This window comes from Salmo trutta, chromosome 3 (genome assembly GCF_901001165.1).
Source record: "Salmo trutta chromosome 3, fSalTru1.1, whole genome shotgun sequence".
Taxonomy (NCBI): Eukaryota; Metazoa; Chordata; class Actinopteri; order Salmoniformes; family Salmonidae; genus Salmo; species Salmo trutta.
The window spans coordinates 28,320,805-28,464,317 of NC_042959.1; the positions used below are offsets into that span (position 1 = coordinate 28,320,805).

The window sequence follows — 143,513 nt, forward strand, 5'->3', positions numbered from 1 at the left end:
ATGGGTCTTCCAAATGGACAATGACCCCAAGCATACTTCCAAAGCTGTGGCAAAATGGCTTAAGGACAACTAAGTCAAGGTATTGGAGTGGCCATCACAAAGCCCTGACCTCAATCCAATAGACAATTTGTAGGCAGAACTGAAAAAGCGTGCGAGCAAGGAGACCTACAAACCTGACTCAGTTACATCTGCGCTGTCAGGAGGAATGGGCCAAAATTCACCCAGCTTATTGTGGAAAGCTAGTGGAAGGCTACCCGAAATGTTTGACCCCAAGTTAAACAATTTGAAAGCAATACACTCAATTAGTATTTGGTAGCATGTAAACTTCTGACCCACTGGGAATGTGATGAAAGAAATAAAAGCTGAAATAAATCACTCTACTATTATTGTGACATTTCACATTCTTAAAATAAAGTGGTAATCCTAACTGACCTATGACATGGAATTTTTACTCTGATTAAATATCAAGAATTGTGAAAAACTGAGTTTAAATGTATTTGGCTAAGGTGTATGTAAACTTCTGACTTCAACTGTACATGTACATATTAACTCAATTACCTCGACTAACAGGTGCCCCCGCACATTGACTCTATACCGGTACCCCATGTATATAGCCTCGCTATTATTATTTTACTGCTGCTGTTTAATTATTTGTTACTTTTATTTTCTATTTTCTACTTATCTATTTTTTACTGAACACTTATTTTTGTTTTTTTCTTAACTTCTTAAAGCATTGCTGGTTAAGGGCTTGTAGGCATTTCACTGTAAGGTCTACACCTGTTGTATTCAGCGCATGTGACAGATACTTCAAATCAAATTGTAACAGCATAACCTGATGTCAACGTCCTTTCACCCTATGGTATTGTTCTCCCCCCTCTTCTTTCTTTCCATGGTTTGTTTTGTTTCACATAACAACAAAGTCTCTGAACCGGGAAGGCATTACATGTGTATGACGTGGATAAACCACTGTGACAGTGGTTACAAAAACAAATGTGATCACTTCATCCACTCTCGTTCACTTACTCACACACCCACAGGCACTATTCCCTACTCCTAGCATACCTTGTTTACCTTTCATCTTGATATCAAAGTTACTGGCTCGTTCCCTCCTGTTCATGATATGTTGACCATACAGATCTTGTTTATGTTTTTTATCTGTGTATTTATGACTGATCTCTCGCCTTCCTATATAATGAATGAAAGAAGAGTTGAGGGAAGCGAGAGGAGCAGTTTTCAAAGAGTAGCTGGGGAGATTCTTCTGAACTGTGAGTAATGTAGAGTCATTCATTTGTCCACAGAAATTGATGTTGCAATCGTTCTCTTTTTAATTGCATCTGGTTTCTTTGACAATATGGTCGGAGTGTTAGAAAGTATGTTTGCATTTAATATGACTGCAGCAAAATGCAATGGCCAGTCATTAAAACGACACAGAAAAAGCATTATTAAGGCTATAAGCTTTTCAATAAAGCATTCAAAAATTGTAGTTGAGATGTCAGATGAGAACTGACTAAACACACAAAAATACTACAGTTTACTATAAAATACTATAGCGCTTACTATATAATTCTACAGTATTCTGTAGTATACTGTATAATACTATACTCAACACTGTAGTGTCCCTCGATCGTGTAGTACTTACAATTTAATTTTGTAGTATACTGTAGAATACTATACTCCACACTGTAGACCCTTTCAGTCATTACAGTTTTCTCAATTGCGCACAAGCAATGTTTGGATCTGTGTTGGAATGTATCTGTAGCAGAACAGCAATCATCAAATGATAAAATGTTCAGAACTTCTGATCAACTTCCTGAGATTTGAAAACATACATTCTACACTGAAGTGAAGACTCTTCGAACACCCAAAACCCTCCCGTTGTCCCCCGAGTCTGTGTGTGTGTGTACAGTGTTTGTGTGTGTGTGCGTATAGAGTACCACAATATGAGTCCTAATACCCATAAAACCTAGCGGTCAAACAGGAAAATGGCTCCAATCATTACAATTAATTTTCCCCATAGATTTTAGAAACACTTAAAATAAGGACTGTTCGTGTAGCCTTACTCTGGCATGACGTTTTGATAACTGTAAATCTCTCTAGGACAAGGTGACTTTAATCAATATATGCGCCTGTATTTCCCCCCGCAATATTAAATGCTATTAGCTGCTAGTGTGGCTATCATAAAGAACTACAAATGTCATGATGATCTGGACGAGACTGCAGAATCGAGGCAAAGGTAAGAATCTCTGGATTAGCTAACTAATGTTAGCTAACTTTAGTAAAGGATTAATTGGCAAAAAAAATTACATTGACAATTCTGTGAACTGTCTTGTGCAAGGTTTAAATTGAAACAAGATCTGTTAACCAAGGTGTCAGCTAGAGATGATGTGTAGGAGCTTGCAGGGATTTGTAGTCTTGCATGATGTCTACTTTGATACTAATTAGCATTTTCGTATCTGAGAGCAAATAGAGCCAAATATATTGATAAAAGTCACCTTGACCTAGAGAGATTTAGACCGTTTTCAAAACTTCACGCCAGAGTAAGCCTACACGAAACACGGCCCTTACTTTAAGTGTTTCTACATTTCCCTTTTTGACCGCTAGGTTTTATGGGTATTATGACACCTCCACTGTGGGGCTCTGTGTGTGTGTGTGTGTGGCCCTGTTAGGGTATAGGGGGCAGTATTTTCACGGCTGGATAAAAAAATGTACCCGATTTAATCTGGTTACTAATCCTACCCAGTAACTACAATATGCATATACTTATTATATATGGATAGAAAACACCCTAAAGTTTCAAAAACTGTTTGAATGGTGTCTGTGAGTATAACAGAACTCATTTGGCAGGCAAAACCCTGAGACAGATTCTGACAGGAAGTGGATACCTGATGTGTTGAATTGACTTTAAGCCTATACCATTGAAAAACAAAGGGGGTGAGGAATGTTTTGGCACTTCCTATTGCTTCCACAAGATGTCCCCAGCCTTTACAAAGTGTTTTGAGTCTTCTACAGTGAGATCTGACTGAAGAAGAGCCTTGGAACGGTGATGGCCCATTAGACACCTTGCGCGCGAGTTGATGGTGGGTACTCTCATTCCGAAACGTTTTAAAAGAGAACCCAATGGTCCGCCTTGAATTTTATTCATGTTCTGGTTAAAAAAGGCCCTAATGATTTATGCGATACAACGTTTGACATGTTTGAACGAACGTAAATATATTTTTTCCGTTCGTGATGTGAAGTGAAGTCCGGCTGGCTTAGATCATGTGCTAACAACACGGAGGTTTTTGGACATAAATGATGAGCTTTTTTGAACAAAAGTACATTCGTTATGGACCTGGGATTCTTTGGAAGTGACATCTGATGAAGAGAATCAAAGGTAATGGATTATTTACATAGTATTTTCGATTTTAGATCTCTCCAACATGGCGGTTAGTCTGTATCGCAATGCGTATTTTTCTGGGCGCAGTGCTCAGATTATTGTAAAGTGTGATTTCCCAGTAAGGTTAATTTTAAATCTGGCAAGTCCATTGCGTTCAAGAGATGTAAATCTATAATTCTTTGAATGACATAATATTTTACCAATGTTTTCTAATATTAGTGAATTATTTTGTTGTCATGACTTGACTGCCGGTATTGGAGGGAAACGATTTCCTGAACATCAACGCCATAGTAAAACACTGTTTTTAGATATAAATATGAACTTGATAGAACTAAAAATGCATGCATTGTCTAACATAATGTCCTAGGAGTGTCATCTGATGGAGATTGTAAAAGGTTAGTGCATAATTTTAGCTGATTTTATGGTTTTGGTGACGCCTGTCTTTGAATCGACAATGCATTACACACAGCTATTATCAATGTACTCTCCTAACAACCTAACTTTATGCTTTCCCCGTAAAACCTTTTTGAAATCGGACAACGTGGTTAGATTAAGAAGATGTTTATCTTTCAAAGGCTGTAAGTTAGTTGTATGTTTGAGAATTTTGAATTTTGACATTTATTTGGTTTCAAATTTGCCGCTCTTGAAATGCACCTGTTGTTGATAGGGTGCGCCACGGGTGGCACGCTAACGTCCCACATAGCCCCAAGAAGTCAGGCAAATTCAATCATACATTTAATATACTGCAAAACCAGTGCCCATTCTATACATACATAGTTATCTTTTCCACAGTAGTCTCAGCCATAACTACAGTAGATCACCAGTTTTTTAATCCCAACCCTCAGTTTCTCTCAGTCCATCCCATCTATCTCCGCAGACCACAGTAGCGGTGTGGGTAAAATCACCGGGGAAGCCAAATCCCCACCCCAAAAAAGCCATATTACAACCTCTGTGTTGTGATAATTGCATTGTTTGCTCTATAACCTGTTAGTTCACATTCCTTTACACCGTGATATATAATCCTAAAGCCGATACAATAATTAGACACAGTGGCAGAATATGTTCAATAACACATTTGTTTCATTACAAAACCGGAGAGCATCATCTGTCCGGTGAAGTCCACAAAATATATTGCATGTCACAAACAGTTACATGACTGTTTCCGACATTTTCTGACTACTAAACAACTACTGATTTAGAACCACGGAGTTACCGCAAGTCGCAAAGAAAGCAGGAGCTGCCTCCACTATTCCAGCACCATTTCAACTTCAACATTTAAACATCATTAAATCACCTCTGCTTAGTGTAATACAGTGACAACTAGAAGATACCAAAAACTATTTAGTACAATCAACGTAAGCTAAATATGATGTGGCTGTCCATCATTCTGATTTGTGTGTGTGTGTAACCGATGTGAAATGGATAGTTAGTTAGCGGTGGTGCGCGCTAATAGCATTTCAATCAGTGACGTCACTCGCTCTGAGACCTGAAGTAGGGTTTCCCCTTGCGTTGCAAGAGCCGCGGCTTTTGTGGCGCGATGGGTAACGATGCTTCGTGGGGTGTCAGTTGTTGATGTGTGCAAGGGTCCCTGGTTCGAGCCCGGGTTGGGGCGAAGAGAGGGACGGAACCTACACTGTTACGTGTGTGCGCGTGTGTGTGCAAAAAAAAAACATGTTGACTCACCATGTTTGTAGAGAAACGTTAATGGTATTCTCCTCTTTCATGTTGTCTATGACTCTGGTATACAGTCCACGCTTGTAGTTTTTGTTGTCCTTGGCTACCTGGCTAAAATGCTTGCTAGGTAGCCAAACTTCCTTTCATGGGCAACGATGAGCCAGGCCAGCTAGTTAACATTAACATGCTACATCTAGCTACATGTTGAATTTCCATCCTCTCAGGCGAGGGGCACAATGTAGGAATTTATGGCTGGATCAGAATTGCTGTTATAATCATTGGCCAGTATGGAGAATTTTTTAAAACCACAAGTCCAAATCCCTCTCAATCTATGGATAATTTAGGAAAGGGGTGATTTCAGCTGGCTAGCCACTAGAGGACAACAACATAACGAGATGCAACAATTTTCTGTCAATGACATTTAGATTCTGATGTGAAGTCATTGGTCTAAAGCCAAATCCAAACTGGCTTCCCTTGACAGTTTTTTTTTTTTGGTGCCCCAGGACCATTCACAGCTGAGCTCACTCAGCTTAGCTCAATGCTGATTAGCTATTATTATTATTTAAAAAATATCAAGGGAGGCCAAATGCTCACTGGCTTCCCTTGCATTCAATGCTATGCTATGGGCTGCAACAATGTCATACTATTTTTGACCAGACAGCATCAGAAAATATTTTTGCGAAGAGTATTATATTGTTGATTGATTGACTATGTATTTCCAAATCTCCCAATAGTGCTATTTGTAGGGTTAATTTGAAATTCATGTTGTGATTTTTCAAACCATACTTTCCGTCCCTACTGCCTCTGATCTGGCGGACTCACTAAACACAAATTATTTGTTTGTAAATTATGTCCAAGTGTTGGAGTGTGCCCCTGACTATCACAAAATAAAAAAACAAGAAAATTGTGCCATCTGGTTTGCTTTATATAAGGAATGTGAAATGATTTATAGTTTTACTTTTCATAGTTAAGTATATTTTAGCAATTACATATTTAAAACCAAATACTTTTAGACTTTTACTCAAGTAGTATTTTACTGGGTAACTTTTCTATTAATGTATCTTTACTTTTACTCAAGTATGACAATTGGGTACTTTTTCCACCACTGCACACATGCAGCTAACAAAACTATATGTAAATGTCTGCTCTATCTAAAACTGATTGCAGCATTACCGCAAAAACTGGAGGAGAAAAGTAGAAGTGGGAGAAGCTAAAAGGAACATGTCTGTCGGCCCTGCATTAAAGACCAAAATCTGATTAAAAAAATAATAAAAAATAGATAAATAAAAAAAGTATACCAGTGCCATTTTAGGACCAGCAAATTGACAGCTGATTGACAGGTTGCAAAGTAAAGTAAAGTAATTGGCCGATTTTCGATGTGCCGATTCCATTGCACAACTGATATACAAAACAACGCCGGATTCAAAACGTTGACATTTTCTATTTAAATGAGTATACAAAATCCTTGCAACCAATAGAATGTTATGTATATGAGGGATACAACTATCCTAGCTCTGCAGATTTTGCTGCGAAGAGACAGAATCATTAGATCACTTGTTTTGGTACTGCCCATACGTAGCTTGTTTTTGGTCGCAGGTTCAGGAATAGTTGAAAAATCACAACATTTACCTAACGCAAACTCTGCAAATAGCACTGCTGGGTGACTTGAAAAGCCAAAGTAATTTGATCAATAATATAATAATACTCTTAATGTCTACCGTTTGTAGGAATTGTGGGAATAGAAAAGTTCAGAACTTTTGTGAAACATCACAGCACAGTTAAAAAAGATATGGAATTAGAAGTCAAAACTGGATGGTTTTCAGAGCTAGATGGGAGGGGTTGAGGGGAGCTGAAGGCTGGGACTGGATGGTTTTCAGAGCTAGATGGGAGGGGTTGAGGGGAGCTGAAGGCTGGGACTGGAAGGTTTTCAGAGCTAGATGGGAGGGGTTGAGGGGAGCTGAAGGCTGGGACTGGATGGTTTTCAGAGCTAGATGGGAGGGGTTGAGGGGAGCTGAAGGCTGGGACTGGAAGGTTTTCAGAGCTAGATGGGAGGGGTTGAGGGGAGCTGAAGGCTGGGACTGGATGGTTTTCAGAGCTAGATGGGAGGGGTTGAGGGGAGCTGAAGGCTGGGACTGGATGGTTTTCAGAGCTAGATGGGAGGGGTTGAGGGGAGCTGAAGGCTGGGACTGGAAGGTTTTCAGAGCTAGATGGGAGGGGTTGAGGGGAGCTGAAGGCTGGGACTGGAAGGTTTTCAGAGCTAGATGGGAGGGGTTGAGGGGAGCTGAAGGCTGGGACTGGAAGGTTTTCAGAGCTAGATGGGAGGGGTTGAGGGGAGCTGAAGGCTGGGACTGGAAGGTTTTCAGAGCTAGATGGGAGGGGTTAAGGGGAGCTGAAGGCTGGGACTGGATGGTTTTCAGAGCTAGATGGGAGGGGTTAAGGGGAGCTGAAGGCTGGGACTGGAAAGTTTTCAGAGCTAGATGGGAGGGGTTAAGGGGAGCTGAAGGCTGGGACTGGATGGTTTTCAGAGCTAGATGGGAGGGGTTGAGGGGAGCTGAAGGCTGGGACTGGATGGTTTTCAGAGCTAGATGGGAGGGGTTGAGGGGAGCTGAAGGCTGGGACTGGATGGTTTTCAGAGCTAGATGGGAGGGGTTGAGGGGAGCTGAAGGCTGGGACTGGATGGTTTTCAGAGCTAGATGGGAGGGGTTGAGGGGAGCTGAAGGCTGGGACTGGATGGTTTTCAGAGCTAGATGGGAGGGGCTGAGGGGAGCTGAAGGCTGGGACTGGATGGTTTTCAGAGCTAGATGGGAGGGGTTGAGGGGAGCTGAAGGCTGGGACTGGATGGTTTTCAGAGCTAGATGGGAGGGGTTAAGGGGAGCTGAAGGCTGGGACTGGATGGTTTTCAGATCTAGATGGGAGGGGTTGAGGGGAGCTGAAGGCTGGGACTGGATGGTTTTCAGAGCTAGATGGGAGGGGCTGAGGGGAGCTGAAGGCTGGGACTGGATGGTTTTCAGAGCTAGATGGGAGGGGTTGAGGGGAGCTGAAGGCTGGGACTGGATGGTTTTCAGAGCTAGATGGGAGGGGTTAAGGGGAGCTGAAGGCTGGGACTGGATGGTTTTCAGATCTAGATGGGAGGGGTTGAGGGGAGCTGAAGGCTGGGACTGGATGGTTTTCAGAGCTAGATGGGAGGGGCTGAGGGGAGCTGAAGGCTGGGACTGGATGGTTTTCAGAGCTAGATGGGAGGGGTTGAGGGGAGCTGAAGGCTGGGACTGGAAGGTTTTCAGAGCTAGATGGGAGGGGTTGAGGGGAGCTGAAGGCTGGGACTGGATGGTTTTCAGATCTAGATGGGAGGGGTTGAGGGGAGCTGAAGGCTGGGACTGGAAGGTTTTCAGAGCTAGATGGGAGGGGTTGAGGGGAGCTGAAGGCTGGGACTGGATGGTTTTCAGAGCTAGATGGGAGGGGTTGAGGGGAGCTGAAGGCTGGGACTGGATGGTTTTCAGAGCTAGATGGGAGGGGTTGAGGGGAGCTGAAGGCTGGGACTGGATGGTTTTCAGAGCTAGATGGGAGGGGTTGAGGGGAGCGGAAGGCTGGGACTGGATGGTTTTCAGAGCTAGATGGGAGGGGTTGAGGGGAGCTGAAGGCTGGGACTGGATGGTTTTCAGAGCTAGATGGGAGGGGTTGAGGGGAGCTGAAGGCTGGGACTGGATGGTTTTCAGAGCTAGATGGGAGGGGTTGAGGGGAGCTGAAGGCTGGGACTGGATGGTTTTCAGAGCTAGATGGGAGGGGTTGAGGGGAGCTGAAGGCTGGGACTGGATGGTTTTCAGAGCTAGATGGGAGGGGTTGAGGGGAGCTGAAGGCTGGGACTGGAAGGTTTTCAGAGCTAGATGGGAGGGGTTGAGGGGAGCTGAAGGCTGGGACTGGATGGTTTTCAGAGCTAGATGGGAGGGGTTGAGGGGAGCTGAAGGCTGGGACTGGAAGGTTTTCAGAGCTAGATGGGAGGGGTTGAGGGGAGCTGAAGGCTGGGACTGGATGGTTTTCAGAGCTAGATGGGAGGGGTTGAGGGGAGCTGAAGGCTGGGACTGGAAGGTTTTCAGAGCTAGATGGGAGGGGCTGAGGGGAGCTGAAGGCTGGGACTGGAAGGTTTTCAGAGCTAGATGGGAGGGGCTGAGGGGAGCTGAAGGCTGGGACTGGAAGGTTTTCAGAGCTAGATGGGAGGGGCTGAGGGGAGCTGAAGGCTGGGACTGGAAGGTTTTCAGAGCTAGATGGGAGGGGTTGAGGGGAGCTGAAGGCTGGGACTGGAAGGTTTTCAGAGCTAGATGGGAGGGGTTAAGGGGAGCTGAAGGCTGGGACTGGATGGTTTTCAGAGCTAGATGGGAGGGGTTAAGGGGAGCTGAAGGCTGGGACTGGAAAGTTTTCAGAGCTAGATGGGAGGGGTTAAGGGGAGCTGAAGGCTGGGACTGGATGGTTTTCAGAGCTAGATGGGAGGGGTTGAGGGGAGCTGAAGGCTGGGACTGGATGGTTTTCAGAGCTAGATGGGAGGGGTTGAGGGGAGCTGAAGGCTGGGACTGGATGGTTTTCAGAGCTAGATGGGAGGGGTTAAGGGGAGCTGAAGGCTGGGACTGGATGGTTTTCAGAGCTAGATGGGAGGGGTTGAGGGGAGCTGAAGGCTGGGACTGGATGGTTTTCAGAGCTAGATGGGAGGGGCTGAGGGGAGCTGAAGGCTGGGACTGGATGGTTTTCAGAGCTAGATGGGAGGGGCTGAGGGGAGCTGAAGGCTGGGACTGGATGGTTTTCAGAGCTAGATGGGAGGGGTTGAGGGGAGCTGAAGGCTGGGACTGGATGGTTTTCAGAGCTAGATGGGAGGGGTTAAGGGGAGCTGAAGGCTGGGACTGGATGGTTTTCAGATCTAGATGGGAGGGGTTGAGGGGAGCTGAAGGCTGGGACTGGATGGTTTTCAGAGCTAGATGGGAGGGGCTGAGGGGAGCTGAAGGCTGGGACTGGATGGTTTTCAGAGCTAGATGGGAGGGGTTGAGGGGAGCTGAAGGCTGGGACTGGATGGTTTTCAGAGCTAGATGGGAGGGGTTAAGGGGAGCTGAAGGCTGGGACTGGATGGTTTTCAGATCTAGATGGGAGGGGTTGAGGGGAGCTGAAGGCTGGGACTGGATGGTTTTCAGAGCTAGATGGGAGGGGCTGAGGGGAGCTGAAGGCTGGGACTGGATGGTTTTCAGAGCTAGATGGGAGGGGTTGAGGGGAGCTGAAGGCTGGGACTGGAAGGTTTTCAGAGCTAGATGGGAGGGGTTGAGGGGAGCTGAAGGCTGGGACTGGATGGTTTTCAGATCTAGATGGGAGGGGTTGAGGGGAGCTGAAGGCTGGGACTGGAAGGTTTTCAGAGCTAGATGGGAGGGGTTGAGGGGAGCTGAAGGCTGGGACTGGATGGTTTTCAGAGCTAGATGGGAGGGGTTGAGGGGAGCTGAAGGCTGGGACTGGATGGTTTTCAGAGCTAGATGGGAGGGGTTGAGGGGAGCTGAAGGCTGGGACTGGATGGTTTTCAGAGCTAGATGGGAGGGGTTGAGGGGAGCGGAAGGCTGGGACTGGATGGTTTTCAGAGCTAGATGGGAGGGGTTGAGGGGAGCTGAAGGCTGGGACTGGAAGGTTTTCAGAGCTAGATGGGAGGGGTTGAGGGGAGCTGAAGGCTGGGACTGGATGGTTTTCAGAGCTAGATGGGAGGGGTTGAGGGGAGCTGAAGGCTGGGACTGGATGGTTTTCAGAGCTAGATGGGAGGGGTTGAGGGGAGCTGAAGGCTGGGACTGGATGGTTTTCAGAGCTAGATGGGAGGGGTTGAGGGGAGCTGAAGGCTGGGACTGGATGGTTTTCAGAGCTAGATGGGAGGGGTTAAGGGGAGCTGAAGGCTGGGACTGGATGGTTTTCAGAGCTAGATGGGAGGGGTTGAGGGGAGCTGAAGGCTGGGACTGGATGGTTTTCAGAGCTAGATGGGAGGGGTTGAGGGGAGCTGAAGGCTGGGACTGGAAGGTTTTCAGAGCTAGATGGGAGGGGTTGAGGGGAGCTGAAGGCTGGGACTGGATGGTTTTCAGAGCTAGATGGGAGGGGTTGAGGGGAGCTGAAGGCTGGGACTGGAAGGTTTTCAGAGCTAGATGGGAGGGGTTGAGGGGAGCTGGAGTGGGACAAAAAAGATAAGATCATTTCCAGTAATGTAAAAGGTACCTTGTCCTTAAAATGTATTTAGTATGTATAAGCTGTATTGTTGTCCATTAGTTTACTCCAATTAGGAGGGATGTTAGGGTTATGGGAAAATAATAAAGAAGGAAAATAAAATATATATTTACCAAAAACTATATGGGGGATTGGGCATGATACGGACAATTACATTAAAAGAAGCCACAATCTGTTTGCAAAATTACAGCTGATCTACCCCTAAGAAAGACAAAAAGAAACAGAATAAAGCTAAACAGTCAAAATCCTAGAAGAAAACCTGGTTCAATCCGCTTTCTAACAGACAGTGGGAGCTGAATTCACCTTTCAGCAGGACAATAACCTAAAACACAAGGCCAAATATACACTGGATTTCCCTACCAATATGACATTGAATGTTCCTGAGTGGCGTAGTTACAGTTTTGACTTAAATCGGCTTGAAAATCTATGGCAGCACTTGAAAATGGCTGTCTGGCAATGATAAACAACCAACTCGATAGAGCTTGGAGAATTTTTAAAAGAATAATGTACAAACGTTTTACAATCCAGGTGTGCAAAGCTCTTAAGAGACTTACCCAGAAAGACTCACAGCTGTAATCTCTGCCTTTGAGGTGAATCTAACATGTATTGACTCAGGGGTGAGTACTTATCTAAATTAGCCATTTATGTATTTTATTTTCAATACATTTGCAAAAATACGATTATGGGCCATTGTGTGTAGATGGGTGAGGAAAAAAAATATTTTTAATACATTTTGTATTCAGGCTGTAACACAAAATGTTGAATAAGGGGTATGAATACTTTCTGAAGGTACTGTAGCTGACGTTAGCTAGCCCAAGTGGTTTTTGCTTATCTAGCAGCTGACCAGTAGGCTAAGTATCGTCAGGAAGAGAGCAACGTTTTAAAGAGTTTGAGCTGCTCTTAAATCAACCTCTTGACAGACTAGAAACAGTACACATCTGCCACCTACTGGAATTAACAGAGAATGCAGCCTGTTTCCAAATGACGCTATTTATTTCCACGGGATCCTCTTAACAAAACCTGTCAACATGACAGATGGTCTGTCTATATGTGAAGTATTTTAAGGGTCGAACCAACAAATAACATAAACCCTATAAAGGTTCTCGCTGTTATGTATCGTAGAACAGGATGTGGTAATCACGGCTGATTTTCTATCAGCACACAGTATTGCACAGCACGATCAGCACCCCACCAGATAAACACGAGTGTCTGGTAAATACAGTATAACGGAGTTAAAGCACATGCCTTATACATGGAAGTCAACATATACGAGCCTTATTTGTATTGGGAATGTACTCTATTCATTGTTACGGGATTATTTCACGCAATATTATGCATATTAGGCAGGTACAATGACTGTGTAACATCTACATGCAGAGACATTAGATTCTACTTTTTTTATATCTTGACATTATGCATGACTCAATTACCACTCTCCAATGTTTAACCTCCCAGAGTTACTGTTGAAAGAAAGAAAAGTATGAAGATTCTATTTCTCAAGTCCAATTCATTTCAACCTGCACATCTATAACTCCAGTGTTAAATTGCTAAATTGTAATTACTTCGCCAATACCGCCTATTTATTGCCTTAACTCCCTAATCTTACCTCATTTGCACACACTATATATAGATTTTTTCTATTGTGTTATTGACTGTATGTTTTGTTTATTCCATGTGTAACTCTGTGTTGTTGTTTGTGTCTCACCGCTTTGCTTTATCTTGGCCAGGTCGCAGTTGTAAATGAGAACTTGTTCTCAACTGGCCTACCTGGTTAAATAAAGGTGAAATTAAAAAAATTAAAATAATAAAATAAAATATCAGTAATGGCAAGGAGAAAATATCAGATACACTTAGTTTCAAACACTTCAGTTGGTTTAAGCCTGAAGATATATTTTTCAGTCCAAAAGAAGAAAAAACACCAATCAATCAATTCAAAATTATAAAAAACGATTGATTCAACATGGAGAACAAATAAATGATAGTGTGTAAGCATAAAGCTTGATGGTTTAAAAACACTCCAAAAATCTGGTCGAGTATCAGCCCAGTTACTAATCAGTGAAAATGGAAATATGAATAAAGTCATGTTACTTCTTTGTTGGAATTTATTCTCCAGTTTGATTGTTAATTTGTCATTGTATGACGCAAATAAACCACACTGAAAGTCTCCCCTCCCCCCCAATTGTAACCTAATAGATCTTACTGTACATTGTTGATAGTGTATGTCATGTTATTATGTGGACACCCCTTCAAATTAGTGGATTCGGCCATTTTAGCCACACCCATTGCCGACAGGTGTTTCAAATCGAGCACACAGCCATGTAATTGGCAGTAGAATGGCCAGTACTGAAGAGCTCAGTGACTTTCATAGGACTCCACCTTTCCAACAAGTAAGTTTGTCAAATTTCCACCCTGCTAGAACTGTAAGTGCTGTTATTGTGAAGTGGAAACGTCTAGGGGCAACAACGGCTCAGCCACGAAGTGGTAGGCCACACAAACTTACAGAACGGGACCGCCGATTGCTGAAGTGCCTAGCGTGTAAAAATTGTCTGTCAATAACTGTCCCTCCAACGATTCTGTGCTTCCAACTTTGTGGCAACAGTTTGGGAAAGGCCCTTTCCTGTTTCTGCATGACAATACCCTGTGCAAAAAGCTAGGTCCATACAGAAATGCTTTGTCGAGATCGGTGTGGAAGAACTTGACTGGCCTGCACAGAGCCCTGACCTCAACCCCATCAAACACCTTTGGGATGAATTGGAACGACGACTGTGAGACAGGCCTAATCGCCCAACATCAGTGCCCGACCTCACTAACGCTCTTGTGGCTGAATGGAAGCAAGTCCCTGCAGCAATGTTCCAACATCTAGTAGAAAGTCTTCCAAGAAGAGTGGAGGCTGTTACAGCAGCAAAGGGGGGGACCAACTCCATATTAATGCCAAGGATTTTGGAATGAGGTGTTCGACGAGCAGGCGTCCACATACTTTGACAAACCAATAAAGCATTACAGTAAATTATGTGTACCATTAAAGTTGAAAGCATTACAGTAAATTGTGTGGACCATCAAAGTTCAGTTTAGATTCAAAGGAATGATCTTGAAGGCTACATATCCATTTTCAGAATGGGCGCCACTATAAAGCCAAAACAGTATTTTATCATGGCATGACAGGAAAAAACATCCTGCAACATCACAAGAGAAACTACTAGGCAACAGTCCAGTCTTGCCTGATCTTCAATATTTATATTACGTGTTACACCTAAAAACGCAGTTATCATTGTTCATCCTCCTGTTCATTCATTTGCTCTAAAGACCCATGCTTTCTGCCTATGTGATCATCCAGATACTTGCGACGGGTGAAGCAGCTGCCGCACGCCTTGCACTCGTGTGGCTTCTCTCCAGTGTGTGTGCGTCGGTGCGCGTTGAGAATACTGATCTGGGTGAAGCTCTTGGCACAGTCCTCACACTTGTATGGCCTCTCCCCAGTGTGTATTCTCATGTGGACTTTGAGATAATTTGGGTTGACAAAGCTCTTCTTACACGCTGTGCACTTCGTCTTCTCTTGCTCCGCCAGATTTGGCCCCTCACTACCCGACACGTGTAGCTTCAGATGCATCCGCAGGGAGTCCGGCCGATTGAAGGCCATGGCGCAGTGTTCGCAGCTGAACGGTTTCTCTCCGGTGTGAATCATCTTGTGACGGTCCAAGTGAGACTTCTGGATGAAATGCTTCCCACACACATTGCACAGGTGTGGCCTCTTTTCCTTGTCCGTGTGGGAGTACAGGTGGCGTTTGAGGTAGGTGAAGTGGGTAAACTGTTGACCACAATCATTGCATATGAAGTCCTTTGTCCCCTTGTGGTGAACCTGCATGTTGTGAATCTTCAGGGTGTTCTTGCTGCCGTAGTCTTTGCCACACTCTTCACAGTGGTAAGGCTTCTCCCCTGTGTGACGCTGAAGGTGCCTACTCAGAGCATCCCTGTTTGGCAGGACCTTTTCACAGAAACTGCATATATGAAGTATTTTTACCCTTTTCTTTTTCTCTATAGGTGGTCTAAATCTTAGTCTTGGTGCCTTCAAACCCGTGGCACATTGCTTTTTGCCTTTGTTTTTAACAGTGACATTTTCAGAGTCAGAGTTGGAATCTGACTTCACGGTCTTCGTGCTCTTGGGTCCTCTTTCTCTCTTTGCAGGTAACACCTCCTGTTCTGTCTCGTCCTCTGGATGGTCAGAGCGGTGCCAGTCCTCTTCACCTAAGCCTTTAGCCTCCGTCTGGGAGTCTTGGTCACTCTCCTCACTGAGGTTCTTAGACTGAGTCTCAGCATCTTGGTCACTCTCTTCTTCATGTAAGTCCTTAGGCAGAGTCTTGGAAACATGTTTGCCTGATTCACCATCACTCTCTGCATCTCTGGCCTTCTTCGAAGGACTCTTGGATCTCTTCTTTCTAGATTTCATCGACCTCCTCTGTGTTTTTCTGAGGGTAGTGTCTTCAGCTGCAGCATGTCCTTCCGTCTCAAAGTGGTCACTTTCATCTTCAGAGGGAGTCCTCGGTCTTACCTTTTTAGACTTGCTAAGTTTTTTTCTAATGGGAGTCTCCTCAGCCTGTTCTACCAACTCATAATGTTCACTGTCAGCTTTGTCCTCGGCATGAGGCTTAGTTATTTTGGGGGGGTTGTACTGTTTCCACCTCTTAGAAGCAGACGCCACTTCAGTCTCCCCCTCCACAACTACCTCCACCTCAGGCTCAGACACAGTATTATATGGTTCGGCCTCTGCTTCAAATACATTGAAGTCACTACATTGCCTGCTCCTTTTTCTGGGGGAAGCCACCACAGTTGGTCTGTCTGACAAGTTGTCATTATCCTCCTCCTTACAGTGAGTATTAGTCTTATTCTTTTTTGAGTTGCTGTGCCCTTTTTTTCTTTGTGTGCTCTTCTCTGGCTGCTCGCCAGATTCTGTCCCAGAACAGTCATCATAATCATTTGTGTGAGACTTGGTTCTTGTCTTTTTGGAGCTGCTTATTGTGGTCCTCCTTTTTGGTGGGGAGGCCTCCTTGTCGCTCTCCTCCCCAGACCCAGACACAGGAGAAAAGCCCCTCTCTTCTTCTGTCAGCTGTTTAGAATGCGTCCTGGGACTTTGCCACCTGGAGTGTCTCTGGGGAGTTCTCAGCTGCCTCTCAGACCTTTGAGTGGGTGTCACCCCTGTCTGTTGTTCTTCATGATAGGCAGCCGGTTCTGCGGGAAAAAGAGGAGCGGGGTTTTATTACTTTTTGAAAGAGCACTTATTTTTTTATAATTCCCATATAAGGCCCAATTCATTTTTTTTCACCTTTATTTAAGACAGTGACGCCTCTTGCACTGAGATGCAGTGTCTTAGACCGCTGCGCCACTCGGGAGCCCAAATTTGTTAAAACATTATATGACTATTTCTGGAACATCTCCATCAAGAGGTTTTGTTATGTATTTGTTGTTTTACATTCTTATTGAAGATATTATTTAATGAGTATAAGCTCCATGGTGGAGAGACAGCATAGTGTGTAGTGTAGAATAAAATACCAAAATATAGTTTCTACGGACTAAATATGTTTTATTATTTCTAAAAGTTTATTAGGTTTTCCAAGGACAATTGTCTGGAAACAGTCCGTAACAAGAATCCCGAATGAAGTGATGTATTAATTTAAGCTTTAGACCCACTAGGGTTGACCAGCGGCGTGTTCATTGCGCACATTCTGCTGCAAAACATTTCTTAAACGGAAGCAAACGAAACGAAACAGGGATGGACCTAACTGAAATTTGTCCAACATTGTAAAAATGTTTCTCAACAGAATCGGCGTAATGAATACGCCCCAGATGTGTGTGTGCTTTTTATTACATAAATGCATCAAAATTAATTTAAAGTGACATTAGCTGATGAACATTATCTCATTGAACAAGACATACACGATCTCCTAAGCCTGTGTTTACCGCAGACCATATATATATATATATATATATATATTATTTTTTTTAAAGAAGGGCTGCGTTCCATGTAGGCTTACACTGGCGTGACGTTTTGATAACCATATAAATCTTTCTAGGACAAGGTGACTTATCAATATAGTTGCCTGTATTTACCCCCCCAAAAAATAAATGCTAATTTTCTGCTAATGTGGCTATCATAAAGAACAACAATGCCTTGATCTGGACGAGACTACCGAATCAGGCAAAGTTAAGAATCTCAGATGAACTATCTAATGTTAGCTAAATGTAGTAATTAATCAATTTGCTACTTTTCTTTAACTTAAATTCTGTGACTGTTTTGTGCAGGTTTTAAATTGACACAATACCTGTTAGCAAAGGTGTAAGTTAGAGATGATGTGGAGGAGCTTGCAGGGATTTGTAGTCTTTGATGCTAATTAGCATTTTCGAATCTGAGAGTAAATAGAGCCAAATATAGTGATAAGTCACCTTGTCGAGAGAGATTTACAAGGTTATCAAAACGTCACGCTAGGGTAAGCCTACACTAAACACAGCCCTTATTTTAGGTGTTTCTAAAATCCCCGATGTGAATAATGATTGGAACCATTTTCGTGTTTGACCGCTAGGTTTTATGAGTATTATGACACATCCACTGTGGGGTTGTTCTCTCTCATGTTTAACCTTTGCTGCTTCAGTGCTGTTCTGTCCCACTGGGTTGTCACTAGTTACTACAGCCACAAAGTCATATACCCCGACTATTTCTACGATTTTTATTCTTAGAAATGTGATTTTGAACCTAACTTTAACCACACTGACAACCATATGCCTAATCATATCCTTAAATTAAGACCAAAAAGCAAATGTTTGTTTTTATGTATTTTTACGATACACTCAATTTGGACTTTGTGGCTGTGGTAACTAGTGGAAACAATCCCACTGAGCACAGACGTCAATTAAACGTATATTCCAAGTTGGTTCAACGTAATTTCATTGAAATGACGTGGAAACAACGTTGATTCAACCAGTGTGTGCCCAGTGGCATCATGCATAGCTAATTAGGTCGCGATGCTTCAACACTAGACGATGAACATTTAAAACTCTACTTGCAGAACTCGTGAATGATTATACTAGCTATAGATAGATGCTAGCTACCGCCTTGGTGAAACATAAAGCAGCAAATAGCTAGCTGGTGACGTTAACATTTTGCTGTGTGTTGATACATTAGCATGCCACCTACTTCTTTTCGACATCCGTGTTCCAGATGTATCTGAAAGAGTGTTTCCAATATCGTTAAGGTATAATTTCATAAACGTCCACTCTACCTGCTCACTATCGCCCATTGTTGTCAACTAGCTAGCAGGCTAGCTACAAGAAAAAAGGAAAGCAGGAAAATACAGTACATAATACCGCGACGTCAATGAATAGCGACTGGGGACCACTTGGGCTTTCCACTAGCTACCACAGCTACAAAGTCAGAATTGGCTATATTGTACAAATTCATGAAAACAAAATTGATATTTTTGGTCTTAATTTAAAGTTGGGGCTAGGCTTAAGGTTAGGTTTAAAATAAATGTTTAAGAAGATAAACTGGGGAAATGGGCGGGGCTTGTGACTTCGTGGGTGGGGTAAGAAGTAACGACCCTCCACTTGTGAACAGTTTACCGCCGCCTTGTGTCGAGGTGGGACGTGAACGGTCTCCAGGCTAGCAGTGGTGGGAAAAGTACTCAGTCGACATACTTGAGTAAAAGTAAAGATAGCTTAATAGAAAATGACTCAAGTGAAAGTCACCGAGTAAAATACTACTTCACTAAAAGTATTTGGTTTTAAATACACTAAAGTATCAAAAGGAAATGGAATTGCTCAAATGTACTTAAGTATCAAAAGTAAAAGTACAAATAATTTAAAAGGCATCATTTTCTCGTTTTTTTTATTGACGGATAGCAGCGGCAAACAACGCATTTGTGTCTAGTGAGTCCGCCAGATCAAAAACAGTAGGGATGACTAGGGATGTTCTCTTGATAATTGAGTGAATTGGACCGTTTTCCTGTCAAAATGTAACGAGTACTTTTGGGTGTCAGGGAAAATGTAGAGTAAAAAGTACATTATTTTCTTTAGGAATGTAGTGAAGTAAAAGTAAAATTTGGCAAAAATATAGTAAAGTACAGAAACCCCCCAAAACTACTGAAGTAATACTTTAAAGTATTTTTACTTAAGTACTTTACACCACTGCAGCCTAGTTAGGTTGAAGTAAATAACTTATTTATTTAATTTAACAATTTATTTAATTGTAGTTTTGAAACTGTTGAAATAACAAATATTTTCAAGTCTCTCTGTTATTTTGAGTCACACTCAGACAGCTCCTGCCCAGCTGTTTGTTCAGTCTAGTTCGGTGACTGTCGTCTATCTGTGTCATCAATGATCCCCATCCCACGTCACAATGTAAAAATAAAGGAATGAACAAATAAGAAACAGCAATAGAGAAATGTAGGGAGGAGAATGAGATATAAATAATTGAGTCAGTGCTAATGAGCCTGACGTGATATTTTTCTGTCTTTTTTAATCAAGTCTTGAAGGCAGAAAGAGAAGGAGAGGGAAAGTTTTTTCATGACACACACATACACACACACACACACAGACTCTGGCAGAGATTTGTACAGCTCCCTCTGATTTATCACAGTTATGTAATTGTAAGTGGGATTCTCCTTTGTTTTCTTTCACACTATCAGTCAACACTCTTACTAGAATACCGGCTGCACGTCATTCAATACATCCACTAATCAAATCAAATCAAATGTATTTATATAGCCCTTCGTATATCAGCTGAAATCTCAAAGTGCTGTACAGAAACCCAGCCTAAAACCCCAAACAGCAAGCAATGCATGTAAAAGAAGCACGGTGGCTAGGAAAAACTCCCTAGGAAAAACTCCCTAGAAAGGCCAAAAACCTAGGAAGAAACCTTGAGAGGAACCAGGCTATGAGGGGTGGCCAGTCCTCTTCTGGCTGTGCCGGGTGGATATTATAACAGAACATGGTCAAGATATTAAAATGTTCATAAATGACCAGCATGGTCAAATAATAATAATCATAGTAGTTGTAGAGGGTGCAACAAGCATGTCCGGTGAACAGGTCAGGGTTCCGTAGCCGCAGGCAGAACAGTGGGAACTGGAGCAGCAGCATGGACTGGTGGACTGGGGACAGCAAGGAGTCATCATGCCAGGTAGTCCCGAGGCATGGTCCTAGGGCTCAGGTCCTCCGAGATAAAGAAAGAAAGAGAGAAAGAAAGAGAGAGAGAGAATTAGAGAGAGCATATTTAAATTCACACAGGACACCAGATAAGACAAGAGAATACTCCAGATGTAACAGACTGACCCTAGCCCCCCGACACATAAACTACTGCGGCATAAATACTGGAGGCTGAGACAGGAGGGATCAGAAGACACTGTGGTCCCATCCGATGATACCCCCGGACAGGGCCAAACAGGCAGGATATAATCCCACCGACTTTGCCAAAGCACAGCCCCCACACCACTAGAGGGATGTCTACAACCACCAACTTACCGTCCGAAGACAAGGCCGAGTATAGCCCACAAAGATCTCCGCCATGGCACAACCCAAGGGGGGGCGCCAACCCAGACAGGAAGACCACGTCAGTGACTCAACCCACTCAAGTGACGCACCCCTCCCATGAACGGCATGGAAGAACACCAGTAAGTCAGTGACTCAGCCCCTGTAATAGGGTTAGAGGCAGAGAATCCCAGTGGAAAAAAGAGGGGAACCGGCAAGGCAGAGACAGCAAGGGTGGTTCATTGCTCCAGCCTTTCCGTTCACCTTCACACTCCTGGGCCAGACTATACTTAATCATAGGACCTACTGAAGAGATAAGTCTTCAGTAAAGACTTAAAGGTTGAGACTGAGTCTGCGTCTCACATGGGTAGGCAGACCATTCCATAAAAATTGAGCTCTATAGGAGAAAGCCCTACCTCCAGCTGTTTGCTTAGAAATTCTAGGGACAATTAGGAGGCCTGCGTCTTGTGACCGTAGCGTACGTGTAGGTATGTACGGCAGGACCAAATCGTAAAGATAGGTAGGAGCAAGCCCATGTAATGCTTTGTAGGTTAGCAGTAAAACCTTTAAATCAGCCCTTGCCTTAACAGGAAGCCAGTGTAGGGAGGCTAGCACTGGAGTAATATGATCAATTTTTTTGGTTCTAGTCAGGATTCTAGCAGCCGTATTTAGCACTAACTGAAGTTTGTTTAGTGCTTTATCCGGGTAGCCGGGAAGTAGAGCATTGCAGTAGTCCAGCCTAGAAGTAACAAAAGCATGGATTAATTTTTCTGCGTCATTTTTGGACAGAAAGTTTCTGATTTTTGCAATGTTACGTAGATGGAAAAAAGCTGTTCTTGAAACAGTCTTGATATGTTCTTCAAAAGAGAGATCAGGGTCCAGAGTAACGCCGAGGTCCTTCACAGTTTTATTTGAGACGACTGTACAACCATCCAGATTAATTGTCAGATTCAACAGAAGATCTCTTTGTTTCTTGGGACCTAGAACAAGCATCTCTGTTTTGTCCGAGTTTAAAAGTAGAAAGTTTGCAGCCATCCACTTCCTTATGTCTGAAACACAGGCTTCTAGCGAGGGCAATTTTGGGGCTTCGCCATGTTTCATTGAAATGTACAGCTGTGTGTCGTCCGCATAGCAGTGAAATTTAACATTATGTTTTCGAATGACATCCCCAAGAGGTAAAATATATAGTGAAAACAATAGTGGTCCTAAAACGGAACCTTGAGGAACACCGAAATTTACAATTGATTTGTCAGAGGACAAACTGATATCTTTCCAACAGATAAGATCTAAACCAGGCCAGAACTTGTCCATGTAGACCAATTTGGGTTTCCAATCTCTCCAAAAGAATGTGGTGATCGATGGTATCAAAAGCGGCACTAAGATCTAGGAGCACGAGGACAGATGCAGAGCCTCGGTCTGACGTCATTAAAAGGTAATTTACCACCTTCACAAGTGCAGTCTCAGTGCTATGATGGGGTCTAAAACCAGACTGAAGCGTTTCGTATACATTGTTTGTCTTCAGGAAGGCAGTGAGTTGCTGTGCAACAGCTTTTTCTAAAATGTTTGAGAGGAATGGAAGATTTGATATAGGCCGATAGTTTTTTATAATTTCTGGGTCAAGATTCGGCTTTTTCAAGAGAGGCTTTATTACTGCCACTTTTAGTGAGCTTGGTACACATCCGGTGGATAGAGAGCCGTTTATTATGTTCAACATAGGAGGGCCACTAATGCACTCTCATGTTTTCTGTATTCTAAAAGGACAGGAAACCGAAAAGAGAAACAGTCATTCCTCCCTTTCATATCCCACCCAAGTAGTCCTATTTCTCTTCAACCATTCCATGTCTGTTTTAATCCTCGTCCCCTTGGTTTTCTTTCTTTTTCCCTCCTATTATCTCTCTGCCCTGCCCATCTCTCTTCATTTCATGTGTGTATAGTATGTTTGCATTTATAGTAGAAACGTGTCTGTGTGGGTTTGGCTCTGTACTGTATGTGTCCATGACTGATTTTGTGTAAGTGGTGGCTATGGGGGTCGGTGCATGTGTGTAGGGGAGCGTGAGTGTTTTCGAGGAGGGATGGGTCGGCATGTGACAGGAGGACAAATCTTTTCAATATGTTGTGTTTACACCAGATCACATGTTAGTGTACCAGAGCAGAGAGAGGGATTTGAGAGAGAGGAGGGATAGCAAAGAAAGAAAGAAAGAAAGAAAGAAAGAAAGAAAGAAAGAAAGTTGTAGTGAAGGCTTGTGATCTCTGACTACTTCAATAGATCATCGACAGAATACTAACACACACACACACATACACACACACATACTGCCTCATGACCAATGTATGGGTGCGTGATGAAGGGAGGGGGGCACACAGAGCCACCCTCAGTCAGCTGTGCAATCGGCTTCTCACTCACTCACTCACTCACTCACCCTCTCCACCCCTCTCCAACCCCTCTCCACCCCTTACCAACTCTCCACGGCCACCCATGGTGACCACTGGTGCCAGCTCACAGAGCTGACTACCACCCCCAAAGCCTAGAGGCTCAAGGAACATTGTGCACTAACACACACATAGCAGATTGCTAGCTGGTTAATTGATCACCAGATATTTTAAGTTGTGACCAAGGTTTTGGTAGAGTGATTGTTATGCAAAAGATCCTAGGTGCACACACACACACACACACACACACAAAGCTGTTCTCTGCGAATGAATGATGTCATATGCTATTACACAGCTTGTGGCGCTGACCTTCTCCTGAGTAGCAATTGTTATTGTTCTGTGCCATTACCTCTGTGTTGCCATCAGGAACAGACTGTGTGCATCATGCTGCTGGAAATGGAACAGCGTTGACCCAAGTCATGGCGGGAGAGGACTCAGTTCTGACTCACCCCACCCCCAAAACATGTCTTAACCATGCACACACATGCTGCATAAAATCCCTACCAAACCACCCCCCTCCTCCACCCACTGAAATGTACCTTAGAAAGCACACAGACTGCGCACACATGCACAAACAGACACACACACAGACACACACACAAACACACACACATTGAGTAGTGTACTGTCCATTCACCAAGGAGATCCGGACTCAGGTTAGGCCCTACTTTTGGACACTTTCATCTTTGGTTGTAATTTCACAAATCAATAACCTAATCCAAAACTAATATCAAGCAAATACCTGACTGATTCATCTGATTCTACACTCAAAAAAAAGGATGGGTTAAAAACAACCCAATTTGAGTTCATTGGTTACACAGGCTGGGTAAATATTGGACAGAATACACGCTGGGTTATTTTGACCCAGCCTGTTGGGTTGCGTGAATAACCCAAACTGGTGGGTTGATGAGATTACCCAAATATGGGGTAATTTAACCATCAGTTGGTTATTTTTTACTTTCGTGCTGGGTTGACCTAGCTGCTGGGTCATTTTATTATTTGTAGGAGGTGTGGCTTATTAGGGGTGTGGCTTTCAGATATATCTTATTGGCCACCCGTGAGAGTAAATGTCATTCTTGTTGATCATGTTGAGTTTATATGCTGCAAATTATTTTTATTCTCTGCATTTTTTTTGCATTTGACACATATTGCTAGAATATTATGATTTTTTTTATTACATATTATAATAAGGTGTTCTATCCCAACAATGGGATTAGCATAGGCTTTTAGGAAGGCTACAAAAAAACAACCCAACTAAGTGACCCAATGCCTGCAACCCAGCAGTTGGGTCAACCAAACAACCCAACATTTTTTAGAGTGTAGTCTGAGACAGAATGTCCTGCTAACGGTAGAAATATAAACCAGTCAGTCTTGCGTGTAACGACACGTGAATGGATGATTTGACAACATTTTCTTCAGAACATCCACACACTGAAAGGTCTAGCAACTTCAGTCTTTTGAAGTATGAATCCATCTAGCCCAGGGATGGGTAACTGGCGCCAGCTGCCCCCCTTTTGTAGGCCCAAGGATTAAACAAAATAAATACAGATCCAGTCAAAAGTTTGGACACATGTACTCCTTCAAGGGTTTTTCTTTATTTGTACTATTTTCTGCATTGTAGAATAATAGTGAACACATCAAAACTAACCAAAAAAGTGTTAAACAAATCAAAATAGATTTTATATTTGAGATTCTTCAACGTAGCCCCCCTTTGCCTTGATGACAGCTTTTCACACTCTTGGCATTCTCTCAACCAGCTTCATGAGGTAGTCACCTGGAATGCATTTCAATTAACAGGTGTGCCTTGTTTAAAGTTAATTTGTGGAATTTCTATCCTTCTTATTAATGCGTTTGAGCCAATCAGCTGTGTTGTGACAAAGTAGGGGTGGTATACAGAAGATAGCCCTATTTGGTAAAAGGCCAAGTCCATAAAATGGCAAGAACAGCTCAAATAAGCAAAGAGAAATGACAGTCCATCATTTCTTAAGACATGAAGGTCAGGAAATATGGAACATTTCAAGAACTTTGAAAGTTTCTTCAAATGCAGTCTCAAAAACAATCAAGCGCTATGATGAAACTGGCTCTCATGACAACTGCCACAGGAAAGGAAGACCCAGAGTTACCTCTGCTGCAGAAGATAAGTTCATTAAAGTTAACTGCACCTCAGATTGCAGCCCAAATAAATGTTTCGCAGAGTTCAAGTAACAGACACATCTCAACATCAACTGTTCAGAGGAGATCGTGTGAATCAGGCCTTCATGGTCGAATTGCATCAAATAAACCACTACTAAAGGACACCAATAATAAGAAGAGACTTGCTTGGGCCAAGAAACACGAGCAATGGACAATAGATCGTGGAAATCTGTCCTTTGGTCTGATGAGTCCAAATTTGAGATTTTTGTTTCCAACCGCCGTGTCTTTGTGAGACGCAAAGTAGGTGCACAGATGATCTCTGCATGTGTGGTTCCCACCATAAAGCATGGAGGAGGAGGTGTGATGGTGCCCTGTTGGTGATTTCTTATTTAGAATTCAAGGCACACTTAACCAGCATGGCTACCACAGCATTCTGCAACGATACACCATCCCATCTGGTTTTTACACTTAGTGGAACTATCATTTGTTTTTCAACAGGACAGTGACCCAAAACACACCTCCAGGCTGTGTAAGGGCTATTTGACCAAGAGGGCGAGTGATGGTGCTGCATCAGATGACCTGGCCTCCACAATGACCCGACCTCAACCCAGTTGAGATGGTTTTGGATGAGTTGGACCGCAGAGTGTTGAAAAAGCAGCCAACAAGTGTACAGCGTATGTGGGAACTCCTTCAAGACGGTTGGAAAAGCATTCCAAGTGAAGCTGGTTGAGAGAATGCCAAGAGTGTGCAAAGCTGTCATCAAAGCAAAGGGTGGCTACTTTGAAGAATCTAAAATCTAAAATATATTTTGATTTGTTTAACACTTTTTTGGTTAATACATGATTCCATGTGTGTTATTTAATAGTTTTGATGTCTTCACTACTGTTCTACAATGTACAAAATAGTACAAATAAAGACAAACCCTTGAATGAGTAGGTGTGTCCAAACTTATGAATGGTACTCTATATATTTGTTTAGAAAGTCAGTGGGGTCTCAATTGTTGAGAGTTAGAATAACAGAATACACAAGATGCAATTTGGAAATGTGGTTGAGCATCAGCAGTTAATTGTTATGTCAGTCATTGATTGTCACTCAATTAGCCCATGTCAGCTAACATTTTTAAGATTGGTAAGTTAGTCTAGCCAGCTATCTAAACTTGTAGTAATCAAACATTCTCTAAATCCTATAGAAAAATGTGTAAAATTGCAGCAAACTTTCTTTAAAACAGTAATATTTTCTTTTTGCCTCATGGTATAATGTGTAGGCCTACAGTCGCAGGAAATTAACTCGGAAACAGACATTTTGTCTCTCAGCTGTCAAGAAAATGTTTTGCTCGCAAGGTGTGAGCCAAAGGCAAGGCCAGCTCTGACTGCGTGCGTGTGTATGAATGTGAGTACGCAGACCCGCGAGCCACTGCAGCCCCTCATGATGAGTTCAGATTTGTTGTGGCCCCTACTCCCATCAAAGTTGCCCATCCCTGATCTAGTCTTTTACACAATAGCATACTTATTAAGGTCGATGAAAATGTGTGGTCATATCCCAAGGAAAAACGGCCTGTGGGCTGCGGTGCCTTTAGGGCGCCTCAGGGTAGAATACTTGAAACGGTATAGGCCATTGTGCCAAGGTTATGCATGTTTGATGTAGGCCTATAACACACGTATGATCAAGACATACTATTATTGGCTGTAGAGCGACTATCTATACTGTAAATTTGAGATGATGAGGTAGGCCTAACTAACTGCCTCATTCATGCATAGTAGTTGACGTTCATTTGTTTATATTTGCTTTATTGACAAACGGTGGAGAAATAAAACAAGCTTATATTTTGGGTTCTGATGGGGTACAACAGTTGAACTAAGCTCATGAGACATTTATTTAAAAGTTATATTATTCAAGAATCAATGGGTACATATCAGAAATGTATAAGTCCAAAAATGAATGTAGCAACTACAGATTGATGCTTTAAATGAGCAAAAATTATTTGTTTTTAAGCCAAATGCTCTTTTCACACCTGCTTATCCTCCTCCAACCCCCCTCTGTGATCCAAACTCACACCGCGCCGAGCTCCCTCAACGCACGCACGCAAACACATACACACGCACTCCACTGTGAGCGTCCTCTCCTTTCCAGTCGCTTCCTCTGAGCAACTCTCATCCAACCCATCCCCTCCCATTCGCCCGCGCGAATCTGACCCATACAGGGTGACGTATGCGAGATTCCGCCGCAGCCCACAGCCGTGGGTGCGAGCTCATCAAGTATAAACCCAATCCCTGGAATTCTGCTCGTCACTCATTCAGTCGCACCGACTCCGTTACCAGACCTCAACTTCAGCGGAGATAGCAGGCACTTTCTCAGCGCTCAGGCTAACTCGCTGTCGGCTTTGGTTCGAGATGGAAACTCTCTCGACTGCACGGAGATCTTGGAGCTCCAACATCCACAACTTCAAAAGTGAGTTGACTTCAGTTCATAGGCTATAGGCTTGGCTACATTATTTGTTTTTTGTTTTAGTCTTGATGTTGTTGGTGGTAATGGGGATGAGGATGGTGATGTCCTAAGATATGATTTACAGTGAATCACTGTTTTATGTATTTTTGTGTATTTATTAGGATCCCCGTAGCTTTGCTGAAGCAGCAGCTACTCTTCCTGGGGTCCACACAAAACATGAAACATGAGATCATACAGAACAGCAATAGACAAGAACGTCTCAAGTACTGAACTATTCAGTTGATTTCGTTCACAGTTCGGTGCGGAAACAGCTAGACTACTTGTATGCCCGTGCTTGCATGCATACATATCTAGGCTACTGTATTCACGTTTTCAAAGACGTTGTTGGCTTCCTGAAGTACACATCTGCCTCTTGCAAACAAGATGACACTTAAAACCTATATCCTTTTCAGTCTCCATCCACCTCAACATTATAAAGCAAAAACACATTTGGAAATTGTTCATGTTGAGCACACCTACTAAACAAACAACAAACAAACAACACATTTGGAAATTGTTCATGTTTCGCACACGCGCGGAGATTGTTCGTGCTGCGCACACCTACTAAACAAGTCCTCTCCACGTCCCGTGCGCGCGCAGTTAACGAGCCATGTCGTTACCGGGTTCGGGTAATGAAGGTGAGGTCGTTGGAACATTTGCTGGGGAAGCTGAATGGTCACGCGATACTTTTTTCATGCGATGTTTTCTTTGTGCCCCGTTATCCGAGCTTGCCAAACCGCCTCTGAATAATCCATGTGCAGAGAGAAACCGAGCCGGGTCCGGTTACCTTGTTTTACGCTTGTCCATACTCTGTAACCTCTTCGTGAGCCAACCTTTTTGTGAAGTTGGCTCGTGAATTTAGGCTACTAGGGTAAATCTTGTTTAGCCCTTGCGTGGCTCGTGTGATAGAACTTGATAGCACTTCGAACCAGAGGTGAAGAAGATTGGTTTTACACTCATTCAGCTATTTAGTCTGGGATAAATGTTGAATGAAGTTACCAGAATTATAAACCTGTAATCCCACTGGGCAAAATCAGGTTGAATCAACGTTGTTTCCACGTCATTTCAACCAACAAAAATATATGTGATGACGTTGAATCAACGTGGAAAACTGGTTGGATTTGAAAAAAGTAATCAATGTAAGGGAATTTCTTATTTTTTCATCCAACTCTTATCCTAAATCCAATGACATGGTGATTGGTTGATTTCATTTTGAATTCACATCAGTTGACAACTCAACCAAATGTAAATCAAAACTAGAAGTTAAACTGGTCTATGCCCAATAGGCTGACTAGCCTATGTAACATGATCAGGTAGAGATGAATAGGCGGGTGATTTGTATAATGTCATTTATTATGAATGAGTGCGACTGGCCTATTAGTCAGACTTGAGATCATGGCATCAGTCTTGGCTTTTGCGTCATATCCGAGATTGAGATCATCAATCTTGGCTTTTGGTCATATCCGTGTCCGTCAACAACTTTCTGCACCACTCGACTGGACAGCTCCAAGTGCTGAGGACAGCTCCAAGTGCTGAGGACAGCTCCAAGTGCTGAGGACAGCTCCAAGTGCTGAGGACAGCTCCAAGTGCTGAGGACAGCTCCAAGTACTGAGGACAGCTCCAAGTGCTGAAAACAGCTCTGCATCCCTTGCCCTCTTTCTCTTTTTCACTCCCTCTTTTTCTGGTTGTCTTTACTGTACAATTAATCTGCTAGTTGTTATAATGTTCCATTATTTTAATCTATGTCTCTTTCTCTCTGTGTGTATGTTTCAGGTGGGCTCACCCTATGGCTGGTGCTGTGGTTGGTGGCGGTGAAGCCGAGTGGGGCGGGGACGTGTCCAAGGCTGTGTGTGTGTTACCCGTCGCCCATGACGGTAAGCTGCCAGTCTCAGAACTTCACCACCGTGCCCTCCGGTGTGCCCTACGACTCCCAGCGCGTCTTTCTGCAGAACAACCGCATCACCGAGCTCAGAGCAGATTCTTTTGGCTTCGAGACACAGGTTAGAATGTGTGTGTTTTTGTGTAGGTTATTCTTTAATGAACTGTAATTGTTTTTGCGGATTGATATTGCATAGTTTTGCATTTTAAATGTAGTATTTTGTTTAGTATTTGAGCTCTGTGTGTTCGCATCGGAGCTGTGTCCTTTCTCAGATGTGTAACGATCCCTTTCTATATACTTCTTCCTTTTTCAACCCCTCCCCCTATAGGTTCTCTGGCTCTACTCCAATAACATCACATTGATTGAGGCTGGTGCCTTCAGCAACCTGAGGGTTCTAGAAGAGCTGGACCTTGGTGACAACCCATCGCTACGGCAACTGGAGGGTGGAGCGTTCCGGGGACTGGAGAAGCTGCAGAGCCTGCACATGCATCGCTGCAAGCTGGCCGCTCTCCCCCACGACCTCTTCCTCAAGCTCTACAGCCTGCAGTTCCTCTACCTGCAGGTATGGAAACACATACTCATATAACTCACACACACACACACCTGCGCGCACACACACACACACACACACACACACACACACACACACACACACACACACTGACAATGTCCTTCCTCCTTACAGGAGAACCAGCTGCACTTTATCCAGGACGACCTCTTCTCCGACCTGGTCAACCTGAACCACCTCTTCCTGCACGGCAACCGCATCCGCACGCTGTCCGAGAACGCGTTCCGCGGCCTGGTTAACCTGGACCGCCTCCTGCTCCACGACAACCGAATCCGGCAAGTGAACCGCCGTGCTTTCCGCGACCTGGGCCGCCTGACCATCCTCTACCTGTTCAACAACTCCCTGGCAGAGCTTCCGGGCCAGGCCATGAAAGATGCTGTGGCAGTCCAGTTCCTCCGCCTCAATGGGAACCCCTGGTCCTGCGGCTGTGAGGCCCGTCCCCTGTGGGAGTGGTTCCGTACAGCTCGCATCTCCTCCTCCGAGCTGATGTGCACTTCCCCCTCCCCCCGCCGCGGACAGGACCTGCGCTTCCTCCGAGAGATGGACTTTGCCCTTTGCCCCCTCCCCGACCCTGGGTCACTGGCCGGCACCACCACGACCACCTTCAGCACCAAGACAAGATGGTGGTTCTCCAAGCACAAGCCTGTGGCTTCGTCCAAAGGAATCTTCCAGAAGAGCTCCGAAACAGTCAAGGCGCACCCCTTCTCCCCGGTCAAGCCCAACCAGCCCTCCAACCCTTCCTCCACCTCCTTCTTCTCTAAGTACGAGCTTGCGGAGGAGGAGGTGAACCTGCCTAAGGTGGACCAGGAGGAGTACTGGGCCAACTACGGGAACGAAGATGCCTCCGTGCGCTGCTTCGAGCTTGAGTGTCCGCCCGGCTACGACACCCCGGTCCTCCTGCCCTCCTCCTCCTTCTCCCCCACTCAGTCTTTCATCCCTCTCCTCTCCCTTTCTGTGCTAACTGTCTGCCTCCACCTTCTCTTTGGCTGAACATCCTCGTCAGATTCTCTTTTTCTCCAACTCTATTTCTCCAACTCCTTTCTCTTTCTCCTCTGCACACCTGGATCTTGATTCCTTTCAGTTTCCCCCCTGGCCTCCAGGGGGCGGTACACTGATGCAGGAGCAGGCAGGCAGGCAGGCAGTAGGGAGCTGCTCTCAGGAGTACAGGTGAGATGCAGTGTAGGACACCATTTGATTGGAGGGCGCCGCTGCTGCTGATAGGGCTATGCTCATTTTTCACTGAGATGACATCACAGCAGCAGGCTCTGTCGCCATGACAGCACAATAGTGTGGCCAGCTTACGCAAGTTCCAATCACTACTGCTACTACCGCACTAACACACCACACACCAAGACATCCATACGTTTAGTACCACAACATAGCACTGCATTCAATTCATACCACTCAGTAAGCTGGTGGCATTTTCAGGAATTTTATCACCATAACTACTAGTTTGTATTCGCAGCAAACAACGCAGGCGTTGGGACGCTGGCTATTTTGTATGGCGTCAAACGCTCACCATTGTCAACCACTGCGCGCCAGTCCTGCTAAGAAAAGATTTTCAAAAGCAACACTTTCCTTTGGCTTCATCTTTGTCACTGACCTTTCAACCTTCACCTCTCCACCTGAGAGACCAGAGACACCAGAGTGCTGCTCCTACAGGGCTACCGCAGCAGGAGTCGGAGAACACGGAGTTCATCTCATAGAGGGAATAGTAGGAAGACAAGAATACTTATGGAAAAATACTGTAGTGAGACATCTGTCACTGCAATGGTAAAGGAGAGGTGAATAGATGTGAAGTAAAGGATGTGAGCGTGTATGTAACAGGGATAGGACAGAAACGAAAAGACAAGAGTTTCAAGGATGCTGGCAAGCAAGAGACGGGATAAAAGAGAGAGAGTGTGAGAGTGATAGGATTAAGAGTTGTTACGACATACAGAAGACACCAGGCCAGGTCAGAGTGCCAGTCAGGGAGTGAAAGCGAGGGTGTCTCTCTCCATCTCCCAACATTTGACATGTAATCTATTTTGTTTGTCAACACCATCAATAAAAACCACACTGTAAATATCTCACACTAACTCTGTAGGTAGTGATACACTTGTGACACTAGATAGCTACATACATGACACTGCTGTGTAGTTTATTGTATGAAGCCCATGCTTCAACATTCTCCAGGTTTTCTAGTTTTTCTTTCACTTTTTCCATTGGTGATTGTTGCCATGAGTAACACCATCATGTTTATTAGTGTACTGTATGTAAAGATAGAGGAGATTTGAAAAGATATATGGAAATCTTTCCCTTCAATACTACGTCTCTACCTCTTGTTTCTAAGTCTGTCGTTCCCCTCGTGAACACAGTGTGTGTCTCTCTCTGTGTTAATGTGAGATGCACACAGAAGGACAGTATACTGGGAAGAACCTATAGCCCATTATGGTGACTGAAGCCCGGGTCCAGCTGGGTTGATCCAGTCCAAAGGAGTGACAGTGTCCTGCTGCGGGTCAGCACCAGATAAGGAGTGCCTCAGTCATCCCTTTAATGTGTGTGTGTTTGTCAGTAGCCGATCGGGCTAAAAGTCATTTAACAATCCCTCTCGTTAGCAAGCTGTCCTATTTAAATAAGTCTGACTCTAAGATGATTCCACTGGGAGCAGAAGACACAGCTGTTTGATTCCAGATCTAAACGCACACACACACACACACACACACACACACACACACACACACACACACACACACACACACACACACACACACACACACACACACACACACACACACACACACACACACACACACACACTCTCTCCCGGCAGCAGGTGCATTGCTGAATGTACATCTCTGTCAAATCAAATGCAAACCCAACCAGGTAATGATGAGAGTGTCGGGGCATTTCTGTTTGTCACTCCCCATGTGCCACTCCCTCTCCTCCCCTGACCATGTGGTTGAATGGAATATGAAGGAAACTGTGATAATGTTGCACATATTCTTTTCAATGGAAGCTGTGAATAAACATTTTCTTGGTTTTACTAAAATGGAACTGTGTGGGAGTCTCTCTTTCTCTGGCTTTCCTCCAAAAGGCAATCGCTAAGGAGAAAACACAGTACAACACCACTGTATTATAAAACACCAGAAACACACTTACAGCCTTAGCTACATTACAGGTCCCTATCAAGGTGTAGTGTCTAGAGCAGGGATTGGCAAATGACCAACTTCCTATAGAAAGTCAGTCGGGGTCTTTACTGTTGAGGGTTATAATAGTAGAATACACAAGGTGCTATTTGGAAATGTGGTTGTGCATGAGCAGTTTATTGTCAGTCACTGACTCACTCAATTACCCCATGTCAGCTAACATTGTTAAGATTGGTAAATTAGTCTAGTCAGCTATCTAAACTTGTAGTAATCATGGTGAAATTGATGTTGTTAGTCACTCTCACTCAGATATATTCAAAACTGCAAAGATTTCTCTCCACTCCATAGCAAAATTAGTAGAATTGCAGGAAATGAACCATAAAGCTGCACATTTTGCTCACTGCCCCATGGAAAAATGAGTAGAATTGCATGAATTTAGTTATAAAATGGCAAATCTCTCCACCCCATGGCAAAATGTGTATATTTGCAGCAAACTTGCTTTAAAATTGTCATATTTTTTTATACACCCCATGGCAAAATGTGTAGAATTGCAAGAAATTAACTCTAAAAAAATGTCCTACGCAGTCAAGAAAATGTTTTGCTTGGAAGGTGAGAGGGGGCAACAAAATGTCACTTAGGGCCCCCAAAAGGCTATGGCCAGCGCTGACTGCTTCTTTGGGTATGGATGTGGGTATGCAGACCCACTAGCCACTGCAGCCCCTCATGATGAGTTCAGATTTTTTGTGGCCCCCACCCCTATCAAAGTTGCCCATCCCTGATCTAGAGGGATAGAATCTAAAGTGGTCAAATAGGGAACAAAGAAGAAGAAATGAAAGACATCAATAAGTTTAAAGAAATGAAAATAGATGGAGATAATGTGAAATTGTTATAGAAGGATGAAGAGACATTTTAAATAGACACTGACAGTTTTCTTTGGCCTTTGGATATTGTAACATATATTTCCAAAACGTCTCACAGAGATTTGCGTATTTGGTTGCTCACTCCGTGACAGATGGTTTTAGCTGAGACTGAGCAGGTCAAAAGTCTTAATTATGGTCTCATTTAAAGTCTTAATTATGGCCTCATTTAAAGTCTTAATTATGGCCTCATTTAAAGTCTTAATCTGCTCCTTTTAAACCCCTCAAGCTCTTTTTATTGAGTTTGGAGTGTGTGTGTGTGTGTGTGTGTGTGTGTGTGTGTGTGTGTGTGTGTGTGTGTGTGTGTGTGTGTGTGAGAGAGAGATTTGAACTGCATTCTCACGTCTTGATCACCTCCTTTGCTCTGTTACTAGCTAAATGATGATACATTGGGAAATGTGGTTGTCTTGGGGCAGGGGGGGTCGTGAGTCAGGGGAGGCAGAGTCAGGGGTGATGGGATAGGGTTAAAGAGTGACATTTAGCACCAGAATGAATCCTCCCCTTCAACAGATTGACATTTGAATGATGCAGATACAGATGGACAAACAAACACGCACACAAACACGCATGTACACGCATGTATACACACACACAGAACTTTTTGTCTAGCATTAGGAGTTCAAATAATTTAGATGTTAGTTTCCTAGCTATCTCACTCTCTTTTTCCGTCCAAGTCTCCCTCTCTACAGGATATATACAGGTACAGTTCATCACAACTCAGCTTCTTCTCACCCTTCCCTCCCTCTTTCTCTCTCAACTTCTCTCCTTCCTCTCTCGGATGACAACTCACTCCCTCAATTTGGTCTCACTATACATCAGTCATCATCACACGTGTGTTGTCTTCTCTGACCCCTCCCTCTCTCATTACTTCCAGCCTTCTTTCTTTCTTTCTTTCTTTCTTTCTTTCTTTCTTTCTTTCTTTCTTTCTTTCTTTCTTTCTTTCTTATCAAATCTTTCCATACCTGCACTCGTTCCACAAAGGAGAGCACAGTTCATAACATGTTTATTGATGTGTTATAACATGTCATGATCTCATCATCGGTATATTTTTATAATGTGTCCATGCACTCTGCATGTGTCTGTTTGGAGCTCATTAGCACTAACTCTGCTCTAGGAACAGAGAGACACCATTAGCAGGCAATAGACTTTGATGGGTATGTGCCGCAGAGTGCCTACTCATATTCAGTTGCTCTCTCTCTCTTTCATCTCTTTCTTCTTCTGCTCTTTTGTCTAGTTGTCAGTCTTTTTATGGTACTGCGAATCATTTTAAAACTATCAGTCAATCTGCCTTTATTTCATCCTTCATCCTTGTCACATTCTTCTCTCTCTCTCGCTCGCTCTTTCTTTTTGTATCCCCTCCTCCCTCCCTCTGTCTCTCGCTCGCTCGCTCCCTCTCTCTCCCAGATGGCAGTGTTTGTCTTGGCTGGCCAGCTAGGCCCTCTGAGTCTGTTGTTGTGAGTTGGCGTGTCGTTGGCGTTGTTTGGTGACGTGTGTCTTCACACGGGTGTCTTATTCAACGAGCCCAAACCCAGCCACCCAATGACGTCAATGGGACCAGAGAGAAATACAGAGAGCTTAGAGGACAGTTATGAGGTTCAGAGAGGCTGAAATGTATTCATTCAATTCCAACTGGGTGGTATTGTTGGTAAGCTGTATGGTTCACTGTGAGGCCCTGACCCCTCCATATATCTGCTGCCGTGTAACCACATTTTCTGCATTTGTATCTCCTATTCTTTGAAATATGGAAGTACGAAGAACTAAGTGCAGTATCAGGACACCCGCTGCTAAAAAGAATGTGATCAACATCCATTATTGTAGCACAGGTGACCAGCCATTACATCTGCATGTGACCACTTCCACCTATTTACTACATCAGAGCAGGGTAATATGAACTGTCAGGTCAGTGACCTCCAGTTCCGGACAGAACACCAAGTGGAACCAAAGAAAGTGAGCGAGAGAGCGAGAGAGAGAGAAAGAAAGAGAGAAAGAGAGAGAGAGAGAGAGGAATACTGAGGTTTTTCCACCCCACAGGAGGCTGCCTGAACATGCTGTGAGTGCTGCCACATGCTGCCACATCTTTGGATAGAGAGGATGATGCTCTATGTAAATGACATTCAAAATCATATGCGATAACAACACAGTCAGTCTCAGTTCAGATAGTGCAGGTCTATGATGACGAAAGGGAGGAAGAGAGAAAGAGGTGAGAGGGAAGTGTGAAGATCTTCAGTGTATTTCTGGATCATAATCACTGGCATTTCTTACGCACACATGTACTGTACGTAGGCATGCAAATGAGAATACACACACATACCCACATGCATAGTATGGTGGTGTGTGTCCGTCCCTAGGTATTGAACAGCTTTTGGATCCTCTTTCTGTGCGTTTCTATTTGCAGCATGCTTTTGTGTTTTGTGTGTGTCCTAGGCCTATACTCAAAGGAGGATGGCGGTGGGAGAGGCTCGCTCCATCTGGTCCTGCGTCACATTGTGAGGTAAGAGGCTATCGAAGGATGGAGAAAGAGAAGAGGGTACATCTGTTTGAGGGTCTGTATGCCCCTCTCCGGCTCATCTCAGAGCTAAAAATACAGACCCCCAGACGGCTGAGACAGACTGGGATCTGAGGAGAACACACAGAGTGTGTGTGTGTGTGTGTGTGTGTGTGTGTGTGTGTGTGTGTGTGTGTGTGTGTGTGTGTGTGTGTGTGTGTGTGTGACAGAATGTGGGTCTGTAACTGTAAATGAGTCATGCTCACCTCGCCTCGCTCTTTGTGAGAGTCCCTTCTTTTTTGGCACTCATGGAAGTGACGCTCTCGCTCTGAGACAGCCTTTGTTTGAGTAAGAATGGAAACGTGTTTGGCTCTGGGATTTGGGCTGCTATTCCTGTGATATCATATTTACTCTCAATTTAGCAGAAAGAGGACACAAACACACCCATATGTTTCACTCCATCTCTCTATCATGTTTCTGTAGGCCATCCTCTTGTTTTGGATGCTCTCCACTTCAGATTAATGTCTATCTTTTTTTCCAGACCTGATCCTCTCCCCTGTGTTGCCAATCTGTGCACTTATATTCCTTTATAGATATTTCAAATATTTGCCAAATCCAAGATAGTTTTGTTCCCCAGATGTGTCAGCCAACTTCTATTTTAGGTGACAGAAGCACCTTCATGAATCTTAGCTGAAGTTCACAACCCACATCCTGGAATGGGTTTGTCTGCCATCAAAATGAACAACCCATTCCCATGCACACAAAACGTACCTAAATTCGATCATTACGCAAGATCAACAGTAACGTCCCTTGCAAAAGCAGGTAAACACTACAACATCAAAAGATTTAAAAATCTAGATCATTCATGAAATCGCACTGATGAAATTAGTTAAGTGTCTCTGAATTACAAGATAACTTGCTAGACACTAAAGTAGAGACACAAAACAACTCTGAAATACATTATGACATGTAAGGGCAGGTTAGCTTGCTAACTTTTACAGTAGCTAGCTATAAAACATTTTTTAAATGCATGTATTGTCCCACACACCAGATAGGTGCATTGAAATGTGTTGTTTTACAGGGTCAGCTGTAGTATTTCGTCGCCCCTGTAGCAAATTAGGGGTACGTTGACAGATTCTTCACCTTGTCAGCTCTGGTATTCGAACCAGCTTCCTTTCGGTAACTGGCCCACCGCTCTAACTGCAAGACTACCATCTAGCTAACCCCTCTGCCTGTTGTTGAACAGGTTGGGGTTCAACGTGCAAGGCCAGCACCAAGGTGGAGACAGAGGAGGAGACCATGGCAGTGGAGGGGAAGAGGGGTAAAGAAAGAGGAAGACGACCCGGAGACTGTCACAGAGGGCAGAGAGTGGTCATTCAACACTGCTGGGAACTGGAACTGAACCCACCGGTACAAGATCCAATGTATTTGGGTGACAAGATGACAAAAGATGAATTCATTGGACCCAGTCAGTCAAATTGCATAATGTGGCATATGCATATAGCTTATTGTAATCTAACAACATTTACCCAGTTAACACAATTTAAAGTGCAAAGGGATAAGCTACATCTCTGCTGCAGAAAAGCATAAACTGTAAAACCTCTTTTTTCTATTGTCTTTCTGCAGTAAAAGCTGACGAGTTTACGGGCGTAATGCCGAGGGGGTCAGAGTTGACCTCCTGGCTGCCTGCCCAGACCTCACTGTGGTTCTGAACCCCCAGAAGCCCCGGAGTAAAAGTTTTAAAGTGATGCTGGAGAGAAAGGGGAGTACTGTCTTCCAGGGATACACCTCTATGGGAAGTGTCTTTCTCTCCTTGGGTCTCATCTGTTGTCTAGTTATTCCCTTTCCTACAGAGGTATGTCTGTGGTCGGGAATAAAGAAAGGCCCACCTCGCAAGCTGAAGTTCCCTGAGCCTGAAGTGGTAGTTCCTACCCTGGAGAAGGCACTGCAAACTGAATAAACATTTGATGGAAGTATGTATAGGCACAATCTTAATAGTTCCCACTGGACACAGACGTCTATTCAACATTGGTTCAACAAAATGGCATTGAAATGACGTGGAAACAACGTTGATTCAGCCAGTGTAAGCTCAGTGGGTTGTCCTTCCATGTCCAATTCAAATGACTAAATTCAAATCAGATTGACACCAAACTGTAATAGAAAGGAAGCCATTGAAATAAACAAACTGGTTGAGAGGGTTTGGCTACTAGAGAGAGTAAACAGTGAGACCAAGAGAAAAACACTAAATTAAGGCAATCCACTTATTTGATTGGAACAAATATCCCATTAAAATGATTTGCTAAAATAGTGAATTCTCCCTCTTGTTCTTTGCAGCCAGTCATCCAGGGTTGTAGCAGCTGGATGCAGAATGATTGGGGTTGCAGGGTAGCCTAGTGGTTAGAGGACTAGTAACTGAAAGGTTGCAAGTTCGAATCCCTGAGCTGGTACAAATCTGTTGTTCTGCCCCTGAACAAGGCAGTTAACCCACTGTTCCTAGGCTGTCATTGAAAATATGAATTTGTTCTTAACTGACTTGTCTAGTTAAATAAAGGTCAAATAAAAGTGATGAGGACTGACTAACGTGGTTGCTCCTCTGGTCTGGTGACATCTACCGTAAATTCCGGACTATAAGCCGCAACTTTTTTCCCACGTTTGAACCTCGCGGCTTAAACAATGAGGTGGCTAATATATGGATTTTTCCCTCTTTCCATTTTTTTTTCTCCAAAACAACACATTCTGTGACGTGCTCAGTTTTTTGGCGGCATGAAGCTTTCATTAGACCAATGAAATTGCCGAACGGGTCAAGGTCAAACAACTTTGTTGTTTACTGTTTAGATTAAATCGAGCGCTCTCAAACTTCCCATCATTCTGATTACGGTAGTCATTTTGTCACCCTCATCATGGCAAAGACACGGAGAAATGCATATGATGCAGCTTTCAAGTTGAAGGCGATTGATCTGGCTGTTGGAAAAGGAAATAGAGCTGCTGCACGGGAGCTTGGTCTTAATGAGTCGATGATAAGACGTTGGAAACAGCAGCGTGAGGAATTGACTCAGTGCAAAAAGACAACTAAAGCTTACTGCTAATTTTTTATTACAAGCTGTGTTTCATTAAAGCCTATTTATTTTTGTTACAAGCCGTGTTTTGTTAAAGCCTATTTATTTTTGTTACAAGCCGTGTTTCGTTAAAGCCTGTGTAAAGTTAATTTGTTTCAATGTACCGGTAGGCACCTGCGGCTTATAGACATGTGCGGCTTATTTATGTTCAAAATAATTAAAACATTTAAATTCAGTGGGTGCGGCTTATATTCAGGTGCACTTAACAGTCCGGAAATTACGCTAATGGTGTCTCTCACAGTCCCGCTTTTACAATATTGCTGCTATTCACTGGTTGTTTGTATTATTCAATAACGTTAACATTTTTCCATCTGCTTTTATGTTTGTCGATGAAGAATTAAAATTATTTCTACACATTTTCTTCAGTGTGTCATGTTTTGGCTTGGCATCATGGAATCTTTTGTATTATGTAACACATGCACTCAGTCTGACACATTCCAAGTGCCCGGCTGGCTGTGAATGGATTTATTTTTTAATTGAACCTTTATTTAACTAGGCAACTAGTAATTTGGGATTAACAACTGCTATTCCTGAGATATATTTACTAAAGTTAACCCTAAATGTAGCAAAAAGAGGACAAATGTTTCCATCACTTCTGTATTTAGGATGCTATCTTATGCCAATGTAAATCCTATCTCCCAGATGTACCCCTACATTTGTATTATTTATTTGATGCATGTCCTGTCAGTCTCTCTAGCACTGCTATTTTAAGCCCTACATGTGTGATGGCACCTACAGCGCATTCAGAAAGTATTCAGACCCCTTTTTCCACATTACAGCTTTATTCTAAAATGTATTAAATCGTCCCCCCCTTAATCTACCCACAACAATGCAAAAAACAGGTTAAGAAATGTTTGCAAATTTATACAAATATATGGTATGATGCTACAAGCTTGGCACACCTGTATTTGGGGAGTTTCTCCCATTCTTCTCTGCAGATCCTCTCAAGCTCTGTTAGGTTGGATGGGGATTGTCACTGCACAACCATTTACAGGTCTCCACAGATGTTCGATCAGGTTCAAGTCCATGCTCTGGCTGGGCCACTCAAGGACATTCAGAGAATTGTCCTGAAGCCACTCCTGCGTTGTCTTGGCTGTGTGCTTAGGGTTGTTGTCCTGTTGGAAGGTGAACCTTCACCCCAGTCAGATCCTGAGAGCTCTGGAGCAGGTTTTCATCAAGGATTTCGCTGTACTTTACTCTGTTCATCTTTCCCTCGATCCTGACTAGTCTCCCAGTCCCTGCCGCTGAAAAACATCACAGCATAATGCAGCCACCACCATGCTTCACCGTAGGGATGGTGCCAGGTTTCGTCCAGACGTGACGCTTGGCATTCAGCCCAAAAAGTTCAATCTTGGTTTCATAAGACCAGAGAATCTTGTTTCTCATGGTCTGAGTTCTTCAGGCAAACTCCAAGCAGGCTGTCATGTGTCTTTTACTGAGGAGTGGCTTCCGTCTGGCCACTACCGTAAAGGCCTGACTGGTGGAGTGCTGCGGAGATGGTTGTACTTCTGGAAGGTTCTCCAATCTCCACGGAGGAACTGGAGCTCTGTCAGAGTGATCAACAGGTTCTTGGTCACCTCCCTGACCAAGGCCCTTCTCCCCCGATTGCTCAGTTTTGCCAGGCAGCCAGCTCTAGGAAGAGTCTTGGTTGTTCCAAATTTCTTACATTTAAGAACGATGGAGGCCACTGTGTTCTTGGACCTTCAATGCTGCAGATATTTTTGGTACCCTTCCCCAGATCTGTGCCTCATGGCTTGTTTTGTTTTTTCTCTGACATGCACTGTCAACTGTGGGACCTTATCTAGACAGGTGTGTGCCTTTCCAAATCATGTCCAATCAAATGAATTTACCACAGGTGGACTCCAGTCAAGTTGTAGAAACAGCTCAAGGATGATCAATGGAAAAAGGATGCACCTGAGCTCAATTTCGAGTCTCATAGCAAAGGGTCTGAATACTCATGTAAATAAGATATTTCCGCTTTGTCATTATGGGGTATTATGTATAGATTGATGAGGGGAAAAAAATATTTAATCAATTTTAGAATAAGGCTGTAACGTAGCACAATTTTGAAAAGTCAAGGGGTCTGAATACTTTCTGAATGCACTGTAAATAGTCATTTATTGGCTGAAAATCTGATGTTGATCGACCGTTTCAATGAATGGGAAATATAGGCCAAAATGTTAAACCCCTTCGATTGAATTTTGGAATAGTCCATTACAAAAGAAGCGCAACATGCGCGCCGAAGTTTGATGTTACGCAAGCTGAATCAATATCAACAATGGCGGCTCGTTTTAAAACAGGTCGGGCGACAGCTTTTCCATTTGAGTATTTCCCTCATAACCAGTAGTAAGGAAGTAGCCTAATGATAGATGTGTCGTGATTCTTTTATTAAAGTACTAACCTTATATTTGTTCTGGACAGGTCGAGGATCGAAGCGCAAGGCAAACAAGGCAGAGACTGAGGAGGAGACTTTGGTCATCGAGCGAAAGCGGGGTAAAAGAGAGGAGGGGGAAACGGAGACTGCTACAGAGGGCCAGAGGGTGGTCATTGAACACTGGTGAGTACTGGAATATCCACAGCCACCCCCTAAAGAATATTACCACTTTTAGGACCACACACACACACACACACACACACACATCAATTTAGGTCAATTCATTGAGTCAGAGTTCCATATTCACAACCTTATTCCCATCACCAAACAATTGCCTATCTTCTATCGGTACCATCTGGATAATCTCAATATACAGGAAAGGAACAGACCACTTAGAAGTCTTGGACAAATTGCCTCTGAAAATAAAAACTTGTAATAGTGAGCTGCGACTGTCATTCTGCAGTAAGAGCTGATACGTGTACAGACGGTGTGCTGAGGGGGTGCGAGATGCCCTCCTAGCTGCCCGCCCAGACCTCGTCGTGGTTCTGAACCCCCAGAAACCCCGCAAGAAAAGCCTGGAGGTCACACTTGTGGATGGAGGGAAAGGTGTGTTCCTCCAGGTCATGTTATGAACAATTCTACTCTCATGGGGCCTGTTTCCTGGACACAAAATAGTCATTTAAAGTACAGATTAGGTTTCTGGGAATACAGAGCATATTGTTTCTTTGGCATGACACAGAGGCAGCCAGAAGTTGTCCTTTTATTTTGTACTAAGCATTCTTCTTTCCTTCCTGTAGAGGTGTGCCTCTGGACGGGCATAAAGCTAGGCCCACCTGCCAGACTGAAGTTCCCTGAGCCTGCCATTGTGGTTGCAGCCCTGGAGGAGGCACTGAAAAATTAATAGAGACCCAGTGAAGGTCTGTATTTTGGACTGCCCTGATTTTTATATTATTCAACCTTTATTTAACTCGGCAAGTCAGTTTAGAACAAGTTCTTATTTACGATGTTGGCCTACTGATAGTTAGATGGCTTTACATAACTCAACTATTATGAGTATGACCACCTTTCCCAAATATTTTTTGTAAACAATAATCTTAGTTTCTACAGTTTTTGTTCTTGTGGTTTCCAGCTGTTCCTCTAGGTTTTGGAAACTGGACGCAGAATGATGAGGACTGACCAACGGGGTTGCTCCCCAGTCTGTCCTCTGATGACCCAAGCGTCAAGCTCCTCTGGCCTGGATACACGGTGACATCTAGTGGTTTCTCTCTGAAGTGCAACACATTCCCTCTATTAGGTTACTGTACAGTGGTGGTTCACAAAATATTTTCAGTATACTGTCAGTATATTCCCTGAGTATCACCTTCAAAAATAATATCTGTCCATAATAATGACCACACTTACTCTAACTGCTGCTGTTGCTGCTGCTGCTGTTGCTGAGTATTCACTGGTCAATTTCCTATGTTAAGTCTCATGTGTTTTTAATATTTTTTTCTATGGAGAATAACACTTATTTGTTTCTATACTCTTCTTCTGTGTGTCATTTTTTTGTTTAGAAAAGTGTGGAATATGTGCATAAAGTTTTGTGCCTGTCAAAAATAAATGCGCTACATTTTAAATCAAACTGATTTCATACTTTGAAATTTAACACACAAAATTGAAAATATTGGTTAACTTATTGGTTCTTTAAAAAAACATGACGTCATATTTGTGCGACAAGTGTCAATCGTCTATCGTGGTGGAAAGTTTGAACACTTTGGACGAACTATAACGACCCCATTTCTAAGTAAGTAACACGTGTTGTAAGGCGGTCACATACACGAATATCAAAATAGGTATTAGTATTCAGCAGGTTATCGCCGGTACCATTCTAACCAGGCATTCAGTCAGATAGCTAGCCTACACGCTAACATTAGCTAGCTAATTGAACTGCATCTGTAGCTCTGAGCACGCGAGTATTGTTTACTTTTCGCATGATATTGGAGTTTGTACCTAACGTTAGCCTTTTCAAGTTAAAAAGGTAGAAAGAAACACCCCTCATCAACGCATTTGTAGCTTCTCAACATGTATGGTAAGTGCTGAATAATGATTGTGCAGTGCCCTCCAGCCATGGCCTATACCAGAGCCTTCTACATTATATAACATCATAGGATGCCACCTTTCCAACAAGTCAGTAAGTCAAATTTCTGCCCAGTGAGAGCTGCCCCGGTCAACTGTAAGCGCTGTTAATTTGAAGTGGAAACATTTAAGAGCAATAACGGCTCAGCCGCGAAGTAGTAGGCCACACAAGCTCACAGAACGGGACCGCCGAGTGCAGGCGCGTGTAGCACGTAAAAATCCTCAGTTGTAACACTCATTACCAAGTTCCAAACTGCCTTTGGAAGCAACGTCAGCACAATAATTGTTCATCGGGAGCGTCATGAAATGGGTTTTTCATGGCCGAGCAGTCGCACACAAGCCTAAGATCACAATGCATAGCTTCGGCTGCGGTGGTGTAAAGCTCGCTGCCATTGGACTCTGGAGCAGTGGAAACGTGTTCTCTGGAGTGATTAATCACGCTTCACCATCTGGCAGTCAACGGACGATTCTGGGTTTGGCGGGTGCCAGGTGAACGCTACCTGCCTGAATGCTTAGTGCCAACTGTAAAGTTTGGTGAAGGAGGAATACTGATCTGGGGCTGTTTTTCATGGTTTGGGCTATGCCCCTTAGTTCCAGTGAAGATAAATGTTAACGCTACAGTATACAATGACATTCTAGACGATTCTGTGCTTCCAACTTTGTGGAAACAGTTTGGGAAAGGCCCTTTCTTATTTTAGCATGACAATGCCCCCATGCACAAAGTGACGTCCATACAGAAATGGTTTGTAGAGGTCGTTGTGAAAGAACTTGACTGGCCTGCACAGAGTCCTGACCTCAACCCCATCAAACACCTTTGGGATGAATTGGAACGCCGACTGCGAGCCAGACCTAATCGCCCAACCTCAGTGCCTGACCTCACTAATGCTTTTGTGGGTGAATGGAAGCAAGTCCCCACAGCAATGTTCCAATATCTAGTGGAAAGCCTTCCCAGAAGAGTGGAGGCTGTAATAGCAACAAAGGCGGAACCAACTCCATATTAATGCCCATGATTTTGGAATGAGATGTTTGACAAGCAGGTATCCACATACAACTGGTCATGTAGTGTATTTGTAAATAAAGCACTCTGCCCAATGCTTGTCCTATCAATGGTCATTCCAGGGATGTTCATATCCTGTGTCATGACTTATGAGAGACCACCACTGAAATCTGACATTGCAGCATCTAATAATCAGTCACATAAATCCTGTCCAGAGTGAGCTTATCACATGGCAGAGATGAAACAGACATGTTGGCGAGGTATTAAATGTTGTTCATGCTAAATCTGACCTTTGTCACTGTACAGCCATGGTGACTGAGGGCCCAGAGAAGACTGGTGAGGAGGGAGTGGGGGCTGGCAGCGGGGGGACGAGGTTTGACCTGGAGAAGGAGACCGAGCTGCGGTTCGAGGTGGAGGCCGGGGAGAAGGTGCATCTGGAGCTGCTCACAGGATTGGCGGAGGTCTTCGGCTCTGAGCTCAACCGCAACAAGAAGTACACGTTTGGACCAGGTTCCAAGATTGCTGTGTTCACCTGGCAGGGCTGTAGTGTTTCTCTCTCGGGGAAGACAGAGGTGAGAGGCTGTAGAGGAGTAACAGATGGATGAGAGTAATGGAGAGGGATATGTGTTTGGCTGAAGCATCTGTTATTGTTATCTGTAACTGCTAGGAGTGACATATACAGAAATGTGTAAATCTCTCTCTCCCAGGTGGCATACATATCAAAGGACACACCTATGCTGCTCTACCTGAATGCACACACTGCACTGGAACAGATGAGACGACAGGCGGAGAGAGACAACGAGAGGGGACCACGGGTCAGTGTTCATCTGTGTGTGTGTGTATTTTTGTCCAAGTGAAGTGGACTTAGGTCAGTGTTTGTGTAAGCTCTCTTGTGTAAAAGTTGCTTCAACGTTGTGCCCCAGGTAATGGTGGTGGGGCCTACAGATGTGGGGAAGTCGACGGTGTGCAGGCTGTTGCTGAGCTACGCTGTCAGGCTGGGCAGGAGGCCCACACTGGTGGAGCTGGATGTGGGCCAGAGTGGGGTGAGACCAACAAAGCAACTACATCAGCACCAACGACTATGCACAGAGAATAGTATATAGGCAGATTAATCTTTTGTGTCTGGATGGTGGTGTAGATACAGTATATCGCCTCTTTGCTACCGTTGCCTCTACTATCACTGCCATTATGCTAATAAGGATAATTACATAGTGATTGCATTGACTGGCAGTGTCTAAGGTTAGTAATGCTGATGACTGTGATGCATTCCTGTCAGGTGTCAGTCCCGGGCACAATGTCAGCGCTGTGTATTGAGCGTCCGGCTGACGTGGAGGAGGGGTACTCCGTACAGGCTCCGCTGGTCTACCACTTTGGTTCCACCACTCCAGGAACCAACATCAAACTCTACAACAAGGTGAAAGATGAGACAGATACCCTAACCATAGAAGTTATAAACTCAGCAAAAAAAAGAAACAAACCTTTTTCAAGACCCTGTCTTTCAAAGATAATTTGTAAAAATCCAAATAACTTCACAGATCTTCATTGTAAATGGTTTACACTGTTTCCCATGCTTGTTCAATGAACCATAAACAATTAATGAACATGCACCTGTGGAACGGTCGTTAAGACACTAACTGCTTACAGACGGTAGGCAATTAAGGTCACAGTTATGAACACTAAGGACACTAAAGAGGCCTTTCTACTGACTCTGAAAAACAAAAGAAAGATGCCCAGGGTCCCTGCTCATCTGCATGAATGTGCCTTAGCCATGCTGCAAGGAGGCATTAGGACTGCAGATGTGGCCAGGGCAATAAATTGCAATGTCTGTACTGTGAGATGCATAAGACAGCACTACAGGGAGACAGGATGGACAGCTGATCGTCCTCGCGGTGGCTGACCACGTGTAACAACACCTGCACAGGATCGGTACATCCGAACATCACACCTGCGGGACAGGTACAGGATGGCAACAACAACTGCCCGAGTTACACCAGGAACGCACAATCCCTCCATCAGTGCTCAGACTGTCCGCAATAGGCTGAGAGAGGCTGGACCGAGGGCTTGTAGGCCTGTTGTAAGGCAGGTCCTCACCAGACATCACCGGCAACATCGTCGCCTATGGGCACAAACCCACCGTCGCTGGACCAGACAGGACTGGCAAAAAGTGTTCTTCACTGACGGGTTGTGGTTTTGTCTCACCAGGGGTGATGGTCGGATTCAAGTTTATCATAGAAGGAATGAGCATTACACCGAGACCTGTACTCTGGAGCGAGATCGATTTGGAGGTGGAGGGTCCGTCATGGTCTGGGGCGGTATGTAACATCATCATCGGACTGAGCTTGTTGTCATTGCAGGCAATCTCAACGCTGTGCGTTACAGGGAAGACATCCTCCTCCCTCATGTGGTACCCTTCGAGGTGGCAGGTAGCCTAGTGGTTAGAGTGTTGGACTTGTAACCAAAAGGTTGCAAGATCGAATCCCCGAGCTGACAAGGTAAAAATCTGTCATTCTACCCCTGAACAAGGCAGTTAACCCACTGTTCCTAGGCCATCATTGAAAATAAGAATTTATTCTTAACTGACTTTTCTAGTAAAATAAATAAAGGCTGATCCTGACATGACCCTCCAGCATGACAATGCCACCAGCCATACCGCTCGTTCTGTGTGTGATTTCCTGCAAGAAAGGAATGTCAGTGTTCTGCGATGGCAAACCAAGAGCCCAGATCTCAATCCCATTGAGCACATCTGGGACCTGTTAGACCCCCCTTTGTTCAGGGACACATTTTTCAATTTCTGTTAGTCACATGTCTGTGGAACTTGTTCAGTTCATGTCTGTTGTTGAATCTGGTTATGTTCATACAAATATTTACACGTTAAGTTTTCTGAAAATAAACGCAGGTGACAGTGAGAAGACGTTTCTTTTTATGATGAGTTTATTAATCCATAACTTTGTGGTTGACATTTTTCCTGGCGTATGATCTCTCTCGCCCCTTCCCATTTCTACCTTTTTCTCATTCCCCCTCACTTTCTCTCCGTCTTTCTCTCCCTCCTAGTTGACGTCGTGTCTAGCCGAAGTGTTCTCCCTGCGCTGTGAGGAAAACAGGAAGGCCAGTGTGGGCGGCTGCATCATCAACACCTGTGGCTGGGTGAAGGGTTCTGGCTACCAGGCCCTGGTCCACTGTGCCTCAGCCTTCCAGGTGGATGTGGTTCTGGTGCTGGACCAGGAGAGGCTTTACAACGAGTTGAAGCGGGACCTACCGCACTTCGTCCGAGTTGTGCTGCTACCCAAATCCGGAGGGGTCGTGGAGCGCTCCAAAGACTGCAGGCGTGTATCTCGGGACGAGAAGATCCGGGAGTACTTCTACGGTTTTCGCAGTGTCTCGTTCTTCCCTCACGCTTTCGACGTGCGCTTTTCTGATGTGCGCATCTACAAGATCGGAGCGCCTTCCATCCCGGACTCATGCCTGCCTCTTGGCATGTCGCAGGATGACACCCAGCTGAAGCTAGTTCCTGTGACGCCCGGTCGTGACCTCACACACCACGTGCTGAGCGTAAGCTGTGCCGATGAGGGGGAGGAGGGGGCTGGAGGGTTGCGCAGGGGTGTGCTGGAGAGCCCGGTGTGTGGGTTCATTGTGGTGACTAATGTGGACACACAGGCACAGGTGATGACCGTGCTCTCGCCCGCCCCCAGACCCCTCCCCAGACACACACTGCTCATCATGGACATTCGCTTCATCGACCTCAAATAGAGGAGGAGAGAGGGAAAACGCAATGGGAAGACAGAGAAATGCTGAATGGCTGAAATCCCTGATGGCTTTGTCAAGAGGAGTTTAATTTCATTGGCACTGAGTTTAGGGCAGCAGAGCAGTATATGTTCTGACAATATTTGGTTTCACGCTCAACTGATGAGAGAGAGAAGACGGCACAAGTGTTGAGCAGAGAGCGAGGATAATGGAGGCGAGAGGGGGTTAGAGTCTGTGGAGCGGAATGGCACTGCGGGAGGAGAAAAATGTCTGTAAATATATTTTTTTTCAATTCAACTTTTATCAATTGCAATGTACAGAAACTGGTGAGTGTTTTTCTAAATGTTCTCCCAAGAGTTGTTTTCCACACGAGACTTGTTTGGTTAATGTTTTTTATTGTGATTTTTAATAAAATGTGCCTCTGTTGCATCTTATTTTGCCTCTGTGGTGTGTAGCTACGTACTTTCACTCCAGCAATGTTTTAGATTGAACCTGGGTACCAGTCTTCTTAGCGAACATTCCACACCTTGTACTCTGTGCCATATTCCAAAGACTGGTCTTTCTTCAATCAAATATATTCTATCATTAATTAAATGATCCAGGTCCTCAATGAGGCCCTTAAAGGATGAAGTTTGAGAAAGCATCAGAGTACATTGATACTTTTATCTCTAATCCCTTACATTTTTAGGCCCTTAATCATTAGATTTTGAAGGTAACAATTCAATGACCATAATAAATAGGTGTGGTGTCAGAGGGCAATCTTGTTTCACGCCTCTTGACAATTCAAAGTTCTCAGCGAAGTAACCGTTATTTATTGTTTTACATAAAGGATTGTTGTACATGACTTTTACCCATTTTATGAGAGATTCTCCAAAGTTGGAAAAAAATCCAGCCACTTATTAACAGATTCTAGACGTACATCACTATATCAAATGCTTTCTCAAAATCTGCTATAAAGATTATACCTGGTTTTCATTCATTCTCATAGTTTTCCATTATTTCTAGTAGTTGTCTCGATTATATTTAAGAATTCTGTTTTATAGTGATGAATAATGTCGGGGCAGACGTTTTTTAATCTATGAGCAATACATTTTGCCAATATTTTTGCATCACAACATTGAAGGGTGAGGGGCAATGTTCCCTCAAATTTATTTTGGCACTGACCAAATTTCAGGTCTGCTGACTGCAAACTAGAACATTGGGGATGTGTTGTGCAACTTCCAGTGCACGTTTACTGTGAACACAGGCTGTACCCGCATTAAGTTACAGTTTCAGACAGTGGTCAAGTAGACTACTGTGGCTATTTGATCATAATGTAGGCCTACCAGAGTGACCAACCATCAAACACAATAGAGAAAATGTGTTCATAACATTTTGACATGGAAATAGCTGTTCTATCATTTAGACTACAGTAGCAGCCAATGTGTGGTATCCAATGTAGGCCTACATTCCATGACACAACATGCAGGGCTTGACATGAACCTGTTTATCCACTTGTCCTTCAGAAAAGGAGGTGACTGAAAATGTTGTGTTTGATGCAACAACAAAAAAAACACTTTATATGCATTATTCCCAGACCATTATTACAGAGAATCAGAGAACTGCTCTTTATTCAACCCTCTTTTCAAAGATGTCTAGAAATATACACGTTTTGTGCTCTTGTAGGAAGCAATCATTCCCCCATTGTTGACTACAAATGATCTATAACTGGGTTAATAACTCACTAACTAGCTAAATATATGAACAAACATGCACAGATGGCTACATGCAGCTCTCGCTTTGATATCAAAACAAGCGCATCTATTCAGGAAACCGCTCATGCTGTAAACACAGTCCAGTTCAAAGTGAATGGCACAGATCCATATATGGCAATGGTCTATTTGCAAATAGGCCTACTGCAGCTCTAATTGGTTATGCTGCACTTGTCTGTGTAGACTTGCATCTCAATAGAATCTTATGCCAATGCGTTCTGCCTACAACAAAATCTCTTGCATAGTTTGTTTTGTTACATTTCATTGAAAGTGGCTAATAATGCGTTGATTCAATCACAACTCCCACAGTAAAGGGAAATGTTGATAGTGTTAAGTAAGAGGGGAAACATCACAGAAAGTTGAGTGAGGTTCTCTGTGGGAACTAATATTTATTCTGCTTGGCAGTCTGGAGGGAGCTGCGTACCCTTGCACACTCACAGCTTAGAGGGAACATTGGTGAGGGGCCTCCAATTTTTTTACAGAGACTGGGTCTTTGTATCACCCACCCTAGCTACTGCTTCAGTAGGAAAGAGATCAGTCCCTCTTTTTGTGCGTGTGACAGTTTGCCATTTAAATACCAGTAATTAAAACATGGTAGTAATGGATCTTTCAGTAGTTCATAAAAAGTTTGATACAGAAAGTATTCACACCCCCTTGATTTTTTTCCCACATTTTATTGTGTACAACCTGAATTTAAAATGGATTAAATTGAGATGTTGTGTCACTGGCCTACACACAATGCCCCATAATGTCAAAGTGGAATTATGTTTTTAGAAATGTTTACAAATTAATTACAAATGAAAATATGAAATGTCTTGAGTCAATAATCAACCGCTTTGTTATGGCAAGCCTAAATAAGTTCAGGAGTAAAATGTGCTTAACAAGTAATACATTGTACGGACTCACTCCGTGTGCAATAATAGTGTTTAACATTTTAAAAATGTATGACTACTTCATATCTGTACCCCACACATACAATTATCTGTAAAGTCCCTCAGTCGAGAAGTGCATTTCAAACACAGATTCAACCACAAAGACCATGGAGGTTTTCCAATGCCTCGCAAAGAAGTACCCCTGCACATTGACTCGGTACCCTTTGTATATAGCTTTGTTATTGTTATGCAAATGTTTTTAGTTTGATCCCATTTTTTTTCTCACTTAAGTAAATATTTTATTGAACTGCATTGTTGGTTAAGGGCTTGTAAGTAAGCATTTCATGGTAAGGTCTACTACACCTGTGGTATTCGGCACGTGACAAATTCAATTTGATATGCGTATATTGGTAGATGGGTAAAAATAAAAAAGCACACATTGAATATCCGTTGGAGCATGGTGAAGTTATTCATTTCACTTTGGACAGTCCCTACAAAGATACGTGTCCTTCGAAACTTCGATTTCACCATGAGGCCAATTGTGACTTTAAAACAGTTACTGAGTTTTAATGGCTGTGATAAGAGAAGACTGAGGATGGATCAAGAACATTGTAGTTACTCCACAATAATAACCTAATTGACAGGGTGAAAAAAGGGAAGCCTGAACAGAATAAAAATATTCCAAAACATGCATCCTGTTAACAACAAGGCACTAAAGTAATACTGCAAAAGAATGTGGCAAAGCAATTCACTTTTTGTCCTGAATACAAAGTGTTATGTTTAGGGCAAATCCAATACAACACATTACTGAGTACCACTCTCCATTTTCAAGCATAGTCGTGGCTGCATAATGTTATGGGTATGCTTTTAATCGTTAAGGACTGGGGAGTTTTTCACGATAAAAATTTAACAGAATGGAGCTAAGCACAGTCAACATCCTAGAGGAAAATCTGGTTCAGTTTGCTTTTCACCTGACACTGGGAGATGAATTCACCTTTCAGCAGGACAAATAACCTAAAACACAAGGCCAAATAAACACTGGAGATTCTAACCAAGAAGACATTGAATGTTCCTGAGTGGTCTAATTACAGTTTTGAGTTAAGTTGGCTTGAAAACTATGGCAATAATTGATAATGGCTGTCTAGCAATGATCAACAACCAACCTGACAGAGCTTGAAGAATTTAAAAAATAATAATGTGCAAATATTGTACAATCCAGGGGTGCAAAGCTTTTAGAGACTCAGCTGTAATCGTTGTCAAAGGTGATTCTAACATGTATTTTTAATTTTTTTATTTCACCTTTATTTAAATAGGCAATTCATATTCTTATTTACAATGACGGCCTACCCCGGCCAAACCCTCCCCTAACCCGGACGACGCTGGGTCAATTGTGCGCCGCCATATGGGACATACTGCAATTCCAATCACAAAACGTATTCACTTTGATTTTAAGCCTCAAAATACAACAACTTGTGTGGTTAACAGCTACATTTTTTGGGGGGGGGGGCTTTATAATTCTAATTCTATTTTCTAGGCTCCAAATGTTGCCATGTAAAACATTAATGTTATTTCCAACAACCAATGTGCAAATCTGTGGGAAATCAGGATGCATAGCTATATATTAAACGTTGAAAGGCCAGTCTCTTTCGCAAATGACAGGAGTGGAATGATAGCTATACAGCCTGGTACTCAGACAGACTACTGTAAGATGTGCCTCTGTTGCAAAGCTGTAGCCTGCTTTAGATAACGGGACCACTCTCCCGAGCGACCTCTGGCATGTTGAAAGCTTTCAAAATATGTCTGTAATCCCCGCCCAAGGCCACACCGACTCAACAGACAGAACAAGGAGCGCAGACTCACCGGGAATGACGCTAATCTCAATCACTGATTGGACAAATGTCCCAAATTAATGGAGCGAGGGCAGTTCCGGGATTCCAACATTGGCCTAGAATACTAGCAATTAGCCAACTAGCCTCGGGACCGAAACGAACCCTTAAGTACTTGAAAACATCAGCCCTGGAGGTCAGGTATGGCTTGTTTGGTGAACTGCTTTTCCCAATAATATCTAAGTAGCTCATTTAACTGACAGTTTATAGTTGTACTGTCTCAAGCGGTGATCAAACAAACTTACCCTGCCTTGGCTAACGTTAGCTAGCTAACGTTAGTGCATTGGATTTTTTGCAGTTTCACAACGGCTCTCAATGCGTTATTAGCCTCTTGTCATTTTGTTACATTTGCAGGTTTGGACACAAGTACAATATCTTGATAGCCTAGGTAGCTAGTTACCTAGCATACCTGGCTGAGTCCAACGTTACCTAGCTGTGTTTAACATTGATGGAACATGTAATCGAACAGACTTGATAGAAGAGAGGCGCTGTGTGTCAGACTCGACGTCACTCACAGTCCGTATGTTTGGAAATGTGATTATGGTCAGGTACGGCAATGCTGAAAAAGACGGCTTGCTAGCTAACGTGACAATGGCATGACACTGACTGGAGTAGAGGCAGGGTACTCTGAACGGGGAGATTTCAGGATTAACTGCCATTGAAGTAGGGGAGATGTACTGTGCGCTACATAAAAAGTATTAGTCGTCTGCTAATTGAGTGGGGCACATACCCTCGTTCATCAACCTCCAGCAGCCTTTCTTTCACAGATACAGACACAGTCTGTGTAGAGAAGGCTAGGGCTGTTCTGGTGCTAATATGGGCGGTGTTCACTTTGAATAGATTATAGAAATACAAAATCCGTATGTGTCAGGTGTTGTTGATTTGTATCGGTATGTACCTTTGCACCTCTGTCATAGGGGTGTAGAGTTTTTCGCTAACTAGCTGGGTTGTTGAAGATTGTGGTGCTCAGGTTCCATTATATAGTCCAGCGCATAAGAACAAAATATACTCAATCGTGAATTTTATGATACAATTAGCGAACTTGGTACACAAATACTAAATACCTTAAGGAACATTTTAAAGATTGGAGGCAGTCTGGGAAGCCTATCATTCAACCAGGGGGACCATTTTAATAAAATGGCTGCTGTCATTTGGATTTTCTGTTAGAAGAAAATAGGGTGAAATTACAAACAATATCAAAATCACTAATGTTATCTACCTACTAAATAAACCACACAGATCATATAGACAATACTTCTGACCATAAGGGCTTCCGAGTGGCGCAGTAGTCTAAGACACTGCATGAGGGGTCACTGCAGTACCTGGTTCGAATCCAGGCTGCATCACATCCGGCCGTGATTGGGAGTCCAATCATGGACAGCGACTACGTGAAAAAAAAAAATGACTTTGATTTCACACACTACTAGGGCATGTCAAAATAAGTACTTTTGGCTATAGTGCCATAACAGATTTTGTCCATTACCTCCCTGATAGCCATTTCTATTATGGCTGCCAACCAGCTGAATGTGGCCATATTGGACTAGATTCACTTCGCCATATCTCCATAATTAATTGGTGCATACAGCCTAGCCTCGTTGCAAACCGGCTTCCTGGTGAAGTTTCATGGCAGAATTGAGCTAAAGAGGGGTCAGAACCCTGTGTAAATCAGTGATGCCTCGCAACACGTCAAGCCAATCAAATGCATTTAATTTGTCACATGCTTCGTAAACAACAGGTGTAGACTAACAGTGAAATGCTTACTTACAGGTCCTTTTCCAACAATGCAGAGTTAAAGATGTAATAGAAATAGTGACACGAGGAATAAATCACCTTTGGCAGCGATTACAGCCTTGAGTGTACTTGGGTATGATGCTACATGCTTGGCACACCTGTATTTGGGGAGTTTCTCCCATTCTCTGCAGGCCCTCTCAAGCTCTCAGGTTGGACGGGGAGCGTCGCTGCACAGCTATTTTCAGGTCTCTCCAGGATTTTCGATTGGGTTCAAGTCTGAGCTCTGGCTGGGCCACTCAAGGACATTGAAACTTGTCCCGAAGCAACTCCTGCATTGTCTTGGCTGGGTGCATAGGGTTGTAGTCCTGTTGGAAGGTGAACATTTGCCTCCAGTCTGAGGTCCTGAGCACTCTGGAGCAGGTTTTCATCAAGGATCTCTCTGTACTTTGCTCCGTTCAGCTTTCCCTCGATCCTGACTAATCTCCCAGTCCCTGCCGCTGAAAAACATCCCCACAGCATGATGCTACCACCACCATGCTTCACTGTATGGATGGTGCCAGGCTTTCTCCAGACGTGACACTTGACATTCAGGGCAAAGAATTCAATCTTGGTTTCATCGGACCAAAGAATATTTTTTCTCATGGTCTGAGAGTCTTTTAGGTGCCTTTTGGCAAACTCCAAGCAGGCTGTCGTGTCTTTTACTGAGGAGTGGCTTCCGTCTGGCCACTACCGTAAAGGCCTGACTGGTGGAGTGCTGCAGAGATGGTTGTCCTTCTCGAAGGTTCTCCCATCTTCACAGAGGAGCTCTGTCAGAGTGACCATCGGGTTCTTGGTCACCTCCCTGACCAAGGCCCTTCTCCCCCGATTTCTCAGTTTGGCTGGGTGGCCAGCTCTAGGAAGAGTCTTGATGGTTCAAAACTTCTTCCATTAAAGAATGACAGCAGCCACTTTGTTCTTGGGGACCTTTTAATGCTGCAGACATTTTTTTTGTACCCTTCCCCAGATCTGCGCAGCCTCACAATCTTGTCCCAGAGCTCTACGGACAATTCCTTCAACCTTATGGCTTGGTTTTTGCTCTGACATGCAGTGTCAACTGTGGGACCTTATCTAGACAGGTAGGTGTGTGCCTTTCCAAATCATGTCCAATCAATTGAATTTACCACAGGTGGACTCCAATCAATCAAGTTGTATAAACATCTCAAGGATGATCAATGGAAACAGGATGCACCTGAGCTCAATTTTGAGTCTCATAGCAAAGGGTCTGAATACTTATGTTAATGTATTTCTGTTTTTTTATTTTTAATAATTTAGCAAAAAAATCTAACTTCTTTCGCTTCGTTATTATGGGGTGTGCAGATTAAGGATTTTTTTATTTAATCCATTTTTGAATAAGGCTGTAATGTAACAAAGTGGAGGTGCACTGTATATCTAACTGCACTGTCCAATTTACAGTGAAGAAATACCATGCTATTGTTTGAGGAGAGTGCACAACTACTAAAAACTTATCACGGCAACTGGTTTGATACATTCACCTCTGAAGGTAAATAATGTACTTACATTCAGTAATTTTGCTCTGATTTGTCATCCTGAGGGTCCCAGAGATAAAATGTAGCATAGTTTTGTTTGATAAAATCTATTTTTATATTCAAATGTAGGAACTGGGTTCTACAGTTTCAACCCCTGCTGTCTCTTGCTCCACACCCACCCCGCCCGGCCATCTAGATGTGTATAAGCTAATGATCCATCATGTATGACATTCCTGGGAGTGTTTAAACTTACATTTTGTATTACCATATCATTTTTGTGTGTCCTCTATAGTTATTTACTTAAATGTATCAATTGACCAATTCGGCACATTTGGGCGGACTTGATACAAAATACTGTGCAGTATTGCAATGCTTCACTGGATCAATTTGAAACTTTGCACATACACAGCTGCCGTCTAGTGGCCAAAATCTAAATTGCGCCTAATCTGCAATATTATATTTTGGCCTTTCTCTTGCATTTGAAAGATGAAACATCTACCAGATCTAATGTGTTATATTATCCTACATTAATTTCACATTTCTACAAACTTCAGTGTTCCCTTTCAAATGGTATCAAGAATTTGCATATCCTTGCTTCAGGTCCTGAGCTACAGGCAGTTCGATTTGGGTATTTCATTTTTGGCGAAAATTGGAAAAAAAGGTCTGATCCTTAAGTGACACATGTATGCATTGCATGCACGTGACCAATAGTGCCTGACCTATAGCATATCATAATCACATCAATAAATTGGTTATAACAAACTCTGAACACGTGACAGCAAAATGGATGCAGAGGACGTGACCAATAAACCCGAAAAGGGGGAATGTTTACTGGTTTACTAGCTCGAGCTAAAGGGGAAGTCGGATGTTTGGAATAAATTTGACTAGTTATGGAAAATATTGGAGATAAAGGAGCAAGTGCTGTGTGCCATGATTACAAAGTCATTTTTCTGACTGTTTGGAATAATGTAAACAACACTAAATAAATTATAAGCCTACCAGAGAGTCTTATGCACTTTTGTAAAGCCTTTATTACAGTAAAGACTAAACAGTCACATTCATTTGTGAATGCAATTTCCGAAATGGAACAGTTTACTTATTGTTTATGCTAATTATTCAAGGGTCGCTTTATTTCATAACAAATGCTTGATTGCATTTGAAATCATGAATGACTCATGTGCTGTGTGATGACGTACGGATTAGAGGTCGACCGATTTATGATTTTTCAACGCCGATGCCGATTTATTGGAGGACCAAAATAGCCGATGCCGATTTATTCATTTTATTATTATTTTTTTTTTTTGGGGGGGGGGGTAATGATGACAATTACAACAATACTGAATGAACACTTATTTTAACTTAATACATCAATAAAATCAATTTAGCCTCAAATAAATAATGACACATGTTCAATTTGGTTTAAATAATGCAAAAACAAAGTGTTGGAGAAGAAAGTAAAAGTGCAATATGTGCCATGTAAGAAAGCTAACGTTTAAGTTCCTTGTTCAGAACATGAGAGCATATGAAAGCTGGTGGTTCCTTTTAACATGAGTCTTTAATATTTCCAGGTAAGAAGTTTTAGGTTGTAGTTATTATAGGACTATTTCTCTCTATACGATTTGTATTTCATATACCTTTTGACTATTGGATGTTCTTATAGGCACTTTATTATTGCCAGTGTAACACTATAGCTTCTGTCCCTCTCCTCGCTCCTACCTGGGCTTGAACCAGAAACACATCGACAACAGCCACCCTCGAAGCAGCGTTACCCATGCAGAGCAAGGGGAACAACTACTCCAAGTCTCAGAGCGACTGACGTTTGAAATGCTATTAGTGTGCACCCGCTAACTAGCTAGCCATTTCACATTGGTTACACCAGCCTAATATTGGGAGTTGCCAGGCTTGAAGTCATAAACAGCGCAATGAGCTGCTGGCAAAACGCAGTAAAGTGCTGTTTGAATGAATGCTTACGGGCCTGCTGCTGCCTACCACCGCTCAGTCAGACTGCTCTATCAAATCATTGACTTAATTATAACATAATAACAGACAGGAATACGAGCCTTTGGTCATTAATATGGTCGAATCCGGAAACTGTCATCTCGAAAACAAAACGTTTATTTTTTCAGTGAAATACAGAACCGTTCCATATTTAATGTAACGGGTGGCAGCCCTAAGTCTATATATTCCTGTTACATTGCACAACCTTCAATGTTATGTCATAATTACGTAAAAGTCCGGCAAATTAGTTCGCAACGAGCCAGGCGGCCCAAACTGTTGCATATGTCCTGACTCTGCGTGCAATGAACGCAAAATGACACAATTTCACCTGGTTAATATTGCCTGCTAACCTGGATTTCTTTCATCTAAAAATGCAGGTTTAAAAATATATACATCTGTGTATTGATGTTAAGAAAGGCATTGATGTTTATGGTTAGGTAGTCGTGCAACGATAGTTTTTTTTCGCAAATGCGCTTTTGTTAAATCATCCCCCATTTGGCGAAGTCGGCTGTCTTTGTTAGGAAGAAATAGTCTTCACAGTTCGCAACGAGCCAGGCGGCCCAAACTGCTGCATATACCCTGACTCTGTTTGCAAGAGAAGTGACACATTTTCCCTAGTTAAAAGAAATTCATGTTAGCAGGCAATATTAACTAAATATGCAGGTTTAAAAATAAATACTTGTGTATTGATTTTAAGAAAGGCATTGATGTTTATGGTTGGAGCAACGTGTACCTAAGCGATTATATGCAACGCAGGACAGGCTAGATAAACTAGTAATATCATCAACCATGTGTAGTTAACTAGTGATTACGATTGATTGTTTTTTATAAGATAAGTTTAATGCTAGCTAGCAACTTACCTTGGCTTCTTACTGCATTCGTGTAACAGCCAGGCTCCTCGTGGAGTGCAATGTAAAGCAGGTGGTTAGAGCGTTGGACTAGTTAACCGTAAGGTTGCAAGATTGAATCTCCGAGCTGACAAGGTAAAAATCTGTCGTTCTGCCCCTGAACAAGGCAGTTAACCCACCGTTCCTAGGCCGTCGTTGAAAATAAGAATGTGTTCTTAACTGACTTGCCTAGTTAAATAAAGATAAAAAAAAATACAAAAATCGGCATCCAAAAATACAGATTTTCTATTGTTATGAAAACTTGAACTCGGCCCTAATTAATCGGCCATTCTGATTAATCGGTCGACCTCTAGTACGGGTGAAGGATTGATTGATACAGTAGCCTATATAAGTATTGAAGTAAAGCGTGTAAACACTAAATCAATTATAAGTAATAACAACACATGGTGGTTAATTTCTGTATTATCAAATGAGGAGAGAGAAACTTATCACAGAAGTCAGATTTATACTTAAACTGAATCTTTATTAGTGAGAGCTTTGCAATAGCGATGGCTGGCCGACCAATCACGCTTAGATGATTCGTTGAGAGCCCCGAGACAAAAGTACAAGGGTCTTTTATAGCCAAAATACACCCCTTTCAACCTACATGATGAACAACAGATATATAGAATGGGTCACAACGTTAAGATCTGTATGAAAGATACCTGTAATACATAGCAGACAGTATCTGCTGTGTCAACAGTTTTCATTGTGTAAAGACCAGTGTCTGGCCCTCCAACTCCAAACTGGAACCATCTCTCCCTGGTACGGTATAGAACAGAAACATTAACTCGTGCTCTGGAATGCTCTTTAGGTTTTATCACCCAAAGGACATCGTAATACTGACAGAGGAGATTTATCTCCTGGGGTCTGAATGGCAGCCATTTTATTAAAATGGCCACCCTGGTTGACTGACAGGCTCCCCAGACTGCCTCCAATCTTCAATGTTCCTTAAGATATCTACTATAGTATTAGTTTACCAAGTTTGATCATTGTATCATAATGCGCCTATAAGCTAGCCAGTTTTGTAGTCCTAAAAAAACAGAAATGAAACCTCCTGGGTGTGTTTGTTTCGTTCTATGAGATAATATCAGTTAACACGACATGTATGAATTATGAAGCCTTTATGTGCTTGTGCATCAAAATTCGTAAAAAGTGATGTGAGAGAGAAAGTTTGTTTGTGTGTAAGGAAGAAAGACGCTTTTAGACACACCCTTTTCCTGGTTAGTCAGTGTTGTAAAATGAAAATGGAGTAGAGTTGACGAAATGGTCAGGTTTCAACACAAAACCTGGCACTCCCTAGACATACACAATTCTGCTCTGGCTTGCAACAACTAGCTACAGTATGTAAAGAACATGTTATTGTCATACCTTGCACCACTACTATGTTTTTCATGGCTGCATTTGTGTTAGGGATGGTGTGAGGTTTGTTTGTATGTGTAATTACTAATGGTGTTGGTTAATGTTATGGATGTAATCTAGTAGTTGTGTAACATGCTCTTCATTTCTTTCTGTTTCAGGGGGTGCCCTCCGATTGCCCTCTTAGACAGCGACTGTGTATGACAGAAGACTTGAGTGTGTGCAAAGAAATAAAGAGGGAGAGAAAGAAGAGGACCTGCAGTTGTTTGTGGCTTTTTCTTCTTTCTGCGTGGCTCCATTTCAAAGGGATCATGGGAAAAGATGCATGTTTACGGCGAAACCATGGCGACACTGATTTAGGCTCTGTTTGGGATGAATTGATTTTACCTGCACTGTCACAAAGACTGAGAAAAACGGCTAGATAAACAGCTAATTGGTCCAGTTGACCCAGCAAGACTGATCTCAGCGTTCTTTCATATTGACGGAGTACTGAAATAGTGGATACAACATTTTAAATAGCTTTTGTGTACATGTTTTAATGTTTGAAAAAGCTGCAAGTCGACTTGCATTTTTGCTGGGCAGCTTTAAGACTGGCTTAAAGTTGAGATTCCTGTTTGTCTCAACCGCTGCTGCCTCCGCAGGATATAGAGCCTTGAACTCTCCCCTTTGCAAGCGTTCTGTCGCACTTTTCTCTATCTCACAAACACGCATTTCAGTGCCTAGATACACCTTTTCTAAGACCAGCGTTCAGTCGATGGTCACTGCTCTGCTAGAGAACCCTGTTCTGCTGTTTTCATAGGATGTCCTGTTACTACCTCCTCATTTCTGCCCCACATTTCCCTTACAAGAATTTGTAAATGGACAACTGTTAACACTCAAGCGCTGAGGAGTAATAGCCGGGGAGTAATAGCAAGTTAGTGTTCGATGCCTGTGGAGTGTTGGTTTGTTGTCTCACAAGGTCAGAAAGTGGTTGTTCAAGCAGTTCGTTGTGTGTGTGTCCTTGTGGGTCTTTGTTGCACTACACAGGAGAGATTTTGTTGAGATTTATTTATATTGTTGAACCAAATACATGAAGCCATATAGAAATATTTCTAAAAGTCGCAATTGTTTTTGTATCATAATGTAAAGTTTTTAAGCTGTGTAAAAGTTAAATAGTCTAATATATACCTGCAAAGTTCTACACACATGTAAACAAAGGTGTAGACTTTACTATAAAATAATTATTTTAGTTTTTAAGTGGTTTTATTGGCTGAAGTGCAAATATCTGGCTAGCTTTCTCTAAGATGTTTCTCCCAAACGACTACTTTGTGTAATATTACAAGTGCTGGTCCCTAAGATCCTTCCCTTCTACCATCATGCTCCCTTATCCCATACGGACACTGAGGTGTCCCCTCTGACCCTTCCACCACCCTTCTCTTTAGATATACCCCTTCTACCTCTCTCTCTCCCTCTGATGCCGGGGTTTAGTAGTGGGGGGCTAGGGGGAGAAGTGGGTGGCCCCGCCTCTTCTTCTCCCCGCCGGTTCCACCCCAGTCGCTATGTACCCGTCTCCGCGGCAACCACCTTCCTGGTCGCCTCCACCACACTCTTCTTCTGCTTCACGTGAGTAAGACACACACACACACACACACACACACACACACACATTAGATTCCATGTTATATCTCTGTATCTCTCTTCCCCATCCTTCTCTCCCTCCAGGTGTCCATGGTTGTCAGAGCATGTCTCCTCCGTCGTTCCCATCTATAACGCTGTGGTCTTCCTCTTCACCCTCGCCAACTTCTGCATGGCCACCTTTATGGACCCAGGGGTCTTTCCCAGAGGTAAGGAGAGTGTTAAAGATAAATGACTTAGGTGTGAAGAAAGTGTGTAAGGTGTGTGTGTGTGTGTTCACAGCGGAAGAGGATGAGGATAAAGAGGATGATTTCCGCGCTCCGCTCTATAAGACAGTGGATATCAAGGGTATTCAGGTCCGGATGAAGTGGTGTTCCAGCTGCCGCTTCTACAGACCGCCCCGCTGTTCACATTGCTCTGTGTGTGACAACTGTGTGGAGGTAAACACACACACACAAGACCTGTACTTCTACAGACTGCCACCTAGCTCACACTACAGGTGGTATAACGGATGACAACTGTGTTATAACACGTTGTCCGTGGCAACAATAGAAATATCAGAGAAACATCAGTTATTTTATAATTTTTTTCTCTCTATTGACCCTTTTGTGACCGTTTTGACCTGTGTGTGACCTGGCAGGACTTTGACCACCACTGCCCGTGGGTCAACAACTGTATTGGGCGCAGGAACTACCGTCACTTCTTCCTGTTCCTGTTGTCCCTGACGATCCACATCATGGGTGTGTTTGGCTTTGGCCTGCTCTACGTCCTCCACCACCAGCACCAGCTGGACAGGGTTCACTCTGCTGTCACGTATCCTTATAGACACACACACACACACACGCTAGTTGTTGCGCTGGTGTTGGTGTCCTTGACTGTGTGTTCCCAGTATGGCTACAATGTGTGTTGCTGGCCTCTTCTTCATCCCAGTAGCAGGTCTTACTGGTTTCCACATGGTACTGGTAGCTCGGGGTAGGACCACTAACGAGCAGGTACGTCTGTCTATCTGGGTGTGGGTCTTGGTGTGTTTTCCTCTGAGAGGGCTGACATGATCTAAAAATAGACCATCTCTCTCTCTCTCTCTCTCTGTAGGTCACAGGGAAGTTTAGGGGCGGCGTTAACCCTTTCACCAATGGCTGTCTGAGGAACATCTCACACGTGCTCTGTAGCGCTCAGGCTCCCAGGTTAGCGACCGTCTCTCCTTCATGCCTCCTCTTTTCCTCTGCTGTTGCAGCTTATGGTTGAACAAGACCCTCAGGGGTAAGGAACTCAGTATAGCCTAAGTGTTATGGTGGTTAACTAAATATCTATATAATAATATTTCTGTGTATTGTAGTATAAAGTTGGTGTATGTTTCAGGGAAGTCATTCATGTGTGTTTTGCTGTCTCTGTCAGGTATGTGGGGCGGTGGCGGGGCAAACAGACAGCGGAGGTGCAGCCTCCCTTCCTCCGCCCTCCTCTCTCCGAGGCCCAGCTAGAAGCCAAAGTCCTGGACAACGGCATCCAGAACGACTGCCACAGCACCAGGGTACACACACACACACACACACACACACACACACACAAAATAAACTCTTAGCTGTCTCTCGTGTGTATGAACAGTCCCTTCCTGTTCCTGTCAGTCTAAGAGCAGTTTAGAGCAGATGGAGAGCCAGTCAGCTGATGCAGAGCCTCCACCTCCTCCCAAACCGGAGCTCCGCTACCCTGGTCTGCCCCGCGCTGACACCGAGGGTGAGCAGTGAACACAAACACAGTCACTCCGTATCCCACTCAGGCGGCGCCGTGTAGTTTTTAAACGCTGTTGTTTTTTTCCCCTCCAATCAGAGAGCAGCTTGCTGTCTGACGGTCCGCCCACTCCATCTATGTACAAGTACCGGCCGGCCTATAGCAGCCCACAGATGAACCACACAGCTCTGACCCACCCAAACAAGGTACGCACGCATGCACACACAGACATACACATGCATACATTCCCCTCCATATTAGGGCTGTGACGATACCAGTATCGCAATATTTTTTTCCATAGCAAAAATGTTAACACGAAGCCGACAACTTTTTGGTCCTTTAAAAACCTGCTGGATGTAAAATATTGTGTGCTATAGTTTGGAAAATAAATACATGCAACTCTGAATTACAACATAATGATGTTTGTTTCCAATATTAGGGCTGTTTTCCTAAAGAAGTTAAATCCGCTTTGTGTTTTGTTTCCTTGCCACGATACTATCGAGTATCGCGATCCTGGCCCTACTCTGTATGTATTTGGACGCTGAAGCTAAAACGTTTAGTTTGGCTCTATACCCCAGCATTTTGGGATTTGCGATAAATATGTTTTAATATGAAGCGACAGTACAAAATGTCACCTTTTTATTTGAGGGTATTTTCATACATAACTGTTTTACCGTTTAGAAATGAAAGCACTTTATTGCCAATTCACTTGCTATTATGCAAAACATAATCTGAAACACAACCAAAACAAGCTGTAAATGCATCCAACAAGTGTGTAGCGTCACTAGCTTGATGAAGTCTGTGTGTAAGGAATGTGGGACCAAATATACTTAAGACTACTTTAATACACTATAAGTGAGTTTTGTCCAACTACTTATGACATCTTAAAATGATATGAAGTACATTAATTTCTAAATGGACAAAAAGATATGTATGAAAATACCCTCAAATTAAAGTTCTGTACTGTCGCCTCTTATGAACCATTTGTTCTCAAATCCAAAATGCTGGGAGTACAGAGCCAAATGTACCAATTTAGCTACCCTGTCCAAATGCATATGGAGAGGAGTGTATACATACTCGCACGTTTCATACGCAGTCCAGGCCTTTAACATTTGAGATGACAGACATCGTGAGATCCATTCCCTGAGATGACATAGCTCTACTCCTTTAGTTTATAATCTTCTCCTAAACACAGGGTCAAATCAGTTGATAGATCAGCTAGAAGGCTGGGTGGGAATAAGCCTAGGGCATCCAGGTGGGACTAAGCCTAGGGCATCCAGGTGGGACTAAGCCTAGGGAATCCAGTTGGGACTAAGCCTAGGGCATCCAGGTGGGACTAAGCCTAGGGCATCCAGGTGGGACTAAGCCTAGGGCATCCAGGTGGGACTAAGCCTAGGGCATCCAGGTGGGACTAAGCCTAGGGCATCCAGGTGGGACTAAGCCTAGGGCATCCAGGTGGGACTAAGCCTAGGGCATCCAGGTGGGACTAGCAGACCCCTCTCTGAGCTCCTAGCCTTTCTTCTTTCCTTTGTGTTTAACTCCATCCCTCTCTTTTTTTGTTTTTACTCTGAATTGATCACTCAGTGGCCATCAGTTGATCAGTAAGTCTCAGTTAGTGTCGTGTGTGTGTGTGTCCGTTTATGTCTGTAAAAAGGTGTATGCTTGTGAACCCCCCCCCCGACTCTGCATTTACTAGAATGCCTGTATTTTTTTATTGATTTCTGTTCTTGTGGCTCTAATGTTATTTTGCAAGGTGAGTGGTCTTCGTAATGTGATGCCCCAGGAGACCTTCATCCTCCCCTGCTGGCTCTCTGTAGAAACTGTGATCTGTAGAAATGTCTATGTTGTCTTCTGTTGAGGAATGTCTCCTCAATGTTATCCCTTTGTAACATACGTTCCCATCCTCCTTCACGCTCTTCATTTTTACCTTCACTATCTTACTGCTCTTCTCTCCTATCATTACCTCCACCTCTCCCTCTCTCTCTTTCTCCAGATGATTCGTGGGGACAGTCTGGACTCTCCCTCCATCCTCCAGTCGAGTTGCCAGCCCAGCTATTGGTCTGAGCCCAGCACCCTTGATGGGGGGTCGATAATAGGTGTGGGGGTGCGTAAGGGGGGAGGGGAAAGGGGCGAGGGCCCCGGGGGAACCAGTGGGACGGGTGGTGGCGTCTCGGGGGGCATCTCCGGGTACTCCCTAGGGGGGCGGTCGTACACTTCCTACCCCTCATCTCTTGTCTTGTCCACCGGTGGCTCCCTCTCCTCCAGCATGCGCTCTGCCCACACGCACCACAATACTCTGGGCACGCTCCAATCAGAGGGCACCACCGACACCAGCTACAAGAGCCTGGCCAATCAGACACCTCGGAATGGCAGCCTGTCCTACGACAGCCTGCTGACGCCGTCCGAGAGCCCAGAGTTTGAATCGGCTGCTCATGAGCTGTCCCCCCAGAAGCCCCACACCCCCGCAGCGTTTCCCCCGGCGACGACCTTCTCCTTGCCGGCCCCCGGGGTCGGGGATGCGCCCCTGCAGGGGTACACCTCGCCCTTCCTCTCTGCACAGATGGCCCAGCAGAGAGAGGGCCAGCTGCTCCAGGGCTCTGCCTCTTTCTCCTCCCCCCACAGGGCGTACCTTCGCGCCATCAGTCCGGCCCTGCCGACTCCTCCCCCACACGCTGCCCACTCTGAGACACCGCACCTCCTTCATCAGGACACCAGACACCCACACCTCCGTGCCTCCTCCTCTCGCCCCCTTCCTCCCGTCTCTGAACAGCCCTCCCCGTCCTCCCCCCGTGCCTGTTCCCCTGACCCCCCTGTGTCCCCCCCGCCCCGAGGCCCCTCCCTGGGGCAGTCTCTCTCCTATACCCGAGAGGCAGGGCTCCAGCACAAGGCTCGGCCAATGGGAGGAGGTGGTTTGTCGGGAGGGGGCGGAATCAGAGGGACCCAGGCTCCACAGTGAGTAGAGATCTGAGCCGCAAGCCTGGTACTCTTCGTACTCCTCCTTCTCTTCCTCCCTGATTGATCTATGTGAACCCTCCTCTTCCTCCCTGATCTGTGTGAGTCTTTTCCTCCTCTTGATATCAGTAAGTGTTTCTGCTGGAGTGTGTTTTTAATGTGTATAAGATCTATGCTCGGGTATAACTGTAGTGGGATGTATATCTGTGTTTAGAATTTTGTCTACTTCATATAGAGGCAAGTAATTGTGAAACCGAAGTGATTGTGTTTGTTAGCATGACCAGTTTAGCATGCTACTGTTTTCTCACTCCTGTCTGTTCTGTGCCCTTTTCCTCCGCCCCAATGAGCCTTCTACTCTTTTAACCTTAACATAAGTCTTGTTATTAGAGTCTATTTTTGAATCAGATCTACTCACCTCTTCTCTCTCACTCCCTCTGTCACCCCATCTGCATCCTTACCCCCCCCCCCCCACTTCCCGCCGACTATCCAATCAGATCCACCTCTCGCCCAGGCTTGGCCAATCACAGTACATCTAAACCAGGGAGTGGGGTGAAAAAGGTGACTGGCGTCGGAGGGACAACCTATGAGATATCGGTTTGAGTGACAGACGTCCGCCCCGGCCAATGATAGAAAGAAGATTGTTCCACTGGACAGATTCCAATTTTCTTACTCTGAGGGCCTGATGGATGTTCACTAAAATGCACCCACACAATGAATGGACTGTCCTCTCCTCTTGGTCAATATGGAGTCGGATAGTGGAATAGAAGTGTGTTGGCTCACTGGTATTTCAATGACCTTCCTATCCTTATTGTGCCACTGGCCATCTTTATCTGCCAATCTTTCATATTGGATAGAATGACAACTGAAGTGGAACTCAATGTTGATCAGTGTTGGAATGGGACAACCTTACCTCGGCCTCTCTGTGAGCCATAGACTGTATAACATGAATGCTATTATGACTGCTGGGTACTAAACTCTCTCCATAACACTTATATAAAAATAGGATTTGTTTTGGTACATTAACACATGGAGAATTTATGCAATAAAATATAATCCTGGAAGGATGTAAGGCTTTTTAACCAATCAGTATGGAGCCTGAGAGGGAGCATACGGACTGGTGACCAATCGTGGCACTCTGTGGTTCAAGACTTCCTGGTCCATCATATGGATGGATCAATCACAATGGATCCCCACTCCGCAGTAGTCATTAATTAATTAGTCTGCAGTGATTATTCAAAGACTGTGCAGAGATGATGCCTCAACCACTACAATTTCATTTAAGTTTTCTAAATAAAGCTTTGTTTTTTTTAATTGTTTTATATAAATGTTTAAAATATTTTGAGTTATTGGGTCAGTTGATGAAGATTATAGTTTATTTTGCTTTGTGACAAACTATTAATGTGAGTGATTTCGACTGGTCGCTTGTTTTGATTGATGGCTGCTTCAGCCTGTCATAGATCTCGATGGAATATTCATCCAAAGTGATGATCCTCTCTGACGGACAGCTGAAGAGACATCACTGAGGATGTTGAACGCCACAAAGGAAATTGAAATTCTGAATCATAAATACAGCACAAGCCTCTTTGTGGAATGTACACTCAATGTTTTTTTCATTGATACTTTATTCAAATTCTCTGTAGCTTTAAATGATTGTCCTTTTGATGTTCGCAATGTTTTCTGTCAATCGAATGCTAGAAAAACCTTATAAAGATGTCTAGCCAAATGGGTTTAGGGTGGGAGGCGCTTATTTATTTGACCACACAGGGAAACCTTTGCGCTCTTAACACAATTCCAAACCGATCTCTACGTTCTGGAGTTGGATGACGTTGCCCCTACACAATGGGGCTTTTTGACCCTAACGGTTAAGTTTAGGACTAGGGGATGTTAAGATGATTCTAGCTCTGTTCTCAGAAGGGTCATTTATAACCCAGAGCCCACATCCTTGTCATAGTGCCTTGTCCTTAGATTCTAATGTACTTGTACAATTCCAAGAAATCAAATTCTGGGGGGTGGTTTTATTTTCCAAGATAATATGGTATAAATATAGATATTCTGTAGTAATGTCTGATTGTTAATAGAAATATGTATGATGTGTCTTTGGGGGGGGGGGGGTTTGAAATTGAGGACTGTTTTGATTGTTTTTTTGCCTTGAGACCATTTGTAGTAAAACTAAGCATTTTGTTTTTTACAGTATTTCTTATGATTACAGCCAGTTAAGAATGTTATATTTTAGTTTGTTTTATAGATATATACTGGCCTCTTGATTTCATTATTTTGAATCTCTTTATGGTACAATTAACATTTTGGCCACAAATAGGTTTAGGAAGGCATGGTCAGAAACACAGAGGTGTGGCAGGAGTGTGTGGGTGAGAGGTGGTGTTACGTTTAATCCAAAGTTAGAGTTGGAATGTCAAAGCTAGCTGAATGTAGCACATGTTGTGTTCTGAAGCACACAAAGTAGACTATCCCACCAACCAATCAAACAGCAGCATGGCCAGTCAGTGTGTGTGTGTGTGTGTGTGTGTGTGTGTGTGTGAGAATATCCTTGCCAAATGCACACCTGGTTGATATGTATGATGACAATAGTTAAGCATCATAATGGCACAAAAAGTCAGACATACAGGACTGGAGAAAGTCTGACTGTTACTTTGGTGGTGAATAAGTGAATATACATGAGTAAATTAGAATACTATTGTTGTAAGCTGTGCTGAATGGAAAGAGAGTCCCAAATTACTTCAATGATGAATATGAAAAAGACAGTTCCAAAATGGCCTTAAGAAGAGGTTTTTAAAGATGTCTTCTCAGATTAAAAGGTTGCCCTGATAGAAAAACGTGTCTGTCTTCAATCAAAAATCAGCCGAGATTATGGCGGGGTCTGGCAGGATAAAAGTTTTATTTCACTTTTGGCAGAACAGATTATACCAACTGTCAGTTTGACTCCATACTTTGGTGTTGAAATGTGACCCAAAAGGCATCAGAACATGGGAAAAAAACAAGTAAACAAACTCACTACAGTCACAGTAAAACTGTTATGGATGAATGAGTGAGACGGCAGTGTAAGGCATTTTCACTTCAATAATTTAAGGCATCGATAATTGGGACGGTTAGATGTTTCCGTTTAGATACACTATATATACAAAAGTATGTGAACACCCGTTCAAATTTGTGGATTTGGCTAGTTCAGTCACACCCGTTGCTGAGCGGTGTTTAAAATCGAGCACACAACCATGCAATCTCCGTAGACAAACATTGGCACTAGAATGGCCTTACTGAAGAGCTCAGTGACTTTTACTGTGGCACCGTCATAGGATGCCACCTTTCCAACAAGTCAGTTTGTTGAATTTCTGCCCTACTAGAGCTGCCCCGGTCAATTGTAAGCGCTGATATTGTGAAGTGGAAGCTTCTAGGAGCAACAACGGCTCAGCCGCCAAGTGGAAGGCCACACAAGTCCACAGAACGGGACTGGTGAGTGCTGAAGCATGTAAAAATCGTTTGTCCTCGGGTGCAACACTCCACTCACTACTGAGTTCCAAACTTCCTCTGGAAGCAATGTCAGCACAAGAACTGTTCGTTGGGAACTTCATAAATGGGTTTCCATGGCCAAGCAGCTGCACACAAGCCTAAGATCACCATGCGCAATTGGACTCTGGAGCAGTGGAAATGCGTTCTCTGGAGTTATAAATCACGTTTCACCATCTGGCAGTCCGACGGACGAACCTGGGTTTGGGGATGCCAGGAGAACGCTACCTGCCCAAATGCATACTGCCAACTGTAAAGTTTGGTGGAGGAGGAATAATGGTCTGGGGCTGTTTTACATGGTTCGGGCTAGGCCCCTTAGTTCCAGTGATGGGACATCTTAACACTACAGCATACAATGACATTCTAGATGATTCTGTCCTTTATGGCGAACAGTTTGGGGAAGCCCCTTTCCTGTTTCAGCATGACAATGCCCCTGTGCACAAAGTGACTTCCATACAGGAATGGTTTGTCGAGTTCAGTGTGGAAGAAGTTGACTGGCCTGCACAGAGCCCTGACTTCAACCTAGGGCTGGGCAATATATAGAGTTTTTTCGATATATTCGAGTTTATGTTTTAGCCCGATATGGAAAAGGCCTGTATTGCAAGAATCGAGGTTCTGTTATAATGTTGTAACGTTTTACAAATGCAGCATCTCACTGTCTCTTCTCTGTCAGCCCAATGTCAAATCATGTCCCAATTGCGTGACAACACGTGCACAGAGGTTATCCACCAATCACAACCTTTCACACATTGTAACCACCCAGAGAAGTGTAGCGGGGTAAACGTCTTACTGCCCCGATGATCATACGGGTGAAGAATAGCCCAGGGTTTCAAAGACTCTCTGGCATCGTGGAAGATGAGCGAAGACCGACAGGTGTGCATGACAACTGACAGCGGGAGCAACATGCTAAAAGCATTGCGCTTGAACAACTGGACCCGCCTGCAGTGCTTTGGGCACAGGCTTCACCTCGCCATCGGTAAGTGTGACATTATATAATTAAAGTGCATTCAAAAAAGTTATGTTCAGGCCAGCTGTAGGCTAATGTGTTAGTAGTTGTGTCATTCTGCCAATCCAATAGCAAATAACCACAGGCTGTTTTAATTATAACAAATTAACTAAATTAATAAATGTTCAGTCAAAATGATTATAATGATTATTATATATATATATATATATATATATGTTTGAATATATATATATATATATATATATATATATATATATATATATATATATATTCAAACAGCTAGTGGTCAAACATTCCTAAACAATAGAATAGATGTGTTGGTGTGTTCATTTGTTTTGCACAAATAGGCCTTGAGACCTTGTATATTTATTTTAATAAAGAAAATTCATGTCTTGACCTTTTTTAATTTGTTTAGAGAAAAACAAGAACTCGAGATATATATTATATATACTGCTCAAAAAAATAAAGGGAACACTTAAACAACACAATGTAACTCCAAGTCAATCACACTTCTGTGAAATCAAACTGTCCACTTAGGAAGCAACACTGATTGACAATAAATTTCACATGCTGTTGTGCAAATAGAATAGACAACAGGTGGAAATTATAGGCAATAAGCAAGACACCCCCAATAAAGGAGTGGTTCTGTAGGTGGCGACCACAGACCACTTCTCAGTTCCTATGCTTCCTGGCTGATGTTTTGGTCACTTTTGAATGCTGGCGGTGCTTTCACTCTAGTGGTAGCATGAGACGGAGTCTACAACCCACACAAGTGGCTCAGGTAGTGCAGATCATCCAGGATGGCACATCAATGCAAGCTGTGGCAAGAAGGTTTGCTGTGTCTGTCAGCGTAGTGTCCAGAGCATGGAGGCGCTACCAGGAGACAGGCCAGTACATCAGGAGATGTGGAGGAGGCCGTAGGAGGGCAACAACCCAGCAGCAGGACCGCTACCTCCGCCTTTGTGCAAGGAGGAGCAGGAGAAGCACGGCCAGAGCCCTGCAAAATGACCTCCAGCAGGCCACAAATGTGCATGTGTCTGCTCAAACGGTAAGAAACAGACTCCATGAGGGTGGTATGAGGGCCCGACGTCCACAGGTGGGGGTTGTGCTTACAGCCCAACACTGTGCAGGACGTTTGGCATTTGCCAGAGAACACCAAGATTGGCAAATTCGCCACTGGCGCCCTGTGCTCTTCACAGATGAAAGCAGGTTCACACTGAGCACGTGACAGATGTGACAGAGTCTGGAGATGCCGTGGAGAACGTTCTGCTGCCTGCAACATCCTCCAGCATGACCGGTTTGGCGGTGGGTCAGTCATGGTGTGGGGTGGCATTTCTTTGGGGGGCCGCACAGCCCTCCATGTGCCAGCCAGAGGTAGATCCTCAGACCCCTTGTGAGACCATATGCTGGTGCGGTTGGCCCTAGGTTTCTCCTAATGCAAGACAATGCTAGACCTCATGTGGCTGGAGTGTGTCAGCAGTTCCTTCAAGAGGAAGGCATTGATGCTATGGACTGACCCGCCCGTTCCCCAGAGCTGAATCCAATTGAGCACATCTGGGACATCATGTCTCGCTCCATCCACCAACGCCACGTTGCACCACAGACTGTCCAGGAGTTGGCGGATGCTTTAGTCCAGGTCTGGGAGGAGATCCCTCAGGAGACCATCCACCACCTCATCAGGAGCATGCCCAGGCGTTGTAGAGAGGTCATACAGGCACATGGAGGCCACACACACTACTGACCCTCATTTTGACTTGTTTTAAGGACATTACATCAAAGTTGGATCAGCCTGTAGTGTGGTTTTCCACTTTAATTTTGAGTGTGACTCCAAATCCAGACCTCCATGGGTTGATAAATTGGATTTCCATTGATTATTTTTGTGTGGTTTTGTTGTCAGCACATTCAACTATGTAAAGAAAAAAGTATTTAATAAGATTATTTCATTCATTCAGATCTAGGATGTGTTGTTTAAGTGTTCCCTTTATTTTTTTGAGCAGTGTATATATCGTGAATCGTCCAAACCTCTGAAAAAAATTGAGATGTTACTTTTAGGCCATATCACCCAGCCCTACTTCAACCCCATCAAACACCTTTGGGATGAATTGGAACGCCGACTGCGAGCCAGGCCCAATCGCCCAACATCAGTGCCCGACCTCACTAATGCTCTTGTGTCTGAATAGAAGGAACTGCCCGCAGCAACGTTCCAACATCTAGTGGAAAGCCTACGCAGAATAGTGGAGGCTGTTATAGCCCTAGTCATAGACTGTCCCTGCTGCTACCGCAGAGACTGTGTTTGTCTATTGTTGCGACTTAGATGAAGATCAGATCAAATGTTATGACCAATTTATGCAGAAGTCCAGATAATTCCAAAGGGTTCACATACTTTTTCTTGCCACTGTAGATATTACCTCGACTAACCAGTGCCCCCACACATTGACTCTGTACTGGTACCCCCTGTATATAGCCTCGCTATTGCTATTGTTATTTTACTGCTGCTGTTTTAATTATGTTATTTATTTTTTTACTTAACGTTTTTCTTAACTTCTTGTTGGTTAAGGGCTTGTAAAGTAAGCATTTCACTCTAAGGTCTACACCTGTTGTATTCGGTGCATGTGACAAATAACATTTGATTTGATAGCAGCAAAGTGGGGACCAACTCCAATTTTAATGCCCATGACTTTGGAATTAGATTTTTCAACGAGTGGGTGTCCACATACTTTTGGTCATGTAGTGTAGCTCATTCGGTCCCTTTTGGTTTGCGTGCAGCAGCTTTTCCACAAGCCCAGGCTCATGAATTAACTTGAATCCTGGTCGTCTGGCAATGCAACCAGTGATAACTGACAGCGATTGTGTGACGAGCAGTGAACTGTGTGCAGTAGAACAATCCAGTCCCTGTTGTCCCTTCGTCACTACTGGTCTTTCTTGCTCTCTGCTGGGGTGTCTGGTTCAGGTTGGCGCTCTTCGCTGCCCTCGTCTGGTAGTGAGGAGTTCTGGTCCTCTCCTTTCACACCGCGACCCTTCTTTATCTTCTTAGATGCCTCGAAGAGCTCGTTCAGGTTGAACTCCCGTATGATGTTTTCCTAGATGTGAATGAGGCACACGGTTATGTGAGTGGGGACCTAAAGCCATTTCCACACTTCATCAAGTCACGCACACACACACAAGCCCGCACACAGACCGATGATTCCCCACAACACACACCTCGCTGAAAGTCCAGGACACAGCTCGAAACTTATTGTCCACCATTGGACGTCTCATCACCTCCCGCCCTGACTGGAAAAGCACCAATGAAGGGAGCTGCTTGGCCAGAGGGGAGGTGCTAACCTTGTACCTGTAGAAAAATACATATTCAGTCAGCACACGGCAGAAACAAAATCAGGCTATGGAAATAAGCAGTTCCTTATTGTCTTAAATTTAGACAGACTGACATGCAGTCTAGGGTCTTAGAATCTAAATCCAAAAATGTAATGAAGCATTCTCATGAAAATATAGTTTGTCAGAGACACTTCCAATGTCAATAAGGGAAAGTCTTACCTCTGAACCACCTCTCCGTAGCGGCCAGCATCTATCTTCCCAAACCGCAGTCCAGTACAGTTATACCTGAAAAACCGAGGAGAACAGGAGACAGCCATGTTTAGTTAACACAGCAACATTAGAGACGTGTGTTTCACTGGGATAAGAATAGAGGAGATGGAGAGGGAGGAAGCAAATAAGTGAGACAGGAAGAATACTAACTTGAGGCAGAGGTCAGCAAAGACGGGGGCGAAGGACTGACACTCAGGAGCCCAGTTAGCATAGAACTCAACGATCCACGTCACGCAACTATCATGATTCAACTCCTCCTGTCCAATGGGATTAGACCAGATTACATTAGATTACCTAAATAGATCACTGGATTAGTAGTCTGGTTCCCAGGTGGGTGTCTTCTGCTACTAAAAGTACCATCGTTAGCCTGGCAGGCAGGGCTACTAGAGCAGTAGAACATGGATTAGTAACATTTAAACTGCTGTAAATAACATCTCATGCTCACTTACAGTCAGTAATACTGTAATGACAGTCAGCTAACTAGGATCAACAGTCTACAGTGTGTTGTCTAATCTTCACACTCATGGCTGTCACGTCTCAATGCTTGGATTACCACACTTACTTCTATGGTCTTTTCACTGAAGTACTTGATGTACTCTGGGCCCATGTAGAGTGGTGGTTTGCAGGTCATGACGAATGCTGGGATAGGATAGGAAACAGCAACATTTTTAGTATATGATACTGTAGATTAGATACACTGAACACAAATATAAACGCAATATGTAAGGTAAACGTTTCATGAGCGGAAATCATTTTCCATATGCACAAAAAGCGTATTTCTCTCAAATGTTTTGCACAAGTTTGTTTACCTCGCTGTTAGTGAGCATTTCTCCTTTGCCAAGATAATCCATCCACCTGACAGGTGTGGCATATCAACACACTGATTAAACAGCATGATCATTACATAGGTGCATCTTATACTGGGGACAATAAAAGGTCACTTTAAAATGTGCAGTTTTGTCACACAACACAATGCCACAGATGTCTCAAGTTTTGAGGGAGTGTGCAATTGGCATGCTGACTGCAGGATTTTCCACCAGAGCTGTTGCCAGATAATTTAATATTAATTTCTCTACCATAAGCCACCTCCAATGTCTCTTTAGAGAATTGGCAGTACGTCCAACCAGCCTCACAACCGCAGACCACGTGTAACCATGGGTGGGCCTTGTGAGAAAAACACATTCTGATTGGCTGGACTTGGCTCCCTAGTGGGTGGGCCTGGCTGCCAAGTGGATGAGCCTATGCCCTCCAAGACCCACCCATAGCTGCACCCCTGCCCAGTCATGTGAAATTCATAGATTAGGGCCTAATGAATTAATTTAAATTGACTGAAATTGTTTCATGTTACATTTATATTTTGGTTCAGTATACTTGGTATTAGCTCTAACTCCTAACCTATGCTGCCAAGATCACTCACAGAGCATAGACAGACTAGTTGGTTTCGACTAACAAAGTCAAAGTCCAACTGAAACCCTGAAGCATGCATTGTCTTGTCTTAACAAGGAGTCCAACAACTTCCTCTGGGCACGAGTTATAATGCATAATAACTGATAGCAGTGACATTAAGGGTAGTATGACAGTATGTCAGCTCACCAATACACAGTAGGAAGTAGAGGATGCCCAGTCTGATGTCCAGTCTGAAGAAGAGGATGATGTTGGCCACCTTACTGAACATAAACAGGTTCCCTGCATGCTGCTCTATGGTGACTGGAGAATAGGAGAAAGGTTAGGGTTCATGACAGAGAGAGAGGGGGTGGGGGGAGATAAGGGGGAAGAGTAGAGAGGGTAATAATAAAACTCAATGGATAGAAAAGGGGGGGGGGTTAGGATGAGTGAACGAAATAAACAGTGCCGTTACAATCAACTGTATTCTCATGTTCACAAAACAAACAGATTGTCAAGAGCAAACCCATCCTCAGCAGATCAACATGTCCTTAACTGGTTTATAGTACGTGAGGGTTTGTAGGACAAGTTGCCGGTGCATGTGTGTGTTCTGATGTTTACTGTTTATACTGTAAACACATGAGAGATTTTCAGTGACAACAGTGGGCTCACACCTGCCACCTGGCCAAACCTGTGTCATTCATTCAGAACTTACTGGCTCTCCTGTTCTTCATCATGACAATCGCACCGAGAAACATAAGAATCTCCACTTCTCTCTGTAAGACAGGCCCCACAATATTACATACAAAGTATTGTAAAATAAATATTTACAGTAACACCACAACCCAGAAGATTTAGCGCAACAGCGCTGCAACGCTGCCCTGATACTGACCCAGTCAAAGTCGCATGGGTTCCGGTCCTCCCGTTCAGTGTTCAGGTTTTCGCAAAGTCCCGGACACTTCCTAAGTATGAGGAATGCAGTGGACATCAATGTAGACAATATGTAATAAGGCTTGAAGAGCCATTTGTATATTTGAGGTAAGTGGTAAAATAAACTCCGGTGATCAGCCCCATGTTCGCGCAGCATGCAACATAGAGAAGAGAAGAGAAAGAAAGAAGTTTGAGGAGAGTGACAGTTGAAGCGGCAAAAGCTCAACCAAAGATTGCTCAACGTGAATGAACGTAACATAGAACACCTGTCTGCGCATGCGTACAATGACAAAGCAACTTTTTGTACATGTTGGCGTTCCGTAGACGGGCGTTTCTTGCAGGTTTCTAGCGCTTTGGCGGGTACCGTAAAACAAAACAAAAAAAGTTAAAACATGGAAGAAGCTGGTGAAACAACTCAGGAGGAAATTCGTCACAAAGGTGCTAAAAGTTCAGGCGATAACGTGGAGGACCAGTCTAGTAATGCTACAGGAGATGTTTCGTCTCAGTCGTCGGGTCATGGAAATGATTCTCGCCGGTCAGACGGAGCCGAACCCCGGAGGAACAGGCTATTGCTGTTCAACAAAGTAATGGAGAAGAGCCTACAGAAGTTTATATCCGATGCAAAGTAAGTAAGTAGTTCGTGAGTGATACATTTGGCTATATATTACGTTGAGCTGAACAATGTTGCACCCTTGGGGAAACTAGACAGCTAAATCTGTCTGAACCTGTCGTCAGTTTTCACAGATTTGCCCACACGTTCCATCCGTTCTACAAGAAGAACCCACAGGTGACAGAAAACATCCACAAGCAGTTCATAGAAGACCTACAGAGGACTATACAGGTTGGTCACCATCCCTTAAGTACACTTCATATGAGCGAATGTTAGACTTTTGACTCTCTCTCTGTGTGTGTGTGGCACTTATACAGGATGACATCAATAAACTGATCGAAGAGGGGGAGCTACAGTGCAAACTGGATGAGCTGAACAAGCTAGAAGAAGCTGCTAAGAACAGCCAAGACCCTGCATGGTTAGTCACTGTCACCATCAAAGAGGATGTTGGCCTCTTTGTTTGTGTCTGTATGCTGCTGTGCCTAGTGTCTTCCTCCATCTTGGATTGCCCTGTATGCCATTACATCCAGTTATGTGTAAAATCAGACCTTAGATCAGTGTCCAGGGCCACTTCTGTTCACCCTACTCCTCTTCATGTCCCCCAGGCGTCCCAGTGGAGTGCCTGAGCAGGACCTGTGTAGTTTTGTGACACCATACTACCTGAAGCAGGAGGCGTACCTGCGGAGGGAGCTGAAGAAGATTCTGCAGGAGAACGCTGTGCTGGCTCAGAGGGTGCAGGCAGGCAGGGAGGGCATCGCTCAGACCGAACAGCGCATCGCAACAGCTGTGGACGAGTGGAAGGTGAGCAAGATGAAGAGTCACTGCATTGGGGGACACAGAGCTGCACAGGTCCTCTGGCCTGTATATGGAATGTGTCAGTTTTGGCTTTGGTTTAGCAATATTGTGTTTTCACTGTTTCTTTCTTTCTTCCTGCATCTCTAGGCACCTGCACAGACAGCTTTTGCCGAGTTCCAAGCGCTCTCTTCCTCCCTCTGCCCTCCTGCAACCTTTGATGTTTAACCCTGAGGAATGACCTGTTCTAAAGCAGAATGGATTTGACCAATTTGAATCATAACTCTAACCCTGACATGTGTAAACTGTGCATTTTTGTAAGGAGTATACCAGTTATTTTATTCCAATGTCTGCCTGGCGCTTTTTGTTATTAAATAAACTCCAAATAAAAAAACGCAACACAAACACATTTTCTTTCATTTAGTAGCCACAGTACATCATTCAAGTATACAATATTAACTTTTGAAACGAACACTTTCATATGGGGGGGCCATTGTCAATACAATTTAACCGGCAAATATATTGCTGGTATTACGGTACTACGCCGAATATGCCACAAAGAAGTCGAGACAAGTTGTCAGACAATCGTGGCTCAATGTGTACCAAACTAAAAGTATAGGGGAGGAAATCGATGTCTTTTTAAAATATATATATATATATATTAGATACTCGCAATAGACATGACGGAAATGTTTTCAAATCTCTATGGGCAAAATGAAGCTCAGGGACCTCCCGGATCATCGTCTTTGGGATTCGGACCGGGAAAGCCACCACCGCCTCTGCCGCCAAATCAAGCCACGATGGCGGCTCAGATGCCACCTCAGCACGGGGATGAGGGGCCTGCTCTACGGAAGCCGGGAGCAATGAACGAACCTTTTTATTTACTGCGAGAGCTACCAGGTAAAGTTAACGTTTCAGTGTAGGCAGTACGTAATATGTTTATTCATACTTGAGTGGAATATTATTATTTGCTAGCTCCTTATGTTATTTTCTCATTAACTAACATGTGTGGTAGCTGGTTACTAGTCCGTTCAATAGACTAATGACCTGCAAAGGGGGGCCCCAAACTCGGTCCTGGGTCCCCCCTTGGGTGCACGTTTTAGTTTTTGCCCTAGCGCTACACAGCTAATTCAAATAACCAACTCATCGTCAAACTTTAATTATTTGAATCAGCTGTGTAGTGCTAGGGCAAAAACCAAAACGTGCACCCAAGGGGGGACCCAGGACCGAGTTTGGGGAACCCTGCTCTAGAGCTAGCTGGTTACTGACTAGTTAGCCCAGTGGGTAGTATATTAATTTATGGTGCATTCTGTAGGCCTAGCCCAAGTGTGTGCTGTGGTCAGTATGGAATGTAATCTAATTTCTCTAGCAGATAGTGTTTATCTTTGCTTTATCAATTTTTAAGTGCACTTCCTAGTTCCTACATTAGCCATAACAAGTTACTCACTCTGGACCGTTGAATGGGACATTGACGTCTGTATGGATCTTGTTACTGTATTGACAGTGTCTTATCCTTTGTGTTTGCCCCATAGTGGGCAATGAACTGACGGGCAACACCAACCTAATCACCCATTACAACCTGGAACACGCCTACAACAAGTTCTGTGGCAAGAAGGTTAAGGAGAAGCTCAGCAACTTCCTGCCAGAGTTACCAGGTGAACTACACACTCAGCACAGTTGCGCTGTTTACTTTGTGTGTGTTTTTGTCTGTGCATGTCAGTGATTTCTGTGGACCCATCACGCTGAGTATCCCCATACCTCACACACTTGCCTCTTCTCCATTTCTCCTCTGTCTCTGTGTAATCAGTGTCTCCATTTTCACTTCTCTTCTGTGCAGCAGGTAGCCTAGTGGTTAGAGCATTGGGCCAGTATCTGAAAGGTCACTGGTTCAAATACCCGAGGAGACATGGTGAAAAATCTGCCCATGTCCCCTTGAACAAGTCACTTAACCCTAATTTGCTCTAGGGACACCGTACTACTATAGCTGACTTCTATTTCACTGCACCTATCCAGTCTGTGAAAATATCTTTTTGTTTTTCTCTAGGTATGATAGACTGTCCTGGCACCCAGGATGGCAGTTCGTTGCGCTCTCTGATAGAGAAGCCTCCAGTGTGTGGCAACTCCTTCAGCCCTCTGACCGGAGCCAGCCTCACCGGCTTCAGACTGCACACTGGACCTGTAAACACACACACACACATACATGTATATATATATACACACACACACACATGTTTGCGAGAAAAAAATAAATGAACACCTTTCTGTTTTCTCAGAGATTCAATTCAGCATTGAAAAAAGACACAGGTTTAAGTTTGTTCCACCTGAGTGAGTCTGGCCACAAGTCAGATACCACTATGGTGAAATGCGTTTGATGGATCCTTTTTGTCTTCTTCTAATACTTCTTAAGGGGAAAGTATTCCAAAAGTAACAAAGTAATCTGATTACGTTACTGAATTTAGGTAATCTAAAAGTTACATTACTGATTACAAATTTGTGCATGTAACTGGAACGGATTATGTTTAGAAAGTAACCAACCCAACACTGCTCACACATTCTAGGGAACTTTATTAATCAACATTTGGCCGTATAATTTCTATACTGCTAACGAAGATGTGAAGATGGTATAAACTCTCTGTGTTTGTGTTCCAGCTACCAGAGCAGTACAGACTGATGCACATCCAGCCCCCAAAGAAGAAGAGCAAAAACAAGCACAAACACCACCGACCACAAGATCCCATACCGCAAGGTAACACACACACACACACACACACACACACACACACACACAGACACAGACACACCACCATCCCACATCCTTTGAAACCCTTCCTTGTGTTTTTACAGAAACCCCCTCAGACTCTGACCCCAAGAAGAAGAAGAAAAAGAGGGATGACGACCCCGATCGCAAGAAGAAAAAGAAGGACAAGAAAAAGAAGAAGGTAAGACTACTGTCCTGACCCACTATCCACCTCTTTCACTGACGTTTGGATATAGGAGGCCTAGGGGTTAGGAGGGAGGTGATTGATTTAAAGATGAAGCCAATGGCTATGGGTTGGGACTTTTTCTATAGTGTTTGTGCCTCTTCTTGCAGAACCGCCACAGTCCGGACCACCCTGGCTTGGCTGGCTCTCAGCCCAACAGCAACAGCCTCCGATAGACCAGACAGACACCGTGTGTGTGTGAGGAGCAGCGTGTGAGTGTGTTTGAAGAGAATCAGGAACTGTTTGTGAGAATGTATGCAGATACGAGAGATTATGCATGTGTGAGAGAGGGAAACGCAAATGTCTGTTTGTACAGTATGTGAGTTTGTGAGAAAGGTCAAGTGCGTGGGTGGCACATTGGATGTGAGCATGGTAGAGTAATGTTGTTACAGTATGACAGACAGAAGGCCACTGTGATGTTCTGATTGAGTAGTGCCTTCGGAAAGTATTCAAACCCTTCACCTTTTCCACATTTTGTTAGTCTTATTCTAAAATTTATTCAATTGCTTTTTTGTCTTATCAATCCACACAATAACCCATAATGACAAAGCAAAAACAGGTTTTTAGACATTTTTGATAATTTACAGTACCAGTCAAAAGTTTGGACACCTACTCATTCAAGAGTTTTTGTTTATTTTTACTGTTTTCTACATTGTAGAATAATGGCGGACATCAAAACTATGAAATAACACGTGAATCATGTAGTAACCAAAAAAGTGTTACTACATTTTGTATTTGATATTTTTCAAAGTAGCCACCCTTTGCCTTGATGACAGATTTGCACACTCTTGGCATTCTCTCAATCAGCTCCACCTGGAATGCTTTTCCAACAGTCTTGAAGGAGTTAACGCATATGTTGAGCACTAGTTGGCTGCTTTTCCTTCACTCTGCGGTCCAACTCATCCCAAACCATCTCAATTGAGTTGAGGTCAGGTGATTGTGGAGGCCAGGTCATCTGATGCAACACACCATCACTTTCCTTCTTGGTCAAATAGCCCTTACACAGCCTGGAGGTGTGTTTTGGGTCATTGTTCTGTTGAAAAAGAAATGATAGTCCCACTAAGCGTAAACTAGATGGGATGGCGTATAGCTGCAGAATGCTGTGGTAGCCATGCTGGTTAAGTGTGCCTTGAATTGTAAATATATCACAGACAGTGTCACCAGAAAAGCACCATCACACCACCACCTCCATGCTTCACGTGGGAACCACACATGCGGAGATCATTTGTTCACCTACTGCGTCTCACAAAGACACGGCGGTTAGAACCAAAAATCTCAAATTTGGACTCATCAGACTTAAGGACAGATTATCACTGGTCTAATGTCCATTGTTTGTGTTTCTTGGCCCAAGCAAGTCTCTTCTTATTGGTGTCCTTTAGTAGTGGTTTCTTTGCAGGAATTTGACCATAAAGGCCTGATTCACACAGTCTCCTCTGAATAGTTGATGTTGTGATGTCTGTTACTTGAACTCTGTGAAGCATTTATTTGGGCTGCAATTTCTGAGACTGGTAACTCTAATGAACTTATCTTCTGCAGCAGAGGTGACTCTGGGTCTTCCATTCCTGTGGCGGTCCTCATGAGAACCAGTTTCATCATAGCGCTTGATGGTTTTTGAGACTGCACTTGAAGAAACCTTCAGGGTTCTTGAAATGTTCCGATTCACTGACCTTCATGTCTTAAAGTAATGATAGACTGTCGTTTCTTTTTGCTTATTTGAGCTGTTCTTGCCATAATATGGACTTTGTCTTTTACCAAATAGCCCTATCTTCTGTACACCACCCGTACCTTGTCACAACACAACTGATTGTCTCAAACGCATTAATAAGAAGGATAGAAATTTCTCAAATTAACTTTAAACAAGGCACACCTGTTAATTGAAATGCATTCCAGGTTCATGAAGCTGGTTGAGAGAATGCCAAGAGTGGGCAAAGCTGTCATCAAGGCAAAGGGTGGCTACTTTGAAGAATCTCAAATATAAAATATATTTTGATTTAACACTTTTTTGGTTACTACATGATTCCATATGTGTTATTTCATAGTTTTGATGTCTTCACTATTATTATACAATGTAGAAAATAGTAAAAATAAAGAAAAACCCTTGAATAAGTAGCTGTGTCCAAACTTTTGACTTGTACTGGCTGTCTCCAGTCCACCTGGTTGTGCTGTTGCTCCAGTTTAAATGATTTTGCCTGCGGCTAGGGAATCCTGACATGTTCACCGGACGTGCTACCTTGTTGGGAACCTGCTCTTTTCGACTCTACCGCACCTGCTGTCTCGACCTCTGAATGCTCGGCTATGAAAAGCCAACTGACATTTACTCATGAGGTACTGACCTGTTGCACCCTCTGCAACCGTTGTGATTATTATCTGTCCCTGCTGGTCATTTATGAACGTTTGAACATCTTGAACAATCTGGCCTCAAATGGCCATGTACTTATAATCTCCACCCGGCACAGCTAGAAGAGGACTTGCCACGTCTCAGAGCCTGGTTCCTCTCTAGGTTTCTTCCTAGGTTCCTGCCTTTTCTAGGGAGTTTTTCCTAGCAACTGTGCTTCTACATCTGCATTGTTTGCTGTTTGGAGTTTTAGGCTGGGTTTCTATATAGCACTTTGTGACATCTGCTGATGTAAAAAAGGGCTTTATAAATACATTTGATTACTGTATACAAAATAAAGAATGGAAATATTACATTTACATAAGTATTCAGACACTTTACTCAATACTTTGTTAAAGCACCTTTGGCAGCGATTACAGAATTGGTTATTCTTGGGTATGACGCTACAAGCTTGGCATCCCTGTATTTGGGGAGTTTCTCCCATTCTTCTCTGCAGATCCTCTCAAGCTCTGTCAGGTTGGATGGGGGGCTTTGCTGCACAGCGATTTTCCAGGTCTCTCCAGAGATGTTCGATTGGGTTCAAGTCCAGGATCTGGCTGGGCCACTCAAGGACATTCAGAGATTTGGACCGATGCCACTCCTGCGTTGTCTTGCCTGTGTGCTTAGGGTCGTTGTCCTGTTGGAAGGTGAACATTTGCCTCCAGTCTGAGTACCTGAGCGATGTGGAGCAGGTTTTCATCAAGGATCTCTCTGTACTTTGCTCCGTTCATCTTTGCCTCGATTCTGAATAGTCTCCCAGTCCCTGCCGCTGAAAAACAACCCCACAGCATGATGCTGCCACCATGCTTCACCGTAGGGATGGTGCCAAGTTTCCTCCAGACGTGACGCTTGGCATTCAGGCCAAAGAGTTCAATTGTGGTTTCATCAGACCAGAGAATCCTGTTTTTCATGGTCTGAGTCGCCTTTAGTTGCCTTTTGACAAACTCCAAGCGGGCTGTCATGTGCCTTTTACTGAGGAGTGGCTTCCATCTGGCCACTCTACCATAAAGGCCTGATTGGTGGAGTGCTGCAGAGATGGTTGTCCTTCTGAAAGGTTCTCCCATCTCCACAGAGGAACTCTAGAGCTCTGTCAGAGTGACCATCAGGTTCTTGGTCACCTCCCTGACCAAGGCCCTTCTCCCCCGATTGCTCAGTTTGGCAGGCAGCCAGCTCTAGGTTGTGTTGGTGGTTCCAAACTTCTTCCATTTATTAAGAATGATGGAGGCCACTGTGTTCTTGGGGACCTTCAATGATGCACATATTTTGGTACCCTTCACCAGATCTGTGCCTCGGTGCAATCCTGTCTCGGAGCTCTACGGACAATTCATTAGATCACATAGCTTGGTTTTTGCTCTGACGTGCACTGTCAACTGTGGGACCTTATCTAGACAGGTGTGTGCCTTTCCAAATCATGTCCAATCAATTCAATTTACCACAGGTGGACTCCAAGTTGTATAAACATCTCAAGGATGATCAATGGAAACAGGATCCACCTGAGCTCAATTTCGAATATCATAGCATAGGGTCTGAATACTTACTTGCATAAGGTATTTGTTTTTAATTTGAATACATTTGCAAACATTTCTAAAAACCTTTTTCACGTTGTCATTATGGGGTATTGTGTGTAGATTGCTGAGGAATTTTTTATTTTATTTCATCCATTTTAGTATAAGGCTGTAACGCAACTTAATGTGGAAAAACTCAAGGGGACTGAATACTTTCCAAAGGCACTGTATATGATGAGTGTCCCTTTTTCATTTGGTTGGGATATTCTCTGACTACAAATTATATTCCAATAAACTTTGGTTATTATTGTCCATGCTGCGTTGCTCTTCTTTCTGTTGTATGGGCTTCTCCCCTGTGCCTGAAAGGTTGCCTTGAGTGACATGCTGATTCAATCCTGGGCATACGGTCTCTCATCCAGCTAAAGTGTCACTAGCGAAGTCGCGGTCAGGAAAATGCAGCGGCATGTTTTTGCAATCTGAAAACATCAATTCAACATTTTAATTTATATGCGAATATTCTGCCAAGTACTCATTTGTTAGATTGTCGGGAATGTCAAAGGGCACACACAGTCACAGGACAGTTTCCTACATATTTGTTTATTTATTTGATGAGACTTAAAGCTGGCTTTAGTCCCCAGATGAGAGATGGCAGAAAAAAATGGCATTTCGCTTCTGAAACAACAAAGCTGTAAAAGGAGCGTGAAAGGGAGGAGATACAATACATTTCATCGTTATGACATATCAGCTACATGCCCCTGAGGAAAAGTGCTGTACACTTTAAAAAATATATATAGATATATTTCATATGGCTTTGCAGCCCATAGAAGTAGAACGGCTCACACATCCTTTTTCTATGTTGTAGCCACCCTCGACATGGCATTGGTTTCCCAGATGAAGTTTGGTACTGTCTGTCTCCGTGGTTTTTACATTCAATTCTATGGCCGGTACAAAAACAACATATTTCAATCCCCCCTTCGTCACTATATGGTAATGATTCACATTAACAGATGCATAATACAAATGCCTCAGACTATTTATATTGAGAACTTGTCTTTTAACATTAAAGACAAGTGTTGTGTTACACATCTCTATGGGGAGTGGAGCATTACACCAGAAGTATTTGCATGAGAGAAAGAATCCTTGGCCCTACTTACACAGAGTTTACAAAACATTAGGAACACATTCCTTATATTGAGTTGCACTGCCCCCTTTTGCCCTCAGAACAGGCTCAATTCGTCGGGGCATGGACTCTACAAGGTGTCGCAAGCATTCCGCAGGGATACTGGCCCATTGTTGACTTCAATGCTTCCCACAATTGTGTTAAGTTGATTGAATGTCCTTTGGGTGGAGGACCATTCTTGATACACACTGGAAACTGTTGAGCGTGAAAAACCCAGCAGTGTTGCACTTCTAGACACAAACCGGTGAGCCTGGCATCTACTACCATACCCCGTTCAAAGGCACTTAAATATTTTGCCTTGCCCATTCACCCTCTGAATGGTACAAATTCTCAATTGTCTCAAGGCACCAAAATACTTATTTAACCTGTCTCCTCCCCGTCATCTACACTGACTGAAGTGTATTTAACAGGTGACATGATAGCTTTCACCTGGACACTGTCATGGAAAGTGTTCTTAATGTTTTGTACACTGTGTATACATGATCTCTAACCGGGTAGAGAACACAGCAAAAGCATACATAATCAGAATAGCATTTATAATTATGGCATTACAATGAAAACGTCGGCTAATAATAACACAATAATCCCCTTTTTAACACGTCTGCATGTGAAAGGTACAGACAGTTAATACATATTTAGGTATATATATAGTAAATACATATTGTTTTACACACAAGTTAATTCCTGGTCACAAAGCTGTAAAAGTATTTGACACATTACCATTGCATCTGTCTACTTTTCAAAATCAGTCTCAGCTTTGGATGTCAAGTGTCACACTGTTTTCATGTTTTAAAACAAAATCTTAAAATGAGAGTTCAGTGGAGAATGACCGATTTGACTCCACTTCGTCAATCTTTAAACAATCTAGGCATTGTCTTTTGTCTGTATATGTTTATATTGTTTGAAAAATAAAATTATCATACCAAAAATAAAACATCTACATATTACATGGCTAATGAGTGATAAATTGACCAATGAAAAGACAAATCTACAAACACGGTACACTCACACAGGCACACAAATGGGTCTCGGTTGTAGAGAGCCGGTTAGGGAATAGAAGAGGTAGTTAGTGTCTCTGCAGTCTGTCTGTCTGTGAAAGAGAGTGAGCGCAAGAGCCAGCACATGCACACGTGTGTGTTCGTGTGTCTGTATGCATGTTGGTTTATGCGATAAATGTTCGGAGAAAAATATGATTGCAATACAAAAAGCAATGGCATAATATTTGGTATAACAAATTGTAGCATTCTTCCTGGCTAGGTGTCTGATTTCACCCAAGCCTCATAGTACAACCTTATAACTATGCTATTCACATTTTCTTACATGTCATTTTAATACATCCTTCGTCTGTGACACAGCATATTTGATTAACCGAAACAGAAACACTATCATTGTTCTGTTTCAGTAGAAGCTGCACAATTCATATCTGAATATCGTTCTTTGGTGTTGTGTGTTCTTTGTCAACATGGACTGAGAAATATTAAAGGAGAAACATGCCACTGAAGGGTCTTTCAAGTACCATAGAAGTCTTGGACTAGCCACACAGCAAATAAATCAACAACAACAACAAAGATCATAACTTATCAAGATATTCCAATTCAAGCATCTCCATTGACTAGTATTTGACTTCAAGTCCTGACATGTTAGTGGATCGTGGTTGGAAGTTCTATGGCTTAGGGCTCTATTCAATCTGCATCGCTGAAGCGATAGAAAAGTCGTGGTCATTTCCGATTGAGCCGACATACGCAGCGTTTACCGCGAATGCAGTCTCCGCCAACGTGGGAACATTGCCTTTAAAATTTCATTTGGGCTTAAGCGTTGAACTTCCACGACACCGATTGAATAAAGCCATGAGGCAACAAAAACAGCAACAGCAATAATGCTAACAATGCAAAAAAATAACATTTACTTGACGATATTGTGGTTAGTGATTTGGTGGATACCATGAACATGATACAAATAATCCTACAGTTCCCAAAATCCTTAGCATTGCTCCAGAACCACTTCCTACGCTTACTGGATGCTGTGACCATTGCTATGGTGTTTGAGGCCGTCGGTCGCTGAGTGGTTGAGAGCCTCTCTCTCCTGGCCAGTGGCATTATTGTCCTGAGCCTCCTTCTCCTGGATCAGGTGTCTGCGATGATAGAAAAGGTATCCAGGCAACAAGAAGCCAGCCAATGAGAAGAGGATCATGCCCAGGTTGATCTGATGCGGGGACAGAGATATGGGAAGTTAGACAAGTGAGGGGTTACAAAGTCTTGTACAGTATGGGTAACTGCACTGGGAAACTGAGTGTGTGTGTGTCTCTCTCACCCAGTAGGGATCTCCGTGCAGGGATCCCACCATGACGATGAAGAGGGGCTGCTGCAGCAGGGCGATCACAGCACTGATCATCGACTGCAGCCCAATCAGAGTTCCAAAGTGGTTAGAGGGGTATCTGAGAGAGAATGGGCAATTATTTCTCAAGTCAATTTCTGTATGTAAAGATGATGACGAAGTTGAGTACTTACACAGCAGCATACAGGCCTCCACAACAGGAGTGGATGAACCCTCTGACAATGGTGTGGAGGATGAAGGTTAGGATCTACAGAGAGAGGAAGAGGGAAGGAGTGTGTTGACATTTGGATGTGGGGAGGTGGGGTAGTATGTGCATTTGTGTGTGTTTGGTAACGAATGAACGAGGAAAACGTGTGTGTGTACCTGGAGCCGCAGGTTGTCTATCAGACAGCACACTCCGAACACCAGCAGTAGCAGATTGGTGAAGATGAAGGCTCTCATGGCATTAGTGATTTTCTGGATCTTTTTGTCTCTCGTCAGCCCGTCTGCTGGTCTGAGTGGGATTGGACAGGGGACAATGAGATAAGACATCTACCCCACCTCTTACTTCCATTCAGCTTCCCCCCCTCTCTCTTTCTCACACCTCTTCTCCGTCTCTGTGTCTTTTTTCGTCTCGTCCACACACTCCTTCATCCTCCAGTCCATAATGTAGCCAATCAGAGGACAGGTGACCAGACAGAGCAGCTGCAAGGTGCCGAAGATGGACGAGTAGAAACTCACTGGAGAGAGAAGGGAACACACATTGAGACACCCTGTGAGAAAGACCCAGCGGTATGATTTTACACTGAGGGATTTTACACTGAAGTCCGAACTGATTGTTCTTGCCCAGAGTTAGGCTTTTCATTTGCAAGTGAAGATAATAATAGCCGGCGTACAAGTATAAACAGAAAGAAAAAAAACTGGATCAAAACTTTAAACAAAACCCAGCAGCATGCCAACCTGTTCCCTGTCCTGTTCGACAAACAAGGAAGTGGCAGGTGCTTAAATACAAATGCTCAAAATGCAACAGCCAATGAGAACCAGTTTCACATCAGGATACATTGAATTTCAATATGCACATCCTCAGATGATAAACATGAATAACCTTAAGCAGACACATCAATAAAAGGGTCTATCATTGCCTGAGCATAAATACTCTAATTTTAACGGATAAGATACTACTAGATTACTGTCAATGAAAAACCATGCGCTGGAACGCAACCCATTGGCAGGAAACGAACAGAACCCTCTTTAATCAGAGGGAAACAAGGTAACCATTTACATTTTTGAAGATTCACCTTAATGTTTCACTCGCTAAACACGATCACATTACAGAGGTAACTTCTGATTGTTACATACACGATAAGAAAGAGAACAATTTAACCGGGAGACGCTCAACAATAGGTTTCGGCGCCAAACCAATTGCCGGCACTCCAAACTCAAACTCCTTAGGATATAAACTCAGCAAAAAAAGAAACGTCCTCTCACTGTTAACTGCGTTAATTTTCAGTAAACTTAACATGTGTAAATATTGTATGAACATAACAAGATTCAACAACTGAGACAAACTGAACAAGTTCCACAGACATGTGACTAACAGAAATTGAATAATGTGTCCCTGAACAAAGGGGGGTCAAAATTAAAAGTAAGTCATTTCTGCTGTGGCCACCAGCTGCGTTAAGTACTGCAGTGCATCTCCTCCTCATGGACTGCACCAGATTTGCCAGTTCTTGCTGTGAGATGTTACCCCACTCTTCCACCAAGGCACCTGCAAGTTCCCAGACATTTCTGGGGGGGGATGGACCTAGCGCTCACCCTACAATCCAACAGGTCCCAGATGTGCTCAATGGGATTGAGATCCGGGCTCTTTGCTGGTCATGGCAGAACACTGACATTACTGTCTTACAGGAAATTACGCACAGAACGAGCGGTATGGCTGGTGGCATTGTCATGCTGGAGGGTCATGTCAGGATGAGCCTGCAGGAAGGGTACCACATGAGGGAGGAGGATGTCTTCCCTGTAACGCACAGCGTTGAGATTGCCATGACAACAAGCTCAGTCCGATGATGCTGTGACACACCGCCCCACACCATGACGGACCCTCCACCTCCAAACCGATCCCACTCCAGAGTACAGGCCTTGGTGTAACGCTCATTCCGTCGACGATAAACGTGAATCTGACCATCACCCCTGGTGAGACAAAACCTCGACTCGTCAGTGAAGAGCACTTTTTGCCAGTCCTGTCTGGTCCAGCGACGGTGGGTTTGTGCCCATAGGTGACGTTGTTGCCGGTGATGTCTGGTGAGGACCTGCCTTACAACAGGCCTACAAGCACTCAGTCCAGCCTCTCTCAGCCTATTGTGGACATTCTGAGCACTGATGGAGGGATTGTGTGTTCCTGGTGTAACTCAGGCAGTTGTTGTTGCCATCTTGTACCTGTCCCGCAGGTGTGATATTCGGATGTACCAATCCTGTGCAGGTGTTGTTACACGTGGTCAGCCACCGCGAGGACGATCAGCTGTCTGTTCTGTCTCCCTGTAGTGCTGTCTTATGCATCTCACAGTACGGACATAGCAATTTATTGCCCTGGCCACTTCTGCAGGCATCATGCCTCCTTGCAGCATGCCTTAGGCACATTCACACAGATGAGCAGGGACCCTGGGCGTCTTTCTTTTTGTGTTTTTCAGAGTCAGTAGAAAGGTCTCTTTAGTGTCCTAAGTTCTCATAACTGTGACCTTAATTGCCTACCGTCTGTAAGCTGTTAGTGTCTTAACGACCGTTCCACAGGTGCATGTTCATTAATTGTTTACGGTTCATTGAACAAGCATGGGAAACAGTGTTTAAACCCTTTTCAATGAATATCTTTGAAAGACAGGGTCCTGAAAAAGGGACGTTTCTTTTTTTGCTGAGTTTATGTTTCTCTTCTTTAACAGATGCTCAGCAACAATCAAGACATCGAAATATCGCTAGTCCCACATTATGCCAATAAATATTGATTCTCATTCACCGTAAATCATTGTCAGTGTCTGGTTATTCATAATATCTTTAGATCAAGTGATGGAGGACATGGGATGATCATCACACACACACACACGACAAGGACGCGCACTTTCACCAGGAGACATCTCACCTTTCTCCTCTGCCTCGACGATCAAAACAGAAGCTAAGGAAAGAAAGGACAGGACAACTTTATTAGAACACATTTACATGGAGGGAATCATGATAGTGTGTTGGTTTGTCAGTTGACTGTCACGGTCTGGTTTGTCAGTTGACTGTCACGGTCTGGTTTGTCAGTTGACTGTCAGGGTCTGGTTTGTCAGTTGACTGTCACGTCCTGGTTTGTCAGTTGACTGTCACGTCCTGGTTTGTCAGTTGACTGTCAGGGTCTGGTTTGTCAGTTGACTGTCACGTCCTGGTTTGTCAGTTGACTGTCAGGGTCTGGTTTGTCAGTTGACTGTCACGGTCTGGTTTGTCAGTTGACTGTCGCGGTCTGGTTTGTCAGTTGACTGTCACGGTCTGGTTTGTCAGTTGACTGTCAGGGTCTGGTTTGTCACTTGACTGTCACGTCCTGGTTTGTCAGTTGACTGTCAGGGTCTGGTTTGTCAGTTGACTGTCACGGTCTGGTTTGTCAGTTGACTGTCAGGGTCTAGTTTGTCAGTTGACTGTCACGGTCTGGTTTGTCAGTTGACTGTCACGGTCTGGTTTGTCAGTTGACTGTCAGTTAGTTTGGTTTGTCAGTTGACTGTCACGACCTGGTTTGGTTTGTCAGTTGACTGTCAGTTAGTTTGGTTTGTCAGTTGACTGTCACGACCTGGTTTGGTTTGTCAGTTGACTGTCACGGCCTGGTTTGTCAGTTGACTGTCACGGTCTGGTTTGGTTTGTCAGTTGACTGTCACGTCCTGGTTTGGTTTGTCAGTTGACTGTCACGTCCTGGTTTGGTTTGTCAGTTGACTGTCACAGTCTGGTTTGTCAGTTGACTGTCACGACCTGGTTTGCTTTGTCAGTTGACTGTCACGTCCTGGTTTGGTTTGTCAGTTGACTGTCACGGTCTGGTTTGTCAGTTGACTGTCACGACCTGGTTTGGTTTGTCAGTTGACTGTCACGTCCTGGTTTGTCCGTTGACTGTCACGGTCTGGTTTGTCAGTTGACTGTCACAGTCTGGTTTGTCAGTTGACTGTCAGTTAGTTTGGTTTGTCAGTTGACTGTCATGGTCTGGTTGGTCAGTTGACTGTCAGTTAGTTTGGTTTGTCAGTTGACTGTCACGGTCTGGTTTGTCAGTTGACTGTCACGGTCTGGTTTGTCAGTTGACTGTCACGGTCTAGTTTGTTAGTTGACTGTCACGTCCTGGTTTGTCAGTTGACTGTCAGTTAGTTTGGTTTGTCAGTTGACTGTCAGTTAGTTTGGTTTGTCAGTTGACTGTCAGGGTCTGGTTTGTCAGTTGACTGTCACGGTCTGGTTTGTCAGTTGACTGTCACGGTCTGGTTTGTCAGTTGACTGTCACGGTCTGGTTTGTCAGTTGACTGTCACGGTCTAGTTTGTTAGTTGACTGTCACATCCTGGTTTGTCAGTTGACTGTCAGTTAGTTTGGTTTGTCAGTTGACTGTCAGTTAGTTTGGTTTGTCAGTTGACTGTCAGGGTCTGGTTTGTCAGTTGACTGTCACGGTCTGGTTTGTCAGTTGACTGTCACGGTCTGGTTTGTCAGTTGGTGTGGTTAGTTTGTTACTCACAGTAAGGGTTGCCGTGGGTGACAAGGAACTCCAGCATCTTGTTCATGGCACCCATATAGAAAATGATCCTGAGCTGGGTCATCCCCATTGTAACCAGACTCCACAGGAAGATGGGCGAGAACACGGACCTACGGAATGGGATGGTGTCTGAGAGAGAGAGAGTTGGGCAGACAGTTAATATGCGTATATGGGATGTGTTTGTGAGCAAGAGCAGTGTTCTGTTTTCAGGTGTGTGTTCTTGACTCACTCTGTGTTATGGCTGGGAGTTTCTCAGTGGAGTGTTTCAGGTCTCCATTCTTCTGACTCAAACTCTCCCCCACCCCGTTATGGTCTCCAGACACATCAGTCAACGCTAACTTCTTACTGAGGAGGAAAAGAAAGAAAGTTGTTTATTTGCTTCGGTTATTCTTATGTTGGATTAAAGTATGGTAACATGATCATGTTTTCACATACAGTTGAAGTCGGAAGTTTACATACACTTAGGTTGTAGTCATTAAAACTTGTTTTTCAACCACTCCACAAATGTCTTGTTAGCAAACTATAGGTTTGGCAAGTCGGTTAGGACATCTACTTTGTCCATGACACAAGTAAATTTTCCAAAAATGGTTTACAGACAGATTATTTAACTTATAATTCACTGTATCACAATTCCAGTGGGTCAGAAGTTTACATACACTAAGTTGACTGTAGCCTTTAAACAGCTTGGAAAATTCCAGAAAATTATGTCATGCCTTTAGATGCTTCTGATAGGCTAATTGACATCATTTGAGTCAATTGGAGGTGTACCTGTGGATGTATTTCACGGCCTACCTTCAAATTCAGTGCCTCTTTGCTTGACATCATGGGAAAATCAAAAGAAATCAGCCAAGACCTCAGAATAAAATTGTAGACCTTCACAAGTCTGGTTCATCCTTAGGAGCAATTTCCAAACGCCTGAAGGTACCACGTTCATCTGTACAAACAATAGTACGCAAGTATAAACACCATGGGACCACGCAGCCGTCATACGGCTCAGGAAGGAGACGCGTTCTGTCTCGTAGAGATTAACATACTTTGGTGCAAAAAGTGCAAATAAATCCCAGAACAACAGTGAAGATGCTGGAGGAAACAGGTACAAAACTATCTATATCCACAGTAAAACGAGTCCTATAATCGACATAACCTGAAAGGTCGCTCAGCAAGGAAGAAGCCACTGCTCCAAAACTGCCATAAACAAGCCAGTCTACGGTTTGCAACTGCACATGGGGACAAAGATCATACTTCTTGGAGAAATGTCCTCTGGTCTGAGGAAACAAAAATAGAACTGTTTGGCCATAATGACCATCGTTATGTTTGGAGGAAAAAGGGGGAGGCTTGCAAGCCGAAGAACACCATCCCAACCGTGAAGCACGGGGGTGGCAGCATCATGTTGTGGGGGTGCTTTGCTGCAGGAGGGACTTCACAAAATAGATGGCATCATGAGGTATGAAAATTATGTGGATATATTGAAGCAACATCTCAAGACATCAGTCAGGAAGTTAAAGCTTGGTAACAAATGTTTCTTCCAAATGGACAATGACCCCAAGCATACTTCCAAAGTTGTAGCAAAATGGCTTAAGGACAACAAAGTCAAGGTATTGGAGTGGCCATCACAAAGCCCTGACCTCAATCCTATAGAAAATTTGTGGGCAGAACTGAAAAAGCGTGTGCGAGCAAGGAGGCCTACAAACCTGACTCAGTTACACCAGCTCTGTCAGGAGGAATGGGCCAAAATTCACCCAACTTATTGTGGGAAGCTTGTGGAAGGCTACCCGAAGCGTTTGACCCAAGTTAACCAATTTAAAGGCAATACTACCAAATACTAATTGAATGTATGTAAACTTCTGACCCACTGGGAATGTGATGAAAGAAATAAAAGCTGAAAGAAATCATTCTACTATTATTCTGACATTTCACATTCTTAAAATAAAGTGGTGATCCTAACTGACCTAAGACAGGGAATATTTACTAGGATTAAATGTCAGGAATTGTGAAAAATTGAGTTTGAATGTATTTGGCTAAGGTGTATGTAAACTTCCGACTTCAACTGTATCTATATTGTTCTAGCATCGTGGAAGTGTTATGATAAAAATATTACAATAGCCATTCTTTTTTAAATCAGTGCTATGACGTAGTAATGTTATTTCAGTGTTGTACTGACATGTAGTCGACCTCGTCCGGCGTGGGCAAGGACTCTATTGGCCAGTTGAAGAAACAGTTGAGGAAGACGAAGCCCGCTAGACCCGACCACACCCACATAATCACCCGGAACGACACGCCTGCATCATAGATCAGCTGAGAGAGGGACAGAACATGGGGTGTTATTAGTAGAGAAAAGTATAACTTACTTTGGACACTTCATTGACTTCTTCACATAACATATGAAGGCTGAACATGTACTCTATTTGTATGAGTGACACGAGGCAACAGTAACAAATGTGTGTCCATCTCTGACGACATCATCATGTTTACCTTGACTCCCGGGAAGGTGACGGCAGAAGAGGCGTAGGAGCCAATCATCAGCGACATGATGGTGGAGGTCCGACTGCCAAACATGTTGGGTATCTGGAGGGAGAAAGGGGTGGGGAACAGGGGATGAGGAAGAAAGAGAGAGGGATACATTCATGAACAGTCTCAAACATTGATAATTTGACCACAATCAATACATATTGATACAATCAGAGAACAGACACACTGCATTAGGAAAGTCTTGACTGAGTGCATTAGGAGTGCAGTAATGCAAGCTCACCAACAGAGAGCACAAAGGTATTGAGTAAAATATAAGCCCAACACAGGTTTACTACAGTACAGTATCTACAGAACCACATTGGCAGAGGAAGTATTATCATACTGAAAATACTTCTGATCATTTAATAAAGTTTTATAAAGTTATTAATAGACATTTCATAGAGGCAGAAGGATTGAAGCATTATTACATACTTTGAGACCCAATGATATTCATTAAGAGTACTGTTCATGAGCTGGGCCATTCTCAGCACAGACTTTCTCTACTAGTCACCCATCCATCAGCCATGTGATTAACGACAATGCTCTGTACATTCTCTGGAAGTATATGTACATTCTCTGGAATCATATGTGTTATCTCATAGTTTTGATGTCTTCACTATTATTCTACAATGTAGAAAATAGTCAAAATGAAGAAAAACACTTGAATGAGTAGGTGTTCTAAAACTTTTGACCGGTAGTGTACATCAAACAAATGGTTTCCACGTGTTTGATGCCATTCCATTCGCTCCACTCTGGCCATTATTAGGAGCCGTCCTCCCCTCAGCAGCCTCCACTGCTGGCGAGCACATGGTAAAACTGTTCCTGGCCGTGTTCCGACATGACGCCGGACTAGTAAAAGACACCTGAAACACCCGTCCTCATTGATGGGTTCCTAGAAGGCAAATATTTCACATCCTGGCGCAGACAACGTGTAATGCTTCAGATATACCAGGATGATCTCTGGCGGATTTTGGGAATGCTAGTGAGAGGGGTCATGTGCTAAAAAAACCCAGAGAAGATTGTATCTCTTACAAATGTCAAAGTAAAGTTAGTATAGCCGTGTTAAATGCCAGTCTTGACGTTTGCCTGTAACTGTACAGCACAGTGAGACTGAGAGCGTCTTGGCTTCTGTGTGTGTGTGTGTGTGCAGGAGGCAATATTCCCACCGGTTCTCTGGCAGGAGCCTAGAAAGCACACATTTAACACATGTCCTTCAAGCACATGTGACTTCCCTTTTTGGCCAGCCAGGGTCAGTGGAAACACGTGAGTTCAGGAGAGAGGGATGACCCAGCTGGTTTTACTGTCAGGTACATGGGAATTACTGGAAATGTTACACGGATATGAAAATACATTCTAGGATAGATCGAAAAGCTGTGAAAAGTGTGCGACGACTGACGAGTGACAAAGCAAATGTGTCCGAGAGAAACAAAGAAAGAGAGGGGGAGAAAGATGGAGTGAGAGAGACAAAACGTGTACTTGAGTCGATGTTAGGGTCCCTAAAGAAGGAGAATTTCGAGTCTCATAGCAAAGGGTTTGAATACTTAAGTAAATAAGGTATTGCTGTTTTTAATTTTAATACAATTTCTGTAAACAATTGTTGGAAAAATTACTTGTGTCGTGCACAAAGTAGATGTCCTAACCAACTTGCCAAAACTATAGTTTGTTAACAAGACATTTGTGGAGTGGTTGAAAAATGAGTTCTAAGTGTATGTAAACTGTATTTTTTAAATCCATTTTAGAATAAAATATACAGGGGGTACTGGTACCGAGTCAATGTGTGGGGCTACAGGTTAGTCGAGGTAATATGTACATGTAAGTATGGATAAAATGACTATGAGATAATAAACAGCGAGTAGCAGCAGCGTAAAAAAAACAGGGGGGGTCAATGCAAATATTCCGGGTAGCCATTTGATTAACTGTTACATTTTTAGGACCTTCCTCTGACACCGCCTGGTATATAGGTCCTGGATGGCAGGAAGCTTGGCCCCAGTGATGTACTGGGCTGTACACACTACCCTCTGTAGCGCCTTGCAGTCGGATGCCGAGCAGTTGCCAAACCAGGCAGTGATGCAACCACCTGGTATGGCAACTGCTTGGCATCCGAACGGCATACGCTTTTCATATTTATTCTGTAATAAACATATCAATTTCCCCCTATAAAAAATAATAAGTGTGTAGGGTTAACCATAACTCAATATGACCCATTTAACATCTACAGTATCTGTCAACCAAAACTCTGACGGAGGTTGGTAGAAAAAGGTGTCTGCATTTGAAATAGAAAAGTGAAACTTTACAAGCAAGCAAGCAGTGTACCTTTACAATCGAATCTCCCTAAATAAATCTAATGTCCCTAAATAAATTGAATTTCCCTAAATCAATTGAATGTCTATAAATCAATGTAATGTCCTAAATCAAGCCGCATGACATGATATCTATCTAGCCATGATGCTGAGAATATGTGGTCTGAATGTAGGTTTCGTCCGTAAAGTTCACAATAAAGCAGAGCTAAGCGTTATATGTTGAATGGCAATCCCCTGGGCTCGACTAGAAAAACAATGGCATCAGGATAGAATGGAGAGTTTGTTCAACAAACCAAACTGAAGTGACCTCCCTCATCAGGACGAAAACATTACAACCACAACAACATGGGCAGTGTTGCCACTACAACCACTCAAATAGAAGGGCTGTCTATGTCTGCGTGTGTCCTTGTGCCCCAGACCTTGTGCCCCAGTGCTGACATAAGTTCTAACAACACCCTTATGAAACCCGGTCCACGCTGGTCCAGCCCAGCCCAGTTGGGGAACAGACTCATCATAGACCGGGGTCAGAGAGATAAATGGAGAGGAGTGAATGTCAATAAAGATTGATAGTGTTTGTGTGTGTGTGTGTGTGTGTGTGTGTGTGTGTGTGTGTGTGTGTGTGTGTGTGTGTGTGTGTGCATTCTCCCTGGGTTTATTAGAGTTTGTGCCAAACTATGTGGGAGGCACAAGGAAACAGAAAGAGAAAGGACAAACTGTCGTTTGGTGTGTGTGTGTGTGTGTGTGTGTGTGTGTGTGTGTGTGTGTGTGTGTGTGTGTGTGTGTGTGTGTGTGTGTGCCAGCATGCAGCAGGTATTCGTTTGTGAGCGTGATTGAATGGGTGTGTGAATGTTTTGGACTGAGTGTTACAGTAAATATAGCTACACGAAGAGAGGTTGCTTAACTGGTCTGTCGTCTAAAGCCAGGAGAAAGGTCAGGGGTTACAGGATTGCCTGAGGTCAATAGTACCTGACTAGACCTCTCTCAGTCTGTGTTGTGGTCTTTTGTCTATGTGTTCCCCTAGTGTTTCTGTGTGAGGACACACACATGGGGATAGAGGCAGTTCCATGTTTGTTTTTGGATTTTTCCAGCTGACTAATATCAGCTAGAATAGAGAGAGTAAGATAAGAACTGCGGAAAGGGGGAGAGGGAGGAAGGGGGGGGTAGAGAGAGGGTAGAGTGTGCCCTTGTGTGTTTTGGGTAAAGGTGGGTGTGTGACAAGTCAGGACTTGTGATTGGTGGAGGCACAAGTGGAACAATTTCCATCTGGGAAAAGGCATGTGCAACTCAGGCGCCAAAATAGTCACACACACACCCACACCACATAAACAATTTCACATCCATAAACACTAAACGCTACCCTCCCTCAAAACCTGTTGGTGACTAACATACACTACCGTTCAAATGTTTGCGGTCACTTAGAAATGTCCTTGTTCTCCATGAAAACATACATGAAATGAGTTGTAAAATGAATAGGAAATATAGTCAAGACGTTGAGAAGGTTATAAATAATTATTTTTAATTTAAATAATAATTGTGTCCTTCAAACTTTGCTTTCGTCAAAGAATCCGACATTTGCAGCAATTACAGCATTGCAGATTTTTGGCATTCTAGTTGTCAATTTGTTGAGGTAATCTGAAGAGATTTCACCTCATGCTTCCTGAAGCACCTCCCACAAGTTGGATTGGCTTGATGGGCACTTCTTACGTACCATACGGTCAAGCTGCTCCCACAACAGCTCAATAGGGTTGAGATCCGGTGACTGTACGGGCCACTCCATTATAGACAGAATACCAGCTGACTGCTTCTTCCCTAAATAGTTATTGCATAGTTTGGAGCTGTGCTTTGGGTCATTGTCCTGTTGTAGGAGGAAATTGTCTCCAATTAAGCGCCATCCACAGGGTATGGCATGGTGTTGCAAAATGGAGTGATAGCCTTCCTTCTTTTACCCTGTACAAATCTCCCACTTTACCACCACCGAAGCACCCCCAGACCATCACATTGCCTCCACCATGCTTGACAGATGGTGTCAAGCACTCCTCCAGCATCTTTTCCTTTTCTCTGCATATCACGAATGTTCTTCTTTGTGATCCGAACACCTCAAACTTATATTCGTCTGTCCATAACACTTTTTTCCAATCTTCATCTGTCTAGTGTCTGTGTTCTTTTGCCCATCTTAATGTTTTATTTTTATTGGCCAGTCTGAGATATGGCTTTTTCTTTGCAACTCTGCCTAGAAGGCGAGCATCCCGGAGTCGCCTCTTCACTGTTGACGTTGAGACTGGTGTTTTGCTGGTACTATTTAATGAAGCTGCCAGTTGAGGACTTGTGAGGCATCTGTTTCTCAAACTAGACACTCTAATGTACTTGTCCTCTTGCTCAGTTGTGCCCCGGGGCCTCCCACTCCTCTTTGTATTCTGTTTAGAGACAGTTTGCGCTGTTCTATGAAGGGAGTAGTACACAGCGTTGTATGAGATCTTCTGTTTCTTGGCAATTTCTCACATGGAATAGCCTTTATTTTTCAGAACAACAATAGACTGACGAGTTTCAGAAGAAAGTTCTTTGTTTCTGGCCATTTTAAGCCTGTAATCGAACCCACAAATGCTGATGCTCCAGATACTCAACTAGTCTAAAGATGGTCAGTTTTATTGCTTCTTTAATCAGAACAACAGTTTTCAGCTGTGCTAACATAATTGCAAAAGGGTTTTCTAATGATCAATTAGCCTTTCAAAATTATAAACTAGGATTAGTAACACAACGTGCCATTGGAACACAGGAATGATGGTTGCTGATAATGGGCCTCTGTACGCCTATGTAGATATTCCATAAAAAATCAGCCGTTTCCAGCTGCAATAGTCATTTACAACATTAACAATGTCTACACTGTATTTCTGACCAATTTGATGTTATTTCACTGGTCAAAAAAATGTGCTTTTCTTTCAAAAACAAGGAAATTTCTAAGTGACCCCAAACATTTCAATGGTAGTGTATGGTAACACAGGCCTACTGTACAGTAATTATAACACACACACAGGTGGCCCCAGACTAACACAGGCAAGGTACCTCATGTCATATGACGTGCGCACACCACATCACACACACACAAACAACTACCTCTCCAGAAACAACACTCTGTCCTCTCAGGTCTATGACGCTAACCACCCCATATTACTCAATCAATACTGGGAAATTCCTCTGTGCCGCAAAAACACCTTGTTGGCTCATCACACAAACAGGACAAAACTGAATGATATTGGTTTTTCAGTGATATGGGAAGCCAACATCCAGTAATCAAGGTCTTCAAGGACAACAGTGTTTGCTGATTTTTTGATCCGAGGTAAACAGATGTGAGTATTTGCTGTTTATCAACGACTTGAATAGAGCAAATATTGACTGGTGCGTGGGACAAACTTAGACCAGAGGGACTGGAGAGGTGTGTGTGTGTGTGTGTGTGTGTGTGTGTGTGTGTGTGTGTGTGTGTGTGTGTGTGTGTGTGTGTGTGTGTGTGTGTGTGTGTGTGTGTGTGTGTGTGTGTCTGTCTCACCGTGAGGGAGGTGAAGGTCAAGCAGATTCCTCCGAAGCCGTTGAAGGAGAGGGCCAGAAAGATGAGAGCAGAGAGCCCTGGAGAGAGAAAAGGAGATAGAGGAGGTAAAGGAATAATATTTTGGTATTTTTTCATTAGTCCACATCTTGAAAACTTGATTGCTGACATGCAAAACATTTTGGGGCTAATGTGGACTAATGAAACAAATACCAACATATAGTTTTGAAGTCGATTATTTCTTTAAACACTGTTGACTAGGTGCATGAATAAGTGTATAGTTCACAGCAGGGGTCTCCAAACTATTCTAGCATGAGAGCTACTTTAACAAAATCTAACATGTCGCAAGTTACACATTTTTTTATAGCTTTCAAATAGGCAAGTTCTTCTCTTCTCCTCTACCCTGCTACTCTTCCCTGGGTCCTTGGTGTACAAGAGATGTGTTTTCTGTTAATATACTTGGTAAAATAATGGTTAATAAACAATGTTTTATATTTTCCTGAATTCAGTTCTCTGTTTTATTTTCCATGCCCATGCTTAAATCACATCAGAAGACTATTTGTGAGGTCTGGAAAAAACGAACAAATTGAATTTATTTTGTGTAATTCCTCATTGCGCATCTAGCAACAGAGGAATGTGTCGGTCTAGCGATGTTTCTCCTGTTAGGCCTAATGCTGCAGCACGTCATGGCAGAGTTTGCAAACAAATCGCCACTCAATTGATACAAATAATGTAGTTCTGTCAGGTTAGCCAATTTTTCTGTTAATATTTAAAGGGAAAGTTCACCCAGGTGACACTTTGCTTCTTGAAAATCCAGTATGTTGAAAACTTGACTGCTGACATGGAAAACATTTTGGGACAGTATCAACAGTGGACTAATGAAAAAATACCAAAATATCATTTTTGAGTAGATTTTCCCTTTAATTGAAAATGTTTTGGGGGAATGTCTTTCTGTCTACCCACAAGATGGTTATCATTAGCATCACTAACTGGCTACACACCAAACAGACAGACAGGGGCAATATTGGCTGAAATTAATAGGCAGATATTGTGGCTAACCGGGGGTGGGATAATGTCATTATTGCTTTGATTGGATAGTAGCTGGGAGCTTTATGTTTATGACAGTTTGCGATGGAACTCATGAAAATAAATGCATGTACTTTCAGAATTGAATGACGAGCTACTCATAGGTGGGCTGTGAGCAACTGGTAGCTAGTGATCGACCTGTTGGAGACTCCTGGTCTACAGGTATCGACAAGTGACAGCATGTGTGTGTGTGTGTGTGTGTGTGCGTGCGTGCGTGCGTGCGTGTGTGTGTGTGTGTTTGTTTGTGCATGCGTGCCTGTGTTGAGGATAATGTCTGTCACTTACGATGAGGATCGTACGCTGATATTGACATCATGGCACAAGAGAGACCAAAACAAAAACTGCAAAAAAGGAAGTTTCATTTTTAGATGGACATCCAGACCTAAAAAATACATTATTATACATTCATTAGCAAATAACATCGGTACATTTCAAGACAAGGAGGGAGATGAGAGAGGTGTACTAGTCAAATCTCTCTCTCTCTCTATTTGCTTTTTTCTCTCCTTTTTTGCCGGAAGAGATTCCAACGAGGCAGAGGTTCTCCTCGAGCAGTGTGTCTGTCATTACAGCATTCACACACCTCTTTTGCCTGTCACACATTCCTCATTACTCATACCTCCACTATGGTACACCTAAAACACACACATACGCCAACACATTGACATGTGTACTTTAAACCAGCAATTCTCAACTGGTGGGAGGTTTCGAATGGGTGGCGAATACTCCAGTCTGAATTTAAATGACTCAAACCAGGTATAAAGTGTGAAGAAATGATAATGAACCTATATTTCAATCACAGTATTTTCAATATAGAGTTATCAGCAGCGCTATTTAGCAGATTTTGTTGATTTTAGTGAGCTTAACATTCTTCATCAAGAATATGGGCAAAATGGAATTATTGACAATGAAAAAGGTGGGACTGTTGTTCCCTTGTCATATAATTGGTACATTAAATATCAATAAAGCATTAAAAATAGTTTTCCAGATTGCTTTTTGGCCAAAGAAATGGCAATGCGAATATTGGATCGCTACTGAGACAACCTGGTTCAATTTGGGTCCCAAGGCAAAATCAGTTGAGAACCACTCCCTTAAACACACAAACACACACAAAGACAAACACACACACAGCCCCACCCATGTTCACTGAGGAGACACGAAATACTACATGCCCCTCCACCCGCCCTGGATATGTGATCTGGCATAATCTGACTTCCTCTGCCTTTAAGCAGTCTGATATTAACTTTTTGGCCTTTACCACTATTTCCCATTCCAATTTTTGGGGGGACTGCCTAGCGGTTAAGAGTATTGAGCCAGTAACCAAAAGGTTGCTGGTTTGAATCCCTGTGCTCACTAGGTGAAAAATCAGTCGATGTGCCCTTGAACAAGGCACTTAACCATAATTGCTCCTGTTCCTATGGATAAGAGCATCTGCTAAATGACTAAAATATAAATGTGAAAATGTCGATACAGCGAAAGTACTTTGCTGGGAAAAACTATTCAGTTAGAGCTATATGACTAGTTTCGACAATAGTTAATATTCATGATGGCCACTGATATGGAAAATCTCGGTTTGAATAAATAACATTCATGGCTTCGCAAAGATCTGACAACTGCTTGCTGATTGCCCATTGGGCCAGGTGTGAATGTACCTCCCCAAACAGTTTGGATACAATGGGAAGTCTGTTGATGGCTCATCAGCAGGCAGTAAGTATGCTAAATTGAGAGCCTGTGAAAGGCTCTTGTGCTTGCAGGAACAATACCATACAATGCTTGCTTTATTGCCAAGCAGCGGCCCTGGAGCAGTTAGGGGTATAGTGCCTTGCTCAAGAGCACAACAGCGTTAGATAGTATACAAGATATTGAACCCGGTAACCCTCACTCCCTGCAGATTTCGCCGCAGGCAACTCGGGGTTCGAGCCGGCAACCCTCTGGTTACTGGCCAGCTTCTCTAACCTCAAGACATTTTACTTTTTATTTTAGCATACTTAACTGCCTGCTGATGGGCCATCAACGGGCTTCCCATTGTATTCAAACTGGTTGGGTAGTTCAGGCCTCCGGAGACCTCCGCCGCCCCAACAGTAACGTATACTCATTTACAGAATAGTGTACGTTAACACCAAGGATAAACGGATATCCCGATATGCCTTGCTCATATGAATATCAAATGATATCGATATCATATTGAATTATCGCTATTGGTACTAACCACTAGTTAATTAACCAATAAGGCACGAAGGGGTGTGGTATATGGCCAATATACCATGGCTAAGGGCTGTTCATAGGCAACAACGCAACGTGGAGTACCTGGATACAGCGTTAGCCATGGTATATTGGCGATATACCACAAACCCCCGAGGTGCCTTATTGCTATTATAAACTGGCTACCAACGTAATTAGAGCAGGAAAACAAAGTGTTTTGTCATACCCGTGACATTCGCTCTGATATACCACGGCTGTCAGCCAATCAGCATTCAGGGCTCGAACCACTCAGTTTATAATGTTATATAATGAATTACCTGCCGAGGAGGCGTAGTGGGCGCGGGCCGTACTTGTCCATGAGGATGCCCAGGGGCAGGGTGGCAGCGCTGAGGAGGAAGGAGCCGATGGTGAAGCCCAGGTTGAGCATCTCCTCCTGGTCCACACAGCTCACCCAGACACCACTCTCCCAGGAAGTCAGGTTGCCCATCGCCAGCAAGTGGGCCATCGTGTCGTTCTCTATGGGAGAGATGGAAAGGTTACCGCTCATCCCTGATAGCAGTTTATGCTGAGGAAGAGTGTGTGTGCGTGCATGAGGAACAGCATGCATTAGTGGAGGCTGCTGAGGGGAGGACGGCTCATAATAATGTCTGGAATGGAGCGGCATCAAACCATGTGTTTGATGTATTTGATACCATTCCACTCCAGCCATTACCACGAGCCCGTCCTCCCCAATTGAGGTGCCACCAACCTCCTGTGGCGTGCATTCGGAAAATATTCAGACCCCTTGACTTTTTCCACATTTTGTTACGTTACAGCCTTATTCTAAAATGGATACATTTTTTCTTCTTCTCATTAATACATGTGCAAAAAATTCAAAAAAACTGTTTTCACTTTGCCATTATGGGGTATTGTGTGTAGATAAAAATTAAAAAACTTACATAAGTATTCAGACCCTTTGCTATGAGACTTGAAATTGAGCTCAGGTGCATCCTGTTTCCATTGATCATCAATGAGATGTTTCTACAAATTGATTGGAGTTCATCTGTGGTAAATTCAATTGATTGGACATTCCAGAAGGACAACCATCTCTACAGCTCTCCACCAATCAGGCCTTTATGGTAGAGTGACCAGACGGAAGCCACTCGTCAGTAAAAGGTACATGACAGCCCGCTTGGAGTTTGCAAAAAGGCACCTAAAGACTCTCAGACCATGAGAAACAAGATTCTCTGGTTTGATGAAACCAAGATTGAATTCTTTGGCCTGAATGCCAAGCGTCAAGTCTGGAGGAAACCTGGCACCATCCCTACGGTGAAGCATTGTGGTGGCAGCATCATGCTGCTTCAGCGGCAAAGACCTGGAGACTAGGAGACAGGATCGAGGGAAAGGTGAACAGAGCAAAGTGCAGAGAGATCCTTGATGAAAACCTTCTCCAGAGCGCTCAGGACCTCAGACTTGGCCGAAGGTTCACCTTCCAACAGGACAACAACCCTAAGCACACAGCCAAGCCAACGCAGGTGTGGCTTTGGGACAAGCCTCTATCTGTCCAACCTGACAGAGCTTGAGAGGATATACAGAGAAGAATGGGAGAAACCCCCCAAATACAGGTGTGCCAAGCTTGTAGCATCTACCCAAGAAGACTTGAGGCTGTAATCACTGCTAAAGGTGCTTCAACAAAGTACTGAGTAAAAGGCCTGAATACTTATGTAAATGTGATATTTCCATTTTTTATTTGTAATACATGTAACGGCTCTCGTTGGTGGTAGGAAGAGTGGACCAAAGCACAGCGTGGAAAGTGTTCATGATACTTTTATTAAAAAAACACACAGGCGAAAACGAAAGTGCACAGTTCTGTCAGGCACAGATACTAAACAGAAAACAAGATCCCACAAACTCAGGTGGAAAACAGGCTGCCTAAGTATGATTCCCAATCAGAGACAACGATAGACAGCTGCCTCTGATTGGGAACCACACTCGGCCCAAAAACAAAGAAACAAAAAACATACAATTTCCCGCCCGAGTCACACCCTGACCTAACCAAACATAGAGAATGATAAGGATCTCTAAGGTCAGGGCGTGACAGTACATTTGCAAACATTTCTAAAAACCTGTTTTTGCTTTGCCATTATGGGGTATTTCGTGTTGATTGATAAGGGGAAAAACTATTTTATCAATATTAGAATAAGGCTGTAACTTAACAAAATGTGGAAAAAGTCAAGGGGTCTGAATACTTTCGAATGCACTGGATATCTTCCTCCTCTGTGTATGTAAGTCTTCCTCCTCTGTGTATGTAAGTCTTCCTCCTCTGTGTATGTAAGTCTTCCTCCTCTGTGTATGTAAGTCTTCCTCCTCTGTGTATGTAAGTCTTCCTCCTCTGATAGTGTGTGTTTGTGTATCTGGGTTTCCGTTAGGAAAATGTGGCGCTGGACATTTGACTGGCAACATTTTAATTTACCTGTCATTTAAGAAATGTATCTATTGGTTGCGTAACCTGATTAGGGCATCCACCCACGGTTCTCAGAATGACAGAAATCACATTTAGTTTATGGTAAATTATCTTAACAGAACATGCAACTCGGATGCAACAGCATCTGTCATTCTTACCGAACTCCGATGTTAGAATACATAGGTGGCACTTCCATAAGGCTATGGGAAGTAAATTGAACACAATAGCCAAAATTATATAGCCTAATTAGCTTACTCCTGTCTATACATAAATAAATCATTTAAAATACGCTACTAGATCAGAAAGAATGATTTGGCCACAGAGGATTATTAGCTTCTTAAAAAAACAACTGTAGATTGTTTTAAATCGCATAGCCTAGAGTCGGAAGGGTCCGCAATTTAGGCAGAGTCAATGTGCGGGGTCACAGGTTAGTTGAGGTAATTGAGGTAATGTGTACATGTAAGTAGAGTTAAAGTGACTATGCATAGATAATAAACAGAGAATAGCAGCAGCGTAAAAGAGGGGGGGGGGCAGTGCAAACAGTCTGGGTGCCATTTGATTAGCTGTTCAGGAGTCTTATGGCTTGGGGGTCGAAGCTGTTGAGAAGCCTTTTGGACCTAGACTTGGCACTCCGGTACCACGTACCATGTAGTGGCAGAGAGAACAGTCTATGACTAGGGTGGCTGGAGTCTGACAATTTTAGGGCCTTCCTCTGACACCGCCTGGTATAGAGGTCCTGGATGGCAGGAAGCAAGGCCCCAGTGATGTACTCGGCCATACGCACTAGCCTCTGTAGTGCCTTGCGGTCGGAGGCCGAGCAGTTGCCATACCAGGCAGTGATGCAACCGGTAAGGATGCTCTCGATGGTGCAGCTGTAGAACTTTTTGAGCATCTGAGGACCCATGCCAAATCTTTTCAGTCTCCTGAGGGGGAATAGGTTTTGTCGTGCCCTCTTCACGACTGTCTTGGTGTGCTTGAACCATGATAGTTTGTTGGTGATGTGGGCACCAAGGCACTTGAATCTCTCAACCTGCTCCACTACAGCCCCGTTGATGAGAATGGGGGCATCCTCGTTCCTCCTCCTCCTGTAGTCCACAATCATCTTCTTTGTCTTGATCATGTTGAGGGAGAGGTTGTTGTCCTGGCACCACACGGCCAGGTCTCTGACCTCCTCCCTTTAGGCCGTCTCATCGTTGTCCGTGATCAGGCCTACCACTGTTGTGTCATCAGCAAACTTAATGATGATGTTGGAGTCGTGCCTGGCCATGCAGTCATGAGTGAACAGGGAGTACAGGAGGGGACTGAGCACGCACCCCTGAGGGGCCCCCGTGTTGAGGATCAGCGTGGTGGATGTGTTGTTATCTACCCTTACCACCTGGGGGCGGCCCGTCAGGAAGTCCAGGATACAGTTGCAGAGGGAGGTGTTTAGTCCCAGAGTCCTTAGCTTAGTGAAGAGCTTTGAGGGCACTATGGTGTTGAATGCTGAGCTATAGTCAATGAATTGCATTCTCACATAGGTGTTCCTTTTTGTACAGGTGGGAAAGGGCAGTGTGGAGTGCAGCAGAGATTGCATCATCTGTGGATCTGTTGGGGCGGTATGCAAATTGGAGTGTGTCTAGGCCTAGAGTTTCTGGGATAATGGTGTTGACCAGCGGTTGAAAATATCAGTGAAGACACATGCCAGTTGGTCAGCGCATGCTCGGAGTACACGTCCTGGTAATCCGTCTGGCCCTGCTGCCTTGTGAATGTTGACCTGTTTAAAGGTCTTACTCACATCGGCTATGGAGAGTGTAATCACACAGTCGTTTGGAACAGCTGATGCTCTCATGCATGTTTCAGTGTTACTTGCCTCGAAGCGAGCATAGAAGTAATTTAGCTTGTCTGGCAGGCTCGTGTCACTGGGCAGCTGTGCTTCCCTTTTTAGTCTGTAATAGTTTGCAAGCCCTGCCACATCCGATGAGTGTCGGAGCTGGTGTAGTATGATTCGATCTTAGTCCTGTGACACTTTGCCTGTTTGAGAGCTTGTCTGTGGGCATAGCAGGATTTCTTATAAGCTTCTGGGTTAGAGTCCGGCAGCTCTACCCTTTAGCTCAGTGCGGATGTTGCCTGTAATCCATGGCTTCTGGTTGGGGTATGTACGTACAGTCACTGTGGGGACAACGTCATCGATGCACTTACTGATGAAGCCAGTGACTGATGTGGTGTACTCAATGCAATCGTAAGAATCCCGGAACAAATTCCAGTCTGTGCTAGCAAAACAGTCCTGTAGCTTAGCATCTGCTTCATCTGACCACTTTTTTATTGACCGAGTCACTGGCGCTTCCTGCTTTAGTTTTTGTTTGTAAGCAGGAATCAGGAGGATAGAATTATGGTCAGATTTGCCAAATGGAGGGTGAGGGAGAGCTTAGTATGCTTTCTGTGTGTGGAGTGAAGGTGGTCTCAAGTTTTTTTCCCTCTGGTTGCACATTTAACATGCTGGTAGAAATGAGGTTAAACAGATTTTAGTTTCCCTGCATTAAAGTCCCCGGCCACTAAGTCTATAAAATAATTGCTCTTGCAGTTTGGTTGGAGTTTGGCTAGGCTACTTTGAAGCAAGGTAAGACATGCCTCATAATATGTAGTAAAACGTTCAGGTTTCAAACAATTAACTTTATGTTTTCTAAATACATACTGCCTGTAGCTCATTGCAAAGTGGTGTGTAACACAGTGAAGCCTGCCTAGGTGCCTATGCACTTGAATGGCGAATGGGAAGCACGCTTTAATTACCAGTTAAGAAATGGTAGTTCTTTTTAATCGTGGCCATTGTTTTTTTTATACATGTGATTGCCTTTGGAATCGTTGCGCAATGATTGGGCTTATTAAAGCGCATGTTTCCCTCCAGCGGCAACAAACATCTTGTTTAAGCTGTATCAGCAGCTGTTGCGCTACACCCACTGGTATCTGAATCAATTAATAGGCTAAAATGCATTATTTCTCAATGGGATTTTTTCCCAAGACTATTGGCTGGCTGCAATTATATTTATTGGCTTTTCATTTTTTTAATCGGCCAAAAGCCGGCTATTACCGGCTAATGGAAACCCTGGTGTGTATCCTACCTGAGCAGAGGTGTGAATAGAAGCCCTCGCCCTTCAGCATGAGGAGGAGGGAGCCCCATCCCAGCAGCACGGCAGAACACAGCAGGTTCTCCAACACCGCCGTCACAGCCATCCACCAGCGCCTACTATAGGCCTGGAGGAGAGAGGGCGCCATTGCTGCTCTGAGAGAGAAAGAATGCAGAGAGAGAGAGAGAGTGTGTGAGAAAATAGAAAAGTGGAGAGAGGGAGGGAGAGAGTTTAATCAATACATGTAGATGTTACAGCCAACAGTACAGTATTAGACTACACATTTCCAGCTATAGGCCAGCATGTCACTTTGACAAGGGGACACTGGCTAGGATCCAGTGAGTCACCTCTCTGGAATCAGAAAGAGTTCAAAAAACAGAACAGCTCTGACCAAACTAGGTCATGGAACATCACCCACCAAACCCCCTGGTCCTTTTTCAGAATAAATAGCAGTTTTAGTTCAAACCAGGAGGAGACACCAGTCTGCCTCTACCACACACACACACACAACAGAAGACAGGTGACCTCAGTCTCTGACATGACCAACAGCCAATATCAAATAGCCTACTGTCCGGTCATGATCACCTTAACAAACTTGTAAAAAAAGGACTAAGCGAGCAGCTGAGAGAGAAAACGACAGTGCAGTGAAAGAGGGGGAAGTGGGGAAAAAAAGAGTGAGGGGTGGTGTCTGTGGACTTGAGTTAACCTAAGTGGGGGTGGGGGAGGGGGGGGGGGTAGACAGGCATGAACAGGAAATCCATTCAACAAACTTTATGACGGGGTCCTGTCTGTGACTGTGTAGTCTGGGCATGTGTGTCTGAAGGACAGAGAGTGTTTTATTGAGAGATGGCTGAGAGAGAGAAAAGGGTGTGTGTCGGGGGGAGAAAGAGAGGGAGTGTGTGTGACTGTGTGTAATGGGATTAGGCATAGTCCAGCAGACTCCTTTGTGCCAAGAAAGTATCTGAAGAGGGGGATTTCTCTTGTAACTGACACCCCATGCTGGACACACAATCACACACACGGCTCCCTTTACCCTCTCAACAATGAGTAACATCTTTACAGGCACTTAGCAACTTATGTCTGTAAATGTGTTCTATCTGTGATTCCGAGGGAATATTAGACATTGACTGGCAGCGACAATAACACTCCACAAACAACAATGGTCCTGCCGTACATACAGTTGAAGTCGGAAGTTTACATACACCTTAGCCAAATACATTTGAACTTAGTTTTTCACAATTCCTGACATTTAATCCTAGTAAAAATTCCCTGTCAGTTAGGATCAGCACTTTATTGTAAGAATGTGAAATGTCAGAATAATAGTAGAGAGAAATATTTATTTCACCTTTTATTTCTTTCATCACATTCCCAGTGGTTCAGAAGTTTACATACACTCAATTAGTATTTGGTAGCATTGCCTTTAAATTGGGTAGTAGGTTGGTGGTCTTTTGATATCCCTCTAGTGGTGTGGGGGCTGTGCTTTGGCAAAGTGGCTGGGGTTATATCCTGCCTGGTTGGCCCTGTCCGGGGGTATCGTCGGACAGGGCCACAGTGTCTCCCGACCCCTCCTGTCTCAACCTCCAGTATTAATTTATGTGTCGGGGGGCTAGGGTCAGTCTGTTATATCTGGAGTATTTCTCCTGTCTCATCCGGTGTCCTTTGTGAATTTAAGTATGCTCCTTCTAATTCTCTCTCTCTTTCTCTCTCTCTCTCTTCTCTCGGAGGACCTGAGTCCTAGGACCATGCCTCAGGACTACCTGGCCTGATGACTCCTTGCTGTCCCCAGTCCACCTGGCCGTGCTGCTGCTCCAGTTTCAACTGTTCTGCCTGCGGCTATGGAACCCTGACCTGTTCACTGGATGTGCTACCTTGTCCCGGACCTGCTGTTTTGGACCCTCTCTCTACCGCACCTGCTGTCTCTAACTCTGAATGATCGGCTATGAAAAGCCATCTGACATTTACTCCTGAGGTGCTGACCTGTTGCACCCTCTACAACCACTGTGATTATTATTATCTGACCCTGAAGGTAATCTATGAACGTTTAAACATCTTGGCCATGTTCTGTTATAATCTCCACCCGGCACAGCCAGAAGAGGACTGGCCACCCCTCAGAGCCTGGTTCCTCTCTAGGTTTCTTCCTAGGTTCTGACCTTTCTAGGGAGTTTTTCCTAGCCACTGTGCTTCTACATCTGCATTGCTTGCTGTTTGGGGTTTTAGGCTGGGTTTCTGTACAGCACTTTGTTACATCGGCTGATGTAAAAAGGGCTTTATAAATAAATGTGATTGATTGATGGTATGTATCAGCTAAGTATAGGACCTAGTCCTAGTATCTACAGCACTGTCACATGAATTGGACTTCCAGAGAATCCCCTCCACACATACAGGTAGGACTACAGACAAAAGGCCTGGAAAAGCTGATCTCTGTGCTATATTAGATAAGAACGAGATGTATCTCCGTGTGTGCCTGAAGTAACCTCTGTGCGCTAGTGGTAGCATGTGCATGAGAAATGATAGAAACATGTCACGTGGTGTGCAAACTGAGTTATACAAGTCTGTCTCTTACTTTCCCTCCTCTGCCTATCTCTCACCTCACAAGATTTCCCACCTCTTTCCCCCCCACATGCTGTTATCACTCCTTCCTTCCCCCTGGTCTTGAGTGGGTCGTTAGTCGTTAGAAAGAGGAGACGGGTGACTGTCGTGGTGTAGGAAATGCAGACATTTTTATGATGGTGCACTACTCAAAAATAAAACATCTAAATTCTATCCCCTTGCCTTTGATTTAACTTCACCATTCAACAAATTAATTCAACACTTGACTGAAAGACCGGTTGACACTCAACTGATTGGTTAATCGACTAGCACAGTCCTGGGAGCTGAGGCTTGCAAACAAGTAGGAACACAAAGAAACAGCTCATTTTAGGTTAACAAACAACTGGCGGCCCCTATCAAATCACAGTGTGTACTGTTTGTGTGTGTGGAAGAAAGAGTGAGAAAGGGAGAAACACAAACCAATTTTATTTCCTGCAGTACCTATATTGCAGACTACTGCACAACCCTATCCTAGCTAGGATACAGCTGAATGATGCAATGCTGTAACTAACTTCTACTTGATATTTACTCAGCTCTGGACAAGGCTGTGTAGGTAAGAGGTTTGAAAATGTGTGGTAGTAAACCCCGAAACACTCTAAACAAACACACCCCTGCCACGTCCTGACCAAACTACAATAACAAATAACCCCTTATACTGGTCAGGACGTGACAGGTAGCCTATTACAAAGCGTTATGAAATGGATATTATTACAGAGCATTTTTAAAACGAATTCTCTTTAGTTATAACAAGTGAGGCCATGTATTTGATTATTGTGACTCATCACGTGAATCAATTTGGCTCTCTCCCTCTCTCTCTTCTGACCCAAGGGATGATTCTGAATCTGACCTTGACCAGTTGGGTTTACCAACCTCTACAAGCTGGACAACATGTCAGGGAAAAGACTTTACTTTCAGTTTTCATTAAAAAAAAAGAAGCAGTGGCGTAAAGTAAAAATACTTTAAAGTACTACTTAAGTCGTTTTGGGGGGTATCTGTACTTTACTTTACTATTTATATTTTTGACAATTTTTACTTCAATACATTCCTACAGAAAATAATGTACTTTTTACTCCATACATTTTCCCTGACACCCAAAAGTACTCGTTACATGTTGAGTGCTTAGGAGGACAGGAAAATGTTCCAATTCACGCACTTATCAAGAGAACATCCCTGGTCATCCCTTCTGCCTCTTATCTGGCAGACTCACTAAACACAAATGCTTAGTTTGTAAATGATGTCTGAGTTTTGGAGTGTGCCCCTGGGGCTATCAGTACATTTAAAAAACAAGAAAAACATTCTGTCTGGTTTGCTTAATATAAGGAATGTGAAATTATGTGTACTTTTGCTTTTGAAACTTAAGTATATTTAAAACCAAATACGTTTAGACTTTTACTCAAGAAGTATTTCACTGGGTGACTTTCACTTTTACTTGAGTCATTTTCAATGAAGGTGTCTCTACTTTTACTCAAGTATGAAAATTGTGTACTTTTCCCACCACTGTTAGGAAGGAAGTTCACTCTTGCTGACCTTTATTTTTTATTTAACCTTTATTTAACTAGGCAAGTCAGTTAAGAACAAATTCTTATTTGCAATGACGGCCTACCCCGGGAAAACCTGAACGACGCTGGGCCAATTGCGCGCCGCCCTATGGGACTCCTAAACACGCCCGGATGTGATACAGCCTGGATTCGAACCAGGGACTGTAATAATATATGTATTAATATATTATTGTTCTTTCAAACCTGCCTGTCGTTGGCGCGTGTGAACGTTCCGTAGTCGTTACGCTCGTTACTGTGAACTCAGACTTCGAATTAACATTATACGATGTGTGATTTGCACCACGTTGTCCTTGTGTGAATTCTACAGTTGAATTTTGAATTGTTTTACATTCCAAAGGGCCAGCAGGTCAAACGAACGACGAAAATGAACGAGTCACTCGGAAAAATGAATAATGACTCATGTCAGTAAAAAGTCATTCAAAAAGAACGAATCAATCGCAAACTGAGCATCACTAGTAAAAGGTAGTCCTGCCCTAATTAACCGCCATATTTATTGTCATCAAAACATACATCAACAAGCAAATATAGCATAACAAATCGATTATTATCATTGCAATAACGCATTAACAAGCACATATATCTCTGAAAGTAACTAAAACTCCATCCATTCGCCATCTGGTGCTTACCTTTGTGGGTATATTTGGCACTTGCTAGCTTTTAGTGTCGTTTTTAGATACAAAGTCAACAAAAATATGTTGAAGTTTCTAATAACAAAATATGACTTACTTCAGCTGTTTTTCTTTTTAAAAATAAATAACACAACGTCGACAGAACGTTTCTTGTAGCTGTAGAAACACTTCTCTACTATTTCGATGTCTTCTCTTCCCCTCCTAAAGCAAAACACGACTCTGATTCATATCAAGCCTACCCCGTGTTCTTCGCGTGTAGTTACTTGCACCGCATAATGTACACTTTTTTCGTCTACTCCCTCTCTCTCCTTTTTCTCCCCCCCTCCATATTTGACTTCGTAACTCGCTCCCTCTGTATTTTTTTCTTCCTAGAATCGTAGCCATCCGCCCCCTTTGTCACTTGTGGTCACATTTTTCCTTTTGGGGGCATGGCTTTCTCTACCAGCGAGGACTAATGTTGGGTGCCCGCTACCTGTAGGTTAGCCTACTGGAAAGTGGCAATGATGAAAAAGTGAGTCAGGAGAGAGGAAGACGATGTTCAGCTCTTGACATGAACCCCCTAAAATTAAAATAAGAAAACTATACATATATTAGAATGGGTGACATGGGTTCTATACGTTTCATTGTGACATTATGTTTCACATATTTTCACCTCTATCTGTGAGTCATGTTACAATGTTGAACAACTGCCACTGATGTGCCACGACATTCTTCGTTCTACTTCGATTAGGTTTAACGGCGGTTGGCATCCAATAAATGTTGCATTACCGCCTCCTAGTAGACTGGAGTATAAATCCCTTATACGTTGCTTGAAAAAAATGTATACATCGACAAATACCCTACCATCTAACACTACACTCACAAAAACGATAAACACCACACTACCCCAGTACTTAAATCTATTTAGTCCTACTTCAGGCCAACAGCCTGAAAGGATGGGACACCACCACTTAACACACCCTGTAACTAAATGTTGCACACCCAAATACCTCTCTGCAGCTGCCACCACAACCTCAATTTTCTGCGACTTACATTCTATCCCTGCAGTACAGTTGATAACCATTGCTATAAATGCTAAAAATTCTATCTTACTGAAACAAATATATCACTTGTTGGCCTATCCCTATATACTGGTACATATCTACTACTCACATCACTCCTCTCAGGAGCCCTCCCCCTTGACCCATCTTCCTTACTTTCTTCAATGCCTCAGCATATGACAACTTCTGCACTACTCTCATCCTGGAAGCCTCAACCTGCCTCTCTCACACGGGACATTTCTGATCCCCAGCACCATGGGCACCTCGACAATTAACACATACCACTACTTTCCCCAATGCTCCACATTCCTTTGTCTCATGCCCTTCTGCACACTTCTCACACCTAGGAACCTCCCTCCTACACACTGCTGCCACATGCCCATAAGCTTGACACCTGTAACAACGTAACGTATACGGCACAAAAGCTCATACAGGATAACTTATATATCCTAACATCACTAAGAACATTTATTTGTGTACCCTTCCAATTAAATGCCGTAGATTTGTGCGGGACCGGTCCATGAGACATGGGTGACACCTGCTAGCCAGAGATGGTATTGCAACAACTGCATGTCTCAACTTAAAGAGCGCAATAGTAATGAGCTAGCTAGAACAATGAGCCATAAGTTAAACCGGACGTATAAATTGAAGCATCCGGTTGGTGTTTCCACTCACCAGCAAATATGCTGATGAGAGGAAGCCCAGTGACCCGAAGTGGGAGATAATGGAGAGAGATGTATTTTGGCAAATTTTCTCATCGATTAAACATTTTATCTCAATGCTTTCTTCTGTTCCCAAAACTAGAATCTGTAGTGTAGGCGTTCCCTAGTGGAAATATGCAAATACATGCTAGAACACACCAATAGGACCTCGCTAACTCGTGCTTGATCAGCCCATTATGATTAATTTGCTCCCATTGGAAACGACAGGTTGTGGTCTATCTTGGGTTAGCTATAAAATCTTCGGTAATGGTGTCTTTTTGTAGGCACTCCGCCATAGCTCATTGCTGGCCAAAGCTTATGGGAAAATGAACGGGTTCCATGAGATAGTCTACACCAGCTAATGTCACTTTTTGTGAATTTGAAGCATTTATGTAATCAAAATAGGAACATAAAGTGCATAAAGGAATCATAATTCATAAAGGTCATGTTAACTGACTGATATCTCATATAACAAAACGTATAAGATATCCTTAGCCTGTTTTAACCTCAGACTTTATTTTCGGTGTTTATCCCAAACCCCAATTCTTTCCCCATTTATTTCCCCCATAGGAATGGCCGAATGAACCAGCGGTAACTCATGTCTGGTTTTTAGGACTACAAGCTGGCGAGCTTGTAGTCTCTTCAACAGCATGGAAGTCCTCACCTACATGCACTATAGTAACTGATTGTTCTACAGCTGTGATCTACAGCTGAGGTAAAGCCTATCTGTTTTTGAGGAACATGGTATCGCTATTGTGCTTTAACCACAACAGCAGTGGAAACATCGACAGGGCTGTAGTGGAGCGGGTCGAGAGTTTCGAGTTCTTTGGTGTCCACATCACCAACTAACTATCATGGTCCAAGCACACCAAGACTGTCGTTAAGAGGGCACGACAACACCTTTTCCCCCTCAGGAGACTGAAAAGATTTGGCATGGGTCCCCAGATCCTTAAAAAGTTCTACAGCTGCACCATCGAGAGCATCCTGACCGGTTGCATCACTGCCTGTGTTGGGGGTTACCCTGGGTGTTGGGTGTGGGGCAACACCAATGCCATAATTACTGTATATATGTGATGACCTTTGTACGCTTGCAATGCGCAATGATGGGAAGGTACTGGGTAAATGGAGATGTACTGCTTTAGTTCTCAGGCTGAGAATTGTCTACACCTGGTGATAGTCACCCAGCCTCAAGGCCAAGATAGCAGAGTGAGAAACCACAGTCTAGACATGTTTTTCTCATCTTTGATACTTTGTATCTGATCCAATGCAACAATGTTAAGGTATGATTGACGGTAGGTTGTCTACACCCACAAGTATTGTCTCCTGTTTCGCCACACAGATCTTTACTATAGACTACTGAGGTATTCTGTATGTGAAACTCTGTCTGCAGTTGCATTTTATTACTAAAGAGTTTTACACCAAGGTTCCTCTGTCTATGTCATCTATCTGGAAGACTGATTGTTGAAGGAAACTTACATCACCCCATGATGTGTATGGTGTTCTTACCTGAGGGAAGACACTGGTTTTATTATGGTGTTCTTACCTGAGGGAAGACACTGGTTTTATTATGGTGTTCTTACCTGAGGGAAGACACTGGTTTTATTATGGTGTTCTTACCTGAGGGAAGACACTGGTTTTATTATGGTGTTCTTACCTGAGGGAAGACACTGGTTTTATTATGGTGTTCTTACCTGAGGGAAGACACTGGTTTTATTATGGTGTTCTTACCTGAGGGAAGACACTGGTTTTATTATGGTGTTCTTACCTGAGGAAAGACACTGGTTTTATTATGGTGTTCTTACCTGAGGGAAGACACTGGTTTTATTATGGTGTTCTTACCTGAGGGAAGACACTGGTTTTATTATGGTGTTCTTACCCGAGGGAAGACACTGGTTTTATTATGGTGTTCTAACCTGAGGGAAGACACTGGTTTTATTATGGTGTTCTTACCTGAGGGAAGACACTGGTTTTACTATGGTGTTCTTACCTGAGGGAAGACACTGGTTTTGTGTATGATAGATAAAAAAGGAGCTGATGAGACCAAGTGAGTAACTAACGCAGGTGAAATCAATGAACAAAAATGAAAGACAGGGCTATGTTCAAGAACACAAAGGAACAGGGCTTTGTTCAAGAACACAAAGAAACAGGGCTACGTTCAAGAACACAAAGGAACAGAACACAAGGTTGTGTGGTGATAATATATGTATTATTATGGATTTATAATCAGCTATAATGGGGTGGTCATTTTTTAAACGAACACAACAGGAGGGTTAAACCAGTTACAGAGTTAAATTGCTGTGATAGAAGAAAACTGAGGAAGTACAGAACAAAAAATATTCCAAAACATGCATCCTGTTTGCAATAAGGCACCAATGTAAAACTGCAAACAATGTTGCAAAGAAATGAACTAACTTTATGTCCTGAATACAAAGAGTTATCATACAGTGATACTTAAGACCCGCTTGTCGTAAATTGTGCTAATGTTGTTTCCCAGTTATTATTTTTTGTCTATTTCTCTGTGCGTTGATTGGTGGGAGAAAAAATGTCTACGTAAGCCTGTAGGCTACAGTACTTTTTTTAACGACAACATTCGTTCAGAACAATTAAAATGTCGCTCTCAAAAGTATCAAAAGAAAGGTGGATGATGAAAATGGAAGTTTCAGGGAAGAATGTACAGAGAGATATGGGTTCATCTTACCATATTTTCCCAATGCCAAGCCAGTGTGGCTTATTTACAATGCAAATGTCGCTGTTTGCAAAGAATTCAGTCTCCGACGTCATTCAAAGTGTACTTCCAGCCCCAGACAGAGGCCCGACGCATAAATACTAAAGCGTTAGTTGCAATCTACACACACTGCTTTTTTTTGCTGACATATTCGGGTTAAATCTCCAGTTACAAGAAAGAGGGCAAACAGTGGTGGAAATGGTGGAAAAACTAAAGGCCTTTACTGGGAAGCTTGAGTTGTTCGATTTGTACGTGTCATCTGGAAGGCTACTGCACTTCAGCACACTGGAGAAACGACAGGCAGAGGGACCAGGCCGCAGCACAGAAGATTTCATCAAGCAGCTGAGGGACAACTTCTCCACCAGATTTGAAGACTACAGCATGCCCAATGATATCATTGCGTTTGTACGTGATCCTCTCACAGTTGCCCAGGTGGAGAGTTCTCCTCCCTTGCTGAGAAAACGATACCCTCGCTCGATGAGGCCGCAATTGAAACTGAGCTGATTGAAATCCAGACATCGAGACAAATCAAGGATGCGCTCAGGAGTGCAGAGTCCTTGTGTACGTTTTGGGTGGCATGCTCAGAGGAATACAGCACAATAAAGAAACGTGCATTTTATGTGCTAACAATGTTTGGATCGACTTACACCTGCGAGTCATCATTTTCCTCTATGAACGCAATATAGACTCAGGACGTATTTTTTAATTATGAAAGATGCTGTTAAGCCTTATAGCCTAGCTCAGCCAGTTGATATTGTATATACAGTAGACCTAGGCTAGGAAGAAATAGACTCCAATTAAGTCCTGCTGTTGTTTGTAAAGTCAAATAAAAAAATGAAAAGTATTGTTGAAATGATTTACTCGACTGCTGTAGGTGTTCTCCATCTGTTGCTGTGCAACACTTGCACAACAAGTTCGCTATATTTTCAGCACCAGGCGCTGTTCACCTCCTATTGATTGCGATGTGGTTGCAGCTTTACGTTTCAGCACCACAAAATGGTCCGCTGCCTGCATTATTAGTTGACTGTCTCCTGCATTCTCTTTCCGCATGAATGAAATTAAAATGTAACTTTTGCATTATTTAGGTAGGATAACTTCCTTCTTGGGACATTGGATTTGGGAGTTTTTTCATCTCGGGTCCGATATTTTTATTATGAAAAAAATATTCACAATTAATTTGGGGGTCTTTGGGGGGCCAAATAATATTGTAGGCGCGCCAGATTTGAAGACTACAACATGCCAAGCTTGTCCCAACCTCCCATCTTTTGCCACCCTAACTTCTTCTCAGACACATTTACAGCCAGCCATACATCGACTTACTCATCCATTCTCCTTCGTTCATATACAGCATATGTGGGTCCGAGATGCATAAACGGGTTCGAGATTTTTATTATTCATGTAATTTTTTCTGAAAATAATATTTATAATTCATTTGTTGATATTTGGCCACCGAAGACCTCAATTTAATTATTAATGTTTTTTAATAAAAAAAAATGATATTCATAAAAATATCGAATGGGAGGTTGGGACAAAATTGGCTTGGGAAAAAGTGAAGGAAGGATTTATCTATTCTACAATGTCATTTTATTTATTTTTGTGACTTGCAAACCTGCTGTAAAATGAATTAAAGTTCTGGCGAAATTAGGAGAGGATGTTAAGTCATTATTATTCCTTGTTTGTCATTATAGCTAAGATCCTATGGTGGTTATTGGTGAGTGGAGATGGGTTCTATCCGAGGGATTGGGACGGGTGGCTGGGAGGGCATCAGACACTTCCCTGAAGTAGGTGTGGTGCATCCTCTCGTCTCACTTCGGTCTCTCTGTGGACCCACTCTCCCCAAGTAGAGCCCCACCAGCCACTACACTTTACAAATTGACCACAGTAGTTAAGTGTCAGTCTTTCTCCAATGTATTTACAATGACATAATCCACAGACTTTTGGTGCATTAGGAGAGGATTGGAGATGAAAAGCACTAAAAAGGCATAGCGCCTCATGATATAAAATGAATGTAGAAAAAAAATGAAATAATGGCAATAAAAGAAAAAATGAAGAACTCATGGTCTACACAAATCTTTTAAGTGGACCACAAAAAAAATATAATACCAATTGCCCCACCAAATACATTATTTAAAAAAGTATGCTCGACCATAACTGATTTTATATGGGCAAATAAAATAAATAGGCAATTTTACAGGGAGGGTTGAACCTTCCTGACTTGGAATTGTATCAACTCCCAAGGCTTTTACTTGTGACGTATTGTTAAATGCACTACAGAGGAACCATGGATACATATTGAACATGCGCATGTTCATCCCCAGAATCTCTTCACGTGTCTATTTTCAAAGAATGGAGCTAAGAACATTAACAAAGTCATAGTTAACACTAAACCAATATGGAAGAACGGATTCTACTAGAACCAATATCACTCTCTAAATATCCCCCCCTATTCACTGGATAGCTTTCAGAATTCACTGCTAAATTGGCCCAAAAGGAAAACTAAAGGCATCGAATCCGTAAATGACTTGGTAATAGGAAATACAATTATTTCCATGACAGAATTAAAAGCAATGTTGTACATTTTCAAAAACATGCAATTTAAAAGTTTTATATCACGAAATTTAAATCTGAAATCTTTTGGACATCAGAGCAATGTTGAGGAAATTTTATTTGTGTCAGAAAATTATGCTCACATGATTGGTAAGGTATACAAAACCTTGAAGAAAGCCTATCCAAAAAATATAAACTATTGGAACCAAGACCTAACAATAACTGATATTGGCACAAGATGGAGGGACTATTGGAACATAACTAACAAAATTACAGTTAACGAAAACGTACACTTTATCCAATATAAACTAATGTATATATTTATTATACAGTCCAAATTTACAAATTCTGCAGCACAATTGCAGAGAATATATGTCTTAAGTGTAAAACTAACAGTGGTGACTCAATGATTCATGCCTCCTGAGAGTGCTATAGTCCAAAAGTTAGAAAGTTTGCTGTCAGAAGTTTTACAATATAAATATACTTTTAATCCTTTTAGTCTATCTGTATATTTCAAGACACCGCGGGTATGGTGAGATTTCCAATCGGTTGGACCGTACTATTCTCGTCAATTATTAAAAAAAAAAAAATTAAAAAAACTTTTGCTTAAAAACTGAAAATCAAGGGGCCGGAGGAAGAATCAAATATTGAAAGTGTGTGGGCGACAGAGAAGTGCAGAGTGGCGCAGTTTGAGGTCATGTGGAATAGTCTTGCAGGCGCTGGAGAAAAAGGCGGTGGAAGCATGTGGGTCTGGGCAGGGGTGATGTCGTTGATGTTTGTGTGTGTCTCTGTCTGTTGTCTTTTGTATGTGTTTGTTACTATTTGGAAAAATATAATAAAATATTACACAAAAAAATCTGCTTTATCTAGTGGTCGCATCGAGGACTGTTGTTGCTAATTGTAGTAGTATAGCTAAGCCTAACCCTTTTCCTAACCTTAAACTCATTCTCCTAACCTGCTACTTTAATTCACTTAACCTGCTGTGTTAGTTCGTCAGTCCCTGATGTTATGGAAGGGTAGGATGGCTTTCCATCAATATATTCCCTCCAAAAGGCACAGGTTAGGGGTCAAGTGCTTTGTTATGTGTGACAGGAAGACAGGATTTGTCCAGGACATTATAGTCTACACAGGGTCCACCACTGACATCCAGCATTATGAGGGGCTTGGAGTGTCCGGGTCTTTGAGGATTGGTGCAGCAGTCCCACACTCTTCCAGCATCTGTTCTCCAACAGCATATGGGCCTGTGGCACAGTCCAGTAAAACAGGAAACAGGAATATGAAGAGGGGGGAAGTGGAGTTACATTTACATTTAAGTCATTTAGCAGACGCTCTTATCCAGAGCGACTTACAAATTGGTGCATTCAGAACAGTCAACAGTGGCATGACAAACAAGACGTCCATGTCCTTGTCGGCCACAGGGAAGGTGGACCACCTAACGAGAGAGAGAGAACGATCAAACCAGACTGCGTGCTTGACCATAACCTCAAAATGGGGGCAGTGGATAAGGCGGACATGATAAACAACTTTGTGAAATGCTCTCGGAAAACTACCAAGTGGTCCAAGAAGATATTTTTCCATCTGATCCACATTGCTGTCCTCAATGGCCACATAGTTCACCGCCAGCTAACAAGTGAGATGACTACGGAACACATAAAAAAATAAAATAATTGACATACAGTTCCAGTATGCAATTATATTGAAAATATCTCACCCACCTACCAACTCCCTCATCACCCTCTCCACTCCCTCTCACCCGTAGGTGAGGTTATGACCTACCAAACGTACAGAGAGAACCTTATGAGAGAGCTGCTGGAGGAGCACCTCACCCCTCGGCGTCCATCCACTGGGGGTCGTCCTACTGTAGACAATTCCCTACGCCTCACTGCTCAGCGTTTCCCCTCCGAAGTCCCTCAATCTGCGGCTCAAGGCAGTCGCACATGGAGGCACTGCAAAGTCTGCCTGTCCAGCACCAGGAGAAGGAAGCAGAGGAGGTTGACAAAGTACTTGTGACACACCCCTGTGTGTTGCGCCATGCTTTGGGGAGTACCATACGCTCAAGCTCTATCGCAGCAATTACTGACTGACTGACTGAATGACTGGCTGACTGAATGACTGGCTGACTTGACAGGTGACCTGCAATGATACTACGCCTTTCAGGGGTGGGGAGAGAGCTGCCTTCAGGGGTGTAGTAAAACAAATGTTAGTTTCTGTTGTTCAACCCCTATCAATACTTTAATAAAATAGACGACCATTACATACAGGCCAATGTTATTTCTTGCTGTTTCTTCCTCCAGTAAAACCCTAAAGGACTGCATGCTCCAACAGTATGTTGCTAGCATACAACAGCTGTCCCGTTCCAGTGATGATGTTAAATCATGTTCAGTACTGTTTGTGTGTGTGGTTTAAATGATTAGTAATTAGCATACAATATCAGGATATAGCAACAAAACCATATTACAATGAAATAGCATAATAGCTAATACTGCAATAAAAATGATATGTTGCATTGAAAAAATAAATCACAATTATGACTGATATAAGAAACACTAAATAAAGAGTTCCACAAGGGGGCAGAGCAGAGCAAAGCTATGCTAAACAGGCCAAATGAATACACAGGCCATGGTCATGATAATTGGAACTTCTGTGAAAAGGTTCATTGTATTGTTTGTTATACTTGTTCTAATTTGAATGAAAACATGAAAGTGACAAAATAGTAAATTATTAATAAATCAGACTTTTTACTGACTGTAGGTTCCTCCTTGCTGTTCTTACAACTGCAAAGAAAATGGTTTACCCCAAATGTTCTCTTATGGGTATTTGGTTGTCTAACCTAGTGGTTCCTTTCTTTTGATTTATGATGTTTTATTTATATATTATCTCTGTCAGTGTATATACTATATCTGCAAACATGGTGTGAATTATGGGGGAGCCAGGGGGAGCCCAGCTCCCCTGAATGAGAAGTTAGCTCCCCTAAAATGCAACAAAAGTCAAACTTTGACAACTTTGACAACCATTACCTATGTCTAATGGTAAATTAACAATGATCCTATTTTTTTTTAAATGCAGTGGTAAATATGTTTTACAGTGGTAAATAGGAAAATAAAAGCTTCCAATAAAACGAACACCTCCACCTCTCTTTCATAGTTTAAACAATTGATTTATATGTGGCGGCTTCATCTGAGCTCCACTAATACAGGACTAGTAACGCTTTACCCCAAAAATTAAATAATAGTATTATATATGATTTTTCTATTCAGATTTTTTTCATAGTTTACCTTTTTTATTCAGATACTTCCCGCGGCTATGCCTACAGCTAGACAGCAATGTGCATTATAAAGCATAAGCATGCTTATTTGCCATTTATTTTGCGTCCTTCCTCTCAACCATATAATTTTTCAATTCCTCATCAATCCGTGGGGATTTAACAGTTTTTACAGTAATTTTCTTAATGGGTGCATGCTTATTAGTAACTGGGATAAGCAATTTCATAAATGTGTCAAGTGCAGCATCTGGTTGATTACACACCATGGACCAACACATGTTCTTTACATCAATATGAATCACTACAAAATGTCTTGTATGACCTCTTAAACACTACATTAGGCCCAGCCTTTGGAGATGGTTACTATATTGTGATCAATACATCCGATGGATTTGGATACTGCTTCCAAGCTAATTTCTACAGCATTTGTAAAGATGTGATCAGTACGTTGATGATTTCATTCATGTAGTGTTTGTAATTACCCTGGTAGGTTGGCTGATAACCTGAACCAGTTTGCAGGCACTAGTTACAGTTTAAAGCTTTATCTTGAGTGGGCAACCTGATGAAAGCCAGTCAATACTTAAATCACCCAGAAAATATACCTCTCTGTTGGTATCACATACATTATCAAGCATTTCACATGTTACCCAGATACTGACTGTTAGCATTTGGTGGTCTATAGCAGCTTCCCACCAGAATGGACTTTAGGTAAGGCAGATAAACCCTTAAGCCATATTACTTCAACAGTACTTAACATGAGATCCTCTCTAAACTTTACAGGAATGTGGTTCTGAATATAGACGGCCACACCTCCACCTTTGGCATTTCTGTATTTTCTGTAGATCTTTTAACCATGTATTGAAACCACTGTATCATCAAAGGTATAATCTAAGTGATTTTCAGAGATAGTCAGAATATGAATGCCATCTGTTACTAGCAAATGATTTATTTCATGAACCTTGTTTCTTAAGCTACATATCTTAATGTAGCTTTAGCACTTCTCTAATGCTTGATTGTTTTTATTGCTTTACTGGGAAGCTTAGCAGAGGTACACATGCTCAGGTTGTTATTTATGTTAGTGCAGGGTGAGCTGCACAGTGGACTTCCTGCTATGGCACACCGCCTCAATGCTAACAGTATAAATCTGGTTCATAGGCACATTTTTACTGAATACAACAGCTGTAGGATCAGCAGAGGCATTCAGGGCAGTAAGAGGGGTATAAATTAGATTACTTACATTGTGTCTTCCAGCACCCCTGGGATAATGTACTTTTGCAGAAGCATCATAACTCAGCGACACAATGGTAGGGATTAAATGAGCTGGGCTTGGGTCATTGATAAGTCATTGTCTTAACGCAGTCTTATAATGCTGTGAAAGGATCCAGGAACCCAAATGATTTGGGTGGATCCCATCCTCCTTATAATATGAGCTTTGTTTCCAGAAGGTATCAAAATTGTCAATAAATGTTACACCCATAGAGCTGCCATAGTCTCGTCGCCAGTTATGGAGGGCTAAAAGTCTGCTGAACCATTCAATGTCATAATTTAGGGAGGGCACAGGGCCATATATTATGGGGCATTTGTTGGTGTCAATAGTAGTGACCCAATCAGTTCTTTAAAATCCATCTTCAGCTTTTCTGAGCTGCCCTTCATAATGTCATTAAATCCGACATGAACTATGATAGACTCAATTTTCTAATGCTGGTTTAAAATGTTTGGGAGCAGCATATTGATGTCCTGTACTCATGCTCCTGGATAGCACAACGTTTTTGCTCCAGAGACTGAGACATTTCTCACCATTGAACTGCCCAATACAATGGCCGGAGAAGGGTCCAGAACTCCCACAGCAGGCAGAACCCCATCAGATCCAAAGAGAGGTAAAGGAGCCGAACTCTAAGACAAAGCTACTCCTGAAGTCAACGTAGTTGGAGTTAGCACCGCCGTCACAGACACAGGCAGTTCCAGCAGTGAAGGCGCAGGTAGATCAGGCATCAGTGTAGCGAAGCTATTCCTTATGTCAATCTGCTCCGAACCTTTCCCAGTCCCTTCCATCCGCTTAGCAGCATGCCGCTGCCTTCGGTTTGCACAACTTGTGACATAGGACCAGCTACCTATTCTGCGGGTCTTCATGTGTTTAAAATTGCCTTGGCCGAGGGTAGCTACCGGCAGTGGTGCAGGACTAGTGGAGGGTAAACGCAAGTAAACGCTGTTTACCCAACTTTTTCAGAAAAATGCATTGAAAGTACTGGAAGCATACTTTTTTTCACTGGGACCATCAATCAGAGTTTACCTACATCTTTTTGTTTTACCTGTACATCACTGACTACCGATAGGCTTATTTGAAGTTAATGGTAATACACATGTTTATGTTAGGGTGACCATCCTGTTTTTCGACGGACAGTTTTTGCCCATTTCAGGTGTTCCGACTTTTCAGGCTACAAAAATTGTCAATTTGTCAGTAAGAAGCAATTCATGTAGGCCTAATCAGTCACATGTGCAATGAGAGGAAAAAAACCTCCAGACCACCTTTACTCCACACACAGAGACACATACAAAGCTCTCCCTCGCCCTCCATTTGGCAAATCTGGCCATAATTCTATTCTCCTGATTCCTGCTTACAGGCAAAAACTAAAGCAGGAAGTACCAGTGACTTGCTACAGGACTGTTTTGCTAGCACAGACTGGAATATGTTCCGGGATTCATCCAATTCATCCAGTATACCACCTCAGTCACCGGCTTCCTCAATAAGTGCATCAATGAGGTTGTCCCCACGGTGACCGTACGTACATATCCCAACCAGAAGCCATGGATTACAAGCAACATCCGCACTGAGCTAAAGGCTAGAGCTGATGATTTCATGAAGTGGGACACTAATCTGGATGCTTTTAAGAGATCTCGCTATGCCCTCAGATGAACCATCAAACAAGCAAAGCATCAATTCAGGACTGAGATTGAATTGTACTACGCCGGCTCTGACACTCGTCAGATGTGGCAGGGCTTGCTAACTATTATGGACTACAAAGGCAAACCCAGCCAGGGCCAGAAAGCTTACCAGGACATGTACTCAGAGCATACGTGGACCAACTGCCAAGTGTCTTCACTGACATGTTCAACCTCTCCCTGACCGAGTCTGTAATACCTACATGTTTCAAGGAGACCACCATTGTCCCTGTGCCCAAGAAAGCAAAGGTAACCTGCCATAAGTCATTGTCTCAGTCAACACCGGCTCTGATGCTCGTCGGATGTGCCAGGGCTTGAAAACTATTATGGACTGCAAAGGGAAACCCAGCCGCGAGCTGCCCAGTGACGCCAGCATACCAGACGAGCTAAGTGCCTTTTATACTCGCTTCGAGGCAAGCAACACTGAAGCATGCATGAGAGCACCAGCTGTTCCGGACGACTGTGTGATTACGCTCTCCGTAGCCGATGTGAGCAAGACCTTTAAACAGGTCAGCATTCACAAAGCTGCGGGGCCAGACAGATTTTCCAGGACGTATACTCAAAGCATGTGTGGACCAACTGGCAAGTGTCCACTGATATTTTCAACCTGTAATACAGACCACCATAGTCCCTGTGCCCAAGAAAGCAAAGGTAATCTGACTAAATGTTTACCGCACTGTAGCATTCACGTCGGTAGCCATGAAGTGCTTTGAAAGGCTGGTCATGGCTCACATCAACACCATCATGTCAGAAACCCTAGACCCACTCCAATTCGCATACCGCCCCAACAGATCCACAGATAATGCAATCTCAATCGCACTCCACACTGCCCTTTCCCATCTGGACAAAAGGTACACCTATGTGAGAATGCTATTAATTGACTACAGCTCAGCGTTCAACACCACAGTACCCACAAAGCTCATCACTAAGCTAAGGACCCTGGAACTAAAAACCTCCATCTGCAACTGGATCCTGGACTTCCTGATGGGCCGCCCTCAAGTGGTAAGGGTAGGCAACAACACATCTGCCACGCTGATCGTCAACAATGGGCCCCCTCAGGGGTGCGTGCTTAGTCCCCTCCTGTACTCCCTGTTTACCCACGACTGCATGGCCAAGCACAACTTCATCACCATCATTAAGTTAACTGACGACACAACAGTGATAGGCCTAATCAGAGACAACTATGAGGAGGTCAGAAACCTGGCAGTGTGGTGCCTGGACAACAACTTCTCCCTCAATGTAAGCAAGACAAAGGATCTGACCGTGGACTATAGGAAAGGAGGGCCAAACAGGCCTCCATTAACATTGACGGGGCTGAAGTGGAGTGGGTTGAGAGTTTCAAGTTCCTTGGTATCCACATCACCAACGAACTATCGTGGTCCAAAAACACCAAGACAGATGGGAAGAGGGCACGACACAACCTTTTCCCCCTTAGGAGACTGAAAAGATTTGTCATGGGTCCCCAGATCCTCAAAAAGGTCTACAGCTGCACCATCGAGAGCGTCCTGACTGGTTGCATCACCGCCTGGTATGGCAACTGCTCGGCATCTGACTGTAAGGCGCTACAGAGGGTAATGCGTACCTCCCAGTACATCACTGGGGCCAAGCTTCCTGACATCCAGGACCTATATACTAGGCGGTGTCAGAGGAAGGCCCAAAAACTTGTCGAAGACTCCAGTCACTAAAGTCATAGGCTGTTCTCTTTGCTACTGCACGGGAAGCGGTACCGGAGTACCAAGTCTAGGTCCAAAAGGGTCCTTAACAGCTTCTACCTCCAAGCCATAAGCATCTATCACTCCAGTGTTAATGCTAAATTGTAATTATTTCGCCTCCATGGCCTATTTGTTGCCTTACCTCCCTACTCGTCTACATTTGCACACACTGTAATTAGATTTTTCTATTGTCATTGACAGTACGTTTGTTTATGTGTAACTCTGTGTTGTTGTTTTTGTCGCACTGCTTTGCTTTATCTTCTCAACTGGCCTACCTGGTTAAATAAAGGTGAAATAAAATACAAATATAAGACTGCTGAACAATTAATCAAGTGGCCACCCGGACTATTTACATTGACCCCCCCTTTTGTTTTTACACTGCTGCTACTCGCTGTTAATTACCTATGCATAGTAAATTGACAAATTACCTCGACTAACCTGTACCCGCGCACATTGACTCGGTACTGCTCCCTGTATATAGCCCCGTTATTGTTATGTAACTTCATTATTTTCTTTCATTTTTTTACCTGATTTGTTTTAGCAAATATTTTCTTAATTCTATTTCTTGAACTGCGTTGTTGGTTAATGGCTTGTCAGTAAGCGTTTCACGGTAAGGTTGTATTCGGTGCATGTGACACATAACATTTGATTTGATTAAACGACTACTCCCAGTAGCACTCACGTCGGTAGCCATGAAGTGCGTTGAAAGGCTGGTCATGGCTCACATCAACACCATCATCCCGGAAACCCTACACCCACTCCAGTTCACATACCGCCCCAACAGATCCACAGGTGACGCAATCTCAATATACTAGGCGTTGTCAGGAATCCGGGGTTGGGGTGTAACGGATTACACGTAATCTTTGACACAAAGGCGCAAATTTAAATTTGTTCCACCTGAGCGAGTCTGACCACAAGTCAGAAACCACTATGATGACACACTAAATGTGTTTGATGGATCGCGGGAAAAGAGCAGGAATGGGATTTTGAAGGCTACAGTCCAAGCTATGTCTTCCAATGGTGCGACTGCTGTTTTTTATTATTTGTATCGGCATAGCGCATTGATGCGAATCACACTGCTGCTCTCTCATTTAGCTATTTGCGCCTTACGGGCTGTGGTTGGTGTGGATCCCAGTTAACACATTTAAATGTGTATTTGAACGACAATAACGGTTGATTTCAAGAAGTTTAAACTGCCTATCAATCATTGTTTTTGAAACCTGTGGACAGCCAGTGAAAAATGCGCTCTTGCAACAGCTGCATAGTGCGGATCCAGGCCTATGGAATAACAGTGGGGCTTTTATTGCTCAATCTAATTCACCCTGATAAATAAAAATCCATAGGCCTAATGGATACATGCTCAAACCTGTACACTTATGATAGACTTAAAGGCACAATCTGTAGTTGCTACATCCATTTCTTGAAGAATATAATTGATAAATTCCTCATGAGTTTAGTTCAACAGTCACACTCCATGAGAACCCAAAATATAATCTTGTTTTTCTCCAATGTTTGTAAACAAACACTGTTTAGCCTCATAACATGATTAAAACAATACTTTTGATATCTTGGATGGTCAGTCCTTGCATCCATAGCTCTGTCTATTCATCTGAGAGTGGTTACATTTCTCCAGGCCTATCCTTCAGTTTTTTACCCAAAACAGAGGGGCCATTTTGTTATTGTTTCATCTGTGGATTTGCCCTTCAACTCGAATTAATGAGCCCAATCAGTCCTCCATGACAACAAAACCATAAACAACAAAGTAGGACTGGCTAATAAGTCCTTCGTTTTGGGGTCATGCTCAGGTAAAACAATTTGGCTAATCTATACTTCCATAAGGAGTATAGCATTTATTGGAATGCCTGGAATTCTGATAGACTTTGGTTTTTAATGTAAAGATACAGTTGAAGTTGGAAGTTCACATACACTTAGGTTGGAGTCATTAAAACTCATTTTTCAAGCACTCCACAAATTTCTTGTGAACAATCTATAGTTTTGGCATATCGGTTAGGACATCTACTTTGTGCATGACACAAGTAATCTTTCCAAGATTGTTTACAGACAGATTATTTCACATATAATTCACTGTAACACAATTCCAGTGGGTCAGAGGTTTACATACACTAAGTTGACTGTGCCTTTAAACAGCTTGGAAAATTCCAGAAAATTATGTCATGGCTTTAGAAGCTTCTGATAGGCTAATTGACATAATTTGAGTCAATTGGAGGTGTACCTGTGGATGTATTTCAAGGCCTACCTTCAAACTCAATGCCTCTTTGCTTGACATCATGGGAAAATCAAAAGAAATCAGCCAAGACCTCAGAACATTTTTTGTAGACCTCCACAAGTCTGGTTCATCCTTGGGAGCAATTTCCAAATGCCTGAAGGTATCACGTTCATCTGTACAAACAATAGTACGCAAGTATAAGCACCATGGGACCACGCAGCCGTCATACCGCTCAGGAAGGAGACGCGTTCTGTCTCCTAGAGATGAACGTACTTTGGTGCGAGAAGTGCAAATCAATCCCAGAACAACAGCAAAGGACCTTGTGAAGATGCTGGAGGAAACGGGTACAAAAGTATCTATATCCACAGTAAAAGGAGTCCTATATCGACATAACCTGAAAGGCCCCTCAGCAAGGAAGAAGCCACTGCTCCAAAACTGCCATAAAAAAAGCCAGACTAAGGTTTGTAGCTGCACATGGGGACAAAGATCGTACTTTTTGGTGAAATGTCCTCTGGTCTGAAGAAACAAAAATAGAACTGTTTGGCCGTAATGACCATCGTTATGTTTGGAGGAAAAAGGGGGAGGTTTGCAAACTGAAGAATACCATCCCAACCGTGAAGCATGTAGGTGGCAGCATCATGTTGTGGGGGTGCTTTGTTGCAGGAGGGACTGGTGCACTTCACAAAATAGATGGCATCATGAGGTAGGAAAATAATGTGGAAATATTGACCTCAATCATATAGAACATTTGTGGGCAGAACTGAAAAAGTGTGTGTGAGCAAGGTTGTCTACAAACCTGACTCAGTTACACCAGCTCTGTCAGGAGGTATGAGCCAAAATTCACCCAACTTATTGTGGGAAGCTTGTGGAAGGCTACCTGAAACGTTTGACCCAAGTTAAACAAATTAAAGACAATGTTACCAAATACTACTTGAGTGTATGTAAACTTCTGACCCACAGGGAATGTGATGAAAGAAATAAAGGCTGAAATAAATCATTCTCTCTACTATTATTCTGACATTTCACATTCTTAAAATAAAGTGGTGATACTAACTGACCTAAGACAGGGAATCTTTACTAGGATTAAATGTCAGGAATTGTGAAAAACTGAGTTTAAATGTATTTGGCTAAGGTGTATGTAAACTTCCAACTTCAACTGTATAATTTAATAATATTATTATGTGTAGTAGAAAGTGATGGGTTTTATGAAGCCTACATAACCAACCCATAAAGTAAAATGTAACATCCATATATGGCCAGATATGTAAACTTTAACATTGATTTATCCTGCAATAGATGTTGTTCAATTGGTAACATACATTTTTGTCTTCTTCTAATGCCTCTTAAAGGGAAAGTAATCTAAAAGTAATGGAATGTAATCAGATTACGTTACTGAGTTTGGGTAATCCAAAACTTACGTTACTGATTACAATTTTGGACAGGTAACTAGTAACTAACGGATTACATTTTGAAAGTAACCTACCCAACCCTGCCCAAATCATAGACTGTTCTCTCTGCTACCGCACGGCAGGCGGTAATGGAGTGCCAAGTCTAGGTTCAAAAGGCTCTTTAACTCTATTTCTTGAACTGCATTGTTGGTTAAGGGCTTGTAAGTAAGCATTTCATGGTAAGGTCTACAACTGTTGTATTCAGCGCATGTGAACAATACAATTTCTCTGCTCAGACAGTTTATTTAAAAAAAAAGTCAAATATCATGGTGACAAGCAAATCAAACAGGTTAGCAGAGCTCAATTCCATCATTAGTTAGGCTTTTAAAATGGACACTAGATAGGGTAGATGCCCACATTCACATGTTTTTTTCAATGCGTTTCTCCTTTTAATCATTTTGGTTTTCTTATTATCTTGCAGTGTATAAGCTGCTCTGCAATTCATTTATGTGGAATTTAGTTTAGTCCTGAGGACCCAAATAAATATATCTATTGTCAAATCCCCTACCTTACACATACACTACATGACCAAAAGTATGTGGACACCTGATCGTCGAACATCTCATTCCAAAATCATGGGCATTAATATGGAGTTGGTCCCCCCTTCGCTGCTATAACAGCCTCCACTCTTCTGGGAAGGCTTTAGATGCTGGAACATTGCTGTTGAAGTTGCTTCCATTTAGCCACAAGAGCATTAGTGAGGGCGGGCGCTGATGTTCGGTGATTAGACCTGGCTCACAGACGGCATTCCAATTCATCCCAAAGGTGTTCGATGGGGTTGAGGTCAGGGCTCTGTGCAGGTTAGTCAAGTTCTTCCACACCTGTCAGCAACAGGTGTGGCTGAAATAGCCGAATCCACTAATTTGAAGGGGTATCCACATCCTTTTGTATATATAGTGTATGTCACACCCTGGTGGAGAGGGGCTGTGAATAAACTCAGTTCAGTACCATAGATCCGACTACACTACCCTAGGTTTACACCAAACCAAAGAGAGCTCTGAATAACTAATAAGATAGGCCACACAGGATATTTAAGTGGTAATACATGAAAGTCAGAGGCAGGTAAGGGTTCAGAAGTTCATTTATTTCTCTCCAAATGTCATCTTCCATAAAGAAAGCTGGCTTTAGCTTTGCAAACAAAAATGGAGGACAAAACAAAACAGGAAGCAGTTAAATAAAACCAAAGCAGGTTTCAGTGGAGGGAAAGCGTTACACAACTTTCGTCATCATTCCATCAACATAATACTTCTCATAACGCTTCCAAAAGAGCTCCTGCGTGGCCGCAAAACAAATTTAACTACGGTTATAAAGGGGCAGGGAAAACCAGGGAGACTATTTTACTCACTCAATTAAAAAGCACTAAATTAGGACAATGTGGGCTGAAGCGTGCACAGTAATCAAGAGGCATTAGTCACACCTGTAGAGTAAATACAAATACCTGTGACACATGCTTATAACAAGTTATAAATGGCTACATTCCACACTTTTGTAGTTATTTCATGAAATGTTGTTTTTAGAAAAGAGGCAGGGTTTTTTATGTACCGGGGTAACATTTTTTTTAACTCAGACGATCTGGTAGTAATGTTGCAAGCTAGCACTCCTAGCAGCTTATGCTAACTAGCTAGCTGGCTAGCATTTACTGCTAGTGAAGTTGCTAGCAAGCAGGTTAGCATAAACTAGCGCTAACTGGGCTAGTCATTGTCTAAATGACAGGTAGAAACACATTCATAACCATAAAGGGGTAACTAGCCCCCATGGGCCTAATAGGGGGTTTCCCCAAACACACTCATCCAGCATATTACTACTTTACTCAAAAACGATCTAAATATTTTCATTTAAACAAATTGATTATTTATCGTAAGGCTTTCCTACTTGTATATTTTAAAAACAATTATAGATCTAACTTCATTGGAATACATCTACAACTTTTACTACAAATCATTTTGTTTAAATATCTCTGAATGTTGTGATGACACAGAGACCATTTTTTTGTTGAGCAAGAGCATTGGCAGCAAGGGAAAGTGTTGGGAAAATAATTTGGAGAAATCTTGTGGTCTTAATGTGAATTACAGAGGGGGGGTTATAATAATCATTAGGGTAATCTGATCCTAGGTCTGTGGTTAAAGGCAACCATAACTCAAGCTGTCTTAGCTCCACAGGTGAGAAGTCAGAGGTCTTGTTCTGTATTCGGTCAGGCAGGTCATGTAGGCTGTGTTTGTGCCAAGGGGCCAGGGTTCCGGTCTAGAAGTACGGTTTTGACTAGTCTTACTTCGGTATTGCAGTTTAACTGACGCCTGGCCCAGAAAGACAATTTCTATACACGGCTACAATCTGATTTCTCATCAGATTAGAAAATTCCTAATAAGACACTTTAATCATCACCTTTGTGCACAAAACATCCATTAGATTATTCAAATAATTGTCGCTGAGGCAGCCGAAGATTTAAAAATTTGATGTGCTAGTGCACAGGTGATGTTGGTCTGTATGTGCAACCTGGATATAGACAGTCCATGAATTGGCGTATGGGAACGTGAGTAGATTACCTTGCAAACAACGGGCGGACATCTGGCTCCAGTTCTTATTATACCTCAGTGGTTTACACAGGAAGCCAATTCTGATATTTTTTTCACTAATTGGTCTTTTGACCAATCACATCAGATATTGTTCAGAGCTGATCTGATTGGGCAAAAGACCAATTAGTGAAAAAATATCAGAATTGGGCTGCCTGTCTAAACGCAACCTTAGCTGCTTAAGAGACGGAAGAGGTAGTGAGACACCCCACTTGCATTTTTTTTTCTGGTTCAATAAAAGTCAATTAACTAAGTAGATCAGACCCAGCTGCTATTGAATTGGTGTCTATGGGACACACCCACTTAAGTAGACCAGAACTTACTTTTTTTTGTCAATGGTAAACAGCCTGAGTGAACTATCTTCATTTATCCACCATCTTTGGCTGCTCCATCAGCAAGTCTCTTTCCTATGTTCACAAAAAATCATAGTTTGTGTGTGTGTTTCTAGTTGACCCCAACCCTGCCTTAAACCAGTTCTGTGATGCAGCTGCAGTTTGACAAAGTTAGGGAAATTCCTTCCTATTAGACATCATTATCATTGTTAAATCTGTTTTCTACTTAATAAGGTCCAGACAGCAATACACACACACACACACACACACACACACACACACACACACACACACACACACACACACACGCACACAAAATGTGATCTTAATTTCCATCATGTGGAGAGGCTCTGAGTTGTCAGAGAGGAGCAGGATACCTCGCTAAACTCACCTCATCCTTGATTCCATCATGGAAGAAAAAAAACATGTCAAATGTCCTATTAACTAACTGTAAACTACACGCAGGTGGAGAAATGAGTCGACCCTACAGCATCTAGTATACTGCACAGTACACAGAGGAGTGATATGTGCCTGCTGTGACCACTGTGACCACTGGGAGGAAGCAGAGGATCATACAGAATAGTGGTTCTTAGAACTTTGTCAGACAAGGTTTTTTTGTCACAACCTGTATGTTCCAACTCACCATTTGGGGGAAACAGCTGAATATATATAGGTCTAACCATGACCTCTGTCTTAAGTTAGCAACTGCTCAGTAGCCAAAGATCCTCAATTAGGACGTTCAACACACTCCCTCCATGACTCTTCCTGAATCATTACTACTCTCAAAGATGAGAACATGAAGTACTGCCGCTGTGCCTGTGGGCCATCCATAACTCTTACTCTGGGTTGAATTATGACATCAACCCCTGAGAACAGGCTTGAGATGGGTTTAGGGAAGAAATATGGGACACAAATATTTGCATAAATATGAGATAATTACCTGACAGCCGGTTAACCCCAGCAGCAGCAGATGATGAATGAGCCTGGGATAAAAAGAAAGACAGCAGTAAAAAGAGAGAGAGAGAGAGAGTGAGGGAGAGAGCATATTGGAAGAGAATATAGGAAGGGTTAACGTAACATTAACTGTGGACAGAGGGATGAGAGTGAAAGACAAAACAAAAGGGGGAGTTGGTGGAGGGATGGAAAAGTAAAAGAAGGGTGGAGAGGGTGTCGTCTCTGGCCTGAAGTGTTGTCCTCTAAACTGCTCTTGTTCGGTTTCTGCCTTTTATGGCTAAGATGAACCCATGTGAGGTGGGTAATGAGTGCCTCCAAGCAGACTGAGTAAATCATACAGGGGAAGAAGGGAGGAGGGGGAGATGGGGAGAGAGGGGGAGGGAAACGGGGTGAGAGCGAAATGCGTTAGAGAGAGAGAGAGGTAGGAGGGGAGAGATAGAGAGGAGGGACAGCAAACAAGTAAATTAAAGTGGGATGGGAAGAGAGAAGGGGGAGCGGGGAAGGGAAAGCCAGCGAGGGAAGTGAAAAAAGGGTGAAGGAAAATGTGGGGCAGAGATGAAGGAAGAGAGAGGAAGAGGGAAATTAGAGTTGATAACAAATGGAGGTGGGTGAGGGTGAAGAGGCTTAGGCAGTGCTTAGTGCAACCTGGTCTCAGAGCATTTTGTATTATTCTGTACGTAATCTGTGACACTCCATTCAGTATGATATGTTACGTTATATGGTATGTGTTAATCTGTGGATGTACATCACCCATTTCATATTATATGTTACGAATTTTGTTAAAGGGTTAAGGGAAGGGTTAGCTAAATGGGTTAAGGTTAGAGGTAAGAGAAGGTTTATCTAAAAGGTTTAAGGTTAAGGTTAGGGGAAGGGTTAGCTAACATGCTAAGTAGTCGCAAAGGAGCTAAAAAGTAGTACGTAGTTGAAAAGTTGTTAATTAGCTAAAATGCTAAAGTTGTCCGTGATTAAATTTGAACTCGCAAACGTTGTGTTGCTAGACTTTCCCCTTATACGCCCACCCTCCCTACTTTCGTTCTTGCCTTAAGTAACCATCTGTCTTATGTAACCATACCACACTGTAACATGTCATACTAATTTGAGCATCCCGGATTTACATTTACTATGTTATATCTAGTTTATGAAACCAGGCTGCTTAGCAGGGTAGAGCTGCGTGATAAGATCATGCAGTGAGTTTTAAAGCATGCTTTCATAAAACTTCAATGCCAGGTTTAGGTCAGGAAAAAGCAGTTTGTGAGAGAAAATAGTGCCCCTAGCTAAACATGGATAGGACTTTCCCAGCTAGCACATAACATTCTTAGAACCATTTGTTTCTTAGAGCTTGGTGAGAGCGTGGTTGTCCTATGGTTAATTTGCATGCAACCATCCCACAACTTTCTGGGAATGGTGCAGGACAATTATTCGGCTTTGGAACATTCTCAGCATATTTAAGGAACTTGACAAAAAAACATAATTTTTGTGGTATTTCATTACTTTAACAGAATGTTTCCTAAAAGTTTTAACATATTTACATTTCATTTTAATTTTGGTGATGTTCTAGGAACGTTCTCCGACTGGTTTGATATTGGAAATGTTTTTAATAGTTAGGCTTTCCATTTTAGCCAAGATTATATTCTTTCTATTTATATGGCGGATTTGCGGCTGCAATTCACATAGCTAGCTAGTTTGCTGAAATGATAACAGAGAGAACAAAGAATTTAGCTGTTTGATAAGGTCTGTGAGCATGTCGAAATATTAGTGCTGCCTGGAATCCGACACGGTTTCACTGGAATTATCTAACGGCAAGACTCAGACAAACGTCAACCCTCAACAGGTCAACAGGTCGTATATGCACGGTTTAGTTGGGACTCATCTCTTGACAGGTAGGCTGGTAGTTTTTTTCGGAGATAATTATTTTCACCTGACTTACAGTATGCCTGTCTTAACTGAAGTGGTTAATATTAGTTCAGTTTTACCAGTCAGGAAAATGATGGCTCTGTTCCCAGAACCAATGGGAAACCCAAAACGTATGTTCCCACAACTTCCGAGGAACCAAATGTGCTTGCTCGGTTCTCTCTCTTTCCTGTGTCCTCTCCAAACTCAGCCTCTGTCTTCCCTCTTAAGTCCCGTCCGCTTTTTTTATTTGTCATTTTCTCATCCTTCTCTTTTTCACGGTCAACATTCTCCTTTCCATCCCTTCCAAACATCTCCTTCCTACAATGTTCTGGTGCTTCTCTCTCTGTCTCTCCTCAACTCGCCTGTATGACCTCATGTCTGTGGTTCAGAAGGCTGTGATTGGTTGAACCTTGACCTTTGACTTCTAAGGGGTTACCACGTATGAGTCAGGGAGAGAGGAGATTCTTAATGTAAAGACCAGTGACAAGTGGACACTCACTGAGAATGATCTATAGCTCTCTGTCACTCTGATTCTGTCATTGATAGAGAAACATAGTCAAAAGAGAAATTATTTATGAATGTGGTATAAGTCTTAGTTACTGTAAGTGCTTCAGCCAATAGGATCTTACTGTAAACCAACAGTGGAGGAAAAATCAAGTGATTGTGTTTGTGCCTCTAATTAACGTTATTGACGTCAATTACATTTTTTTGTGTCCTATTCTTCAAACTGCATGTTCGGTCCACAAAAGTGAAAAGAAACCAGTGCCAATCATGTTTGGTCATTGCACAAATCACTCATTATTTCAACCTCCTAAAACCTTTGTTGAGGAATCAACACTGTCACAGATCATCACTTTCTTTGAACACCAACTAGCCATTATCACACACTGTTTTTAACGAGAATAACTTCTCATTACAATACCAAAGTCCAGGCCTGTCCATTTCTCACTGGGCAGACAGACACATATTTGGGATTGAGTGTGTTTTGGTCTAGTCCTGTCTAAATGTGTTTATGTTGCAAAACCCAAAAGGGAATAAAGAAAGAGAAACTCGGAAAAGAAACTCAGACAGCGCAAAGAAATGAAGAAATAGCATCGTATCATCATTGGGTTTTGAATGGACCATTAAAAGATATGCCCTGTATGTATTTCCACTGTTAGACTGGGAAAATATTTGGTTTGTTTTCATGGTTCCTTGAAATAGTTTTGTGTAAGCGAGAAATAATATGTCTGCGATATTGCTCTTGACAAGTATGTGTATGTGTCTCTCTCTAGGTCATGTAGTTTATAAAGCAGTTTCAGCAGGAGAGCTTAATCTTTAGACGACACACTGAACCCACAACAGGAACTTCCATATATGGGCTTGTTTCAGTATTGGAACACAGCCTTAGTGCAGGATCTCCATATAGGGGCACAGACCTATATATTGGAACGTGGTCGGAGCAGGAACTCCATACATGCTTATACAGCCACCTGCATCCAATCTTCATTAGCCACAAGCCCGCCTTACTCAGCTGAATTAAATTGCTTCATCAACCACCATCATTGTATTTAATTGGCATCCTTCTACATGTATTTGTACGGACTCTTGTCTGAACTATTTGTGGGTGAAAACAGAGTTGGGGGCTGTGGAATCGGGAAGAAGAAGAAGAAGAAGAAGAAGAAGAAGAAGAAGAAGAAGAAGAAGAAGAAGTGGGCTGGTGATAATGGTTTGTGGTTTTTCTGGTCAGAGGGAGCAGGTGCTCTGTGTTAAGAATGGGGACAAGAGCTGTGAGTGGTTTTGCTCAAGATTACTGGGGCTAGTGGTAAATGTGCAAGTTGACCAACTGAAGGGGAAAAGTCCCGGTGTTTGTGATGCTCATTGTTTGGTGTGACGCAGACAGAGTGGTGTGAGTGGCGACATGTAAGTCGCTGTTTTGCTGTGTCTCCTTGGCCAAGTGATGTTAGGCTATACTGTATGTTATTCTGTACAAGCTCTTATGCGGAATACATTATTGTTACAGGTGTCAAACTTATGGGCATGTGGCAGTGTGTAGGTTCCTAGGTGTGCGACGTAAACAGGAGGGCATGAGACAAGGGAATGTGTAGCATTGGGGAAAGTATGGGTGCCCTAGGGTTGGGGATCAGAAATGTCCCGTGTGAGAGAGGCAGGTTGAGGTTTCCAGAGTGAGTAGTGCAGAAGTTGTCATATGCTGAGGCAGTGAAGAAAGTAGAGGAAGATGGGTCAAGGGGGAGGGATCCTGAGAGGAGTGATGTGACTAGTAGATATGTATCAGTACAGAGGGCTTGGGCCAACAAGTGGTATGGTACTATTTTTAGTTTATAGCTATGGTTATCAACTATACTGTGGGGATGGAATGTGAGTCGCAGAAAATTGAGATTATGGTGGCAGCTGCGGAGGTATTTGGGTGTGTGCCACTTGACGCCAGAGTTGCAGGGTGTTTAACTGGTGGTGTCCTTTCAGGCTGTTGGCACGTGGTAGGACTAAATAGATTTAATGGTAGGTTTGTTTTTCTTCGTTTCTACCTGCGCTGTTTGATCCAGCATAATTCCAGCTGCTCCTAACCAGCCATAAAGATTCAAACAAATGTGACACTTCAACATGCTAAATGCTCCATTGACTTCCCCCCACAACCATAACTCCTTTAAAGGCCACAGAATAAACTCTCTCTGACAGAACATGAATCATAACATGTTATGAGAGCACTGTTTAAAAAAAATATATTACTTCTAAATAAGTCTGGAGTTGAAGTCAGATTCCGCCATGTTGGATTTACCTGACCATAGGTTTGCTCTTCAAATAGATCCTATATCTTGCTGTATCTTTCTGTCTCCTGCTTTCTGTTTTGTATTCATTCATCTGATGGGCTG

General features: G+C 43.2%; 7 protein-coding genes, 1 long non-coding RNA gene and 2 pseudogenes across 13 annotated transcripts; 7 read left to right on the forward strand and 3 right to left on the reverse strand.

Moving 5' to 3' along the window:
- Positions 1–14,329: 14,329 nt before the first annotated feature.
- On the reverse strand, positions 14,330–18,790 carry LOC115171793 (zinc finger protein 286A). Its single transcript, XM_029728942.1, has 2 exons — positions 18,462–18,790; positions 14,330–16,501 (listed from the first exon to the last, which is right to left on the reverse strand). Exons 1-2 carry the CDS (start codon positions 18,562–18,564, stop codon positions 14,544–14,546), a joined length of 2,061 nt encoding a protein of 686 aa, XP_029584802.1. The 5' UTR covers positions 18,565–18,790; the 3' UTR covers positions 14,330–14,543.
- An 8,757-nt stretch (positions 18,791–27,547) lies between these two features.
- On the forward strand, positions 27,548–33,313 carry LOC115171803 (reticulon-4 receptor-like 2). The gene is made up of 4 exons (XM_029728951.1): positions 27,548–27,799; positions 29,609–29,835; positions 30,043–30,276; positions 30,400–33,313. Exons 1-4 carry the CDS (start codon positions 27,742–27,744, stop codon positions 31,270–31,272), a joined length of 1,392 nt encoding a protein of 463 aa, XP_029584811.1. The 5' UTR covers positions 27,548–27,741; the 3' UTR covers positions 31,273–33,313.
- A 3,523-nt stretch (positions 33,314–36,836) lies between these two features.
- On the forward strand, positions 36,837–38,772 carry LOC115165235 (selenoprotein H-like; annotated as a pseudogene).
- A 3,342-nt stretch (positions 38,773–42,114) lies between these two features.
- Positions 42,115–43,923, forward strand: LOC115171840 (uncharacterized). Its single transcript, XR_003871262.1, has 5 exons — positions 42,115–42,228; positions 42,350–42,485; positions 42,766–42,908; positions 43,100–43,219; positions 43,432–43,923. It is a non-coding gene; the product is annotated as an uncharacterized LOC115171840 (long non-coding RNA).
- An 85-nt stretch (positions 43,924–44,008) lies between these two features.
- Positions 44,009–49,589, forward strand: LOC115171830 (polyribonucleotide 5'-hydroxyl-kinase Clp1). 2 transcript variants are annotated; one of them, XM_029729014.1, is made up of 6 exons: positions 44,009–44,085; positions 45,721–45,986; positions 46,122–46,229; positions 46,338–46,457; positions 46,691–46,828; positions 48,466–49,589. In XM_029729014.1, exons 2-6 carry the CDS (start codon positions 45,723–45,725, stop codon positions 49,159–49,161), a joined length of 1,326 nt encoding a protein of 441 aa, XP_029584874.1. In that variant the 5' UTR covers positions 44,009–44,085; positions 45,721–45,722; the 3' UTR covers positions 49,162–49,589. The 2 variants fall into 2 exon arrangements, with proteins under 2 accessions (XP_029584874.1, XP_029584869.1); XM_029729009.1 differs by lacking the exon at positions 44,009–44,085 and adding an exon at positions 44,105–44,370.
- A 3,895-nt stretch (positions 49,590–53,484) lies between these two features.
- LOC115171810 (palmitoyltransferase ZDHHC5) lies at positions 53,485–70,283 on the forward strand. 5 transcript variants are annotated; one of them, XR_003871257.1, is made up of 12 exons: positions 53,485–53,805; positions 61,327–62,767; positions 62,867–62,988; positions 63,062–63,219; positions 63,420–63,592; positions 63,669–63,771; positions 63,872–63,963; positions 64,175–64,307; positions 64,402–64,510; positions 64,604–64,710; positions 66,498–67,584; positions 67,951–68,028. XR_003871257.1 is itself a non-coding variant. In XM_029728964.1 (12 exons), exons 2-12 carry the CDS (start codon positions 62,619–62,621, stop codon positions 68,054–68,056), a joined length of 2,211 nt encoding a protein of 736 aa, XP_029584824.1. In that variant the 5' UTR covers positions 53,489–53,805; positions 61,327–62,618; the 3' UTR covers positions 68,057–70,283. The 5 variants fall into 5 exon arrangements, 4 of the variants coding, with proteins under 4 accessions (XP_029584824.1, XP_029584852.1, XP_029584842.1 ...); XM_029728964.1 differs by having other exon boundaries at positions 53,489–53,805; positions 66,498–67,456; positions 67,951–70,283; XM_029728992.1 differs by having other exon boundaries at positions 53,489–53,800; positions 66,498–67,456; positions 67,951–70,283.
- Positions 70,284–74,727: 4,444 nt separating this feature from the next.
- LOC115171847 (thioredoxin-related transmembrane protein 2-B-like) lies at positions 74,728–78,088 on the reverse strand (annotated as a pseudogene).
- A 13-nt stretch (positions 78,089–78,101) lies between these two features.
- Positions 78,102–79,647, forward strand: pmf1 (polyamine modulated factor 1). Its single transcript, XM_029729041.1, has 5 exons — positions 78,102–78,465; positions 78,576–78,681; positions 78,768–78,868; positions 79,056–79,251; positions 79,393–79,647. Exons 1-5 carry the CDS (start codon positions 78,233–78,235, stop codon positions 79,468–79,470), a joined length of 714 nt encoding a protein of 237 aa, XP_029584901.1. The 5' UTR covers positions 78,102–78,232; the 3' UTR covers positions 79,471–79,647.
- A 135-nt stretch (positions 79,648–79,782) lies between these two features.
- med19a (mediator complex subunit 19a) lies at positions 79,783–82,524 on the forward strand. Its single transcript, XM_029729053.1, has 6 exons — positions 79,783–80,142; positions 80,775–80,897; positions 81,287–81,420; positions 81,892–81,988; positions 82,087–82,181; positions 82,334–82,524. Exons 1-6 carry the CDS (start codon positions 79,923–79,925, stop codon positions 82,397–82,399), a joined length of 735 nt encoding a protein of 244 aa, XP_029584913.1. The 5' UTR covers positions 79,783–79,922; the 3' UTR covers positions 82,400–82,524.
- A 5,277-nt stretch (positions 82,525–87,801) lies between these two features.
- Positions 87,802–116,774, reverse strand: slc43a1a (solute carrier family 43 member 1a). The gene is made up of 15 exons (XM_029729057.1): positions 116,390–116,774; positions 111,510–111,670; positions 106,289–106,487; positions 104,058–104,113; positions 102,690–102,766; positions 96,813–96,905; positions 96,502–96,635; positions 94,570–94,685; positions 94,323–94,469; positions 92,726–92,758; positions 90,200–90,335; positions 89,980–90,109; positions 89,790–89,863; positions 89,593–89,716; positions 87,802–89,484 (listed from the first exon to the last, which is right to left on the reverse strand). Exons 2-15 carry the CDS (start codon positions 111,661–111,663, stop codon positions 89,293–89,295), a joined length of 1,665 nt encoding a protein of 554 aa, XP_029584917.1. The 5' UTR covers positions 111,664–111,670; positions 116,390–116,774; the 3' UTR covers positions 87,802–89,292.
- Between the last annotated feature and the right edge of the window lie 26,739 nt (positions 116,775–143,513).

Bases quoted from the DNA above. Each gene is read 5' to 3' on its own strand.
- LOC115171803 (XM_029728951.1), top strand. From the start codon at position 27,742: ATGGAAACTCTCTCGACTGCACGGAGATCTTGGAGCTCCAACATCCAC. The intron at 27,800-29,608 runs GTGAGTTGACTT...TGTATGTTTCAG, and splicing joins CAACATCCACAACTTCAAAA to GTGGGCTCACCCTATGGCTG. The intron at 30,277-30,399 runs GTATGGAAACAC...TCCTCCTTACAG, and splicing joins TGCAGTTCCTCTACCTGCAG to GAGAACCAGCTGCACTTTAT.
- LOC115171830 (XM_029729009.1), top strand. The intron at 46,230-46,337 runs GTCAGTGTTCAT...GTTGTGCCCCAG, and splicing joins ACAACGAGAGGGGACCACGG to GTAATGGTGGTGGGGCCTAC. The intron at 46,458-46,690 runs GTGAGACCAACA...CATTCCTGTCAG, and splicing joins TGGATGTGGGCCAGAGTGGG to GTGTCAGTCCCGGGCACAAT.
- LOC115171810 (XM_029728964.1), top strand. From the start codon at position 62,619: ATGCCGGGGTTTAGTAGTGGGGGGCTAGGGGGAGAAGTGGGTGGCCCC. The intron at 63,593-63,668 runs GTATCCTTATAG...GTGTGTTCCCAG, and splicing joins AGGGTTCACTCTGCTGTCAC to TATGGCTACAATGTGTGTTG. The intron at 63,772-63,871 runs GTACGTCTGTCT...CTCTCTCTGTAG, and splicing joins GTAGGACCACTAACGAGCAG to GTCACAGGGAAGTTTAGGGG.
- slc43a1a (XM_029729057.1), bottom strand. From the start codon at position 111,663: ATGGCGCCCTCTCTCCTCCAGGCCTATAGTAGGCGCTGGTGGATGGCT. The intron at 102,767-104,057 runs GTAAGTGACAGA...TTCTCTCTCCAG, and splicing joins ATCAGCGTACGATCCTCATC to GGCTCTCTGCTCTCATCTTT. The intron at 90,110-90,199 runs GTGTGAGAAAGA...AATCCCACTCAG, and splicing joins GACACAGAGACGGAGAAGAG to ACCAGCAGACGGGCTGACGA.
- LOC115171793 (XM_029728942.1), bottom strand. From the start codon at position 18,564: ATGGGCGATAGTGAGCAGGTAGAGTGGACGTTTATGAAATTATACCTT. The intron at 16,502-18,461 runs GTAGGTGGCATG...TTTTTCCCGCAG, and splicing joins AACACGGATGTCGAAAAGAA to AACCGGCTGCCTATCATGAA.
- pmf1 (XM_029729041.1), top strand. From the start codon at position 78,233: ATGGAAGAAGCTGGTGAAACAACTCAGGAGGAAATTCGTCACAAAGGT. The intron at 78,682-78,767 runs GTTGGTCACCAT...GCACTTATACAG, and splicing joins ACCTACAGAGGACTATACAG to GATGACATCAATAAACTGAT. The intron at 79,252-79,392 runs GTGAGCAAGATG...CTGCATCTCTAG, and splicing joins CAGCTGTGGACGAGTGGAAG to GCACCTGCACAGACAGCTTT.
- med19a (XM_029729053.1), top strand. From the start codon at position 79,923: ATGACGGAAATGTTTTCAAATCTCTATGGGCAAAATGAAGCTCAGGGA. The intron at 81,421-81,891 runs GTAAACACACAC...TTTGTGTTCCAG, and splicing joins TCAGACTGCACACTGGACCT to CTACCAGAGCAGTACAGACT. The intron at 81,989-82,086 runs GTAACACACACA...GTGTTTTTACAG, and splicing joins ACAAGATCCCATACCGCAAG to AAACCCCCTCAGACTCTGAC.